We start from the raw sequence: 144,179 nt of genomic DNA on the forward strand, positions 1-144,179 counted from the left end.
AAATAACATTGAGTGATCTTTACCATTCACTCAAATGGACCTTGGTATTCCTCTAGCTTATTTTAACATAATTTGATCATTCTATTTTTATCTGTTATTAGTGTGTACAAAATTATAACACTTATGATGAACGAATCTTTTATTGTTATTCAATCGTGCAATGATGATCATGTAAAGATCTAATTAACAATGTTCAATTCATAATAAATTTTATATGTCATCCTAATATTTAAGTCTATTTAAAAAAATCATATCATCGCTTTAATGGTAGCACTTCATATTGTTATTGATTTGTTCGTATTAATAATATAATAAAATTGAGGGATTAAATCATGCAAAATTCAAGAGAGAGATGTTCCACAATTTATCAATGGTTACTTTTTGAAATTTTGAAATGTTCTTTTATTTTCGATAATTCAAGTCCAATTGTTTTTTTTATTTGTTAGTATGATATTCTGAAATAAATGAAAAACTCACTTGATAGCCATGTAATTAAAAAACGAAGTTATAATTAACCTAAATTTAACTAAAAAATACAATGTTAACAATTTAACTTGAATTTTAAAATCTAAAAAGTAAAGAGACTAAATTCTAAAATTCTTAAAAGCTGAGTGACTTACCGTCAATTATCAAATGGATTAGCATGGAATTCAAGTATCTAAGACGGTGAAAAAGATGTTTTAAAGACAAATTAATCATCAATGTTTGAATTCAACGTCAAATTAATTTTGATTAATTACCAATAATTTAATTAAAACATCTATGTTTTAATCACAAAAAATTAAAATATTTTTTAAAAGGAAATAAAAAGGTGAAATTGACAAATTTAGGTGACTAAACTAAAGAAAAAAAATCTGCAAATGGTGAGAATAGTTGGTCCCTAAGTATAGCATTCCATGTGAATCCTCGTAAATATATAATTATTTTAATATTTTAATTTTAAAATTTTAATCAAAGTTTTCGGCTGTTAATGGGGAGCACTGTTAAGCTAATTAACATGACAACATGAGCTTTAAAAAAAACATTAAAAAATGGAAAGTTTTTAAGGAACCATTAAAACCATGTCCAAATGTTCCAATAATTTATAAGACATGTTCAAGTTGCCTATACCGTCCAAATTTATAATGGTGGCTAGTGAAATAATTTAAGGCATAATTAGGGAAATTTTAATGATGAATTACTGCTTAATTCATGCACTAATTTTTTGGGTTTGTTTTTTCAAGGTTGATTGATTTGATAGTAAAATGTTAAAAATATTTTAGTGAAGATGAAAACAACTTTTGAAAACAATACAATGCATGTAGTAGTTTAGGGTTTAGGGTTTAGACCCTAAAACAAAATCATTGGAAATAATTTGGTTAAATCTACAAATTGATGGGTTTAAGATTTGCATATTAGTTCAACGAGAAAATACCTAACCTAACACTTGCAACAAAAACAATCATTGAAACTACATTATTGGAGAGGCAACTCAAGTGTATATATGAAAGGGTTAAATTATTATTTAGGGTTTGAATTTGATAATTATTTTATTGGGGCTTGAATTGTTTTTTGGTTCAAATTAGATCCTAAATCTTGGGTGAAGCTAGAAAACTTATATTGGGAGGGGTTAAAATTAAATTGTAAATTTTATATAGTAAAAATACAATTTCATAATTTTAATAGTCTATATCTTTATAATTTTAAAAGTTTAAATCAAAATTATTATTTTGGGGTCAAAGTGTAATTTTATCATTATCAAGTTAAAATTTTATAAATTATAAAATGACCTAAATAGAAAATTTTCCATTTTAGGAGTAAGGGCCCCTACCAGCCCCTCTAGCTTCACCATTGTCTTTAACTTAACAATTGTTCCCACGTTGAGAGCATAAACTAAAGAATTGTTTCCGTTATTGGTACTTGACTTTTTTTCAAGTTAATCCCCGGATTAACTTATTTTACATTTCAAACTTATTGTCCATTATTTTTATTTAATTTTATCTTTCTGTTTCTATTTCACTTTAGTGCTAATGCTATGCACGTTAAGAGAACCGTGGCCTCAAAAGCTTCAACTCTAGGGTTTCAACTTTTTATACATTTTATAAAATTTTAAAAATAGTTCTGATTTATCCAATTTTTAAGCTAAATTATAAGAAGATGATAAAACCCTAACAATAACTATATTTAAAAAATTACTTATGTAGAATTATGGAAGGTGTGAGTACTCGAAATATGGACAACTATGCTTAAAACATGATAACCAATATATGAAGATGCCACTTGGCTGAATTTGAACACGACTTCATTTTTCATTAACGAAATTGAAAAATATCTTTCCACTTTGGTTCGTCCCCAAAATAGGAACTCTCCAGTACTTCATCACTCTCCTTTAGATTGCGTTTACAACACGATAAAAATTAACTCCAAGAGTGAAACCCACGCGCACTTACTACAGATCAGAACAAAGAAAGGCACTGTGGTTCGGAAAAACTAGAGAGCAGATTAAGATTTGACAAAACTCACAAAAGCAGTTGCCTTACGCGCGCAGTGATTCACTTTCGGTTTTTTATTAGGTTTAACTTCGTTCTCAGTCCCTGTACTCTTTAAACCTTTTTAATTTAATCCTTGTGCTTTTTTAATAAAAGTAATCCTTCTCTTAATTCCAATAAATTTAAAAATAAATTTTATCCATTGAACATAAAAATTTAAATGTTTACAATCGAATCCCCAGGCATTTATACATCTTCCCAAAAATGGAAAAAAAATTACAATTGAATCCATTCTCTTTCTCTCACTTTTTCCCCTCTTCAAGAGAAAAAGAAAAAATACATTAAAAAGCCCTCTGATTCTTCTTCTTCTTATTTTGCTGGTGTAAGTTGTTTCAATGGAATTTCGTCATGAAACAGACACGTCCTTGTAAATTATTGTTCTGCCATGGATGGCTTTTCGAAAAAGCTGTATTTACAATTTTGGCTGTTGGGAAATACAAACTTTTTGTTGTTGTGAAGCCAATTTTACCCTGAAAAACAATTTTTTTTGCAGATGTAAGTTTATTGACAAAAATATACAACCTTGTACCTAAATGAAATTTTGGAAGAACCAACCTTGTTTTTCTTCGAACAATGATCGATAAGACAGTATATGTCTTTATCGCCACCATTGTCTGGTTTTCATGCACCACTGCCCCACTTGTAAAAAAATGGGGGACCAATCTGTAAAAATTAAGAATAAGAACAATAAAGAGATTTTTCTCAATTTGAAAGAAAACAGATTCTAACAGGGGAAAAAAACAGCAACAGTTACCGAAATGATTTGAATTTTACCTGATAGATCGAGAGAAATCAGGGTTCGATTTCGAAATGAATTACAGGTCCTTGATGAGAGCTTTAGTGTGCTATAAACCGATTTAATGTGGTAACAGCTCTTCAACCTCGATCCTGGTTCCGGAACAACTCATACTTTTCCGAATTCGACTACGATTAATCGATTCAACCTTGGCGGAAAATACACTGTAAACAGGCCTATGATCGGAGAATTTGGACTCCCCTCGAACATAGGATAACTGATACAGACCTGTTCCGTACCATAGTATCCGATCACACCTTCACGAATATTGGTTAATTAGCTTTTTGTATGAAAGCAAAATCATTCGACAATGTATCGGAAACTCGATTATTACGAAGTACTAGGTAACCACAGAGATTTACCATGCCGGGGTTCTTCGTTTCTCCTTTGGGTGTCTAACTTCCACGGCGTATCTGTCGGAATTGTATGAATACTTGTATGTGGGAGGGAAATATATTTTTCCTTCACTCCATCCCTCGAAAACTCGGCCTTGCCTCTGCTCAATCCGAAGCTGAAAAACGACCAACGCATTTCAGATTCTCATGTAGGCACTTTAAGAACAAAAGATATATCTATGTATGTATATACGGAATCAATCAAGAAAGGGTATGAACATGCCTGATCATTCTCTAACAGTGCTTTCCAATCGCGCATCTCGACTAGAGCCTTTGCATATCCGTATGAAAGAGCAATCCGATAATTCAAATCCCCAAGCCATATAATACGACTGTGCCAAGACATCGAAAAGTTAGAGTTTTATGGTTATCTTAATCCAACAAGAATGAACAAGAGTCGAAATTAAACATATATACGAAGGCTTACTCATGGTCTAGAATCGTTTGCGGAGATTTCTCATCTTTCACGCCATGAACCCTGGGAAACCTCGTTTTTTTAAGGATCTCCATAACATCGGAGTTTCTTCGAAGCTCGTCACCGTCCTTTTGTCCCGAGGTTAAGTGACTACACACGAAGCAAAAGCTGGTTTGATGCAAAGACATGCTAATTGAAATGGAGCCCTGAAAAACCACAAGAAATATGAGTATATGGCTCCTTATTTTGGAACCTAATGTTTCATAGGCAAAATTATACCTTGTTTCCGAGATAACCCATCAATCCTCGCCCGACACATGACACTTTCATGTCCCGAACATTGTCTCGAAGATCATTCTTCACCCATACGGTAAGAAATATGCCTACCATTTGCTTGCTCGCAGCCAAACAATACCTCGAATGCCCATTCTGGTTATTGGTTTCCTGCATGGCAAAAGATTCACCGAAAGACTGCATGTTCACTGGTGAATCTGTCTCGTCATCGGATTCAGAGGAACCCCATCTGGAATTAGTGTCACAATCACTAGGCCTCATGGATTGAAACGAAGTTTTCCGCCTCATTGATCCATCAAAGTCCGCATCAAGTTCCATGAGCGGGTCAGTGACCGGTCTGGTACCCGGATTACTATTCAAAGTCTTCCTAATGAGAGCTAACCATTTCCTAGCTGGACCGTTGTCTTCGGTCCCCAAAACATTACCAGCATTCAAAGGAACAATCTCTTGAAACCTTTAAAAACATATAAACCAAATAGATCAAACAACAATCAATCAACATCGTCGTCATCATCATTCGAAGTTTTCTCGAAAAATTCAAGTAATATCGAACAAAATCCAGGTTAATTTCAGACATACCCGAGTACATAAATATCAGCTGGTGGAGATGTATGAAGCCAATCTTCAAGATCCAAACAACTTGGAGGAGATTTACCAGCTACATTCCATGTTGCAACAAATACCCTACACACCACACATATACAAATAAATAAAAAAAGCACAGAAAAATAAAATCAAAATCAACAAAAATTCAAACACATATACATACCTATAATCATGTATGTCTTTAAACTGAGAATCTGAATATTTCTTGTTCAATTTCTCTACCATGATCCAAATAAACAAATTTAGAGTTATATATATGAAAATATGGTAAAAAATGAAGCAAATTAATAAAATGGAATCTCTAAATCCTAACCTGTTTTGCTTTTCTTTATATTAAAAGTCTCCCTCTTTGAGAATTTGTGTTTATGCTTCCAATCTTCATCAACACCTAAAAGAAAAAGAAAATTTATAAAGTTGTTAAATAGAACAATGCAATCTAAAATCTGGGTTTTTCTTGTTATAATAAAAAAACTCAAGAAAATAACAGAAAAAATGGTTTTTTTTTTTACCTCTATAAAGAACATCATCAGCATGAAAGTCCTGAGCTTTAGTCTTGGTATTGAACCATTTCTTGACCAATGTTTTGGGCCATGGAAGCTTTTCATTCAAAAGGAAAATAAAACACGTTTAATTAAATAAAAAATCCTTAAAAAAATCTAATAATTTACATAAAATGAGTGGCTTGTTTTAGATTAAAAAAAAAAAGAAACCTTGTTCTTCTTGGAGTTTTCAAGTCTCATTGTTTCAGAGCTTTCATATAAAAGCTTACACCCAGATTTGGAAGCAATTTTTTTTGAAGGGAAAAAACAGAGGGAGAATTGGAAAAGGAAGCAGAGAAAAAGAGAAGAAGAAGAAGTGAAGCGTGGCAGTAATGGTAGGAAATACAGAGGTTTGTAGGACATATAAAAGAGAGACAGTGACAGAGACATAGAGAGAGAGAGAGAGAGAGAGAGAAGGATTTATTTTTTATTTTTTAAAATCTTTGAGTTGGGTCTCTATTGAAACAAAAACCTCGTTCAGGGTACAGGAGAAAAAGTATCGAATCTGAAGAGAATAAAAGTATGGGTTAAATTATTATTTGGGGTCTGGATTTAGTAATTAATTCTATATTGGGGCCTGAACTCTTTTTAGATTCAAATTAGTACTTGTACTTGGTTGTTGTTTCCACGATGGAGCTTAAACTAGAAATTATTCTTACATTAGGGTTTGAACATTTTTTTATTCAAGTTAACAATTATTTTTACATTAGAGTTTGAACTCTAAGGTTTTAAAGGAAATATCAAAGTCTAACTTTGATAGAAAAAGTTGTAAGTTTTAATATGAGAACAATTGTTAAGTTCATGGACTAATTTGAACAAAAATAGTTCAAGCCTCAAAGTGAGAACAATTGTAAAATTTAGAAACAAGCTTGAAAAAATAAATTTAGATCTCAATGTAAAAATAATTACCAAGTTCAAGTTTGCACCTCAAAACGTTATTTAACCCTAAAAGCATTGTACTTACCCTCCAAAAACCCAAGACCTATGCGAAAACTAAACGGAGCAAAAGCTTTAATGTAAATATCTGCAGGTCACTCGTATAACCCAAGCTTTAATCGAGTTGAGTCAGTTTGGATCAAATTAAATCCAGAGTTTTAAAATATTTAAACAATTTTGGATTGAATAAGTTTCAAGAATTATTTTGAATTCTATTCATATTGAATTCAAGTTTATTTAAATTTAATTTGTTGACTTCTTATAATCAAACCATATTAGGTTAAGTTTTGATTCGAATAAGAATTAATGTCTAATACCCAAAACTGTACTCATTCCCCTCTTTGGTCTCTCCCAAAGGGCAAAAACAAAGGTTAAACAAACAATGAAAAATATAAATGACACACCGCGAGTGTAGTAAAAATATCATAAAGATGTGATTGATGGAAATTTCAAAGAGCAAATCGATTTTGTTTTTTTGAAAATTTTATTCATTTCTATTATTTAAAATAGGTGTGAGTAATGGAATGACTAGATAGTTATACTTGGCAAGCCACGTGTACCTCATGTTGACGTATAAGGATCAATTTTGAACGGTATAAATGGATGGAATTTTTAACAAGAGAACCAATTTACTCTTTGATCTAACATATGGGTTCTAATTTGACGATTTTTTGAGTAGATGGGACAGAATACAATCTGACTCATAATATAAGGGTCTCCATGATATTTTTACCCACCAAATGTTAGGAACCAAATTCAAACTTTAGAAACAACACTGTAAAACAGGAAATCACAACTTTTTAAAAGAATTAGTCCTTATGGACAGTAAAAAAAATTAACCAGAATCACAAATTTAGTCATTTAAAATGGGATTTTCTTAGCTTTCCTAGTATTTAAAGGGAATTTTGTTGGCAATGAAAGCTGCCATCTCCAAGATGTCCAAAAATGTTGGGTGTCTATAACTTTAGGACCATTGAAACTCCCTCAAAACCTTCATCTTTGTTGCATTATTGTAGTCAACATGTTAAATTGTAAATGCATGTTAACCAATTTGGAAGCTCTTTTTGACTCAATCTAGACTTATGTCCATTACAAAACAAAGCAATATTGTGCTTGTTTTTATTAGCTACTTGGTGCCATAAAAGCATGTTTCAAGCATAGATTAATGTGAATTCTTTTTGGTGCTTGGAGAGAGCTCCCAAAACTTAACTTTTTTTACTTGTAAATAGGATCTTGTTAGGCCATTAAGGGTCCCTAAAAAAAAATCCTAATCTAACATGCTTTCGGATAACCCATGCGACATCTTCTAGGGTTTTGTGCAACTTAAAATGAATATTCTAGTTTTTTTTTAATTTAGTACCTAAATTTAAATTATGTTAAATTTCAAGATTGAATCTTATGAAGAAAATATGTAAATTTAGATATGTTTTGTTTAATTGAATAATCATAAAACCCACATGCTACATGTGGGAGACCGTGTCTTATTTCCCTAATCAAAGCCCCTTCATTTCCCATTTCTCTAGGCTCTTACAATCTCTTTAGGTGTGTGTTTTATTTATTTGGTTAATTGAGTAGGTTAGGAAAGTATTACTAAACTAATTAAGTTGAGGGTAAAACATTGTTCCTCCAAAATAGGGACCATACAAAAGGTCTAATTCAGGTTTTAGCCCCCCTATTATGACGAAATATGCGATTTTTAATATTAGACTTTAGTTTAGCATAATTTGGTCCTCCTTCAAAATGATAAGACCTACATAGAACTTTTTTTAAGACAATCTTAATTAGTATTCATATGACATGTAAATTTATTATCGGTTGAATGTGATTAATTAGATTTAAAAGTGCGCTGATTGTGTGACTGAATAATAAAAAGAATATATACGTTACCATTTTAACGACAACAACAATGTTTATCAACTTGAATCTATTAGACATTATATAAAAATTAAAGGACTAAATCTTAAATTTGACTATAGTGGAAGGACTAAAACTATAGCGAAGGGCTTGGTCCACCATCAAACATTTAAAGGTGTCGAAGATCTGGCCGTCAAGTCATAGTTGTCGAGCCCTACGACGTGGCAACCATTAAGTATTCATGTTTCCCATCTAATCACCCATTTGTGGAAATCTCTTTTTTCCATCGTTTATCCTCTTTTATTTTTATCATCTTACCAAACTATAAATTATTTTTGCTATAGAAATATAAAAGATGTCGAATTTTATAAGTGTGGATTTGGATGGGTGGTGTGTTTACTTGCAGTTAGTATAAAAATAGTAGTGGCAGTGAGATTAAATACTGTAATAATACTGTAACGTGAGACAAAAAACAAGCTAAATGTATTACACCACACCCTATTGCTCATCCAAACCTACCTTAAATTTATATTGTGAGGGGTGCGGAGTGCCATTGCAATTAGAGTAGCTCATTAATAAAGAGGGGATAGATTTGGAGTAGTGATGGCAACCAAGGGAAGTGGGGGTACTACGTGTACCATTGCAATTAGGGTAGCTCACGAATAAATTTTAATTTGCTTACTTCGTATCTATTTTTGGGAAAAGATTCATTTACATTGGTATAAAATTAAAGTGATTTTATATGTATTCATAATTTTTTATACTATTATTATTTTAACAATCTAACTGTTAAATTTATCAAGATATTTATACTTGTCATGCACATAATTTTTAATCAATCCAATATCTCTATCTTATCCATTTAAAATATTGTTTATATATATATATATATATATATATATATATATATATATATATATATATATATACAAGGTCTAAGATCTCGGCTGGTGTGGACATTTGTTTTCTTTTTCGACATGTGGCATTTTCATTTTGTTGACATATGGTAATTCTTTATACAACCAATTTTAATCTTACATTAACTAAATAACACTCTCATAACTTACACGTATCCTATAAATAAGTGTAAATTTAATCACTCTTTTCTTAAACTTTCTCTCATAGCTCACTTCTTCACTATTTTTATTAAAAGTTAATTTTAATCCCACATTTTACATAGAATATAACAATTGGATTGTTAAAATATTAAAACTTTTAGTTGAGCAAGTAATAGTTATATAATTTTGGAGAGTTCTAGAATTAAAATAACTTAGGGTTAAGTTTAAATAATAAATATAAAGAGGAGTAATTTCATAAATATATTTAAGATAATGTGGATAAACATAACTTCCACTATTTTTCAAATTTAATTCGATCCGATCCGATCCGATTCATTTTATTTTGAATTTTAAAATGATATTAATTGTATCAAATCGAAATTTATTAGTTGTTAAAATTTTAAGGTTAATTTCTATCATAATACCTTATCCACAACCAGGTTGCCAGGTGGAATTTTTTGGGTTAAATGCCAGGTGGAAATTTAGGTGCTGTTTCAGTGTCAGAGTTATTCATTTTATTTTTAAATTTTTGAATATTAGGACAACCATTTGTTATCTACTTGTAACTGTGCTTTACTGTCACACTTAATGTACTTAATTGTGACAATTAATCAACAATGTCACCAATTTTTGAAACAAAGCCAAAGTATTTCTTTTATTTATTCATAAACCTGCAAAAAGCCCAGTAATTTAAATTAGTGCAGGCAATTTATTTAAATATTCAGACCGACCAGTCACATGAAGCTTGCAATCACCATTCTTTAATTAAATAAATAAATATATAAAACAATTTGTTTAAAAGAAATTATTTCAATCATTGTCGATAAGATGTTTTAAACTTTTTAATAAAATAATATAACACGTATTTCTTAAAATATAGTTAAAAATAAAAATTAATTTAAAAAATTACTATATGATAATTTTTTAATAGATATTTGTTATACACTAATGATCACCAACCCAAAACCCGGATAAGATGTGGGTCGCCTACCCGCGATCCGACCAAGCCCCACCAGATGGATATGTGCGAGGCATACAGTGAGAGGACATCCAGGGGAGCTCGTGATATTAACTCGCACGAGCCAATGGGAGTTCGCAATCCCAGGTCGCATATGCCCGAGGAGTTCACATGTAGGGGATCATGAGGTCTAGCAGGCGACCCAGAATAGTACACGTGTTCAATATGCTCGAGGCCTACTCAGAATGTCAGTCCTATAAATAGTGGGGTCAAATCTATGAACAGTGATAATACGTATAAATACTCGAATATTCCCTTTAATAGTACACACAAAAAATTACTCAACAATATTAAATTATATTGATGTATGTAAAACCAAACTCTTTATTTAATCACTTAATTAGACCACTATAAAATGGAAACCCTCTTTAAGTCTTCACAACTATTATTATTACAAAAGATGTCTTAACCATTATATTAATTAATTAAACTAAATTCTGATTTTTAAACATGTTTATCATTGAAATTATATTTCAACACATAAAAGATGGGAAATAAGCAATTTTATTACTAGTTAAATGAGACATATAATATTAGTGAATGATTATGCACTTAAACTCATTCGAGCTCAGTTGATGTGTGTTTATTTTATCCTTTAATTATAAATAAAATTACTTATATATTTCTTTTAATTGGAAAAGAATTTCAACTTTTGGGTATCATTTGGGAGGTAACATCCTTGCCTAAGAAAAATGTAGTGATAATCTATGTTTATTGGTTGAGCAGTAAAAATTTTAAAAAATTTTAATTAAGGAATCGAATTTGTTATTTGTGAATGAAAAGTAGAATATGTTTTCTATGTAGGGGTTTGATTCAGTTTGACTTCAAATGTTATCGGACTTAATAGATAAAAGTATCATGGAGACCCTTCTACTCTAGAAATAATAAAATTTTTATTTAATTCTTTAAAAATGATAAAGATTTAAGCTATTAAAAATTACAATGTAATTTTGGCCCCCTAAAAAATTATCTGGCCTTGCCCCTATATATGGATTAAATTTTAATAGTAAAAATAGATGAAATTTTTTATTTAACGTACAATCATTAATTAATTTATCGATAATAATTTTAACAACTGAATATCAAATACTAAAACTCAACACCACTTCATATGCATCCACATGGAGAACACAAGGTTTGGAATTGATGTCTTTAGTGGCAAAACGAATACAGGCAACAAACGAAGATGTTTTTCAATAGGAAGTTACCAAAAATAATACAACCTTTTTTCTTTTCTCGTACACCTTAATACCATGCAAGAGAAAAGAACATAAAAAGAAAGTGACATCATTTTCTTTTTCACATTGATGTGAACCCTTGAAGGTTAAATTTTAAAAATCTAAAATTTAATCTCCCTGCTTGTATTTTCATAAATTTGATTTTTTATTTTAAAATTAGGTTAATTATTAACATTGTTAAGGGTTTTTTGATTAATTTGTCGGTGTGATATTTTGAAATACAAAAAAAGTCATTTGATAGTCGTGTGACTAAAAAATAACATTATAATGAACCTAAATTTAATAAAATGATTTTAACAATGTTAAAAAATACCAATTTATTAAAATAAACATATAAAACTAAATTATAAAATGTTGCTCCACTTGTAACATATTTTAACCTATGAAGAACATATGTTTCATGTTTGTCATTGTCATTGATCCCATTATATTTTACCCCATTTCTATAGGTTTTCCCTAACCCTGGATTTGATGTATGTGCCTCCACATCAAATCATGAGTGCCACCTCATTTGTAATTTGTGAACTAAAACACCTCCATCTGGCATTCTTCTAGAGTTTACATTCAAGTTTCTAAATCATGTATTGTTGGTTCTTGTTGTTGTTTCAAGTCAATGATGTATAATTTAATTTTAAATTTCAAGGAAGAATGAAAAGAGATTTTAATTTTAAGATTGACAATCTTGTCTTCACCAAACTCATCATTAAAGATGAAGGGTAGGTTTAGATAGGGTGGATTTATTTGTAATAATTAGTGTAAAAATAGTGATGACGAAGATATAAATCATCAAAAGGAATTTTTAGTAATTTTTAAGTTTGAGTCTCAATATTCAAGTGTAATATATGGATAGCTAACCGTATGCTATGCATGATTTTTTTTATCCGTTCATTATACTTTATATTGGTTTTAATTCTACTATGTAACTAGACCTGATCATAGGTCGGGCACTCGGCTTGATGGCCCACCTGAAAAGCGGGAGAGTTTGGACAAAAATATAGGCTCAAAAAATGAGTTTAGACAAAAAATAAGACTCGTTTCTTAAACTGGCCGAGCCTCGAGTAAGTTTTTTACTCGGGCTATGTCTAGCCCGAATTTGCAAAAAGAAATTATTGTTGTTTGCTACTATTTTGCCACTGTTTTGCTGTCATTTCACTATTATATTATTACTATTTTGTTGTTATTGTTTGGATATTATATAACTATTGTTTTATTGTTAATTTTGTTGTTATTTTAGAGACATTTGCTTGTTAAGTTGGTATTATTTAAGTATAAAGATTTTTTAAAATTTATTTTCAATTTGTTGAAAAACATTTATTTTAATATTTGTAGTATATTTTTATATTAAAAAATAAAATAAAAAAATTTAATACAAGCAAGTTGGGCTGGGCTCGAGTTCTAGTATTTTTTATCTGAGTTGAACTTTGACAAAATTTTATACCCATTTTTTGGACCGGACCGAATTCACGCCTAGAAAATGAACTTAAAATTTTATTTTGATCCAACCTGAACTCGACTCAACTCAACTCATGATCAAGTCTAGATGTAATTGATTTGACACATATTTATAATAATGAATTTACTATTTGTAACAATAAAACACTAAAATCTACAAGGTGGCAAGAGATGGATGGTTGAAGGAGAAATTTACCGCTTTAACTTTTTTTCTGCAATGAAAGTTTAACACTTACCCTCATTTCAGAGATTCCATTTTAGTCTCATATGATTGTTGCTATCTTTGATTACACTTACAAAAACTTGCCCTATTTTAAAACAAAAGTTTTATCATTTTATTTCTATAACCTAAACTTCTGTTTATTTTTTTAATTATTATAAAGTAAAGGGAAGTAGATGGTTTTTTTTTTTTTTTGAGATGAAATTAGATTTTAAAATTTAGGTTTAATTATTAATATTATTAAATTTTTGTTAAATTTGTTGGTGTGATATCAGTGCTGGAGTTAGGGGGTTGGCAGGGGCTCCGACCCCCTAAAATGGAAATTTTTTCATTTCTGTCCTTTATAGTTTATAAAATTTTAAATTAGTAATGATAAAATTACACTTTGCCCCTCAAATAATAAATTTTGATTTAATCCCTTAAAATTAGAAAAATATAGACTATTAAAATTAGAGGTGATCATGGGTTGGGCTACCTGGTCCGGCCCGATGGCTCGCCTGAAAAATGGGAGAGTTCGGGTAAAAATATAGGCTCGAAATATGGGTTTGGGCAAAAAGAGAGGCCTGTTTTGAAAAAGGGCTGGGCCTTGGGTAAAACTTTTTTGGCTCGGGCCCGGCCCAAATTATATATTAAATATATATTTTTTATTTTCAATCAAATTTATATATATTTTATTTTTAATCAAATATATATTATATATTAAATATATATATTTAATATGGACCTGGCCGGGCCGGGCTCGAGCTTAGCAATTTTCTTTCGGGCCGGGCTTGGGCAAATTTTTAGGCCCATATTTCGGGTCGGGTCGGGCCTGGGCCTAGAAAATGGGCCTAAAATTTTGTCTGGGTCTGGCCCGGCTCGACCGATAATCACCTCTAATTAAAATTGTGAAATTACATTTTTACTGCCGTAAAAATATACAATTTAATTCCGGTCCTCCCAAAAAAGATTTCTGCCTCCGCCAATGTGACATTTTGAAATTTAAAAAAAACTCATTTGGTAGTAATACAGCTAAAAACAATGACGTAATAATGAACTTGAATTTAACAAAATAAATTTATTAGTGTTAACAATTGGACTTGAATTTTGAAATCTGAAAAGTAAGGAAACCAAATTCTTAAAAATAAAAGTGCATAGACTAAATTCTTAATTTATAAATAATGCAATGACTTATGACATATTTTAACCTAAAATAAAACTAAAAATATTTAATTTTTTCTAATTTTAAAATTAACTAGTCAATAAAAATAGCTCACATTACTACTTTTTTTTAAGCAATTAATCACTTGTTTTATTTTTCAATATACGATATTTTTTTGAATTTTTTTTAAAGTTCTTATCCTAAATTAATTGAAATTGAGGTGTATAATTTTATAAATTAAAGATTTTGGGTTCCTTTTAAGGATTGAAGTGGGCTGAAATGAACTTTATAAGCTTCTGGAAATGGCTAAGGAATGGGTCATCTTTGGGCTTTACTAAAACCCATGAAATTATTTTTTTTATTGGTGTTAATTTTAATTAAAGATTTTTAAAAAAAAAAGGCAAGTTTTAAGGAAAAAGTAAAGAAAATTAAATAATAAAAATTAACGAAACACGTCACAAATTTTTAATGCAGCTTGCCAATGTATTAAAAACCAACTTTTTTAAAGGATATATATATATATATATATATCAACAAACTGTTAGAAAATATTCTGAACTGAGTTATTTTTATACAATATATAATTTTATCCATAGTTTTGTCTTTAATATTTTAATCGGAAGAAAATTATTTTTAAATTCATTCAATTCACATTCTTATTAAGGTTCAAATTGCTCTTCGAACTGAATTTTCAAATGAAAATATTAAAGGCGTGATAATTAATTTACACCTTAATGTTTATATCTTTTGTTAATTTAGTCATTTTATTTTTTAGCTAAATTTGACCTTTAATTTAAAAAATTGATCATTAACCTTTGCAAAATGGGACGAATTGATTCTTTTTATAGAAATATTGATTAAAACGTTAAATTTTTAAATATGATAATCCACATGTGTTTCATTCTACTTTTTTGAATTTTTATGAACTTTTTTTATAATTTTTACAAAATTTAACATTTTTATTTTTTAATTTTAAAATTATTCATTGACGTTACATACGAGACAAATAGTATCATGTCAATATGAAGTACATGTGGATTGTCACATGAATAGTCACGTCAACATTGTTAAAAAATTATTTTAATTAGTATTTCATTGAAAAACAATTTCAACTCTTTTAAAAAGTTAATAGTCAAATTTAACTCAAAAATATAAAAACAAAATTAAAATTGCTATTTTATATAGCTTATATAACAAATAAATTGTCTACAAATGATATGAAATAATAAATATAATAAATAATAATTTTAAGAAAAACAAAAAAGCTTTGTAAACTCTAAGACTCCTTTTGGTTTTAAGAAATAAATGTAGTAAACATTGAAAACACGTGTTTGGCTTAAAATTTTAAAAATGAAGACATATGAAAAATAAGAAAAAATTATATAAATGCAAAATTTTTAATTTTATTTCAAACATTTTGTTACATAAAATAGTTACCAAACATGTTTTTAGGTACTAAAATTTTAAATTATGATTTTATTTTTATTTATTAAACGCATTTTAATTTTTAAAAGTAAAAAATAAAACTATTTTAAAATGAAAATAAAATTATTTTCATAAACAAACCAACCTAAATTCATACTAAATATTCAAAAAAGAAAGAAAAAAAAAACAAGTTCATTGCTCTCAACAACCATTAACATGCAAGTGTCACACACTTGCTTATTCTTCATCTAACATTAGCATCATAGTAATCATATCATATATATTAGGCTTAATATAATATTTGGTATCTAAACTTGACATCTTTTTCTTAATTTAGTACCTAAACTTTTTTAGATTCAAATTGGTACCTAAAAATATTAAATATTATAAAAGTTACATAAAATAATAGCGGTGTTGAAATTTTTTTATTATGCTACAAAAACGTGGTCAGTTTTAGAGAAAATTCATTTTAAAAATAGGCATTAAGCTATGCTTAACGAATTAATATTAAAAAAAAAAGATTGGTACCAAAATAGGAAAAAGAGTCAAGTTCAGGTACCAAATTGGACTCCAAAAAGTTTAAATACCAACTTAAAAAAAATGTCAAGTTTAGGTACTAAATTAGAAAAAACTGTCAAGTTTGAGTACCAAATTGGGCCAGGAAAAATTTAGGTACCAAATTAAGGAAAAAAATTAATTTCAAGTACCAAATGTTATATTAAGTCTATATAATACAACCCAAGTTCATTGGGTGGGATTGAGTGAGTGAGTGCATGCATTATGAATTATATAATATTTAGAGATTTGGAATTAATATTTAATTTATAATATTATATATTATTGAAAAATTAGATTAAGTCGCATTATCTGAAATAAAATTTAAGTATTAAATTGAAATTAAATTCAAAATATAAAGTGTCATTCATGCGATATTGTACCCATTTCTATGGGGTGTCCTCAACCGTGAATTTGATGTACATCAAATCATGAGGGCCACCACCATTTTTCATCATTTTGTAATTTGTGAACCAAAACCCCTCCATTTGGCATTCTTAGAAAAGTGTACTTTCAAGTTTGTAATCATATGATCTTGTTGTTAGTTGAATTAAAAAAAAAAAGTATGAGAATTATTTTAATTTTGACAATATTCTCTTCACCAAAAATAAAAAAATTAACCGAAATTTAAGAAATAAAAATTGAATGATAAGTTTGAAGGGTAACGTAGAAATTATGTTACAAAATTTTAAGAGACTATTTTCAAGAGGTAAGTCAAAATTTAAAAAGGGTTTCTAAAATCTTAATTGTTAAGCCACCAATTTAAAATTTTTAAAAATATGGGGAGGGCCTCATTTTCTTAAATTTGAAATCAACAAGGACATAGGAGGTATTTAAACAAAAAAAGGGGAGGCAGGGTTCAATTTGTATAATTCAAAATTAGCAGAACCTAATAGGCATTTCAACTAAAAAGGTTTGAGGGATGGGGGAACAACGCTCGATTTGTTTAATTCTAAATTAGCAGGGACCTAAGAAACAATTGAACCCAAGAATGGGGGTGAGGGGGAGGAGACCCCTCTCCCCCTTCATGTAGTTTGAAATGGTTTAAATCGATTTATTATTTTTTAAGGAGCCAAAGATGTATTTTCTTTTTCCTTTATATTTAAAGAAATAAATGCATCGATTTATTTTTATATTGAATAAATATAATTATTTGTATATGCGATATATAAACTTAAAATGACGCTAAATCGATGATTATATTAATAATTTGTGAAAATTGAATCAAATAAAAAATTTATATATAAAATTACACAAAATCAATATATATATATATGGCATAACTTACATTAGGATGATTCTAAAAACATGAAATTATTATTACACACTCATCCATAGAGAAATTATTTTATGGACCCTTCCCACCACATTATTTATGGTCTCTTTCCGATTATTTAATAGCGTTTCAACAAATTTTTCCACGCCATTGACACATAATTTTAGTAATTTTCTCATCTTGAACCTTTGAATCTTGAACCCCGAACTTATAACTTGTAACCTCGAACACTTGAATCCCAAACTCAAAACCTAAACCTTGAACCCCGAACCTCGTGGCTCAATGTTTAAGATTTGGGGTTCAAATTCAAGGTTCGGTGTTCTAGGTAAAAAAATTGCCAAATTTTTGTGTTAATGACATGGAAAAAATTGCACAAAAAAGTTTTTTTTTTAAATTAGTTTCACAAAAATAAAAAGATATTAACTTATGAAGAAAAAAACAAAATAATTAAAATCTGTAAAAGAAGAAAATATGTATATTTATAATTTTAAAAATACTTATTTTAAGCAATTTAATTAAAGATAATTAAAATGGAGAAAATATTAGATATAAATGAGTATATAATAATAATTTGTTATCTTTAAAATTTAATGACGTGTCATTATTTTATTAATATCTAAAAACTATACTTTTTTAAGATAATTTTAATATAACTTATTTCATATATATATATATATATAAACATTTCACATTAAAATAAAACTTCTATAAAATTTAAAATTTTAACCTTTCTTTTACGATTCTTTTAACTCTATCAACTAAAATCTACCTATGATAAGAAATGGGCGGTTAAAGGAGAAATTAATTACTTTATCTTTTTTATCTGCACTGAAAGTTTATACTTATCAGTTTGGCTTTTATAGGGTTTTTTTCTATTCTTCACAAATTTTAAAGTTAATCTATATAGTTATTCTACTTTTTGAATTTTAAGACTCAAGTTCAATTGTTAAAACTGTTAATTTTTTGTTATATTTGTCGATGTGACATTTTGAAATAAAAAATAATATAGTTAAAAATGATGTTGTAATGAACTTGAATTTAACTAAATAATTTTAATAGGATTAACAGTTGGACCAAAATTTTGAAATCTAAAAAGTAAAGAGACTAAATTCTAAATTTACGAATAGTACATCCCAAATAAAAACCTACGAAGTGCTCCACTGAAGACTTGAACCTAAATAGATTTCATAAGTAAATAACATTTAACCACCGATCAAACATGATAATTCATATTATTAATGTCTTGATAAACCTTCCAAAAACTTGCACTATCTTGAAAATTTAATTAATTTTGAACTCGAACTTTAAATCTTATCATTTTGTTTTTTAATCTAAATTTAATACTTTTTATTAATCTCTTTTAGATTTTTATTATATATATATTTTCTTTTTATACCATGTTTAGAACTATTCATAGTCCCTCCCCAACCCTTAATAAGAGAATAATGCGTTTCAACACTCTCAAATCCACATTTTCCTACATTAACCAATTAGTAAATTTAATATAATTTTAAGCATTACCAAATTGAGGAAAGAAATTGGGTTATATAATTCGAGAACTTTGATTTATGATGATAATTAAACATTTTATGATTTTATTGGCACCTAAATTTAAATTAATAATAAAATAAAACTAAAAATATTTAAATCTTTTAATTTTAAAATTAAATAGTCAGTAAAAATTACTCACATTACTAATTTTATTTTTTAAAATATATATTTAAGTTCTTATCCTAAATTAATTGAAATTGAGGTATATAATTTTATAAATTAAAGAATTTGGGTTCCTTTTTTAAGTATTGAAATGGGCTTAAATGATTTTATAAGGTTCTAGAAATGGTTAATGGATGTACCATGTTTGGGCTTTTCTAAAACCCATGAAATTATTAGTTCGTACAACCTTCGGTGGATGGACCAAGTGGGAGTGCAATGTGTTTGGTATCATCTTCGATGATAATTTTGTTTTCTGACTCAGTCGTTACTCGTATGTAGATTTATTCATGGGTTGAATTATTTGTTCAAGCTTGAAGGTTCGTTGAAATTTAAGAGGGTTTAGATAAAAATATTATACTCGAAAAATGAACCTGTATAAAAAAATTAGACCCATTTAAAATATGAGTTGGGATCGGGCATTGAATGTGTCTAGTCTGTTTTTTAAAAGTTTGTAATATTTTATATTATGCTATTTTTATATATTATGTAATTTATAAACAAAAATATTAAGATGATTATAAATTTTTTTATATATTATGTAATTTATAACACATAAACATTAAAAAAATGTTATGATTATATATAAAATTTTAATAAATAAAAAATAATATAAATATATTTTTAAATTTTTAAATATGAGAGGGCCTAAAATGGGTTTGGGCTAGCCATTTACAAATATGGATGGGCTTAGACAAAATTTTAGGCTCATATTTTGGGTTGGACTGGCTTAGACAAACATAATATGTGTTAATATCATACCTAAGTCTGACCCGAACCCAACTCGACCCCTAAACACCTCTAGCCGTGTGTGGTCCATGAAGTGGGAGCGCCTAGTTGGGTGATTGCTAAGGTGTAAGTAAGTTACCACTCGTTCCTGAATATGGCATTGTTGGGCAAGTATGCTACCACCTATGCCTACATGTTCGGTTCATCTTATCAGGCACTCTATTTTGTGAATTACGTGCAACTCTCGATGGAGTTTGGAGGCAAAACCCCATTGAAGACAATACCTAATATTTTGAGGGGTTCGTCAGCTTTGGGTCAATATTTGATGCACTAACAATGCATAATTTTATGCACCATTAGTGAACAAGATGATATCACATCATGGAAAATAAAATAAAACAAATTTAACTTATATATTTTTAATGATATGTCGTCATCGAATCCATTAATAATGCATAGATTTTTACTACTAGTGTATCAAATATAAATCCTTTAAAGAAATGGTTACATTTTTCTATACTATTATTTATACTCCTGACTGAGTTAGTGTAACGAGTTAATCGGACACCAATTCAGTTGAAAATTACTAATTTAGTTTTAGATATACTTGAAACAAGTTATATTCCTACTAGGGCACTTTTGCCTTTTTACATTTTAATAAAACCAATATAAAATTTACATATGTGGATATTTGAACTCACGCCACCAACATTTATAAGAACTTTTTCTATCACTTTAACCAAAGCTCTATTTTAATGTTTTGATAATTTCAATGTTATTACACAAATTGTTTGTATATATTGATAATGTTGTTAATTGAATTGATGTGTATTTACCTATTTAAATTTCTCTTTACTCACAATTTAAACTATTTTTTATTATAATTTCGTACATATTGCATATGCACTATTATTAATTTTAAACATTACATTTCGTTATTTATTATATGTTATTTTTAAATGCACACTTATATTTTAAGTACATAATTTTCACAAATATCGCATGTAATAAATTTATATGTATAATGAGTGTATTTATCATCTAATTTCGATTATGATTAAGATCCCATTTTATCATTCCAATCAAAACTTTATTTATTTTTACATAATACTTTTATAAATATATTTTACATAAATTTTTATAAATATAAAATATATGTGCAAAAATTAAAAAAAGGTTTGGTGACAATGTGGGACTATGTATTCAGCCTATTTTCAGTATCATTGATGTCAATTAACTTAACTTGACAGGAAGATACACAACATTGAAGCAAAGTTGAAGTATTTTACCAAAAATGCCTTTGAGAACCTTAGAAGTCACATTATCTTTTATGTCCATATTTGTCCATTGTTGAAAAAACCCTTTTCATAAATTTTGTTACCTAACGACCAAAGCCATCTTTAAAAGAACCTACTAATTGACCTTATTTCAATGCCATTTTATATACGTATATTGTTGCATATTTGACCACGTGGTCCAACCAAATTTTTTTAAATAATTAGGTATTGATTTTGAATTTCAATTATTGGGTTATTAGATCATTGGATTACCATTTTTAATCGGTAAGTGTGGGGTAAAGTGGCAATGTATATTTTAAGAAACTCGGTTTCAAACCTTAAAAAATGATATTGTTGGTTGTGACAACCACAAACTCTAAACAGATTAGTCTGCATGAATTGTAAAATGGACATAGAGGATATATATGTTTATAATTATTTTTATGGCATAATATCAAATTACCCTCTCAACGTTTACATTTTTTGTCAATTTGGCTTTTATTTTTTTTAGCTAAATTTGGTCATTAATCATTAAAAAAAGGGTAAACTATAAAAGTAGTCACTTTTGTTTGCCTCATATTATATTTTAGTCACTTATGTTTGAAATGTTACGTTTTAGTCACTTACGTTATCATTTTGTTACGAAGTGGTCACTCTACTGTTAAACTCTGTTACCTCCCTAAAGGCAGTCCTACGTGGTAGTCCAAATGGGTTTTAAATGCCAACTCGGATGTCAAGTTGCTAGGATGAAAATAGATTTTTAATTAAATAAATTTAATTTAGAGTGCCACGTAAGACATCCAAGTTGGCATTTAAGACCCATTTGGACTGCGTTGTTAGGGAGGTAACGGAGCTTAACGGTAGAATGACCACTTCGTAATTAAACAGCAACGTAAGTAACTAAAACGTAACCTTCCAAACATAAGTGACTAAAATATAATCTGAGGTAAACAAAAATGACTATTTTTGTAGTTTACCCTTTAAAAAAGTAAATCGCCTTCTTTGTTACATAAATACTGACTAAAATATTAAAATTTTAACAATGTTGGCATGATAACCCACGTGGTAGTTCATGTATACTTCATCTTGACATAACACTATTTTTTATATACTATGTTAATAATTTTTTAAAAAATTATAAAAAAGTTCAGAAAAATTAGCATGGAGTAAATGTGGATTGCCATGCTAATTGAAATGTTTAAAATTTAACGTGTTAGTTTATATCTCCGTTAAAAACAACGATTCTATTTTTAAAAATGATGGTCAAATTTAAATTTTTAAAAATTAAGGGTCAAATTTAACTAAAAATAATAAAAGATAACATTATCAAGTAAATGTATTAGTAAATTTATGCATAATATCCATATTAGTATAACTAGTCCAATAATACACCCAATTTGTGGGTGAAATAAATAATATAAAAATATTTTAGTAATTATGAATAAGAAAATAAAAAATAAAAAAATATTGCTAATAAAATTTTAATTGTATTAATAAAGTCGAGATTTTAAATGATTAGTTCTTAAATTATTTATTTATTTTTTGTATTGTATTTTAAAATTAAAGTACGTAACCTTACTAGTATATTACTTTAATTGTATCTTTTGTGTTTGCGTCCGATTAACTTGTAATGCCAATTTAACTAGACATATTTTATTTATAGTACATATATTTCAAATTAAGTTAGTCTCAGTAAATTAACCAGATACTAATTTAATTAGAAAAATATATATTAAGAATAATAAATATTAATATAATTACGTTTCTACCTTTTCATATTATTAAATAAAATAGCTAAAAAACAGTGCTTAAAATATCTGGAGTTGAACATAAACCTTATCCCTTCACAAAAAAAGAGAGATGAAGGATTCAATGATTCCATCAACACAAATTATAAATTCAAAGTGTCGGTTGAAGAGTCCATATAATTATGCTCTCTCCCTCATAATTATTGTGTGAGACTTTTGGATATTGCAAAAATGCTAATTTTTCTCCCCACTTCCATTTAAAAAATGTGCGTTTTTCTTTTAAAAAAAACTTGTACTCCTCGCCATTCACTCAAATTTTCAAATCTAATCGAATAGTTTAGAAATTGTAAAAGACTTTTAAGGAAGTTCTTGCTATTCTTTCAAATTTTGCTCCGATAAAAAGGATACAACACATTTTATCTCAAGAAGGTCAATGGATTCTACGTTATATTCCCAGAGAGCAAATTCCTTAGTAAAGTTGGCTTTAGTCAATAAAGAGGAGTTGCAAAATTTTCACTCTCCTCCAAATGAGAGTTTAGACTTTTTTGATTCGAACAGGTTAAGGGGATTGATCCCTTTTCAGAATACTCTCGTGTAATTTAAGCTAGTCATTATTTTGTTTTACTTTGTTTTTTTCACAAAAAAAAAAAAGAAAATTGTAAGAAAGATGTTTTAAGGATTTTGAGGTTTTTACATCAGTTTTATCGTCAACTTTTTTTTTTTAGTTTTTAATAATGGAAGAACTTAATTAATATACGTTAGAGATGTAATTAAGAAATTTTGAAGTTTAAATTTATATTTTCTTCTTATTCTTATTATTAAAGAGTCTTAATATGCAAAGGATAAGTTAACACGCAGTAGTAACAATAATTAATGATAAAAATAATAATAAATTGTAGTTAAGGCATATGAAGCAATGATATCACATAATAATTATTTAATCAAAAGAAGAAGCTGGTTGTTATAATTGAGCCATCCATCCTTGCCGCCCAACAATTCCTTTTTCTCTTTCTAATTCCCTTCACCAATATCAAACCGCGTATAGCAGCCGCCGTCACGCCACAATGGTCTCAACCCATCGCCCATATCACATCAAAATTTAATAATCTATGTATTCACTTTATCATTCTTATTTTAATAATTGTATTTAAATAAAATTTATTTGTTTCGAACTATATGTGTCAGCTAAACCGATTGAATCAGGAATCGACCAAAGTATTGATCTAGAGAGAGGTGTTAAATTGGATAGTTAAACTAAATTTTTAATATTTTTTTGTTATAAATATTTTATTAATTTATTTAATTGAATCGGACGAATTAGTTGAACCAATTAACTGATTTGACCATATTTGAAAATTTTGATTTTTATACTAAATTTACTCAAATTATTGGTAGAATTAAAACACAAAGCCTAAAATTTAAACAAATATAAAGTATGATTGAAATATAAATTGAATTCTTCATGAAACAATTTAAAGAAAAATAGTAAAAAATTAAATCCCTTTTTAAAGAAAAGAAAACCAACTCTATTAAAAATTAAAATAATGGTCTTTAGTACACCAAAAATTAGTCTAGAGCTCATCATTTTACATGAAATTATTATTATCTTTTAAACAATTTCATTGTAATCTTTAATTGTCGAAACCATTTTTTGAAAACAAAAATTAGTTGTTGACTTTAAAATAAAATAAAATAAAACAAAAATTGGAGTCACCACCGATCCTTGATTGAGGTGTGATCGGCTCACCTTAAAAACTATTTTGGTCTACGAAATTCGAGAAAATAGGTTCGGGAGTCACTTATGCACGAGGAAGGGTTAGCACCCTCGCAACGCCCAAAAATCGGTACCGAATTGATCGTTTAATGTTTGGTGTCGAAAATTTGAAAACATTTTAAAAGAAAACTTTTTATCTTGAATAAATTAAAAATAAGACGTTTTTATTTCAAAGAATTTAAACGTCACACCCAGTAAGTTAGGGCGCAACATTTTTTAATCTTCAAAATTAAGTTTGTCTTTTGATTTTTAAAACTCGTGCATTTAAACCTAAGAAGAATATTCGGTTATTTAGGTAAAATGAAGAAAATCGAAACCCAGTAAGTTAGGGCACAATTTCTCAAAATTCCAAATACCGAACATTGCCTTTATTTATTTGCTTTTTTAAAAATTCTTATTTCGAGATGACAAAATGTCATGTCCAGTGAATTAGAACCCAACATTTTTGAATTCTCGAGAATAAGCTTTTATTTGAATCACTGTTATTTTATTACAAAATAAATACTCGGCTTTCTAAATTCATCGAAAGAATCGAAGCCCAGTAAGTTAGGACACGATCCTTCTCGAAAAACGTGAATGCCAAATATTTAAAAATTTAAGAAATAAAATGATTTTCATGCTTCAATAAAAAAACGAAACATTTTTTAAAAAACAAATACAAACATATTTTAAAATGCTAAAGAGAATAGCACGAGCACAATCCAATGGAAGATAAAATAAAATAAAATAAAGCAACATAAAATAAAAACAAGTCAACTAATGTAAAAAACAGTAAAAAAACGAGTTAAATTAAAACTTTTGTAATTAAATGGGTATAAGAAAATAGACATTTTATGAAACCAAAAACCATGAAATATATGAAAATTTTAATATACATATGTATGTGTATGTACATAAAATAAGAGGAATATATGTAGGTATATATATTTTAAAATTATGAAACAAAAATATATGTAAGTACGTATATTTATAAATACGATTACAAAAATTATGATATTTAGAAGTATATAAAAGTATGTGTATTTTAAGACAGCATATATATATTTACAAAATATATAAAATGTATAAGTATAATTTATAAATAAACTACGAAAACATGTATATATATATGTGTAAAATACATATGTATATATATAATATATAGAAAATGAATACGTATTATAAAATATATATGCATTTATATGGTATAGTGTATATGCGTATAAATATATGGCTATAATAATAATAATAATAATAATAATAATAATAATAATAATAATAATAATAATAATAATAGTGTAAAAAAACAGAAGGACTAATTTGTAATCCAAATAGAAATTTAAAGGCAAATTTAAAATAAACATAAATGCGCGAGCCCCATTGAACACACACACAACAGATGGGGACCAAAAGGGAAATTAATCCATTCTCCCTAAACGCTGCGTTTCAATAAGGACCAAAGTAAAACAAACATAAAACAGATGGTTAAAATTGTAAATATAAAAAATAAACTGCAATGAAAGCAACCCATAAGCAGAGGGACCAATTGCGCAAATGACCCATTTTAAAGAAACGTGCGAACCCCCAGGTCGGATAGGGTCGCGGGCACACCGAACCTTCAAACTTTTGTTTTTTTTTTATTCTCTCTTCCTTATTTTCTTTAACTTTCTGTAATACAATATTTTGCTAACCCCTATTACAGATGCCTTAATCGACTTTTATAGCTGAATCTTTACACACAAAAAACCTTTTTTTTCTCCCTCTTTCTGTTCTCTGATGCTGTTCGTGGTTTAACTTGTCGCAGGTACATGGAAAACGGGCGTTGTCCGAGGCTGTTGAACGTGGGTGAGGCAATGTGGGGCGACGTGGATGAGGTTGCTGTTGCGGCGCTGGGCAAAAGGGCTAGGGTTTCTGGAAACAATTTTGGGCTGTAATATTTGGGCTCAGTGGGTTAGGGTTTGTAATGTGCCCCGAGTGCAATTTGGGTTTTGGGGTCATTAATTGGGTCTGATTTGAGTGGGCCGGGCAAAATGGGCTATTACATTAATTATATCTGTTTTTTATGACATAATGTCTAGAACTAATTATAGTCTCTCTCCAGTCCATAAATAGAAGGATAATGCATTTCAACGCACTTGAACCCACATCCTCCTGTATTGACAACAATACATATACTAATCGAGTTAAGACTCAATTGACAAATTTATATGAAAACTGCCATCTCATTTTTTGATTTTTTTTTTAAGATTTACTCCTTATATTTGAAAAGTTAAAATTTAAGTTTTCCTACATTTTTTAATTTAAATTTTTCAGTTCGGTCATTACAATCTTAAGTATTTTCTGTTAAGATTTGTCAAATTAAAATTTAGATTAGATTGTTCTCATATAATGATAGCAAGATAAATTCTTATTTTTGATATATTTGTTTTTGGCTAATTATCAAATAAAATGCTATTTAATTTGAGTTTTTCTTATCAGGAATGAAGTTGGTGTGTTGAATTCAAACTCTTACAAAGATGGGCTAAATTGGAACAAAAAGTAAAGAGGAGGGCTTGATTGAAAGATTGAAGATTTAAAGATGGCTAGATAAAGATTGAAGGGTTGAAGATTTGAAAAAAAGTGGCTGAATAAAAACTGGATGATTTTTTATATTGTTAAAACTCTGTAATTAGTTTGAATTTAATCTATAGTTTAAATTTGATTTTAAATTTTGATTTATTTAGTGATAATATTTAGGAAAAATCTAACTAAATTTTAGCAGTGTAAACATATATAAATATCTAGTGACTACAAGTAATTAAACACACGCTTTGACCTTTGGCATTTAATAAATTTTTTCTTTCAGCGTCATATACTATGACATTTAATTGTTAAAAAATAAACACGATAAATTTCAAATTAAAAAAATCTAAGGACTGAATTCCAAATATTGTATAAATACATATACTAACAATATATATATATATATATATATTTAATATATCAGAAATGGGAAACGATGAAATCAAAGAATTTGACTGCTACGGGAACACAGTCTATGAATCAAAATAAAATTTCTTTATAAAAAAATAAATTTAATTAAAAATTATTATAAAGTCAAACAAAGAGAAACACGAGGAACAAGAAAACATTTTTGAAACCTTAACCTAACAGTACAAAATCCACGTTGTCGTTAATTTAAAAGGAATAATATAATATTTAGCCCTGAACTTTATAATTAAATTTATTTTGGTTCTTATATTTTTCACTTTTGGCACTTGAACTTGACAAGTAGACTTATTTTAGTCCCTAAACTTGAAATATAAAAAAGTTTGATGATGTCGCACGTTAAGATTATTCCACATCATAACTTGAAAAATAATATATATATGTATAATTTTTCAGGTGATGGTGTGGTATAATTTCAAAATGTCACATTTAATGTTTTAATAACTGGACTAGTGGTTGAGCAGGATATATCATAAGTTCCTGATTTAACTAGTTTGACTACTGGAACAATAATAATTAATTAAATAATTAAAATTTCATAAATTTTTAAAAAAATTATTAAACCGATTCAACCAGTTCAATTGTCAATTTTTGTCCCAATTTTTTTTTACCAATTTCAAGCAGTTTTCAAGTTAACCGGTTCAACCTTTTTATTTGGACCGCTATATCAATATATAGTTTTCAAGTTAACCGGTTCCAATAACATTGATAACATTATCAAATCTTGACAGAATCTAAATTTGGGACCAAAATGGATCTAGTTGCCAAATTTAAAGATAAAGATATAAAATGGACCTAAATGCAAAGTTGAAGAGCCGAAAATTATATTATCCCATTAAAAAATATGAAATTTACGTTAGGAGCTTAAGCGTATGATTTAAGATTTAAGTAAAAACTCTTTAAAAAGAAAAAATTTTAATTGCTCAAAATGAAAAATATAGGGACTAACTGAATAATTTAACCTAAAATTTTTGTTTGAAATGATAATTTAATGTGTCACGTAAGTTTACCATTATACCGTTAACGGAAATTAAGCGCTCAATAACTAAAATGTTACAATACGTTAACGTAAGTGACTAAACGTAACATTTCAAACATAAATTATTAAAATGTAAGATGAAAAAATAAAATAACTATTTTAATAGTTTATCCGAATGTATCTAATCCATCAATTCTAGTAAATTTGAAAACTATATATTAATATTAATTACGTTATATCTATATGTCATTAATATATTTCCTTCTTTCTATTCAAAGTGAATATTAATTACGAATAAATACCCAAAAGGTAGAATTTTGAATTTCATCTTTTAATTTGAAAAGTGAATTTTCTATTTTAATTTATCAAAATTTGATCTCTTGTATTTTATAAAATAAAAAATCAGTTAAATTTTTGTTAAACGCATCAATTTAAACAACTATTTTTATAAAATACGAGAATTAAATTCTGATTAAAATTTTAATTTTATAAACTGCAAGAAATAAAATTCTATTTTCCATTTTTATTTCTATAGTTAATATTATAAAGGTTAAAATATTGAAATTTAGTCCTCCTATTTTTAAATTCAATTGCTAACATGATTAATTTTTTTATTAAATTCAAATACATTATAACGGTTTCTCTTTACTACATGGATATCAAATAGGTATTTTTAATATTTCAAAAGGTTTAAGGACTAAATTCCTAAAAATAAAAGTAGGACTAATTTTAAATATATGAAAAGTATAAGGACTTGGAACACATTTTAACCTATTGAAATATACACACATATACAGTTTCCTGTTTTCTTGGTATTTGTCCTTTGCCCGTCATTTTTTGTTTTCATTTCTTCTTTGATAGCCTTTCTAAAGTAGCACTGAAAATCCAGCATGCTTAAAGCAACCAAAAACATCTGAGAGAGAAAAAATAAATAAATAAAGGAGAGTTCTAGCATAGAAAGATTATTCAGAAATGGGTTGACACAAGAAAAAAGAAGCAGCAAAACCCTTTTTTTTCCTCAATAAAAGCTGCTTGCTTATTATCAAAAACCAGAACCATACTTCGGTTTTTTTTTATTTTAATTTTATGGTAAGCCTTTTTTGCTTATAATTATTATTATTCATGATCGAATTATCATGTCTGTTGAAGTAAATGGTTTTTTTCATATCATTTTCTTTAGTTCTATTCTTTTTTCTATTAATTTGGTGTGCTTTTTTCAGGTAATTTTAGTTGTTGAATTATGTTTTCTTTGAATAAAAATTTGACTAATTTTGTGCTGATATGGTTCTTGTTGATGATTTTTGTGCTATGCTGTTGACTGTGAATCTGCAATTTCCTTTTTGTTTTGTTTTGATTGATCAGATTCCTACCTTTCCTTTTTCAATCACCTGTTCTAAATTCTAATCATGTGTTGTATTGATTTTATTTTTTTTGTATACATATTTAGGACCTTTGGATTATCTTGATCAGGTTATTTTGTGATCTTTTTTTTCATGTTCTTCATCATATGATCGAAGGTGTATTTTTTCCCTTCATGTTAAAACTGAATTCAATTCTTTGGATTTTTTTGTTTGTTGATATCAGGGATTAAGGCACAAGCAGTGAGAAATTTTTTGAAGATTTTCATATTATTTCTCAACATCAAAAGTTAGTTTGTTGTAGTCAATAAAAAAGCCGGTTCCGTGTTGATCGGTGGCGACTTGTTTTCATAATTAAGATTTTGTTATCTGCGGTCAGAATCGGGAAGCTGTGGTGTCGAGGACTGAAGCCATGGCGACTGTTAAGCGTTCGAATTCGAAAGGCATGTACTCGTGGTGGTGGAACAGTCACATAAGCCCTAAAAACTCTAGATGGCTCCAAGAGAATCTAACAGGTATTTGATCATTGCTATGCAATTCGAAATGGATCCATATTATTGCCATTGTTACAACTATTTGATTTTTGCAAGAATCAATTATGTGATGAACTGTAAGAAGTTAACATCACTGAAAATGAGCATATAACCATGGTTTAGAAGCTTGATAAGTTATGTGATACCATGTTATACCACCATGTAAAGTGTATATTCATCTTTTTTTGGTGATAATGACTGTATTTTCCTCGGGTTTTTATAATATGCCTGATTGCGGTATTGAAAATTTCAATCTTTTGCGCCTGTATTTTGACTACTGATGTCTTCTGCTTGAACAGATATGGATACTAGAGTCAAGCAAATGATCAAGCTCATTGAAGAAGATGCTGATTCCTTTGCTAGGCGAGCAGAGATGTATTACAAGAAGCGGCCGGAGTTGATGAAGTTGGTAGAAGAGTTTTATCGAGCATACCGTGCCTTGGCTGAAAGATATGATCATGCAACTGGGGTGCTTCGTCAGGCGCATCAAACCATGGCAGAAGCATTTCCGAACCAATTTGTAGATGACACACCAGGAGGTTCCGCTGCTGAAGTTGATCCCTCTACTCCTGAGATGCAACCATCCGTACGTGCATTTTTGGAGCCTGATGAGCTGCAGAAGGACACTGTGGGACTCTCTTCACATGCTATCAAGAGAAATGGAGCGTTCACTGAAGAATCTGATTCAGCAAATTTCAGAAAGGGTCTTAAACAGTTCAGTGATTTGTTTGGTTCTGAAGAAGCTATAAACCACGTCAAATTTGCAGAAGGAAGGGCAAGAGAAGACCTCAGCTTTAATGATATAGAGAAGAAAGAGAAAAGTCCAGGATACAATGGGGGCTCCAATCTCCGAGAACGAGCGAGTAAAGCTGAGATGGAAATTGCAACCTTGAAGAAGACTCTTGCTAGGTTAGAAGCTGAAAAAGAAGCTGGCTTACTTGAGTACCAGCAGAGTTTGGATAGATTGTCTGCTCTTGAGAGCGAGGTCTCTCGTGCACAAGAAGATTCCCGGGGCCATAGTGAACAAGCAAGTAAAGCTGAAGCTGAAGTTCAGACTTTGAAGGATGCACTCACCAAACTTGGGGCTGAAAGGGATGCTAATCTTGTTCAATACCAGCAGTGCTTGGAGAAAATAAATGATCTTGAGAACAGTATTTCTCATGCTCAAAAGGAAGCAGCAGAACTGAATGAACGAGTTAGTAAAGCTGAAATCGAAGCTCAAGCCTTAAAGCAGGACCTTGCTCGTGTAGAAGCTGAAAAGGAGGATGCTCTAGCTCAATATAAGCAGTGTTCGGAGATGATAAGCAATCTGGAAGAAAAATTATTGAATGCTGAAGAAAGTGCCACAAGGATGACTGAACGAGCTGAGAAAGCTGAAAGCGAACTAGAAACTTTGAAGCAAGTAGTTATTGAGCTGACAAAAGATAAGGAAGCAGCTGCTCTTCGATACCAGCAGTGGTTAGAGACGATTTCCAGCCTGGAAAAGAAACTTGCTTGTGCCCAGGAGGAGACTCAAAGGCTCAACAATGAGATAGATGATGGGGCTGCGAAGTTAAAAGGTGCTGAAGAAAGGTGTGATCTGTTGGACAGAACGAATCAGAGTCTGCATGCTGAATTGGAGTCTATGGCACAAACGATTGGGGATCAAAATAGAGAACTAACAGAGAAGCAGGAGGAGTTGGGGAGACTTTGGACCTCCGTACAAGAGGAACACTTGAGATTTATGGAGGCCGAAACAGCATTTCAAACTCTCCAGCATCTGCACTCTCAATCTCAGGAAGAACTAAGAGCTATGGCCGCAGAGATTCAGAATAGGGCTCAAGTTTTACAGGACATTGAAACTCGTAATCATGGTTTGGAGGATGAACTACAGAGAGTCAAGGAAGAGAATAAAGGCTTGAATGAAATCAATTTAAGTTCCGCAATGTCCATCAAGAATTTGCAAGATGAAATCTTAAGCTTAAGGGAGACTATATCAAAACTTGATGCTGAGGTTGAACTTAGAGTGGATCAGAGGAATGCTCTTCAACAAGAAATTTACTGTTTGAAAGAGGAACTCAATGACTTTAACAAGAGACACAAGGATATGACAGGGCAGTTGGAATCAGTTTGCTTAAGTCCGGAAAACTTTGCATCATCCGTGAAGGACTTGCAGGAAGAGAACACAAAGCTAAAAGATATCAGCAAAAAGGACGGTGATGAAAAGATGGAGCTCCTAGAGAAGTTGAAAATCATGGAGGAACTTAATGAGAAAAATGCCCTTTTGGAGAATTCCCTCTCGGATTTGAATATTGAGCTAGAAGGTGTTCGGGGGAAACTAAAGACATTGGAAGAATCTTATCAATCTCTTTCGGAAGAGAAATCCATCCTTGTTGTAGAGAAGGACACACTCATTTCTGAGCTACAGATTGCTACTGAGAATCTGGATAAGCTTACAGAGAAGAATAACTTTATGGAGAATTCCCTTTTTGATTCTAATGCCGAACTTGAAGAATTGAGGATAAAATTAACAGGCTTAGAAAATTCATGCTTGTTGCTTGGCAACGACAAGTCTGGCCTGATAACGGAGAGAGAAGGTTTGATCTCTCAGTTGGATGTAAGCCAGAAAAGGCTGGAAGATTTAGAAAAAAGATACCAGGGATTGGAAGAAAAATATGGAGGTCTGGAGAAAGAGAGAGAATCAACAGTTCGTGAAGTAGAAGAGCTACAAAAGTCTCTTGAGGCAGAGAAGCAAGAACATGCTAGTGTTGTGTGTCTTAATGAAACCCAAGTAACTGCTTTGGAATCTCAGATCCATTTTCTACAACAGGAAATTCAGCGCTGGAAGAAAGAATATGAAGAGGAACTGCACAAGGCCATGAATTCTCAGGTAGAAATTTTCGTCTTGCAGAAATGCGCACAAGACCTGGAAGAGAAAAATTTATCCCTTTTGCTCGAGTGTAGGAAACTCTTGGAAGCTTCCAAAGTATCAGAAAAACTTATCTCAGAATTGGAGCTTGGAAATTCCGAAAAGCAAATAGTGATACAATCTGTATGTGACCAAATTAGCTTACTCAGGATGGGGCTTTATCAGATGTTGAGAGTTCTTGAGATTGATGCTATTTATGGCTATGATGATAAGACCAAACTAGACCAAACAGTTATTGACTGTGTATTTGGCCGACTCCACGAGATGCTAAATTCACTTATGAAGTCCCTAGATGAAAATCAACAATTTGTAATTGAGAATTCGGTTCTTATTGCACTGCTCAGGCAACTGAAACTAGATGCAGAAAATCTTGTTACTGAGAAGAAAAAAGAGGTTGAACTTTGGGAAACTCAGGCCATTGCATTGTTTGGTGAGCTACAGATTTCGGCTGTCCGTGAAGTATTTTTCGAACAGAAGGTTCACGAGGTCATTAAGAAATGTGAAATCCTTGAAAGTAGAAGTATTTCCAAAGCTGCGGAGTTAGAAGCGCTGGAAAGAAGTGTTCGAACCATGGAACATGAGAACGGAGGGATTGAAGCGCAGTTGTCAGCATATAAATCCACTATTGTTTCTCTTTTGGACAGCGTTACATCTTTGGAGACTCGAACTCTCTTGCATCCTAAACTTCCCACAGATTGTGATGAACAAGTAAAGGTAATGACTACAGACTGTTTGCATATGACTTCATAATCTACTTTATAACTTTTAATAAACGAAAGCAAGATTGCCTTCTTCGTGCTATTTGATTGAATAGCCTCAGTTTTAATCCAACTACATATTCTTGTGACCTGTATGAGCATCCGATGGTTTATTTAAACTAGCAATTGATCTTGCTGCTTTCCATGGTTTTATATTCAACTTTCGACTGCAAATATACGTCTCTAGTTCTCCAAGTTCGCATCAGTATGCATTCTTAGTATGATTTTATAAAACTTCTTGTTTCCAATGAGAAAGCTATTTAGTATTTATGTTGAATTAATGTTGGATACCACTTTTGCTGTTACATTTTTGGGGCCCTGTTAGTCACTACCGTGCAGTGAATTTCATGTGCTTTTTAAGTACTTGTTTTCTTGATCTGTGTTAATGGAATATGCTGTTTCGGGTTTTGTTTTTTGCTTCTGCAAGGCCTAGATATTGCGTATAGTATTACCAAGATGTTTTGCAATATAAATGAAACCTCCGTGTCTGTAAATTATTCATTTGTGTTAATAGTGCCATGGATCTTGGATGGTATCAGCTGTGATGCTCGTACTTATAATTGTCTTGTTTTCCAGGATTTGAATCTGAGGACCGACTTGCATGCTGAAAACTGTCAACAAGCAAGTGAAGATCAAATTGCCTTGGTTCCGGATGGCTTTTCGGACTTGCAGGGTATCCCTACGAGAATTAGAGCTATTGAAAAAGCGGTGGTGGAAATGGAAAAGGTTGCAATGCTGGAAAACTCGAATCTCAATTCCAAACTAGAGGCTGCAATGAAACAGATTGAAGAACTAAGCTCATGTCAAGAAAGCGTCGGAACAAAGAAGCACATGGATGCTAGGCGAGGAGGGAGGGAACTTAGCCATGGTCTCGGTAACAATGTCAGAATGCCGAGACCAAAAAGTGAAATATCTGAAGAGGACAATGATATGATGACAAAAGACATAATGCTTGATCAGATATCCGAGTCCACATCCTATGGGTTAAGCAGGAGAGAAACAGAAGAGACATTCGAGTCATCGGAAACCAACAAACATGATGTTAGAGCTGACTCGAAAGTTGGCAAGGCTCGGAAGGGACACAAGGGCAAAAGTCCTACTGAATCACTTGTGAAGGAGTTAATTGTAGATAAAGTGGGTTCTAAGAGCTTTAAAGAACTGAACCGACAAGGAAGCAAGAGGAATATTTTACAAAGACTCGATTCCGATGCACAAAAGTTGGCTAACCTTCAAATAACCGTACAGGATCTAAAGAAGAAGGTCGAGATAACCGAGAAAGGCAAAAAGGGGAAAGGAATTGATTATGGTACAGTCAAAGAGCAGCTAGAAGAAGCTGAGGAAGCCATCACGAAGCTTGTTGATGCCAATCGCAAATTAGTGACGCAAGTTGAAGATGGTTCTCGATACCCTGATGGGAAATCAGCATCAGAATCTGATGAGAGTGGTAGTGTTAGGAAACAAAGAGTGTCAGAACAAGCTCAAGGAGGGTCTGAGAAGATCGGGCGGTTGCAGTTAGAGGTACAGAAACTACAGTTTCTCTTACTGCAGCTCGATGATGAAAAAGGAAACAGAGGACAAGCCCGAGTCACTGATCAGAAAAGACGAGTTATATTGCGGGACTATCTTTACAGTGGGGTAAGAAACATGCAGAAGAAGAAGAAAGCACCCTTTTGTGCATGTGTTAAACCCGCAACTAAAGGAGATTGAGCAATGGTTCATATCAGTAGAGAGAATTTAATTGCATTGTCCATAAATATATACCTTTCTAGTTTTGTTGTTTCACATATTTCTTTTGTTACAGAGGCTTCGTTCTATACTTCATAGATTCTACTGTATATTTCAGGCACCATCTAATAGAAACAAATTGCACTTTTATAGTCTACAATTTCTGTTAAAGTTTACTACAAGTCCCTATACTATAACAAGAAGTTCATTTCAGTCCCTGTATGTTTGAAAAGCAAATATTTTAGTTACACGTTAGCCTTGTCATTAACGGAATGTCATGACTTAACTGTGGTTGACATGACATTAAGTCAAATTAAAAATGCAAAATCAGTTTCTTATCTCTAGTCACTTTTCAAAACTGTTTGTTTAGTTTTTTAATTTAGTTTAATTTAATATTTGTGTTTAAACCAAGTCATTACATTAACATCAAAGTTACTGTACAATGACTAGAATATCAAAATTTCAAACGTACATAGACTAAAAAGTTTATTTTAATAGTACAGGAACTAAAATAAACTTCATGATATGGTACAAGGACTTCTAATAAACTTTTAACCCTAAAATTGCTTAACCTCTTATACCTGGATTTTTGTTTGATATCAATTTGCCATTGTGGTAAACGATACAAATTCATCTTTGCGGCTAAGCTATTACAACGGAAAATAACATTAAATCATGAAATACGAGTCATAGAACAACCATTAGCATGACCAAAATCTGCTCTAATGTCTGCAAAAAACAATGGCAATTTGTATGTGAAGGATACTTCATATTGTGAATGAAAAAAAAAATCATAAATTCTTCTTTTTACTTTTGCAACAAGTATTTGGCTAGAGTTTCCCGCACAGTTTCACCCATTGGATCAATCTGCTTACAGCATTGCTCGCCGTAACCGGAATCGTGGTGTCCAGATAAAGCAACATCGGGATGTAACTGATCTCCATTATCAATGATGATATTATGAAGCAAACAACATACCAAAATGATACTTGGCAATTTCCGTTTATCCGGTCTCCACATGACTTTGTTAAGAATTCTCCAGCTACCCTTCAACTGCGAAAACGCCCTCACCCCGAGTGACCTCGCATCTTCATGCTTGGCATTAAAATTAGTACACATTGAAGAAGAGAGGTTGTTGTTTTCGTATGGGGTTATAAGCCAGGGAAGAAGAGGATACGCACCACCACCGATTATGAATTCTCTCGTTTCTAGTCCTTCTGATAATGTCCTTATACTTCCATTCAAACGATCCCCGGCTTCACAGAGCCTGAAAAATCCTGAACATTTGAGTAATCTAGACACACTCATACCACCAGGCCAACCAGTTACGATATCGAGAAACCGCATCTCGTGGTCAACGATTCCCTGCAAGAACATACTGTAATTGCTCTCTTGGTCACACCAATCATCTGAAGTTTCAACTGCCGGTAGAGTCATGATAATATGTGTTGAATCTATAGCTCCACAACAATTAGGCAACCCGAATAAAGCTTCGAATTTCAATTTAATTTGCTCCATTCTATCGGAATTAGGCCATTTAAGATGGTGCTTAGCACGTTCTTCTAACGCTTCGATGAATCTCCAAGTCACTTGAGAAACTGTAGATTGACCAACACCGAACGAAGCTCCAACCGATACCTGTGACTCGCCGGATGCTAACCTTCGAAGGGCAATTGCAACTTGTTTTTCAACACTTAAAAGTCTTCCTTCAATGTTAATAAGCCCTGATGGTGGCCTTGACACAAGGTCTTCTCTCACAAGGGAACAAATGTAATCAAATGTCTTCTTTGCAACCCTAAAGAAATACTTGAACCCTTCTTCCTCATTTGATGGAATCAAAAGACCTGCCATAAAAAAAATGAACATTTCATTTCTGATTGAAAATCAGGAAAATATCAAATACTAAAAAAATATTTTGAGTAAATTACATCCAAAGTAACTAAACTATTAGGAAATTTAGATTTTGATCATTCTAACTTCAAAAAATTACAAAATAATCGCTGAACTACTCTTCTTCCTCCTTCTTTACGGTTCAAGTTTTTCCTATAAATCGTAAGAAATCTGTGAGCCAAAATTCAAACAACTTTCTTCTCTAATCTCCAACACAGACCATCATATCAACTTGAACTTAAGATATGTTATTTTACTCGTTAATAGCATCCCATTTACTTAAATAAAAATTTTCAAATAGTTCAACTACCATCTTATACCGTTTGAAAGTTGGGTAAGAAAATATAACCCAAAAAATTTTCACTATTGCTCAAATATTATCCCTAAATTTCATATCTTAGAACCCATTTTTCAGCTTCAAATAAATGGGAAAAGTAATGCAAGCTGAAAATATGATACGCAATTCAGCTTCAATCTCACAATTAACCATGTTAAAGATGATCTAGCTCTAGGTTTGAACACCCATTACATCATAATGACATAAAACAAAAGCTATCTGCAAAATTAAATGAAATTGGAAAAACATAGAGCTTGTTTTTGGGGGTGTTAGGTTGAAAATTTTTTGAACCTGTAGTAGAGTTCTTGTGCCAAAAACTATCCCACCAATCGGGCTCGTTAACTCTGCGTTCCACTGGAACCACGGAAACGCTTTTGTTTTTCTTCAATTTCTTGGACGATTTCTTCGTTTTCTTGGATTTTTTGAGCGGAGCCATCGGTTTTTCTTTGGCTAAATTGTGTACTGAAGTTAACAATGACTGGGTTTCACTGTTTCAACTGACGTTTGGTGCACGAGAAAGTAACGGGAAAATATGTCGACCTCAAGCAAATTACATTAAATATTTAGATTTTTAATAATTTTATAATTATTTCTAGATTAAAATCTGCCATATGTACCGTTTATAAAATCGAAATTTAATTTCTGTAGTTTTACACTTAAAAAATTTAGTTCTTAATATTTTTTCAATTTTAAATTTTACATAATTACTAAGTAATTAAATTTTAAAAATACACTAATAAATTTAATCAAAAATATATATTATATTATTAATAATTGAGCTTAAATTTTAACATCTAAAAATTCTTAAAATAAAAGTAAAAATTTTTCATGTTTTTAATCAATCGAAAACTATTTTTACAACATTACAAAGAAAATTTCTCAAAAAGTAGTTCACGAATTACATCAGTCCATTGTATCAATTTAATTGGTTTCTACAACATTGTAAAATAAATAAATTAAATTCGCAAATTTAAAGTTTTCTTAGCGTAAGTTGGATTTGAGAGGATAAAATTGAGTTTTGTTTACATTATTTTTCCTTCATCACGTACAAGTATCACATAACTTTTTTATTATTATTTGGATAAATAATCAAATTAATAGTTTAAGTTGCTTCAAGATGATCACTAATGTTATATTTATTATATTTTCTTATCATTTTACTTTTACTATTAACTGATATGTTACGTTATATCATCATTTTATACTAAAATTTTAAATGTAATAGTACAAACTAATCCTTATACTTTTCTTTTTGTATAATTTATTTCTTTTCTTTTTAACTTTCTAATTTTTTCCTTTTGCTCTTTTCCATTTTTTTTCCGTTCTCCCTTCCATAACCCTAACCAAACTCGAAATAAGACCAATCAAAACAGACATAAATTTCCGAAAATTTTAAAATTTGAAGAACAAGCATGTTGCTGGGACTTTCACCAAAATGAAAGTGAGTTCATTTTTGTTAATTTTGTACCCCAAGACAATGTTGCAAAGAAACTTTGGATTGTACAGGAAATGGTAAATAACTTTTTTTGGGGGAGTTTCAGATGTGGTTTTGGAAGTGTGCACGGACATGCCAGCTTATCCAGGAAGAATAAAAATACCATGAAAGCCCCTATACAGGGGTCAACTTACATTTTGCCCCCTTTACTCAAAAGATGAGTAAACTAGTGATTTTTGCTAAAAATATCATCTATTTCTATGATTAAAAACTGGCTTGACGTGTACCTCATTTTGACATAAGGACTAGCTTTTAACAGTAAAAATGAATAGAATTTTTAACAAAAGAACTAATTTACTCTTTATCTAGAGTACAAAGACTAATTTGCCCATTTTTTTAATAGAGAGGGCAAAATGCAATTTGACTCCTAATACAAGGTCCTCCACGGCACTTTTACCAACCAGGAAGACATTTACTCGATAACAAAGAGCAGTGACTCTACTTTGGATTGAAGACTGAAACAAGAGGGCTCGTAGAGTTCGAGTGTAGGATTCAAAGAGAATACAATCTATGGACACAAGGAGTCTCAAGGCTACTGTAAATTGTTGCTGAAAGAAGAGACCAGCTGATAAAAGGAATTTGGAGTAATGAATCCCACTTTTGTTCAATATTTTGGATATATAATTCCAAGTGAACTCTCAACTCTTCAATCATATAAGAAAACGAAAAGGAAAGCAAGGAATGGCATATTCTAAACTAAGGAACACACTGCACAACTATTGTTCTAATATAACTACATAGTATATGGTGCTATGGCATTTTCAAATTCTTGCCAGGTTGCCTGTCTGTACCGTTATGTGAACATACAAATGCACATGCATGCATATAAACCAGTCAACCTACGTTTATACAAGCAAGGAAAATAAAGTACCTTCCACACTTTCCTCTCCATCGCCACCCTGAATGTGAAAGATATTCAAATGAAAACAACAGTAACTCCCGTTCTTCTGTAGTCAAAACAGCCAAATTAGAACACATGAGCATTGATTTTGATGTCCCATACTAGTTAACAAATAGAAGGAAAGAGTTTTGAGGCAGTGAGACAATGCACAATGAAACGTGCAAGAGAAATAAAATGTTCCATTTCAGTCAACTGTGATATGGTTTCAGCTTTACAACATAGATTATGGCTGTTTTTACATCATAGACATTTACCACCTAAAGGAAAAGAAAAAAGATAACAGCAAGCTTTTCAATGATGAATAGGAATTGCTTATAGGCACCATGGTTTTCTTCAACTATCTGCTGCTCTTAATATAGTAAGCAGTGAAAGGAAGAGATTAATTATGTCCAAATAAAGAGCTACAGCAGCCCAAATATATTCGTCATAAGAGTAACGCTTGATTAAGTTGTCGGTGTCATATACGATATAACCGCAGAATATGATCGAGGCTAAGCCCCCATAGATCATCACCGATAATTTGCCGAGTGGGAAGAAAATCTGCACCCATGAAGACAAAGACATTCCAGTAATTAGAATTCATTAACTTGTATAAAATGGAGATATATGAGAAAACAATAGCTAAATAAAAATGGCAAGATCAGAATACCTGGATCAGAGAAAAAACCATGAGAACAATGACAGCACCAAACAAGAAAGGACCAAGGAAGTGGAAATCATGGCCTCTCCTTGCAGCCCAGAAAGTGTAGAGAGTGAGAGCCACAACCACTACAGCCGTAAGAACCACAGATTCCAAAATAACTTTCCCTGGTCACAAACAAAATGCACATTAAGTCAATTAATGCAATGCTACAATCAGTAACATCTAGATAAAAAATTAACTGCACTCGCGAAATATACATTGACTTTAAGCTCCTCCTAATATATATACTTCATTCTTATTGAGATGCAACATATAAATGGCCTTAGATTAGTCACAGATGCTAAGGTAATCCACTGCACTATCCAAATCCATAGAAATAGCAATAACAGCAATTTATTTTCACAAATTGGAAAGAGAAAAATAAAAAAAAAATGGCACAGAGGAAACCCATTGCTTAATCTGTCAATGGCTATTGATGTAAGAAGTTATATATAAATAATCAAATAACCTATCTAACATGAATTCAACATGCTAGGGAATTACCATTGTGGAAAATGAGAAAAAGACCATAAAAGGAAAGAAGTAGTAAAAATGCATACAACTAGATGGAACAAAATCCCCAAGAAATACCACTGGATCACAGTGGAAGCCTTGATTATCAAAAACACCATTCTCAAAATCCACTAAGCATTTAACTTACCATTGACTATAATCTGTTTAAGTTCATTGATCTGATTCTTAAAAGAGGCAAATTAACAATCTTCTTATGTGAATATACTAGGTCAAAGATGGAGCAATTGCTATATAAATGAAATAGATGATAATAGTAGCTAGCTCGAATTATAAATGAAAAAAAATAAAAAAAATCCAAATCTAACCACTGGTAAAAGCGCACGTCAATCCAACAGCAAACGCCAAAGAAACCGTAAAAACCCCAAGAAGAAGATAATTAACAGGATGCCTCTGGTGATAGTAATACAAAGGACAAAGAGCTGCAAAAAGCAGATCGAAAATTGTTCTTAGTCAACCAAAAGTCAGAAATTAATATAAAGGGGGAAAACAAAAAAAGTACAAGCAGAAACGCACTGATGAAAGGCGTGATGATTAGGACTATGTAAAGTGCAAATCCAGTTCCAGTGCTGACGAAGAAAAGAGCAATCGGATGGACAGTAACCACAGTGGCGGCCACCGCGATTGTGGCTAACAATTGAATGGCGACGATTGAGTAAATTTTCCGGATAAAAGCCCATCTCATCTCCGGCGGCTCTAACATCATGGGGTACAGGGGCCTTGCTCCTGCCTCCGCATCGTCGATTTTCCGGTACGCCTGATTCCACATCGTCCTAAAAGGCTCTACAAAATCAAAATTCAAAGGGAAATTTGTGAACTGGGATTGAAAAAGGAATGAAAGGGGATGGATTTAGGGTTCTGAAATTTTCGAATTTTGGGTTCGTTTTTTCGGTTGGTTGTAAACCCGGCGGTTTTTATGGGGGCGGAAGTCACAGTGATAGGTCTTTGTAACTGCTGTAAAAACGGTGGAACTGAACCTGATGTTGACACGTGGAAATTAGAAAAAAAAAAGATAAAACGTGGACGGTCCGAAATAATTTATCCCAATCACGGTTTGATTCTAAAATGCATTTTAGACCCGAGCTTGGGCTCAGTTCCAGTATATTCGTTTCAATAATTCGTTTTACTATTTTAAAATATAGTATAATATAATTTTTGGCTGACAATTAGATTTATTTTGGGATTTAATTTCTTTATTTTGATTCTTAAATTTGATAATAAATTTATTTTAGTTTTGAATTTGGATTCTGCTAAAATTTGATGACATGACTAGTGTTATTGAAATATGGTTAGTGTTACTTTTATATTTTTAAATTTAGGGACTAAAATAGAATTTAGTTATCAAGATCAAGTACTAAAAAGAAAAAAATATCAAAGTGAATCTAATTACTAAGTTTAGGGATCATAAATTATATTATCCTAATAATAATAAAGCGTAGACATTTCAAAAAAAATTATTTGTGGTTTGATTCTAAAATACCTTTATCCAAACTTAAGCTTAGCTCGAGTATATTCACTTTAATGATTCATTTTACTATTTTAAAATAATAAAATAATAAAAATACATTTTATATTAATGCTAATATTTTTCAATTAAATCTAATAAATATTTTAAATTATTTAATTGAAATTTGACGTCAAAGTTGAGATAAACATATTGGATTAAAGAAACCATTCAACCAATTAACAAGTTTACTAATAAATTATTCTTTTGATGGTTTCTAATAATGACGTATGCATGCAGATAGAGAATTCAACTCTTAAATTTAGTGATACGAAGTTATCTTTCAATTATTTTAAATATTTTTTAAAAAGTGAAATTTATTCGATTTGAACGGGATAATATAATTTTTGGCCTCTAAATTTGGCAATTAGGTCTACTTTGGTACTTGTATTTTTTATTCACTTTGATGCCTGAACTTGATAACTGGATTCATTTTGGTCCCTAAACTTGTATTCCGTCAAGAATTGATGATGTGACTAGTGTTCTTGGAACATGATTAAATTGACTAGTCGGACAGATTGGACCAAGAATTGACTAGTATACTGGTCCAAGCAAAAGAGTTGAAAACTGATTAATTCGAGAACAGCTCAAAACCGATAAAAATAAAAAATTGAGACAAAAATCAATAGTAGAATAGGTTGAACTAATTTAATTTTTTTATAATTTTTAATTATTTATTTAATTATTATTGGTCTAGCAATTGAACTGATCAAACCGATTGAATCATGAACCGGTTGTCTGACTAGTTCAACCACTGGCCAGGTCTTTAGAACATTGTATACGGCACTCTAAAATGGTACCACATCATCACCTGAAGATTTATCTAAATTTTTTAATTTTCAAGTGGTGATATTACACAATCTCAAAGTGTCACATCATTAATTTTTTATATTATCAAATTCAGATACCAAAATGAATCTTATTATCAAGTTTAAGTACCAAAGTGGATAAAAAAACTATAAATACTAAAATAGACTTAATTACTAAATTTAGGACCAAAAATTATATAATTTGTTTTTTTACAATAAAAATTATATAATCCCTATTTGAAAATAAAAGGGTGGCATTTCATCAGCGGGTGTTATGGATTAACAAGGCCCTTTGAAAGTGATATCAGCAGGTGAGCCCAAAAATAGTAAGATCACCTCTCAACCATGGGCCATTTGGTAGAAACCATGCTGCACGGTTGGAGTTTTTTAAGCTATATTGGAAATAAATAAAAAAGAAAGTGAATTTGATTTAATTATTTTCAAGCTGATTTTTTTTTTGGTAACAAGAAATAAAAGCTTCAATTACAAGCTAACAATAGTATCTATGTTGGATATTGTAACTTGTCTGTCTGTTCGCAATTGATCATCAACTGGAGGAGCATCATGGAATATTCTCGAGCTTATAGGAGAACCTTTCATCAACCTAGTTAAAATATCAACAATCAAGTTCACCTCTTTTGGTACTTGTTTAAAGAGCACTCTCCATTCGCGATTGTAAAGTTTCTGAATGTGCACAATCAAATATCTATTAGAATGTCCTCTATGTTTTTCATGAACACCTATAATAGCTTGCGCCCTATCAGTTTCAATAATAACATTAGCTCATTTAGCTTTCCAGGCCAGTTGGAGGCTACCATAGATGGCTCAAAGCTTAGCTTGTAGTACTGCATCTCCTAATACTTCTTCCTATCCCCACATCCAATTACCATGCTCACCTTCTGCTACCGCTGCAGACCAAGCAGACCCCAACTTCAGGTTGCGAGCACTATCAGTATTTAATTTAAAGAAACTGATGGATTGAGGGGCTCATCTTTGGTTTCTTATTTGATTCCTATTACTCCCTCTCGAATTTATCCGTCGTTGCTTAATGGACCTTGCCCATAACCATGGAGAATGAATCACATTGGTTATGTTGTAATGGCCACCTTGAAACACGCACACATTCCTCTATTTTCAATTTTTCCAGCAAACATCCCAAACAAAGATGACCAATATGCATCCTGAAGAGTGACCTCAAGTTTATTTACCAAGTTAGTAGACTACTAATCCTCCAAAGAGTAACTGAAAAACCGATCTGAAATTTTCAATAGGATTAATTGATTCCACACTTCTTTTGCCTTAGGACAATCACGTAATACATGGAGGCTAGATTCTTGTAATAATATATCAATTATTGAGCTATCTGAATTCAATTGCTGTAATAATAGATCAATTATTGAGGAGCGTTGGGACGACACGATGGAACCCTAATATGAACGTGGCATTGATGTCAACAATGAGAGCATGGGTGTCATGAGGTCATGACATTTTCCCAACTTATGCAACCGCGTTTTGACAGCTCAGCAGGACTCCTTCTCCCAGTCGAACTCTGGTTACTCCAGGGATATTATAGTATGATTAGAACTCTAATCTTAGTCTATTTAAAAGGGTCATTGTATCCTTGCTTTGAGAGGCCAATCAAAAGGCAACTAAAGATGAAGTATTACAGGGCTTTTCTTTTGGGGGTAACAAGATGTAGTCATAGATGAGTTTTGGTGAGAGTTTTCGTGGTAATTATGGAGAGAATTTTGTACCCCCTTTGAAAGAACTTTATGAGAATTAGAGTTTTATTTTCAGGTTTGCTCTATGAGAGTTAGGGCTTTATTTTCGGGGTTTGAGTTTGTACGTTTAGGTTTATTTTCTCCATATTGTACTTTCGTTTGTTTACTCATTTAGTGAAAAGTCGAAATCTCCTTTGCCTGTAGTTTTTATCCACTTCGAATAAGTTTTCCATGTAAAATTTGTGTTCAATTTCTCTACCTTTTCAATTTCATTGTTTATACAAGTCGATCGCCAACATTTTAAATATTTTACCCAAAAAATTTGTATAGGAGATGAGTTTGAATATATAAATCATATTAGTGACCTTGATTAAATTCAAATAGTTTGATTTTTATTTTAGTTGAACAATAATATTTTATTTTGTATGATGTAATATGTTATAGTTAAAATAGGGAAACAAATTAAGAATACCATATAAAATTATTTTTCAAAAGAAATATATGTGTGTATAAATAAGAATTATTGATTATTTTTATTTACTTGGAAAAGTATTGTTTTACAAATATTTATGAAAATTATTTTAAAATTTTACTGAATAATATGCAAAATTAAGTAAAATAAAAACTCCACAAGTTGAGTTAAAATGTGATATGTATCTTTATATATATTTATAATTTTTAATTTATTTTACTATATTATATAGGACACATGTTAAGGACTATTAGGGTATGCTTTAGTTTCTTAAAAATGATAAATTGATAAGTTAATACATAGTAAACTTATGTTTTGACCTCTAAAAATTTACAATTCAATTCCTCTTCCCTAAAAAAAATTTGGATTTGCTCCTGCACTTGTCGAATCTAAAGCTCCATAACTTATGTAATGATGTGGAAGTTTGAGATTAAAGTTTAAGTAGCTTCTTGTAAGAGTAGCTTTTAGGCGAAAGTTATTGGATTTAAATTTGAAAGTTTCCAAAAATGATTAGAGGACAAATCAATGGAAAAAACAAAATATGATAAAAGGTGAATAGTGTTGATGACAAATAATTGAATAGATAGCCTAGCCTCTTTCGGTAAATTTGTACAAACAAAAAACTATATTGACTTTTAGTCAACCCTCTCAATTGACTTTAATTAAGCAAGATGGAGTAACGATGAGCCTTCTCTACAAAAGTTTTATCAAAAAAGAAATTAATCTTGTAAGAAAAGTTTTCACGAAACAATTTTATTATTAAAAATAATCAATATACAATATGTAATGTGATATATATATAGAGAGAGAGAGGCCAAAGATAAAGTAGTAGGAAAGCAATGAAACAACTCTTCTTTTGTCTCCATACAATTAACTTAGTCATAATCTTATTATTTAAGCTAGATTAAAATAACAATTCCTAATAAATAATTCCTTAAAACAAAAGACTAAATAAATATATGATTGGGATTATATATAATCAAATTTAAGCATTTGAATTGAATTTAATATGATTAAGAAGCTAAACAAAATTCAAAACTCGTAATTCACGTTTTAATCACATCTAGAAAATGTTGTTCACACAATCTTCACTGAAACGACCATATCTCGAGCTCTCAAAGTTGAAATGAGGTGATTAAAAGTGTGTTTTGAAGATGAAAGACAATACTTTCATTAGTCAAAAACATCTCAATCCAAAAATAATTGGATCTCATTTAAAAATACATTTTGGCCCTTTAAAATTTTTAATATTTTAATCTAGTAAGGGTAAAATTACACTTTAACCTCCCTAAAAATAATAAAATTTTAATTTATACTATTATAAAAATTACAATTAAATTTCGACCCTAAAATTTTTTTTTTTAACTTCGCGTCGTTTGTTTTGCAAATTTTTCAATAGAAAATGTGGAGCAACATGAAGGTGAACACAAATATCTTATCATCATGGAACCAATAAGAAAAATGTGGAACCAAGAAGTAATTTCCACGACGGAGAAATGTCGAAATATTTCACGAGAATATCGTTCTTTTCTAATATATTAAAAAATACTTTAAACTACTATATTTTATTTAAATAAGTCCTTGTATCATCTTTTAGTTAAATAAGTTTTAAATCTAAGATTTTTATCAAGGAAATTAGAATTGCATCGGTGAATATAAATCATTTCATATCTTGATACAGGTATTATTTCGATTTTATCGATTTTTAATATATTTTTCACATGTATATTTATCGATTTTTTCACAAATATATTTCAATTACATCCATATAAATGTAAGTTTTAAAATTATTAATTAATTTAATTTAATAACTATTAATTTTAAATGTAATTGTAAAAAAAATAGTTAAGATAAAAAAAAAATCTAAAAGTTGATTTAAAATATCAAAATTTTGTAGCAATTGGTACGGGCTGTTAAGCACTGATACAAATCGATATTGACCAAAACTGGCTGAAATACACCGAAATAGTCGAAGCACACCAAAATTTTGACTCAAATGGAACATAAACTACTTGATGTTGGTTTGGATCAGGACGATACGTACCGGCCTATATAATTGGTATCATCAACTACCATAATTTTTACCCATGAAAACTTTTGATTTTAATATTAAAGTAAAAAATATTTTAAATTTCTAATTAATTTACATTTAATGTTGATGTAAATTTAAATAGTTTAAGAGCTTATATACATAATTTAAATAGTTTAAGAGCTTCTTTAAAAAAGTTGTAGTACTTTAAGGATTTTATATCTCTAGGTAAGATGATTTCACCTATATCCGGTAATTTAATTATTTAATTATGTTTAATTTTTTTATATTTTATAAGTTTTTTATACAATATTAAAGATAGAAAATGAGATAATATGGTTTGAATCTGTGCTAAACAGATGTCTGACAATAATTTTAACTATCGCTCTATTCAAGTCATACTACGATTTTATTTTCACGAAACATTAACCATGTAAATTTTTTAACATTAACAATGTAGATTTTTTGAGTTGAAATCAGGTATTCACTACACCAAAATAGGCTTTTAGCGGCATTTTTAGCGGCGTTTGGATAAAAAGCGCCACTAAAAATCAAGCATTAGCGGCGCTCTTCTAAAAACGCCGCTAAAGATGGAGCATTAGTGACGCTTTTTGAAAAACGTCGCTAAAAATAAGCATTAGTGGCGTTTTTTGAAAAGCGCTGCAAAAAACCTAAGACTGACGACGCCGTTTTCTGAGTTTTGGGGCTTTTAGCGGCGTTTTTGAAATAGCACCGCTAATGCTCGGGCCTTTAGCGGCGTTTTTGAGAAAGCGCCGCTAATAATAAAAAAATCTACTAACCATTTCAATTATCTCATTCTTTGATATATTCTCAAGTAATATTTCAATTATATTTTTTTATTATACGTTGAAAAAATTAATATTTCGTTGTATTTATTATATAGTGGTCAAACTTACATTTAAATGATAACAAATAATATTGTTAATACAAAATGTTTTTATTAAAGAGAAGTCCTAACTCCTAACTATTTTTTATTATTTTCAATCACAGTTTATTTAAGCTACTTTACTAGAAAAATATATTAAATTATGAGTAAAATAAAATATCATAAAACTTAAATTGTATTTGTGTTGTAAAGAATAAAAATAGAATAAATTTTATAAGAATATAAAACACCAATTTATACAAAATTTTTAACTATTAATTATTGTTTAATCGATTTTAACTAAATTTTATGATTATTAAAGATTTAGGGATTTTTTTGGATGGTATTTTAGGGATCGAGTAGGCCGGGTATGGATTTAGGGTTTGAGATTTAAGGTTTAAGGGTTAGGGGTTATGATTTAAGGGTTAGAGGGGATTTAAGAGTTAGGGGCTATGCTTTAGGGGTTAGGGGAATTTAGGGGTTAGGGGGATTTAGGGGTTAGGGGTTTAGGGTTTCAACGGTCAGGTTAGAGTTTAAGTTTAGATTAATTAGTTTTATTAATTTTTATATTAAATATGTTCTTATATATTTCTAAAATAGATAATAATAAATTTAATATATTGAAATTATGAGTATAGTTTATATTATTTAAGAGATATATAATAGATAGATGATCACTTTATGCATGTAGATTGATTGGTTAATTTAGGGTTTAAGGTTCATAATTTGAGACTTGTTAAATGATACAATTAATTAATACTTGTATATTTAAAACATTTAACCCTAACCATTTCATATTTTTGATATGGATAATATATATATACAAGTAATTAATTATTTAAATTGGATTGGACCAAAATATAAGAAAAAATAAAATAAAAAATATAAATCAAATAAAAAAAACTAAAATTTATATTTTAATAAAATGGCGCTGTTTCTTTCTGTACTTGAAATTTTAGTGGCGTTTTTTATTAAAACGCCGCAAATTTAAAATTACCTTAAACGACGCCGTTTTAACTATATTGATAATATTGATTATTGCTACTTTATACAAAATTTTTAACTATTAAATATTGTTTAATAGATTGTAACTATATTTTATGATTATTAAAGATTTAGGGATTTTTTTGGATGGTATTTTAAGGAGTAGGGGTGTGGATTTAGGGTTTGGGATTTAAGGTTTAGGGGTTAGGGGTTATGCTTTAGGGGTTAGGGGGATTTAGGAGTTAGGGGTTATGCTTTAAGGGTTAGGTGGATTTAAGGGTTAGGGGTTAGGGATTTGGGGTTTAGGGTTTTAACGGTGAGGTTAGGGTTTAAGTTTAGATTAATTAGTTTTATTAATTTTTATATTAAATATGTTCTTATATATTTCTAAAATAGATAATAATAAATTTGATATATTGAAATTACAGTATAGTTTATATTATTTAAGAGATATATAATAGATAGATGATCACTTTATGCATATAGATTGATTGGTTAATTTAGGTTTAAGGTTTATAATTTGAGACTTGTTAAATGATACAATTAATTAATACTTGTATATTTAAAATATTTAACCCTAACCATTTCATATTTTGATATGGATATATATATATAGGTAATTAATTATTTAATTTGTATAGGACCAAAATATAAGAAAAAATAAAATAAAAAATTAAATGAAATAAAAACTAAAATTTATACATGTGTCAAATACTTTTAAATATTACTTAAAATTTTAATAATTATTTATGTAAAATTTAAATGAAAGATACAATAAATAAATAAATAAATAAAATTTATTCAAATTTTAGCAAAAAACGGCACCGTTTAGATAGGAGAATTTAAATTTATTACTGGCGTTTTTAGCAAAAACGCCACAAATATTTATTGCATTTTTCGATACAGCGTCGTTTCAGTTTAGGGATTAAATTTTAGTTGTGACGTTTTTCTAAAAAATGCCGTAAATTATATTTAAACTTTGGCAAAACGGCACCGTTTCAAATGAAGAATGAAATATTTTAGTGGCGTTTTATTATAAACGCCGCAAGGATGTTTTAATATTTTGTGGCGTTTTTTGGAAAAACGCCAGAAAATTGCCTTATATTTTAATAAAACGGCGCCGTTTCTTTCTGTACTTGAAATTTAGTGGCGTTTTTTTATTAAAATGCCGCAAATGTTAATGCAATAGCGGCGTTTGTTCTCAAAACGCCGCAAATGTGAATTAAAATTACCTTAAACGGCACCGTTTCTTAAGAGGACATTTAACTTAAATCTTTTAGTGTCGTCCTTTACCAAATTGAGAAAGAGGGAAACTGAAGAGAGGTTAGTAGAGAAATAGCGAATCAAAAGGGAAGAAAATTTCAAAGAAAAATAGGAAGAAAAAAAAAGCAGAGGTTATCTCAACAATCAACAGAAACGAAGCAAGGTTGGAATCGATCTTTGCACGATTGTTGGGCAAAGCTGCGAGATTTGTGTCCCAGGTAATCCGTTTCTATCAATGGTCGATTAAATTTTTAGGGTTTTGTTTCAGTCCTAGCTATTTGGGATTTAGGGTTCCGATTAAACTAATTCAACAATGTATTGAAGCTAATTACACTGGGATTTAGGGTTCCGATATGTTGGATTTGTGGTATCCATGATTTCTCAAAAGTTTCATTACACTGGCATATTTCTTGAGCACCATCTTTAATTGCTATAAAGCATGACTTTATGAGATAAATCCTTCATATTGCATGTCTGCAAATGCATTGTCTTCCAATTTGTCATTCTGCTATAATTCATGCCTTGTCTTTTAATCGCTATAATTCATGCCATGTCTGCAAATGCCTTGTCATTCTGCAAATGCATGAATATCTAGCCACATCTTATTTGACATTGCTATCCTATGCTGTGGGGGAACTCATTATTCTGCTACTATTTGATTTAACTCTTGTAAAGCAGTATCAAACTTCACGGACTGCAATTCAGCTTAAAGACAAAAGCAACTGGGGTTATCTTCACCTTAATATTATACTTAGACGACTGCAATTAAATGTGGTTCTTTGCTTTTCTATGGCTAAGAATTCTTATAAAAAAGCTTGATTAGGTATTTCTTTAGTTAGCTAGAGGTCTTCTATCTTGAATGGAAAAAAGGTAGCAGTAGTGTTACTTGTAAAACCGGCCTTGCCCCCTTAAGGGAGCTCTTCTAGTTTGAATATGGTTCTTTGAGCATATATGTTATAATAACTAATAAAATTATGGTTTAAAGATATTTTTAAGTTAAAATTTTGAGAAATCATTATTAAAATTATGGTTTTGGTTTAAAGATATTTTCAAGTTAAAATCTCACTATTTATAAATTTTTATTTAAAAAATAAAAGAATTCCTTATTTACTTGTTCCTAAATTTTGCATTTAGGTTGTAGTTTCTATGTTGCCTTGTTGCTTTGAGATCCTTAGCTGAAACAGTGGCACCCTCATGAAGGCCTTGTTGCCTTGTTGCCTTGTTGCATTGTAGGCCCGAATGGCTATAGCTCTAATATTTGTTCATGTGAACTTGTTTGCGCATGCTGCTTTCGCATTTAGTCTGTAGTTGTTGTTCACTTTTGTCTTCTGTTTATTAGCGAAATTTACTTCTGTTGCCATCTGTTTTGTTTTTCTTACTTCTGTTTTTTCGGTAGTAATGTACTTCTGTCTTTTTTTTTTCCAAGATTTGCTTCGAAATTGAGGAAATATAAGGTATTTATTCCTATGTTTCCCTAATTAGTTTTCTTAAAAAAATGTCCAATTGTTTAATTTTTTGTATGGTTATATCTTAGCTTTATAGTTTAATTATTAATTTTGATTTTGATTTTTAGAAGGGAGTTTTAATTAAAGCAGAGGCGGCAGCGAGGGAAGCAGAGGCGGCAGCGAGGGAAGCAGAGCAGAGCAGAATGTACGACGAGCTCCAATAGCAGCTTCAGAAAATGATGAAGATGTTTCAGCAGTCGCAACATCCGCCGTCATAGTATATTGTATAAATATTTTTATCATTTTAACTTTTAACATTTTTGTAAAAATAATATGATTTATATTTGATTTATTGATATTAATATTATTTTTTTCGTTTAATTTGAAATAATTATATAGATTTATTGCTTTTGGCTGGTTTAGATTGGGTTGCTTTTGATTTGTTGCTACATGAGGGCTGAAAATATGAAAAATTTTATTTTACAAAAATCCCAAAATTAGTGGCGTTTTTAGAAAAAGCGCCGCTAAAGGTCACCAAACAATAGCGGCGTTTGTTGGAAAAGCACCGCTAAAGGTCACCAAACAATAGCGGCGTTTGTGGGAAAAACGCCGCGAAAGAACATGACATTTATCGGCGTTTGTGGGAATAGCGCCGCTAAAGAACATGACCTTTAGCGGCGTTTGTAGGAAAAGCGCCGCTAAAGAACATGACCTTTAGCGGCGTGTATTTCTATAAACGCCGCAAATGTTAGCGACGTTGTCAATAGCGGCATTTTTTGCGGCGCTTGTGGAAGCGCCGCAAATACTTTTAGTGGCGCTAAAGGCCTAAAAAAAGGCCGCTAAAAGTCTATTTTGGTGTAGTGATTCACCGTCAATAACAGTGATCAATCCCCCAGTAAAAGGCAAAGTCGGAAAAATATTTCATAAATTGTAAAAACATTTCTCTCGCTCTTGCTCTTGTCATGAGTAGTCTCCAAATAGATAAGTAATTGGTCATAAAATGTATTCTATAAACGGAAATGAAATACTATCACCTTGTAGAACGTTATTTTTTTTTTCATGGGACCATTTGGCAGAAACCATGTGATCGACTTGGTTTTTTCCCCTTATAGTTAATGCTACAAATTGATGGTTGTTGTTTTTTTCGGTACAAAAAGACAAATTGATGTAGGGGTGAGCATTCGATCGAATCGAATCGAATCGAATCGAAAATTTTCGAGTTAATCGAGTTTTCGAATCTCATTTTATCATCCTAACTTTATTTGAAGTTTTCTCGAATCGAGTCGAGTGAGATGGAATTCGAATCGAATCGAATCGAATATATTTGTTCGAGTTAAATTTTAAAAATAATTTTAGGTCCTTGTAACCATTGTCACCCATCATAATAAAATTTGTCCACCTTAATCAAATTTTTATTAACTTTCATCACCTCATAATTTATTTATTAATTTTTATATCTTGGTTAGCTTATTTGTTTGCTTAGTTGTTTCAATTATCTTGGATTCTTGTCACTATGTATTTTGGAATTAAAAATATATTAAATATAAAAATATGATTTTTAATAAAATTTATTTTAAAAATAAAATTTGAAATTGATACCAATATAAAATTTTAACACGAATATTTTATGGCATAATTAAGAATTCAATTTTAATATAAATATTCAATATGACTAAACAATTCAATAATATAAATAATATAAAATGTAAAATTTAATTTAATAATATAAATAGTATATATAAATAAAATTATTACTATTTATGTTTAGTGATTTTTTGGATAATTTTGATTTTTATTTGAGAGTAAAGGGTGAGAAGTAAAAGTTTAGGGGAAAATAAAAGTTTTGGGGAATAAAAGTTTGAGGAAAGTAAATAGGGGAGTAAAATTTTGGAGGAAAATATTAAAAAAATTGGAGGGGGGAGGGTTTGGGGTAGATGGGAGGTGGGATGGGAAGAGAATAAAAATTTTAGGGGAAAAGTGGGAGGGAGTAAAAATTTTGGGGGAAAATAAAAAGTTTTGAGGGTTTTTGAGAGTAAAATTTTGAAAAAAAATGAATGGAAGAGTAAAATTTTGGTAGGAAATGTATTTTGAGTAGATTGGGGGTTGGGAGGGGAGGGGAGTAAAAGTTTTGGGGGAAAAGTGGGAAGGAGTAAAAGTTTTGAGGGAAAAGTAAAAAAGTTTGAGAGTTTAGGGTAAAACTGTAAAATATTATAGTTTGATATTCGAATTATTCGAATTATTCGAGTTATTCGAATTCGAAAACTCAACTCGATTCGAACTCGAAATTCGAAAAAAAAATTCGAGTTGATTCGAATAACTCGATTAACTCGAATAACTCGATTCGTTTAACTCGAAATTCGAATTTTTTTTGATTTTTTCGAGTCGAATCGAATTTTGCTCACCCTAAATTGATGGTTGTTGAATATTTAGTGCTGAGCTTATTTTTCTCGTGGATTTGTTTTTTAGCCATGGCCGCCACTTAGGTTTATTTTGCATGCGATTTAATTGAATTAGACGGCTCCGCCAGCTCGCATTTTATGAAGGAAATGGAATGATTGGTGAACATTAATTTCTTATCATCTTGGAGAAGGTGAATTCTACTATCGTGTTATTTATATATTTTATATTATAAAATTATAAAAATAATTTATTGAATTATTAATATATTAATAAAAAATTGTATCTAAAATTTCAGTTGACACCCTCAATGGATTATTGGGCAAAGAAATCATGAATGATAAAAGACAAACAAATCATATGTATTTATTTGTACTAATATATATTTATATTATTTATGTTGGTTTTAAGATATATTTTAAATTTAGAATTTTATTTAATAATATTATTTTTAAAATTCGAAATTATACTCTCTTCTAAACTAACCATAACTATTGAAAATAAAATTTTAATTCCATTGTAGCAAATCTGAGTTTCTTTTAATGATAACATTTGAGATAAACATTTATGAAAAAAAGAATATAACATTAAATTATTTTTATTGATTCAGTCTTAATTCGATTGGTATGGACATCATTGTTAATGTAAGAGGATATGAGTTCGAGTGCGTTGAAACGCATTATCATTCTGTTTATGGGTTGAGGATGAACAATGGGTAATTTTAAATATTGTGTCAAAAAAATAGATATGATAAAAATTATAATAAGATTATTAAAAAAATTAGGGCAGTTTTACTTTAATAGTGATATTACTAACTCAAATGACATATTTACTATCTAAGTGGCACATGTCACTTATTTAAAAATAACAAGGATAAAATACATTTAAGATCATTAAATTATTAATAAGTTTACGTTTTGATCATTTAATTTCAAGAAGTTAAATGATTATTGAATTATTCGAAAGTTTTTCATTTAAAATATGATATTATCTATTTGCATCGTTTGCACCAATCAAAATATTCCATTTATCTTATTTGTACAGTTCAAGCTTTTTTCATGAACCAATTTTGAATGCCATGAATCTGTGAATCAAAATCCAAACAACTTTCTTTTTCAATCTCTGGCATTGGTTGTCAAATTGATTTGGATCTAATGTATGTTCTCCTACTTGTTGACAGGTACTGTTCCATCATATCGATCGTCGAATTGTCGCTTGGAACTTACAAGTCAGGCTTTAAAAAAAAACTTAATAGCTCAATAATTTAAATGAAAACTTTCAAATAGCTCAGTGACTTAAATGAAAACCTTCGACTAATTTAATGACTATTTTATAATTTTTTAAAATTAAATGACTAAAATATACTTTTTTCTAATAATTTAATGATTTTTAATCTACAAAGCCACATCAAGGAATCACCGTTAAAATAAGTGTTCTAATTTTTCTTAAAATAAGAAATTAAAAGAATATCGTATCATCTTGAAGTGACAATATCACTTCCCCAAAAAAAATACTCAATTGTCTCTTATTTTTTAAAATATGGGTAAACTATAAAAATAGTCACTTTTATTTGTCTCAAATTACATTCTAGTCATTATGTTTGAAATGTTAGGTTTTAGTTACTTAAGTTACCGTTTTATTACGAAGTGGTCACTCTACTGCTAAGCTCTGTTTCCTCCCTAACGGCGGTCCTACGTGATAATTCAAATGAGTTTTAAATGCTAACTTGGATGTCCTACATCACAGTCCAAATTAAATTTATTTAATTAATAATCTATTTTCATCCCAACAACTGGACGTCCAAGTTGGCATTTAAAACTCATTTGGACTGCCATATAGAACTGAATTAGGGAGGTAATGAATTTTAACGATAGAGTGATCACTTCGTAACAAAATGATAACGTAAGTGATTAAAACGTAATATTTCAAATATAAATAACTAAAATATAAAATGAGTCCGACAAAAATAAATAACTAATTTTTAGTTTTCCTATATCCTTATAAAAAAGATTACAGATCCGGACACGAAAATCAGAGTATAAATACGGAACCTATTACTTAATTTTCGTATCCCAAGTTGTGATAAAATAAGTACCACCATGGCACAGATATTGGAAACGAAGCCTGTTTCATCAACAGTGTTGCCGGTTTTCCTCGCCGGAAAATACCAGACACAAACCATATCCGTGGATTCATCATCAAGTTCAACAACCCAATCTCCACCTCCAAAGCCATTGTTGATCGTCACACCTTCCGATGAAGGCACCTACCCTGTCATCTTGTTCTTCCCTGGCTTCATGCTTCGCAACATCTACTACACTGACCTCCTCAACCACATATCTTCCCATGGTTTCATTCTTGTCGCTCCTCAGGTACTCCCTTCTCTCTCTATAAATTTTGAATTTGTATTGATTCAGGTTTAAGTAAGTTTTAGTTTAGACTGTTTTTTTTTTCCGGGTCATCTAGGATTCGATGATTTTCGAGTTTAGGGCTTGGATAATTTTAAGTTATTTTTATTCAAATCATTTTGGGTTGATCGTGTTTGGGTTGCTAATGACTATGGTATTGCGAAACCAAAAAATTTTGGTTGAGGTATAAATATAAATTGTTGTGGTAAACATACAAATTTTGTGCTAAAAGGATTAAATTTAATTAAAAACTTTAAGAGGGTCTAAAGTAAAAATAACCATTTTGTTCAATCGGTTGAATTTTTGAATTTGGGTTAGAATTTTGCATATACTTAAATATAATATAAGTCAAAATATACTTTAAACTTTTGTACTCTTTCTAAACTTGGACCAAAAAAGAAAAACGAGATAATGAACCTCAGTTTAATGAAAAAAATTAATTATATTAACCATTGAACTTTCCATTTTGAAATTTAAAAAATAAAGGGATTAAATTTTAAATATAAAGGAGTACAGTGACTTGGAACGTATTTACCCTATAATATATATATTTCTTTTAACAGTGTTGTTGATTTGGTTTTTCAGCTGTATATATTGCCTCCTAAGGGAATTAGAGAGGTTGAAAGTGCAGCACAAGTGGCAAATTGGTTACAATTAGGCCTTCAGTCTGTACTCCCTGAAAATATTGAACCAAACCTAAAAACTGTTGTTCTTTCAGGCCACAGTAGGGGTGGGAAAACAGCATTTGCGCTTGCACTCGGATACGGTGACCCGATCCAAAAATTTTCCGCACTAATTGGCATTGACCCTGTTGCTGGCAACAATTTCGGCACTACTACCCCCCACATCTTAACCTACGAACCCAATCTTTCGACATCCCATTTCCGATTACCGTCATCGGTACTGGCTTAGGTTCCGAGTCCAAGGGCTTGATATCATGCCCTTGCGCTCCTAAGAAGTATAACCACGAGGAGTTTTTCAACGAGTCCAAGCCCCCACGAGCTCATTTTACTGCCAAAAATTATGGTCACATGGATATGTTAAATGACGATCTGTCAGGAGTTATCGGGAAATTGGCGGATTCTATGTGCGTAAACGGGAAAGGTCCTCGAGATCCCTTGAGGCGATGCATCGGTGGTATCGTCATTGCGTTTCTGAATTACTATTTTCAAGATAATGAAGTGGATTTTAATACTATAGTGAACGAACCTGACGTTGCTCCCGTGGTACTTGATCAAGTTCAGTTCGATGCTTCTTAAGGCGGAACTTGGATTTGGGCATGTGTAAGATTTTATGTATGATAGAATAAATATTGGTCAAAATATGATTTTGGTCCCTCTATCGTACTCGAATTAGTGATTTAATCTCTTTAAACCACAACGCTATACTTTAATTTGGTGTAATTTATTTTATCTACTTTTACAATGCTACAAATGGTATTCCTTTCAATTAAAATGTTTATGTGAATTTTAAAAAAATATTCCTTCAAACATTAAAAAAATAGCATATAAGCATGATGAGTTGAAATTAACGATTTTAAGATAAACTTATGTTAGCATTACTTTACTACTTGCACATTTTTTTGTTCATTTTGATACTTGAATTTAACAATTAGATCTATTTTGGTACGTGAATTTGAATTTCGTCAATATTTGATGATATGATCAGTATTTTTAGAACATGATTGAATTGGTTGGTCAGACCGATTGGACTAAGAATCGATTGGTATACTAGTCCAAACAAAAGAGTTGAATCGATTGAATTGATCAAACCAATTGAATCCGAAACTAGTGGTCTAACTGGTTCAAGCATTGATTTGATTATTAGAACATTATATGTGAAACTCTAAAATTTACCATGCTATCAGCTAAAATTTTATATATATATTTTTTAATTTTCAAGTGCTAATGTGACATAATCTCTGAGTATTACATTGTTAAAATTTTATATTTTTAAATTTAGGAATCAAAATGAACGTAATTGTTAAGTTAAAATGCCAAAATATAAATGTCAAAGTGAATCCAGTTGTCCAAGAGCCAAAAATTATATTATTCGTTTATTTTCATATATTCTTCTCATGCAAAAACTATGCTTGAAATTATTACATATTCATATTTAGTGTTAACATTTGATGCCCTCATGGGCGAAGACAATTAGCTTTCAAAAAAATGATAAATTTGTCGATTAGACCCTTTAAGTTTTAGAAAATTTTAAGTTAATATAATAGTAAAATTGTACTTTATTTCTTAATAATTTTATAATTCATCTTTCATCTCTTTAAAATAATTTTCTAACTTTGCTGTTGTAGTAAAAAAAACTAATTCCATAAACAAGGTGTCTTATTTAGAAAAAAAAACTTAAATTTTATTATTTTATTACATTTTAAACTAGTATGTGTTACCACTATACCTTGCTTATGGTATTTTCAAACTTTACTAAAAATTATAAAATATATATTTTTAATTTTAAAATATTAACAATGCAAATAAATATAAACATTACAATTTACATGCTCTATCCATTTTTACATGTCCTATTAAAATTATCATTTATAACCACTATATAAAATTTAAAAATTTGAATCAAGTATCGATTAGGGTATCAATCGGAGAATGGTATTGAATTGATTGGATAAGAAATTAATTTTTAAAATTTTTAATCTAACCGATCAAACTAGGAACCAATGGTATGACCGACCACTCTAGTTCTTAAAATATTAATTTCTTAAAAACAACATAACTCTACTTGTGGAGTTAAAAGGTTCCACCGTGTACAAAAACACTTAATATTTTTCATGAGGGTTAATATTTATTACACTAGTAATATATTTGTTTATTCAAAAATCATCTTAAAAAAATTGCCACATGTATTTTTTAATTGTTTTTAATATTATACTTTTTAATATTTTACTATATTTTAGAATACTTGTCAATGCCTAACCCTGTTTGCAGCGATGTAACTAGGGGCCTTTATCTATTAAATTGGAATTTTTTTATTTAAGCTCTTTAAAATTTTAAAATTTTAAATTAATAAAGATAAAATTATATTTTGATCCCTTAAAATGATAAAAATTAATTTAGTCTTTTAAAAATTATAAAGATATAAGCTATTAAAATGATAAAATTATAATTTTATTATGGTAAAATTACAATTTAATTTTATTGTTTAAAAGAATTTTCGACTTCACCCTATTTACTTGGCTCGTGATTCGTGAAGCTTAAAAATTCTAGTAGCAAATATTTTCTTTTTATAAATATATTTTATTTTATTTTTGATTTCTGAGTAATTTACGCATATTATTATAGATATTAAAAATAAATAAATGAATAAGCCTTAATTAATTAATTAATTGGGGAAATTAAAAAAAGAAAGGCTGCAGAGAAGAAAGATATATATGGCGAGAAAAAAGGCGCGAAGTGGCCGTCCAAAAAAACACCAGAGAAAAAGAGAGAGGGAGAGAAAAGAAAAAGAGAGTCGTTTTTGAGAGATGATGATGATCATCATTTTCTTTTTCCTAACCGAAATCTCCTCTGTTTTAGGGTTAAAAAATACCAAGTTCACATTTCCTTCGAAAAAACAAACGACTGCAAATTTGAAAATTAAGACGACCAAAGGAAAACATAAGAAAAGAGAAAAGTATAGATTAATCGCGAATTTCGTTATGCTATTTGAATCGATGCGTTAATTGAAATTCATTTTATTTTTTTTTTGTAATTATTTCATTCTCCAAATTTTGATTTGATTTGCTTTGGATTTGATTTTTTTTAAATCTTTTTAAAACTTTTTTGGTGTGGAGTTGGATTGGGGGGAATAATCGGAGGTGGAATGATTGTAGACGCGATTTCTGGAACGTAATGATCTGGTGTTTACGGCGGCGTAGGATGAGAGGAGGGAGGCGCGATCGTAAATGATTCAAGGATCGGAAAGGAAAACGATGAAATGGGCATCATTGCTTAAGGACATCAAGGAAAAGGTCGGTTTACCTCCTCAATCTTCTACTGCTGCTTCCATTGCTACCACAGTTGCTGCTTCTTCTTCTTCGTCTTCTTCTCCTCCTCCTTCCAATCGTGATGCCAATGCTTTCTCAACTCATTACGACTTCGCTTACTCCTCTTCTTCCAGGTTTGATTTATTATTTTCATCTTTTTGAATAATTTATATTGTTTTTTTTTATCTGTTTTCATTTTCATCAGCTAATGATGATTAACTTATGAGGCGAACTGGTAGAATCATAGTGGTTTGCTTTACTTATTTTCATTTTAAAAAAGAAATTCTGTTTGCTTTACTTGCCGTTGACTGCCTTTAACGTTTATCTCCAATTTATTTCGGGCAATTAGAAGTATGATTTCAGTTATGGCGGCTGCTTTATTAATTTATTTAGTTTTTGATAAAGTTAGCCTAGGCTCCGATGAGATTTTCTAGTATTTTGTTGCTTGTTCTACAAGGAAGAAGATTTAAAGATATAAATTTTGTTGGAAGAGTTTTTTTGGTACTGTTAGATGTATTGTTATGCATGGAGGAACCTAATTTTAAGGTGCTAATGTGTAGTCTTGTGGTATCTAAGTATTGCTGATTGTAGGCTAGTACTGTATCTGCTAGGGCAACTATTACTCCATTAATAAAGTTGGTGATCGGGCTAACTCATGCAAGTTCTGGTAGCTCTGATTAGCTGCTTCTCCTAAAAGATCAAAAGAGACCAAAAACATATGATGAAGCAGAAAGGAAAAATAGGAAAAAGATGAGCTAGAAATGATCTTATTGAAGTCTTGGAGCTACATACGATGTGTTCTATTAGAAAAATGAATAGCTAGGTGTATTTTAACTGAGGATTGGACCAAGCTTGTGGCGAAGTTCTTATTAATGTAATGGGAGGAGCTATAGGAATTTAGTTGGCAATTATAGAATATAGGATGAGTGCCTGAATAGGATAAATGCCACCTCTCTATTTACTAGTTGGGGGATTTTCTTTCTCGTCTTTTTTTCCATTCTCGGGAATCTGAAGTTTTGTTGTGTCTTTGCTAAAGGTTCACTTACTCCTGAAGTCCATTCGTAAACTCCATTCCCTGGCATTTTGAGAATAGTTGACACTTCTGGTGTGGGATTTAAATGATAGGTGATTTTGAAATTAGTCTTAGGTGTGAGCTTGCATTTACATTTTGGAGTAGTGTGGATGTTTGGTTTGTCAATGCATGAATGTTTTATTTACTGAAAATTTAAGTTTAAGCAGTAATAAAACAGAATGTTAATATCATCTATCACAGGGATCAAAGATGTTGGGATGCTCTTTAGTCACAAAAAAGGTCCTGCAATTTGTCCTTTCTCTCTCTCTAAAAAAATTGTTTTGCTTTAGAATCTATTTATAACGGAGCAAGATCCTTTTTTGTGCTACTGCATCCTGTTCTCTTTAAAATTGGGAGTTTAATAGTTTACTGGTAATATGCCTTTTTGTTAGTCCATTATACCAATTTGTAGTGTACGAGATTATGTAAAATATTTGGTGTTCAAGATTTGGTTTAACTTTCAATTGTTGGGCTACTTTTTCTTTTGTTTTTCTAGTTGTGCAACATCTAATCATATAATTATACTTGTAAATTCCCCTCTATCTGATTGTGATTCAAGTGGATACATTTGTTTCTTATGTTTTCTCGTGTCTATTTATTTAATTACATTTTTAAATTAAAAAACTGTGATAATGTGTCTTCTTTTTCGGATTCCACTTCTTTTGCTCTATGGATGCAACATTCCTTCCAAATTGACATTACCTTTTTTCCCCCTTGTTACAGCAGAGACAAACATGAATTGGAATTGGACTTTAATAGATTTTGGGAAGAGTTCTGCTCATCCAATTCTGAAAAGGTTCATTCTCCTTGATATTCTAATTCCTAGCAGTCTTTTATGTACCATTACAAATTCCCTTATGTTTGTATTGTCTTTGCAGGAGAAAGAAATGGCCTTGAGTTTGACTGTAGATGCCTTTTGTAGATTAGTCAAGCTGCACGCTAACGTAGCTCAATTAGTCACCCAGTATGAATGCTCATTGTCCCGTCTATTCTCTTATATCACATGGTTTTTTTTGTATAAAGTAGTTGTCAACAATTTTTGCTGTTTTCTGATCATCAAGCAAAACTTTCCCTTTCACATTCACGTTGTTAAGCACTGTTGCCACGGTTGCTTTGTTCTCTCCAGTGTTCATCAACTTGTTTGAGTTGTTAAGAAACTCTACTTCAGTACCATTATAACCTTACTTGTTCCATCATAAACTATTTTGATGTGGAGACAGCCGAACTTGACAAAGTTTGGGCATCTAAATTCATGCTCCTGTTATTTATGTTGCACCGCATCTTCTGATATTTGGTCATACTTTTTTATTCGTTCTTGTTGTGACTTGATCTCGTTGCAGTTAGATTAGTTTTGTTTTTCTATTATCTTACTTGATTTATGCTGGCTTTTATTATTAGCTAAGATCCATTCTAGGAAATATAGTAGAACATTTGATTATCCAAACTATATAGACGGTGGCCTTTTAGTTGATACAGTTTTCTCCTTCCAAAAACTTACTTCTCATCAAGATTTTTGTAATTAAAGTTAGTTCTTTGTAAGTGAAGTTTTCATTTTCTTCAGCTTCAGATCCCATAGAGAAATCATCAATTAATGATTTTCTTTGTATCATTTGAATAATATTAATCAATTTTGCATTTCTACTTAGTGAATAGTTTGATTATTTCTGTAGTACTGCACATCTCTAGTAGTATGAATTGATTGTCTGTATCTTAATTCAAATGGTATTGCAGTTTTCTGACTTTCTCCAACTGTGAGCATGTTGACCGACATTTAGAGGTTTAATTCATTACAGGTTAGTAGAAACACATATCTTCTCCTTCGTTGTGGGAAGAGCGTTTGTAACGAATGTTGAAAAGTTAAAACTTAGCAGCAAAATAAGATCTTTGGATGTATCAAAAGTAATACAGTTTTTCTCTGAAGTCACCAAGGTTTGGCTCTGGGATCTAAGTGCTTTATATCTCAATGTATATTATCCATATTGTTTTCCGGGTTTCTCTTTTGGAATTAGCTCTTGTACGCTGATCTGCAGGATGGCATCAGTACCGGATCAAATTTGTTGACCGCCGTTGAAGTCCTTGTGTCTGGGGTATATTTCATTCATCTTTAATAACATAATATGATACTGTAGTTGGAACCTTGTCATTAAATTTATTGCTTGTGAGAAGCTCATGTCATTTCCACCTGAAGATAGATAGTCCAACCTCTAATGATTATTGAATTATGTTGTAAAATAACTAACCTATACGCTTTGATCTTTTGAAGTAATGTGATTGATTTGGATGAGTGTTTGTTATAATTTTGCACCACAATTGATATCCCAAATTCTGTTCTTTTTTATATTTAAACTGTTAATTGTTGTTATCATTTCTGTTGTTTGCAGCCTTTTGATAAACAAGCTCTCCTTGATTCTGGGATATTTTGCTGTCTCGTTCAAATTCTGAATGCACTTTTGAGTCTTGATGAGGCTAATCAGAAGCCAAAAATTACTGATTCTGAGGAATCATTGCCAGCTGAAAAGGATTCAGTTGCTGATGGACAAGCCTGCCGACTTGAGGTGGTTATTTTATGAATATCTACAGCACTATCTGTTCACAAGTTGAATATTTTGAACAGAGGTGACTTGGATAATGTCTTTTGGGTTGACTGTAAACTTATTGCTATTCATTCAGGTAGAAGGAAGCATTGTGCATATTATGAAAGCATTAGCTGGTCATCCTTCAGCAGCACAGAGTTTAATTGAGGACGATTCTCTGATGTTGCTGTTTCAGACTGTTGCCAATGGATCTTTAACTGCTTTCTCAAGGTATAAGGAAGGTTTTGTTTCAGTGCACGTCATACAACTTCATAGACATGCTATGCAGGTAAGCTGTTGTGTTTTAATATAAATGTTCATAACCATAAAGAGGTCCGTACGAGCTTCATTTGCCAAATTTTAACTGTTATAATTTGCTTGTCCCATCAGATCCTTGGACTGCTTTTGGTCAATGATAATGGAGGCACGGCCCAATACATACACAAACATCAACTGGTATGCCTTTGTGGAAAATTTTAAAAGCATATCTGAAGAACATAGGTTTCTTGCTGCATGCTGTGTCTTTTCTTTCTTCTTCTTTAACTGTAGTCTCCTCTGCTTTAGAGAATCTTTAGTCATTGGATCACGTTCTTGTCTGTACATTTAAGGCTTGTTTACAGTTGATTATGGGTGAAACAGTGAAGAATTATACAGGCAGCAAGATATGAACTATTCACCAACTTGGATATTTACCAGAGCAATTTAGGCAAAAAATTGGAAAGCAGTGAATTCCATAATTTAAGTGAGGGTAGAATCTCTGTATTGACTAAGAGTGGAATCGTTGAGGCGACTTTTTTTGGGAGTTACTGCAGGATGCTTCCTTAAGTCTCTTTGTCTGGGCATCAACTAAAGTGCAGTGGCAATGGTCAACTCATTTAACAGGCTTCTTCACTGTTTTAGAGTTTTAAGTTCTTTTGTTAGTTGGAATAACTGTTTCTAAGACATTGATTTATCAGACAGAAAGATCTTGGTAAGCAAAGAACAATGTTGATTTGTGTCTAGTCACATTATCTTTGATGTTAGTCCATCTAAAGACAAAAACTTAAGGAAGCCAGAAGGATTTAAACCTTCAATACCTGTTTGAATTTATCTTTTTTCATGAGATCATACAGTTAGAGTGCTATTTCTTCCTCTTATTCTACTTACTTTCTGAATCTTCAGTACATAATTCCAATATATTGTTGATTGTTTACATTACATGTCATTCTCTTATTGGCTACTTTTTGTTTAATTGCTGCATCTTGTTGTGTAACTTCTATTAAATATTATTATGAAGGATTTTTTTATTGTAATGTCTTATATGATGGTTTTGAGAATAGTTCATCCTGTACCTGTGCTCTGCATTTTAACTAAGCGGAATAGTAAAGCTTTTGCTAAGATGCAGTGGGTGACTTGTGAGAGTTTGAGATATTTGTTTTTGACAAGCCTTAATGCAGTCTGTTATGTGTCTTCTCTCTCTCTCTCTTTCGCTTTCTGCATTATGTGGATTCCTTTTTTATGACTATAGACAGAAACAGTTCACATTCATCTCACCAGGGTTAGGGCCACCTTAATAACGTAGTCTTAGGATTTTAGACACTAGTGAAGGCATGTCTTTGGAAGCCTTATTTTTACCTTTGATTTGTGATGACATCTCTTATTCTCACAATGCAACCAAGTTTAACTGTTAACTTTGTTTTGTCTTGTTCTGTTTCTTTCAGCAATCTTCATATTTATATTTTTCTCAGCTATGTATTTGTTCTAATTACTTGTTTCCTTGTCATTATTAAATATGTCCTATATACACTACACATCCTTTTGTGCAGATAAGGGTTCTTCTAATTGCTGTCAAAGATTTTAATCCAGATTGTGGGGACCCTGCCTACACTGTTGGCATTGTGGACTTGTTACTTGAATGTGTGGAGTTGTCATATAGACCAGGTAATTGGTTCGTGATGTTCCCTAGTTGAATTCTTTAAGAAGAGTATGATTACAGATTTTGTTTATGTATCATAAAGTTCTTTGGTCTTGGCTCCTCTGTTTAATGATTCTTATTTGAGATTTTACTTTGTCATGAGTTATTGTTGATATCATGCAACTTTGATTTGTAGAGGCTGGTGATCTCAGTCTTAGGGAAGATATACATAATGCCCATGGTTATCACTTCCTTGTTCAGTTTGCTCTAGTTCTTTCCTCCATCCCACAGAATCAAGGCATTGAATCTATTTATTTGAAGCACCAGGCTGACAAAGATAGTGGTTCAAATAGTGCTCAAGTTTTTGAGGACACAGCAGAAAAGGATTCCGTAGGAAAGGAGGACTCTTCTTCTGAAAATGTCTCACCCACTTTGAGTAGGCTACTTGATATTCTTGTTAACCTAGCTCAAACAGGTCCTCCTGATGAAAAAAAATCCAAATACTCTCACACCAAGGCCGGTGGCCATGGCAGAACCCAAACTTTATCTACAGACAGTCTTGGTGATGAAATTTGGGAACAGGGAAATACTAAAGTTAAAGACCTTGAAGCTGTCCAGATGTTGCAAGATATTTTTCTCAAGGCAGAGAGCAGGGATCTGCAGGCAGAAGTATTAAACAGAATGTTTAAAATATTTTCAAGTCATCTTGAAAACTATAAGTTGTGTCAGCAAGTGAGGACTGTTCCTCTCTTGATCTTAAACATGGCTGGATTTCCTTCATCATTGCAAGAGAGAATCTTGAAAATTCTTGAATATGCTGTGACTGTAGTGAATTGTGTTCCTGAACAGGAACTGCTGTCTCTATGTTGCTTATTACAGCAACCAATTACATCAGAGTTAAAGCTCACCATCCTTTCTTTTTTTGTAAAGCTCCTCTCCTTTGACCAACTATACAAGAAAGTCCTTAGAGAAGTAGGTGTGCTGGAAGTCTTGTTGGATGGTTTGAAGCAACATAAGTTTCTTTTAGGACAAAACCAACATGATGGTAATGCCTATCAGTTGGAGGAAAAATCCAGCTCTAGCAGCTTGAAGAAGCACTTCGACAGTGAGGTTCTTATTGTTACTTCACCCAAGTTTGTGGAATCTGGTTCAGGGAAGTTTCCTATTTTTGAAGCTGAGGATACAATCGCAATTGCATGGGACTGTATGGTTTCCTTAGTGAAGGATGCTGAAGCTAGCCAAGCTTCATTCCGATCTGCCAATGGTCTGACCACTGTTCTCCCCTTCCTGGTGTCCAATGTTCATCGTGCTGGGGTCCTCCGGACATTGTCATGTTTGATCACTGAAGATAATGTGCAGGTTTGTTAAGATGCATGTTTTTCTGTTTGATAAATCTAAATTTTGATAGATTTTACATGCAAGAATGTTGTTTCTCCCCTGTTTGCCTTTTTCTCCCCTACCATTATGAGAATTCGCGATCTTCACTTCCAATGGTGTAATGCTAAATGTCCTTGTTCCCTTGCATGCTTTTGTGCATGAGTGAACTGCCTGTACAGCTGTTAACACCAATTGGATACTCTTTCCTTTCCAGGGTCATCCTGAAGAATTAGGAGCCATTATTGAAGTTCTAAAGAGTGGAATGGTTACAAGTTTTTCAGGACATCAATACAAGCTTCAAAGTGATGCGAAATGTGATACAATGGGAGCGTTGTGGCGCATTCTAGGAGTAAATAGTAAAGCTCAGAGAGTCTTTGGTGAAGCCAGTGGGTTTTCTCTTCTGCTGACCACCCTCCACAGTTTTCAGGGTCATGAAGGACGCTCAGAAGAATCTTCTTTGTTAGATCACATCAAAGTGTTCAAATATTTATTGCGCCTTATGACAGCTGCAGTGTGTGGTAATGCCATTAATAGAACAAAGTTGCATGCTATCATATCATCACAAACCTTTAATGATCTTCTCTCTGAGTCTCAGTTGCTGTGTGTGGATTATGAGAAGCAAGTGATTCAGCTTTTGTTGGAACTTGCTCTTGAAATTCTCCTTCCACCTTTTGTAACACCGGAGAGTGCCACATCAGCAGATATGGCTGAAAATAAGTTCACTAGTTTTTTGGTTAATCCTGATAAGGAACGAGTACACAATGCTGGTGCCATTAGAGCTCTGATCCGTTCATTGTTGCTTTTTACTCCTAAGGTGCAGTTAGAAGTGCTGAATCTTATTGAGAAGCTTGCTCGTTCTGGCCCCTTCAATCTGGAAAATCTCACCTCTGTAGGTGAGATGGAATCTTCTATTGCCTTTATAGTCTTGATTACTAGACATTAGCTTCTTACTATTTGCTTTTCCAATGTATTTAGGTTCTGTGGAACTTTTACTGGAGACAATTCACCCCTTCCTTTCAGGCTCCTCACTCTTACTTTCTTGTGCTTTGAAGATAGTTGAGGTTCTAGGGGCATATAGGTAGGCTTTGTGTTCATGTCTAGGAATCATTATATTTACTCAAATTATTTGATTTTTCTGTCTTCTGTTTTTTCTCAAATGAGGCTTGAATTTCTGGTAATAGATTGTCTGCATCAGAACTCCGAACACTTTTAAGATATATTCTACAAACGAGGCTGATGAAATCCGGTCATACAGTTGTTGATACGATGGATAGGTTAATTCTCATGGAAGATATGGTTTTGGAAAATGTTTCTTTGGCTCCATTTGTTGAAATGGAGATGAGCAAGGTTGGGCATGGTTCTTTTCAGGTGTCTCTGGGAGAAAGATCTTGGCCGCCTGCTGCTGGTTATTCGTTTGTCTGTTGGTTTCAGTTTAAAAACTTCTTTAAAACACAAGTAAAAGAAACTGAGCCTGCCAAATCAGGTCTTCCCAAGAAGAAAACTGGCTTAAATGGGCAGCATCATGATCAGCATGTTCTCTGGATATTTTCTGTTGATGCAGTTGATGATGACAGCACTTTCTATGCTGAACTTTATCTTCAAGAGGATGGTGTTCTTACCCTTGCGACTAGCAACTCTTGCTCCTTATCATTTTCCGGATTAGAACTGGAGGAAGGCCAGTGGCATCATCTTGCTATTGTTCATAGCAAACCAAATGCTCTTGCTGGATTATTCCAAGCTAGTGTTGCTTATGTTTATCTTGATGGGAAGCTAATGCAAACGGGAAAATTGGGATATTCACCCTCTCCCATGGGAAAACCTTTGCAGGTAAATATTGGGACTCCAGTTACGTCTGCAAGGGTTAGAGACTTGACATGGAGACTCCGCTCTTGCTATCTTTTTGAGGAAGTGCTCACGCCAGGTTGTATATGTTTCATGTACATCCTTGGTAGGGGGTATAGAGGGCTTTTCCAAGATGCAGATCTTCTTCGTTTTGTCCCCTACCAGGCTTGTGGGGGTGGTAGCATGGCTATCTTAGACTCCTTAGACGCTGACTTGTCTGTACCTCCTGGAACACAGAAGCTTGACAGTGCAAGTAAGCAGGGAGACCCTAAGGCAGATGGAAGTGGAATTGTTTGGGATTTGGATAGATTAGGAAACCTTTCATTCCAGATCTCAGGTAAAAAGCTCATATTTGCATTTGATGGAACTTGTACGGAGGCTGTTCGAGCATCTGGGTCATCTTACATGCTCAATCTGGTTGATCCCCTGTCAGCTGCTGCTTCTCCCATTGGAGGTGAGTGCCAATTTCTCACTTTACATGTAATCGTAGTGAAAATTAGTTATCTTAATTACTCTTTTTTGCTGTCTATGCAGGTATACCACGGTTTGGACGACTTCATGGGGATATCTATATCTGTAGGCAAATTGTTATCGGTGATACTATCCGCTCTGTTGGTGGGATGTCTGTCATTTTGGCCCTTGTTGAGGCAGCTGAGACTAGGGATATGCTCCATATGGCCTTGTCCCTTCTTTCTTGTGCACTTCATCACAACCCTCAAAACATAAAAGACATGCAAACATACAAAGGATACCATTTGCTAGCTCTATTTCTGCGTCAAAGGATGTCATTATTTGATATGCAGTGTCTTGATATATTTTTACAGATAGCTGCATGTGAAGCTTCATTTTCCGAACCAAGTAAATTGGAATGTATTCAAACTTTTGCATTACCTACTGACACAATTCATGAAACTAGCTTTGAGGATCTTAATCTCTCAAAGTTCCGTGATAAAACATCTTCAGGTGGAAATCAATTTGACATGGATGATTTTTCTTCCCTGAAGGATTCGTTCAGTCATACTTCAGAGCTAGAAAATGCTGATCTGCCAGCTGAAACTTCAAATTGCATTGTCTTGTCAAATGCAAATATGGTAGAACATGTTTTGCTGGACTGGACACTGTGGGTAACTTCCCCAGTTCCCATTCAAATTGCACTGTTAAATTTTCTAGAGCAACTTGTGTCTGTTCATTGGTATAGGAATCACAACCTTACAGTTCTTCGTCAAATCAACCTTGTTCAACACTTATTGGTGACTTTGCAGCGCGGTGATGTTGAAGTTCCTGTTTTGGAAAAATTAGTTGCAGTCCTTGGGGTTATATTGGAAGATGGGTTCCTGGCGTCTGAACTTGAAAACGTGATTAGGTTTGTTATTATGTCATTTGATCCACCTGAGATGAAACCACATCATCAAATAATGCGTGAGCCCATGGGGAAGCATGTTATAGTTAGGAATTTGCTTCTGGAGATGCTTGTGGATCTTCAAATTACCATCAAATCAGAAGAAATGCTTGAACAGTGGCATAGAATTGTTTCTTCTAAATTATTGACTTATCTTCTTGATGATGCTGTTCATCCTACTAGTATGAGATGGATCATGACTCTCCTCGGTGTACGTCTGGCTTCTTCTCCCACTTTTGCTCTTAAATTCCGCACTAGTGGAGGTTATCAAGGCCTTATGCGTGTGCTTCCTAGTTTTTATGATTCTCCTGATATATATTATATCTTATTCTGCCTCATATTTGGGAAGCCAGTTTATCCAAGATTGCCAGAAGTTCGTATGCTGGACTTCCATGCACTCATGCCAAGTGATGGGGGTCATGTGGAGTTGAAATTTATAGAACTATTGGAATCTATAATTGCTATGGCAAAATCCACCTTTGATAGGCTGAGCATGCAGTCAATAATTGCTTGCCAAACAGGAATTTTTTTCCAACTTGCGGCAGAACTGGAGGAAAATGCAGACATGACTGCGGAGCTTCAGGGTGAAGCTCTCATGCACAAGACATATGCTGCACGCCTAATGGGTGGGGATGCATCTGCTCCTGCTGCTACAACTGCAGTTCTGAGATTCATGGTTGATTTGGCAAAGATGTGTCCTGCCTTTTCAGCTGTTTGCAGACGGACAGAATTTCTAGAATGTTGTGTTGACCTCTATTTTTCTTGTGTTAGGTTTGTCTTGAGATACATTCTCACTATATGCTTCTAATTTTCTACAATTTTATTCGCATTAATTGTATATCTCATTATAATGCTATATGTTCTCTAATATGACTTATAAGTAATATTGTTCTGTTTGTATTTTGGCTTGCAGGTCTGGTCACACAGTGAAGATGGCAAGAGAGCGTTCAAAAGAGACAGAAGAGAAGAATTTGAAAGATTGTGATGATGCTAGTTCACAAAATGCGCCCTCTAGATTCCCTGTGGAGCAGGAACAGTCTGACAAAACTTCTATTAGTGCTGGAAGCTTCCCTCAAGCTTCAACTTCTAAAGATATGCTTGTCTCTTCAAATTTCAGTGCTGAAGATAAAGAAGAGATGAAACCTAATACATCCCAAGAGGAATCGAAGAAATCATTGCAGGAAGATGTCCAAGTTACTCAGAGCAAAGATGGTGATAGTGTCAATCAGGTTACTGCCTCAAGCACAAATGAGTTCACCTGCCATAATACCGACAATCTGGCTATTCAACCACCAGATTCACAGAGTTCTGTAGCTCTTGCTAGTCCAGATTCTTGTATTTGCTCTGAGAAATTAAATCCCAAAAGCCCCCTCTCTCCTTCTCCTTCTCCATCTCCCATTATTGCTCTGACTTCGTGGTTAAGTTCAACTTCAAACCATAATGAATCCAAAAATCCCATGGAGCCTTCTACGTCTACAAGTGTTGATCAATCCTCTGACTTGAAGTCTGGTTCTCCAGGATCAACAAGTACAAATACTGCCTTTCCAGTTATTCCAAAGCTTCTTCTGGAAATGGATGATTCTGGCTATGGTGGTGGCCCTTGTTCAGCTGGGGCAGCTGCTATGTTGGATTTTATAGCTGAAGTACTGGCTAACCTTTTAACAGAGCAAATAAAAGCAGCACAATTTGTGGAGAGCATCTTGGAAATGGTTCCACTATATGTTGAAGCTGAATCTATGATGGTTTTTCAAGGTTTATTTCTAAGCAGACTAATGAACTTCATTGAAAGGCGTCTCTTGCATGACGATGAAGAAGAAGAGAAAAAGTTAGATAAGACCAAATGGTCCTCAAACTTAGATGCATTATGCTGGATGATTGTTGATCGTGTTTACATGGGCGCTTTCCCTCAACCTGCTGGTGTACTGAAAACTCTAGAATTCTTGTTATCAATGTTGCAATTAGCAAACAAAGATGGTCGAATTGAAGATGCAGCTCCTACTGGAAAGGGTCTTTTGTCTATTACAAGAGGTAGCAGACAACTTGAGGCTTACGTACATTCAGTTCTTAAGAATACAAATAGGATGATACTGTACTGCTTCCTACCATCATTCCTGATTAGCATAGGGGAAGAAGATCTCGTTTCCTCCTTCGGTCTACTAACAGAACCTACGCAAAGATCACTCACAAACTCTTCACAAGATGATCCAGGAATTGATATCAGCAAGGTTTTGCAGTTATTAGTTGCTCACCGACAAATAATATTCTGTCCAACCAATCTTGATATTGATCTAAATTGCTGTCTTTGTGTAAATTTAATTTATCTTATTCGTGACCAAAGGCGAAATGTACAGAACCTGGCAATTGATGTTGTCAAGTATTTACTGGTTCATCGAAAATCTTCTCTGGAAGACCTGCTTGTCTCCAAACCTAACAAAGGACAGCGCCTAGATGTACTGCATGGTGGTTTTGACAAATTGTTGACTGGAAACTTATCTTCTTTCTTTGACTGGCTTCGGACATCTGAAGAGATGATAAATAAAGTACTGGAGCAATGTGCAGCCATAATGTGGGAGCAGTATGTTTCTGGCTCAGCAAAATTTCCTGGAGTAAGAATCAAAGGCATGGAGGGCCGTCGTAAGAGGGAAATGGGAAGAAGATCACGAGATACTTCAAAGTTTGAACAAAAACACTGGGAGCAAGCAACTGAAAGGAGATATGCAGTGGAGAGGCTTCGTGATACAATGTCTACCGAGTTGAGAGTTGTCCGTCAGGATAAGTATGGGTGGGTTCTCCATGCTGAAAGCGAATGGCAAACCCATCTCCAACAACTTCTACATGAACGAGGAATATTCCCAATCCGTAAACCCTCTGCTTCTAAAGATCCTGAATGGCAACTTTGCCCCATTGAGGGTCCATACAGGATGCGCAAAAAGCTTGAGTGCTGTAAATTAAGAATTAACAGTATCCAAAATGTTCTTGATGGGCATTTGGAATTAAGTGAGATGGAGCTTTCCAAGATAAAAAATGAGGATGGTCCAGATGTTTCTGATTCTGGTTCCAAAGCTATTTTCAATCTTTTGAATGAAATTGAACTATATGATGAATCATTGTATAAAGGATCAGATGACGCGAAGGATGTAACTTCTGTTAAAAATGGCTGGAATGATGACAAAGCTAGCAGTGTAACTGAAGCTAGTCTTCACTCAGCTCTTGAGTATGGTGCAAAATCTAGTGCAGTTTCTGTTCCTATGTCGGAAAGCATACCAGGAAGATCTGAAGCTGAATTTCCTGGGCTGTCACCTTCTGTTAGGATTGATGAAATCAAAGTTACTGAGGATAAATTAGATAAGGCGCTGCAAAATGATAGTGAATATTTAATCAGACCTTATTTAGAACAACAGGAAAAGATTCGATTCAGATATAACTGTGAGCGAGTAGTTGGTCTGGACAAACATGATGGTATATTTCTGATAGGGGAACTTTGTTTATATGTAATAGAGAACTTTTACATTGATGATACTGGCTGCATATGTGAGAAGGAATGTGAAGATGAGCTCTCTGTTATTGATCAGGCATTGGGTGTTAAGAAGGATGTTACTGGCAGTATGGATTGCCTATCAAAAGCAACTTTATCCTGGGGCACAACACCAAAGGCATTGATAGGGGGAAGAGCCTGGGCCTACAATGGTGGTGCATGGGGAAAGGAGAAAGTGGTTGCCAGTGGTAATTTACCTCACCCTTGGCGTATGTGGAAGCTTGATAGCATTCATGAGATTTTAAAGCGTGATTACCAGCTACGTCCTGTTGCTGTTGAGTTGTTTAGCATGGACGGATATAATGATCTCCTGGTGTTTCACAAAAGAGAAAGAGATGAAGTATACAAAAATCTGGTTGCCGTGAATCTGCCAAGGAACAGCATGTATGTAATCTAGCACTCATCTACTTTTAGTTCTGTTTCTAAGGTAGCTTTATGGTGTGGTATTAGCTACTTCTTGAAAATGAAGGGCGATGTAAAGGTACAGAAAAGGCTGTATCCACTAGCCTTTCTGTTTATCCCAAGCATCTATCTTTGCCAATGACAACTGTGCCTTGCTGTGCTTATGCTTCATTACTTTAAGTGCTTGTCTTTCTTCCTTTATCTTCTGAATCTTGAAAAAGATTGTTTACTTTGTAGTTCTTTTCCTTGCATCAGGTTGGACACAACAATTTCAGGATCAACAAAACAGGAAATCAATGAGGGTGGTCGTCTCTTTAAAATAACAGCTAAATCTTTCTCAAAGAGATGGCAAAGTGGAGAAATCAGCAATTTCCAGTACCTCATGCATCTCAATACCTTGGCAGGACGTGGATATAGCGATCTTACTCAATACCCAGTCTTCCCATGGGTTCTTGCTAATTATGAGAGTGAAAATCTGGACTTGTCAGATCCCAAAACCTTCCGCAAACTTGAAAAACCAATGGGCTGTCAGACACCAGAAGGGGAAGAGGAATTTAAGACCAGGTCAATCCCAATATTTATTCAAGATCATACTATTATATGAAAGATCATATTGATGCATTTGTGCTACTTTCTTTAAAATGGTCTTTAAAATGCATGTATTAGGTTGTGTATCTATGCTATGCTTTACCATTGCCATTCTCTTTTATTTTTCAGATATGAGAGCTGGGATGACCCAGAGGTCCCAAAATTTCATTATGGTTCTCACTATTCTAGTGCTGGCATTGTTCTCTTTTATCTCCTTCGCTTGCCACCATTCAGTGCGGAAAACCAGAAGCTACAGGGTGGCCAGTTCGATCATGCTGATCGTCTTTTCAGTAGCATAAGAGACACTTGGTTGAGTGCTGCTGGGAAGGGTAACACATCAGATGTGAAAGAACTGATCCCAGAATTCTTCTACATGCCTGAGTTTTTGGAAAATCGCTTCAGTCTTGACTTGGGTGAGAAACAGTCAGGGGAAAAGGTCTGTCTTGGTTAATTTTTTTTTAAGTTGTATAGCATGATCTATAAATTCTTCTTTGTAATTTGCCAAATTTTGTGGTTCGTTAAGACTTACAAACTTCTCATTTTCTCTTGTTTCATATTTCCCTAGGTTGATGACGTTCACCTTCCTCCTTGGGCTAAAGGAAGTGCTAGAGAGTTCATTCGGATGCATAGAGAGGCCTTAGAATCCGATTTTGTTTCGGAAAATCTTCACCATTGGATAGACCTCATTTTTGGATATAAACAAAGGGGGAAGGTAGGTACTGGCATTCTCTTGAAGCACATTTTCAACACTCAAACACATTACTTGAGAAAGATGTTGAAAATTCTTAAGTTTTCCGTATATTGTTGTTACAATTGACAGGCTGCTGAAAAAGCTGCTAATGTTTTCTACCACTACACATATGAAGGGAGCGTGGACATAGATGCAGTTACAGATCCTTCAATGAAAGCTTCCATTCTAGCTCAGATCAATCATTTTGGACAGACACCTAAGCAACTATTCCTGAAACCACACGTGAAAAGGCGGTCTGATAGAAAGCTTCCTCCTCATCCACTGAAGAATTCAACTCTTCTTGTTCCACACGAAATACGGAAAAGCTCTTATTCCATTACTCAGATTGTCACTTTCCAAGAGAAAGTTCTTATTGGGAAGGCAAACACTAAGCTTAAACCTCGAATGTATGCCAAATATGTCGCATGGGATTTCCCTGATCTCAGCTTGAGATTTTTGAGTTTTGACCAAGACCGACTCCTTTCAACACATGAGAATCTTCATTTAGGAAACCAAACTCAGTGTGCTGGTTTTAGCCATGATGGTCACATTTTGGTTACTGGCGCTGAAGATGGTCTAGTTTATGTTTGGAAAATCAGCGAGGAGCATCCGCGTGCCTCCAGTCGTTTGATGTTAGAGAAAGTGCTTTGTGCTCACAGATCCAAAATCACATGTCTTCATGTCAATCAGCCTTATATGTTGATCGTGAGCGGATCAGAAGACTGCACTGTTATCATATGGGACCTCAGCTCCTTACGATTCGTTAGGCAACTTCCCGAATTCCCAACATCAGTTTCTGCAGTCTATGTGAATGATTTAACTGGTGAAATTATGACTGCTGCTGGAACTCTATTTGCTGTTTGGAGCATCAATGGATGCTGTCTAGCAGTAATTAGCACATCCCAGGTGCCATCTGATTATATAATCTCTGTGACAAGTTCAACCTTCTCTGATTGGCTGGACACAAACTGGTATGTAACAGGTCACCACGATGGGGCTGTTAAGGTCTGGCATATGGTTCACTGTACTGACATAGAGACGATAAGTAATTCGACTAGCGTTGGAACCACAGGAGGGTTGCCTTTGGACAAGTCACCAGAATACAGATTGCTCCTCCACAAGGTATTGACGTTTCATAAGCACCCTGTTACTTCCCTTTTCTTAACTACTGATTTGAAGCAGTTGCTGAGTGGTGATTCTGGTGGCCATTTGCTGTCGTGGTCGTTACCGCCCTGAAAGATCTGGCAAATCAGGTGTGCTAATTTTAAAAAACAAAGAACAAACAAACTATTGAATGATTTTGGTAAAGTACTAAGGAGGCTTCAGATTACATTTTGCCCCCTCTACTAAGGGGCAAATTAGTCTTTGTACATTAAATTAAAGAGCAAATTGATCATTTCTATTAAAAACTCTAGCCATTTATAAAAACTGGCATGGCTAACAAATTAACTCGACAACCACGTGTACCTCATATTGACGTATATGGACTAGTTTTTAATAATAGAAATAGATGAAAATTTTAATAAAAGGTACAATTTGCTTTTCTATCTAATGTATAGGGACTAATTTGTCCACTTATTGAGTAGAAGGAACAAAATGTAATTCAACTCTTAGTATAAAGACCTCCATGATACTTTTACAGATGATTTTCATCTATATCAGTTCCTGATTTTATGTTTGTGTTAAAAACACCTTATTCCGATTTCTTGTAACAGAAATACAGATTCTCTCTTCATGATAGCATGAAAAGCCAAAAAGCAAAGACAACAAAAGCAGCTTGGATAGACTTTATAGAGATTATAAAGGTAAAATCTCTTGAAACCTTCCCATATTTACAAGCATTGAGGCTTTTTTTATTACAATGCATTTGCATGGTGGCTTCAACTCTCTCCATTTTGAACGTGGGAGTGACAGGCTATACGCTTTTCTCGTATGTTTTTTTTAAAAGTGGAGGATATATGGCTTTTGAAAAACATAGCCACTACTGGGTTTGGCATGTACATAGAGATGGATTTTGCTAACTGTTTGTAATCAAGTTGTATAGCTGAAAAAGAAAAAGTGCATCGCACCCAAAATCAATTTTGCTAATGAGTGTTCTATTAGCTTTTTTTTTGAAGTTAACTAATTAGGTTTATAATAATACCACTAAATTATATGAAAATTTTTTATAACTATTCAACATGTATAACATTTCAGTGAAAGTTTAACTGCCTAACTATTTGATTGGTTTCTCAATTATGGAAACTAGATTAAATTAATCTCTACTATTAAATGAATCGGCTTAGTTTTTGTAAAAAATTCATTTATTTCCCAAAATTATTATTTTGAAAAATTTTATGCTTTTGTAAATGAGATATTTTATTGAATTTTGAACTACAAATTAAAAACATCATATCATTTTTAATAACTCTATTATAATTTGGCTTTATTTGTTTAATGATTCATAGATTATATTGATCCATTTAATAGTAGAGGGTCTAATTTGATCCAATCTGCATGTTCTTCACTAAAATTTAACAGTATTAAAACCTAAATTTCTAGAGCTAATTTCTCATGGCATATGCTATTGCAAAATACAGTATAATTATTTCTAGCCCAAAATGTTCTAAATTTTTACAAAATTCATGAGACTTTAGTTTTATAAAATAAAAATTCATGTTAAATGCAGTATAATTTTTTCGACGTACGGAGCATTTTGTAAGAAAATAAAAACTAGAGCGCAAAAGACATCCATAACAATGGTCACTAATATGCCTGCAAAGCTCAAGTGCTTAGAAAAGTATTATGTATTTGTGAAAAGCATGCAGTTAGAACCTACTGCCGAATTGTGCACTACTCGGGTCATAATATGGAAGAAAATGAGAAAGTTTAGATGCTATATGCCTATATGGGCACAGTCAAAGATTGGCCATTGCTTATATTCTACTGAAAGAGCCCATCTTTCGAGTACATTTCACCTTTTTGAAAACTGGGATTTTATTCCTATGCTATTTCTTATTTCTGTTGAATGTTGTATCCAAAATTCTTTAAAGGGTCTCTTTTATTGTATGACAAAAAAGTTAACACATTGTGTATGCATTTCTAAAATAAGATGTTTCTAAATTCTACCCAGAAATTCAAAGCCAATGTTCAAGTTAAAAAACCTCTACAAATTGTCAACAAACAAAATTTAACATACCTTAGCCTGGTGTTTTGCTTATTACAACACCCAATTGTCCACTTTAGAATTGCCACTGCTTAAAAAAAAAACCCGACTGAAACTCCGGACCCATGTGACGGTTCACATTTGAAGTTGAGAACCGGGGACCAAATACTGACTAGCTCTGGAATTAGTCACCCTTGGTTTGGACCCTCCCAAATTATCCGACCCGATAAAATAGGCCCATTTGCTTTCCTCCTGCAACGATGCTGCGTGTACCATCCTCTCAACCCGTTTATTCATTATCTCCTTCTCCCCCACTGCGATTCTCGCATCCAAAAACGGCGTCGTACACTTTACCTTGGCGAAGCCGACGCATTTTTCCTTAGCGGCAACCAAACAAGCTTCCATTTCGATATCTTCGCACCGCTCTCTTTCCGTCAAGTCCATTGATTTCCAACCAATCAGGGACTGCCACCAAGCGGGTTTGCACTTGTTGGAAGCAGTGATGGCGCACCCAATTCGTGCGCCTTCCTCGCATTGAAATATGATTTTTGATTCGCAGGATTTGTAAGCGGCGGCCCAAGAAGGAAGGTCTTTGAAGGCAAGGATGTATGGACCGGACGATGGGTCGTCCGAAGTTCCGGCCGGGATTGGACCACGGAGTAATGGGAGGGGGCGCCCGAATTTTACGGTCGTCGAAGAAGCGGAATATTCCTCCAGGTTTTGGGGTAATGAAGGGTCCATGCCTTTAAAAGACCGACTGAGAAAAAATATAATCCAGCTACTTGAGTTACACCACAATGTTAGTTCATAAAATAGTCTAATAGATTAATACATAACAAAAAAAAAAGTTCACTTTTTGATGCATGTGGAACATAAAATTCTACTTCATTCTCACATATCAGACATACAAGCTTCTTCAAGAACAATTCTTTCAACAAATTTTGTGAATAAAATTCCGTTTAGAAGAGCCCTAAAATTTAAAGATGTGTAAACTCCAGATTCACTCACATACACCCTTTCAAGCTACAAGCGATGCATATCCTCTAAAACAGACCAATGCTACGAATATGATATGCATTCGCCACTGTGTTTATTACTAAAAAACAGTCTAAATTACAACTAAATAATGTAGCGTTTAACAATGTAGTTAACGCATCGCGACAAACCTACTGTAACCGCAAAAACCCTAAACCCTAATTTTCACACTTAAAAACTCTTGTTATTCTTCTTTAAGGAGAAAAGAAGCTTGAAATTTAACTGAAATGCTTAAACTTGGAAGGTTTAAGATAGCTATTTACTGCTCACAAAATCAGAACGGATCAACCTGATACAGAAGAAAAAGCCGAAAAAAACAAAAAGATACAGAGTATTGAAGGAAGGCAACAGTTGGGAGGGCCGCGAGTCGAGCTGAGTGAACTCGAGCTAGAGTTCGAAAATGGCGGCGATAATTACCGATTCACCAAAGAAAGTGTTGGCGCGTGCTGCACTGCTAGCTGCTTGCTTATGCTTATCTTCTTTGTTGAGAAATTTGCCTAGTGCTAGTAGTTTCGCAAATATCTCTTCTTCTTTTTTTAATAAAATAGAGCTGAATTACAAAGATAAAGCAGTTGCTATATAAATTGAATTTTCATCTATACGAACTTGCTCAATGATTTCTGTTGGGATTTCCTTGATCCTGATAGAATCATATGGAATCTTTTGCTTTACACCAGTCAAGATGTTCTTCTGGAAAATCGCTTGTCACTTCTTTTTACAAAGTTCCTTATTCTTATCGCGGAATCCCTGTTTGATTTATCACGACACTACATCTTCTGATATTTCTACCCACACCTCCAAGCCATCTAGCCTTAACATCTCTCACCACTACTGCAGTTGATGCAAATCCCAAACTCGGGGATCTCACTCCATCCGTGTTTAATTTAATGAACCCCGACGGTGGAGGTTTCCATTAACTGCAACGGCTAAGACTCCTAGAAGACCCAACAGATGAAATAAGACTATGCTTGATAGAGCGAACCCAACTCCACGAAGAAATAAGAATATACTTTAAATCAACATCCACCCTTTGGAAGATCCACAGATTCTTTTGTTTCCACATATTCCAATAAATTATATCAAACAAAGACTGCCACTCTACCTCTATATAACCTAGATCAAGCTCATTCCTTAAATTTAAAATGATCCAGTCTAATAGCGGGATGGAAAAAAACTGCATAGAACACCTTTCAGGGATAAATTGTTTCCACATAACACAAGCCTTGCTACAGTCTCGCAAAACATGGATGAAGTATCTCCTTTTCCAGCTTAACAACTATTGATGATTTTTTTTCTAGAAAAAAAAAATGTCATAAATCCCTATACTCTTAGTAAATTTAGAAGTCCTTGTACATTCTTTTCTAGAAATTTAGTTCCTTCATTTTTCAGATTTCAAAATTCAAGTCTAACTACTAACACTATTAAGATTATTTTTGTAACAGCCCGATTTTGGGCCTAGTCGGAATAGTGATTTTGGGACCACAAATCTGACGAGGAAAAAAATTATTTTTATTATATTTTTATGGTCTACGATTTCATGGAATGATTTTGTGAAAATTTCGTTCAAAAATTTCAACGTTTGGGCACTCAATTTAGTAAAAAGGATTAAATTGTAAAAAGTGCAAAAGTTGAGTTCTACATGTTAAAAGTGTCCAATTGTTATGAAATTTTAAATTAGAGGTCCTTAAATGGAAATTAGACCATTGGTTAACTTATTGGACAAAAATGGACATGAGATAAGTGAAATAGGATATTTTTAAGTTGGGGGTATTTTGGTCATTTAGTAATTAAAAGAATTAAAAAGGTCAAAATAGCCAAAAATTTGTCCATCTTCAAGCCTTGGCCGAATTTGAAAAAGATTAAGAAGAAATGGTTCAATCCTCTTATTTTGATTTCTCGGACCGAGAGATCCATGAATCGGGATCCTAATGCATATAGATACAAATGGTCCAATGGGAGCAAGAATTTCCAGGAGCATTTGGAACATTTCGTTTCTGAGCAGAAGAGTCATTTTCAAGTAGTGTTCGATCGATTACGTATTAATCAATATTCGATTGATTGGTCTGAGGTTATCGACAAAAAAAATTTGTCTAAGTCACTTCGTTTCTTTTTGTCCAAGTTACTTCTCTTTTTGTCCAAGTTGCTTCTCTTTTTGTCTAACTCACTTCCTTAGGGGGGAGATCCATAGTTAGGGTTTTCAAGCTTCCAAGCTCCATAGTAAGTGATTCCAAGCCCCGTTTTTAACGTTCTTTAAGTTTTTGGAGTCCTAATAACTTGATTTAGCTTATTCTAGCAATAATTTAACTTAGGGTTTATATTTGGAAAAATACCCATAGGTGAAATGTGTTTATTTTGATGTCATATGGTAGAATATAAAGCTTGAAATTATGTTAAACAACTTTTGCTAAGCGATTTTAAGTGAAAACGAGTAAAATGACCTAATCAATAAAAATACCTAATGCTCATAAGTAAGTGTTAGAGTGAGAATTCGATGTTGCCGTAGAAGGGAAAACTGTTTAGCATGTTATAATAAATAAGAATAAGGGATGAAGTTTAATTTACGAGCTTTGGGGAAATAGTGTAAATATGCAAAAGTTTAAGGGCAAAAGTGTAAATATGCAAAAGTTTAGGGGCAAAATAGTAATTTTTCAAAAGTTTGAGTCAAGGACTGTTTTGATAAATGTGAGTATTAAATAAGTCAAATGTGTTATTATAGATCAAGAAAGAAGCGGAATCAACCTTGATCGGAGAAAAGAAAAGATTAAAGACTAAATTGCTAAATTTTTATATTGTTGCACCAAAGTAAGTTATGTGTAAATAATAGCAATATATTTTTATAAATTGTGAATTATATTTGATATGTGAATTAATATTGAATGTGGAAGGAAAATTTTTCATGAATTATTCAAGTGATAAAGTGTTTAAAATAAAGTGTTAAGTGTAAATTCCCGGTTGAACTTAGGAATAGAAGTGGATACAAGTGACATGTCACTAGAGACAAGTGTTACAGTGAATCCCGGGTGCCGGGTGATCTAGCATGTGTTGCAGACACCTGGTAGCTTGTGTGAGCAGGCCCGTGGACATTTCCAGTGTTATTGATCAGTGGTAGCTTCGGCTACATTTCAGTGGTAGCTACGGCTACATATCAGTGGTAGCTTCAGCTACATTTCAGTGGTAGCTACGGCTACGTATCAGTGGTAGCTTCGGCTACATATCAGTGTGGCACTTATGTGCTAATTCTCTACGTATCCGTGTATGTTCCGAGTGTTCAACGGGAAATTGACTAAGTGAAAATACATGAGATCATGTAACAATTAAGTGTAATTGAATGATGAATATATGTATGGAATTGAATTGAATAGTGATCGAAAGTGAAAAGGTGAAATTATGAAATAGTAGAATTAACAACAAAATAGTTTTGGACAGAAACAGTTGTGTGACTTTGAAAAATCACTAAAAATGGTGGAAATTGAACTAGAGAGTGAATAAGATATGAAATGAAATCTTAATGAGTCTATTTTTACATAAAAGAAATAGAGAAAGCAAAAGACTTATATATTTTGAGATATTTTAAGTTTAGTGAGATAGGGTCAGAATGAGTTTGGAATCCCCTGTTCTGACTTTGGAAAATTGTTAAAAATTGTACAAAAATAATTATGGGCTAAACATTATATGTTTAGAACCCTGAATAAGTTTATTTTCAAGTGGAATAAACGTAAGTACCATCCAAATTCTTTACAGTGGGATAATTAATTTTTAGTGAAGAGAGGTCAGAACTGTCGAGCAGTGAAACATGGGAAACTTTAAAGAATAAACTGTACTTATTGGCTAAGCCAAAAATTATTAAAATTTTATGGTAAGAATATATGTGAATCTAGTTTCAGGAAAAAGTAACGGATCTTAATTTGGAGCTTTTTAGCTCTGGATAAAAATAATTTAGTGACTTTGACTCGGATAGACAACTTTGAATATACATGTGAGTGAATAGTAAAATTATAAAAAATGTTATTTATAAGAGTGTTATGTACATTAAAGATGTGGAATGAAGAGGAGGAGGAGGAAAAATAAAATATATGAATGATTTGTATATAAATTGGTCATATGCCGATTATATTGATAAACGTTGAATTAGAAATGACATAATGTTTCATTTCAATTAGTTATTATGAATTGAATTGTAAATTCATATGGATGAAACCAAACAATAATTTGTTAGTATTATGCATGACATAATGTATTATTCTATATATATATATTCATGGTTGAATTATGATTGTTGAGAAAGATAGATAAATTGGAAAGAAAGTTCAAATTGAGTAGAACGCAGGGTTGAGTACTTTCGTTCAGTGATAAAGACGAATTGACGAAAAATACCATGGATGGACCATGGCAATAAGTGATATGTAATTCCGTGTAAGACCATAGCTGGGCTATGGCATCAAATATTATGTGATTACGTGTAACACCCCTTACCCGAGACCGTTTCCGGAGTCGAGTACGAGGCATTACTTAGCTTATCTTACTAATTCGAAGCATAAAAACTTGTTTTGAAAATTAATTTTACTATTTACAGCAATCTGTCTAATCGCGCAGCAGTTACTAAATTAATTATAAATCGAGTTACGGGACTCGAAATTTAATTCTGAAAATTTTCCCTGAAACTAGACTCATATATCTTCCTACTATAAAATTTTCAGAATTTTTGGTTCAGCCAATTAGTACAGTTTATTAGTTAAAGTCTCCCCTATTTTACCACTTGACTGTCCTGACCTCTTGCCACTAAAAATAAATTTTCTCACTATAGGATTTTCATATGAAGTTATTACTCGTTTCTACAGAAAATATACTCAATAAGGAATCTATAGATATAAACTACAACTCATAACCATTTTTGTGCAATTTATAATGATTTTCTAAACTTAGAACAGAGGACTCCAAAAACAGTTCTGACCCTGTCTCACTAAAGTTCTCATATCTCAAAATATAAAATTTCTTTTGTTAAACCGTTATTTTCCGTGAAAATAGACTCAACAAGCTTTAATTCCATATATCATTCACCCTCTAATTAATTTTATACTATCCTAGGTGATTTTCAAAGTCACATCACTGTAGCTGCTTGAAATCTGTTTCTTTACAAATTTTACTCTTTCATGATTTCCATGCATGATTTATCATCTAAACATACATATTACCAAACATATCCATACTTAACCATTTTAAAAGCCAAACATTATCACATACTCACACATCTTCCTTTAGCAATATCATAGATACAAACATTCAAATTGACTAATCCCTATACATCACTTAGGTATAAACATTACTTAGGTACATGCCACGTTATCAAAAGAAAAATACATCGCTAAATCTACATGTAACACCCTTTAACCCTAAACCATCGCTGGAACAGGATTACGGAGCATTACCGGATATATCAGATAACTTATAACTAGTTCACAATTAAATAACAGATATAGCATACTTGTATCAAATATGTCATATTGGTTCCATTTCATACTTATAACCAATATAAACATCATTCTACAACCGTAATAACAAAACTTTTATACTTAACCTATACATCACCTAGGTACATGCCACATTATCAAACAAAGGTACATCACTAAAATTTCTCTGAGGTCGGGACTACTTTGGATGCTGGACCGAACACTGGATTTCTACTAACCTGCGCACGGAAACAACCGTACGCTGAGCATGGGAATACTCAGTGGTATTACTATAATTCAAATTAATAACATTAATCGATAAATTATATACATTTAATTTATGTCTATAATTATTCATTAATTATCTCGTACATAAAACCAACTTGATAATTAATAACAATAAGCAATATTTCAATTCTTGTATTTAATTGTATTCATACCTTATTTCACTATCTCAATTCTATTGGATTTTCAACATCTCATTCTAGTAACTCATTCCAATTTATACAAATTCAATCACTTTATCAACTCATTCATTATCATTTCTATTTATATTCATTTTATACTTTTAATCTTTTAATAATCAAATTAAACGTTTAAACCAACATGTTTCAATAATAATAATAATAACTAATTTTATAAAATTTTATTCAAATTAACTCATACACTATTTTTATTATTATTTCAATTTATACCATTAATCTTTCAATAAACATTTCATATATTAAATCAACTTGTTTCAACAACAACAATAATAATAATAACTATCTTTCAATTCGATTCGTTCATTTTAAATCAATTTACACATATAATCTTTTAACACTCAATTTATACATTAAATCCATAAATAAATTTCAATAACTTGTATTCAATTAAATTCACATATAATTTCTCTATTCAAATCATTTAATTTTCACTTCTCATTTTTCAACAAAAGCTATTTCAAATTGCTTTTCTTCATTTAGATTTTACATCATCTCTTACTACCAAAACCATTTCATGAATTATATCATTATCTATTTCTTGAACCCATGGTTCATACATTTCATTTTCTATATCTCAATTTAATCTTTCTTTTCGATTCATATTCAAGATCATTCAATAAAATTTATATTATCAAAATTATTCATTCACCCCTATTAACTTGACTCGGACTCTGACAGATACGCGGATTCCACCCAAACACACCAAAATATCCAACCAAAACACACTTGAAATAAATATAAATCCTCCATAACACACCCAATATATCATATCCTCCCAAACACACCAATAAGGCATTAAATGCCTCTTCGGATAAACCGAAGCATATAATAACATAATCATCTTCTCGGCCGAGCTACAAATCTCCTCATCACATCACAAATCCTATGGCATGCCATTTGTATCCAATCTAGTCCGATAAGTTAATAGGGTATTCGAATCACATTTCAATTCAATCACTTTCTCATACTTTCAATTCCAATTTAATCACAATTTAATCACAATTTAATTCAATACATTTTTCATCTTCCAATCAGTATACCATCAAATGCTCATACATATTCATACTTCATTTAATTTCATTCAATTCACATACGATTCAATATCATTTAATTCAATATCAATATTCACCTTAATTTTATTTACTAAACATATTATTCAAATTCAAAAATAATTACTATTAATAAATTCAATACCAATACGTATTTTTCATTTAATTCAATCATGATACTTATCTTAAATTGCTTATCATGTAAATTAATTTAAATTTTAACAATTAATAATTAAATTCGAATTATGGTAATACTAACCGTAAATTTTCTCGAGTCACTCCTTGATCACCTTCCCCTTTCCTTTCTCGGCAATGACTCTTGCACGATATTAGCTACGTAATTAAACAATTAAAAATTATTAATACACAATTTCATTAAAATATTTCCATTTATACCTAAACTTTACCTAAATTCTAATTTAATCCCTTATCAATACTAATTTTATTTTCCCAATCTAACTCCATATGCTCTCTTAATTCTTACTATAAATTCACTTTAACTCTTCATTTTCACCATAAATCCTTAATTTCAAAATTCTCTCAATTTAGTCCCTATTAATTCAAAGCCTATAATTTATTTTACAAATCAACCTTTTACTAACTTTTAACTTGAAATTTAATCAATTTAACCCTAATTCTTTCATTTATTCAACATAATCAATGTCTAGAAATATAATAATTTCTCAAATTTCAACATAAATCCAATAATACTTTGTTCTAGAATACTAAAACTAAAAATTATAAGAAAAGGACTTAATTTGACTTACCAATTAAGCTTGAAAGCTTGAAATCCCAAATTTTCTTCCTTTCCTTCCCTTTTTTTTTCTTTTTCTTTCCTTTCCTTCTTTCCTTCTCTGTTTCGTTTGCCTATTCTGTTTCTATTCCTCTTTTTCCATCTTTTATTTCTTTTATTTAATTAGTTTAATATAATAACAATAAAATAATAATATAAAATTACTTACTTAAATAATAAGTAAATATGTAATCATTACTAAAATGTATGTATTTCATTCTTCCACATGTCATCATATACACCATGCATTTGTCAACAATTTTATTTATTTGAAATATAATAATATAATATAATTAATATAATTTACAATATAATAAATAATAATATACTTCAAAAAAATCTCAGATTTTATAATGCATATGCCGCCTCATTTATGGGACTTGGCATATTTACTTATTTAGTCCTTTTAACTTTTTTAATCTATAATTAAACTTTTACCCTTGTTGCAATTTAGTCCTTTTAATCAATTAACCATCGAACATTAAAATACTTAACTAAACTTTAATACTACCTAATGACACTCCGTAAATATTTATAAAAATATTTACAACTCAGTTTATAGTATCGAGGTCTCGATACCTCGTTTTTCACCCAATTTGCCTAATAATTTCTTTTAAATCACAAAATTCACTAATTTAAAAATATTTCTAAAATCACACTGAACTTATAATTATTAATTAATAAATTTTTCTAACGTTTTCATCAGATTTAGTGATCTCAAATCACTATTCTGACACTACTGAAAATTGGGCTGTTACATTACGTGTAAGACCATAGTTGGACTATGGCATCGAGAAAATAAAGTACTCAATTCCATAAGACGTTCACTAATTTGATAAAGTTGGTAAGTGTTACATGGACTCACACTCAAGTGATAGATTTATTGTGATTGTTGAAGTTGAATTCAATTAAATGATTTCACCAATTGGATATTGTATATGGCAAGATGTGTTAGTGAATTACATATTTATGAAATGATATTTGAAGTTCAAGAAGTGATGTATGAAATTAATATGAAAAAGATTTATGATTGTTGTTAGTATTGTTTCGACATAATGGGGATTCTTCGATGTTGAAATGATTTAACGGATTTATTGAGCATATGAATGAGTATGAGACTCATACAAGTTAGTATAGATATGTACATGTGTCTTATAAGCTTTGAAATGATAAGACTTGTGAATTGTGAATTAATTTGTGTGAAAGTATATGGGATAGATTAACGAATCTTTACAATATATTGAATATTTAATATATTACAATGGTTTAATAGGAAAAATATGATGATACGAGAATATGAAATGATACAGATCAATTCAGGTACTTTCTAGAAGCAAGTAATAATTGATAAATTCATATGACGAGAAAGTGAAGGATTATAAGTTCATATATGGCTATGAAATGAACAAATGGTGATAGCTATAAGGCTTGGATCGAATGAGTATATATATATTGGGCCTTGTAAGCCCTAATTAGCGATTCGAAGATAATAATTTGAAATTTTATAACTTAGTTTAATATGTTTATAAATGTATGTGTTTTGGTGATGCCTCGTACCCTATTCCGGCGTCGAATACGGGTAAGGGGTGTTACAATGTGATATCGTCAGATTCGGTCATAACGTTTAGGCCGGGTTTGGGATGTTACAGTTTTATTAAATTCAGGTTCATTATAATGTTGTTTTTTTAGTTACATTGCTACTAAGTGAGTATTTTTTTTAAAATTTCAAAATATCATACCAACAAATTTAACAAAGAAAATAATTGTGTCAGCAATTGTAACTGAATTTTAAAATTTAGAAAGAAGAGGAACTAAATTCTTAAAAATAAAAATATAGAAACTAAATTTCAAATTTTAAAAAATGCAGAAACCTATGATATAATTTAACCTTAAATTAATAGAATAAATAAAACTATACAACCATTCAATTCAAATATTTTTTTTATATAAAATTTTAATTTATAAAATAATAGTTCAGATTTATTGAGAATTATCCTTACTAAAATCCTTAATGTTCTTTCCAAAAAAATAATAAATCATGTTTAGTACCTTGCAATTTTTAATTCTCAAGGTTTTATCATGTTTCCGGACAAAAGCACGAAACAACAATACTGGTTAATGCCAAAGAAATATTAGAACCGCTTGCTGATGGTTGTAGTGCCGCTCTCTGTATGTGAAAATCCATTGGCTGGTAGCCTGTTCGCACCTGTAGTTGGATATGCATTAAGACAGTGCAAATGTCTTCCCATAACGACTTTATCTTCCAGTGCAAGATGGCCTGCCTAGAGATAACTGAAGCCCATTTTTTGTCAGTTCTTCTCCATGGGTTATTCGGATCGATTCTCTAGTTTTACCTGGAGGTGGCGTAAAAAGAGCAGTCTGTCGTGGAACTTGGAATCCGTACGTAGACACATACCCATGATGAGAGGGGTTGAATTATGTGGCCCTTTTATTCCAATGCCTCCGCCAAGCATTCTCGTAGTGCGATTGACTTAATATTGCATCTACTCTAAGATTCAACGACGAGTTTATCTCGAAAGTTTGAATAGCATTTATTGCCAATTTACTATCGGACGAGGTGCTGGTGTTTGCTTATTTTTGAGAGTCAACTTGTTGAAAAGTCGATGCCCTCGACAATTAGATTTGTTTATGGGCTAAGTCGGGTGATCCAGTCCGAAGGCCTGACTAAAAAATGAGAGAATTTAAGTAAAAATATAGACTTGAAAAATAAGTTTGGATAAAAAATAATAATGCATGTTTTCTAAACAGGTTGGGTCTCGGGTAAACTTTTTCGGCCTATGCCTAGCTCGACCCGAATTTACAAAAAAAAAATACTGTTATTTTGTTACTGTTTTGCCACTATTTTTTTTTTATTTTGCTATCATTTCGCTCTCGTATTGCTACTATTTTGTTGTTATTGTTTGGATACTGTTTAACTCTTGTTCTATTATTAATTTTACTACTATTTTAGAGGTATTTACTTGCTAAGCTGCGCTTATCTTAGTGTTATTTAATGATATTATTTTATTTTTATTTTTTCATTTGGTGGGAAACATTTATTTTAATGTTTTTAGTGTATTTGAAGTATTATATTTTTAAATTTATTTTATATAAAATAATAATATAAAATGTTTTAATACAACGGATTAGACTTTGATTTTAGCATTTTTATTCTGACCGGGTCTGAGCAAAATTTTAGACTTGTTTTTTAGGCTGAATCTAGAAAACAGACCTATATTTTTTACTTGACCTGATCCAACCAATGAATAACTCTACTAATACTTTCATGGGATCCGATTATTGACCGGAGAAACATGCCTTATAATCTTATTTTATACATAAAAAATATTTGAATTGAATGGTTGTATAGTTTTATTTATTAATTCATTTAAGGTTAAAATATGTTTTTTTCTAAATTTGAAATTTAGTATCTATATTTTTATTTTTAAGAATTTAGTTTTTTACTTTTCAAATTTAAAAATCAGTTCAATTGCTTACACAGTTATTTTCTTTGTTAAATTTGTTGGTATGACAATTTGAAATTTTAAAAAATACTCATTTAGCAAAGAATGTAACTAAAAGAACAACATCATAATGAACATGAATTTAACAAAATAATCATAATAGTGTTAGTAATTGGACTTGAATTTTGAAATTTGAAAAGTAGGGGAGCTAAACTCCTTGAAATAAATATACAAGGACTAAATTCCAAAATTACTAAGAGTATAGGGATTTATGACGCATTTTAACCTCCATTGTTTAACGTTTCTTATTTTATTATTTTAAAAATATTAATTCCTTGCTTTACAAAATCCGTTGTAGTCTAGGTGGTTAGGATACTCGGCTCTCACCCGAGAGACCCGGGTTCAAGTCCCGGCAACGGAAATTGTTTTTCGTCATTTTTACTTTTCTTTTTGGTTAAATTTGTTGTTAATCTGTATACTTTGAAAACAATTGAAATTTAGTCCTGCTACTTTCTTCGCTTAAAAATTATTTTCTCACTTGGTTTATAATCATTAAGATTATAAAATATCTCTCATCAACATTTATCAATTTCACACTTGGCTTAAAACTAATTGATGTTTAAATATTTTCAAGTAGTTATTTTAATTAATGTGCATGGGAAATTGATATATATATATATATATATATAAATTTATTATAATCCTACAAAATAGTGAGAAGATTAACATTTGGGCATTTGGGCACTTTAGGCACATGATTTAAAAATAGGAAGCTAAGTGTCAATTAAATAAATAATTCGTAACCTTGTAATATTTTATATATATATTTGTAATTTGTTATTATTAAAATGAATCGTATATAAATTTAACAAAAATCTTTATTAATTAAATCTTAATTTTTAAATCAAAATAGCAAAGGATTAAATTATTCCAATCAAACGTAAAAGAACTAAATTTCAATGGTATAAAAGGCAGAATAAGACCTTAAAAACCATGGTTTTATTCATAAAATTAATCCTTGAACTATACCGTAGTTTTCAAATGAATCCTTAAAAGTTTTTAATAAAAATGGTACATAAACTATCAATTTTGTGTCATTTTACCCAAGAAAAGTGTACAAATGTTTTGGGGTAAACTGAGACAAAATTGATAATTTAGGTATCATTTTGGCAAAAAAAATTAAGGTCTAATTTGAGGATTGAATATAGTTCAGGTATTAGTTTACTAATAAAACAAAACAAAATCATCAATAGTTGTTAAGCTCGAAAAGGAGATATTTGCGAAACTACTAGCACTAGGGCAAATTTCTCAACAAATAAGCTAAGCATAAGCAAGCAGCTAGAAGTGCAGCACGCGCCAACACTTTCTTCGGTGAATCGGTAATTATCGCCGCCATTTTCGAACTCTAGCTCGAGTTTACTCAGCTCGACTCGCTGCTCCTCCCAATTGTTGCCTTCTCTCAATTGTTTTTTTAGGCTTTTTCTTCTGTATCAGTTTGATCCGTTCTGATTTTCTGAGCAGTAGATAGCTATCTTTAACCTTCCAAGTTTAAGCATTTCAGTTACATTTTAAGCTTATTTTCTTCTCAAAGAAGAAGATCAAGAGTTTTCGAGTGTGAAAATTAGGATTTAGGGTTTTTGCGGTTACAGTAGGTTTGTCGCGATGCGTTAACTAAATTGTTAAACGCTACATTATTTAGTTGTAATTTAGACTTTTTTTAGTAATAAATACAGTGGCGAATGCATATCATATTCGTAGCATTGGTTTGTTTTAGAGGATATGCATCGCTTGTAGCTTGAAAGGGTGTATGTAAGTGAATCTGGAGTTTAGACTTCTTTAAATTTTAGGGCTCTTCTATAGGGAATTTTATTCACAAAATTTGCTGAAAGAATTGTTCTTGAAGAAGCTTGTATGTTTGATATGTGAGAATGAAGTAGAATTTTATGTGCCACATGCATCGAAAAGGGAACTTTTTTTTTTGTTTGTTATGTATTAATCTATTAGACTACTTTATGAACTAACATTGTGGTGTAACTTGACTATTTTGTAGTTTGAGGAGCGATGAGTAAAAAAAAGAACCCTATGGTATTCTTCGATGTTTCAATTGGTGGAGATCTGGTGGAAAGAATTATTATCGAGGTAAGCCAAAAACCAGCTGCTGGCTTTTTTTACTCCGTTTTTGTTCCCTGTTTTTTGTGGGAACATATTTGGAAATGAGTCCAACTTCATTTTAAGGATAAAGATAAAGTTCTTTTTTTTCCAAATTTACAGCTTTTTGCAGATGTTGTTCCTAAGACAGCTGAGAATTTCCGGGCACTCTGTACAGGTATCCCTGAAAATGTTCCATATTTTTGTTAGTGGCAGGTGACTTAATTTTGGTGCTTGCACTGATTGTCATCTTTTTGTTACTGTGTATCATTATTGATGGACCTATTATTAATTATTAGTTTCTGGTCTTTCTAGATTCTTTAAATGTCTCCTGTGTCATAGTCTACGAATGCAAGATTTAATTATGTCATGAATATTTTTTCTTTGACTAGGATAAATCACACAAAGCCTTGCTTCAAATTTTATCGTCTTATAAACTAATTGTCTGCATTTGCAAACAAGTTTGTCAGGCTTTTTGATTATATTGAACTGTGTTAAACTATAGGTGAAAAGGGCATTGGCAAATGTACCGGGAAACCCTTGCACTATAAAGGAACTTTTTTTCATCGAATAATCAAAGGATTCATGGCCCAAGTATGTTACTCATTCTTTCTACAAATCATTTTAATTAATCAGAGGAATATTTGCTATGATGATTCTTGTTTCATTTTTTTTCTCCTATGTCCTACCTTTTGCAGTGATCCAAAGTTTTTATTTCTAAGCTGTAATTTTAGTTTGATTAGCATCTTACTTTTCTATCATAATATCTTATTCGGTCGATAGGATTCAGATTTCTTGTATCTGCAGTCAATTAAACATGTATCTCTTTGGTCTAATTGTATATAATCATTCTAAATGACCTTTATCTGAAACAGTAAGCTCAGTACTTAAACTTTGGTGCCAATTAATCACTAGGAAAATATTTCAGTTATCTTTAAATGAGTAAGTTCTCTGCTGAGTATTAATTGATAGATCTTAGTGCTGTAACCTGAACTTTTTGAGCCTTGTTTTCACCTCCTTGGTGCTACTGCTTGTTGTTGCTGGTGATTAAACTGGTTAGTCATCATGGGTGTCCGCAGAGTGACTAAAATTAGAGAAAAGCTCAGTACTTTTATTTTTTTGCTTTGTAGGGAAGGTGAGGGGAGCTAGTATCTTTAATTTTACATGTAAAAGCATGTACTCAACGGCACTAAAATTTTCCATTTTTTATGTTTTACTTTTTTCTACAGGGTGGTGACTTTTCAAAGGGAAATGGTATGCTTGCTCATTCCAATGCATGGAAATTTTGTTCTGTTATTTTTGAGAGATTGCAGACTCTCTGCTTGACATCTAAATGTATGCCCAGACTTGTAAGGAAAGAGCTTTAATTGATTTGCAGGCACTGGTGGAGAAAGTATTTATGGAGGGAAGTTTGCAGGTAGGCCTTTGCATGTCAGCACTTAAGTATCTTACGATGAATCAAGTCAAAACTTAATCATTAAAGTTTATGTTTCCTTGCAGATGAGAATTTTAAACTGACTCATGACGGACCTGGTGTTCTCTCTATGGCAAACAGTGGTCCAAACACAAATGGATCTCAATTTTTTATAACTTTCAAGCGCCAACCTCATCTTGATGGGTATTTAATGTTTGCTTATTACTTATTTACCTGTTATGACTGTAAAGATGGAGCTTTTCTATGTTGCTTAGCAATGGATTTGTCATTTCTTGAATGCTTGGCAGCAAACATGTTGTTTTCGGAAAGGTAATTAAGGGAATAGAAGTTTTGAAGAAAATTGAGCTTCTCGGAACAGGTGATGGAAAGCCTGCGCAACCTATAAAAATATCTGACTGTGGTGAAACCTCCGAAAGTAAAATTCAGGATGCTCTTGGAAAAGCAAAAGGTACTGTTGCTGCAGTCTTAAGCACTACTATAGTGATTTCTGGATTTGTTGCCAACTTTTCATTATACTTTTTTCACTACGGTTTTAGTTTCAGGGAAAGGGAAGAAATCGGGAAAAATTCCTTCATCGGACAGTTCAGATGATGAACATGCTAGAGGAAGTAAAAAGTCTTTGAAGGATAAAAGGAAAAAAAGAAAGAGGAGATATTCTTCATCTGATTCATACAGCTCTGATTCCGGTTCCGATTCCTATTCTTCTGATTCAGATTCTGATGTCTCTTCATCTGAGTCAAGTTCCTCAAGTGATGGAAGAAGACATAGGAGAAAGAAGTCAGCCAAAAGAGGCAAGCATCAACGTGGGAAAAAGAGGAAGGATGGGCGAAGGGAGAGGAAAAAAAGTCGGCAAGGAAAAAGATCAAAGCGGAAATCCAAATGGTCTGGTTAAAACCTGGTTTCAAGGACAATCCTCCAAATATTTTCCCTTCTTTTTTTTTTTTTTTTGGTTATGTTTGTTGATAATGGCTTTATTGCAGGAGTTCAGATAGTTCAACTGACAGTGAAAGTGAGGGTACAAGCACTAGCAGTGGCAGTGATGATGGAAAGGCCAGTTTACGTCGTAAAAAACCCATCTCCAGATCCCAACCTGCTGAAGATGAATCTCCACAGAATATTGGTAATTCCATCCTTTATTGTTTTAGCCTCTCTCTAGTTGTCTTCACATGCATATATATATTCCAATTCTTGATTCTAGCTTTCTTCACACTATCATACTGGAATCTAGTGGCACTTGAATTTGGGCATTATTAGCACAGGCGACTTGCAGCAATATATATAATATAGGGAACAACTAATGGCTGATTCTGATGTAGGACTACAAAGGAATAAGTTGAAGGTAACCGAGGACAACTCACATGAAGAAGGTGAATTGTCACCTAAAAGTGATGAGCTTGCCAACAATGGTCATGGCAACAAGGCTGCTGCTACTAACCTACACACCAATGCAGATGGCTCGGATAGATTGAGGTTTTTATGTTATCATTTTGTCTTCACTTAGCTGAAATCTACACTATAACTTCATTGACAATGTTTCCTTTCCCATATGCTTCACAGAAGTGTGAGCCCAACCCCTAAACGGGGGCCAAACAACAGCCGCAGAAGCAGTCGAAGCATGAGTCCTCCAAAAGATGATGTTAGAAGCTCTCCCAGGAAATCTGGTGCAAGGACTTCACGTAGCCCATTGAATAGTCCTTCAAGGAAAGCCCCTGCATCCAACCAAGGGCGTATTGCCTCAAGAAGTCCATCTCCGGGTGGCACATCAAAGCGCATAAGAAAAGGCCGTGGCTTCACTAACCGTTATTCCTTTGCACGTCGGTACCGTACACCTTCTCCTGAACGTTCCCCGCCTAGATCCTATGCTTATGGTGGAAGAAATGTTCCAGAAAGAAACCATGATAGGTAAATCCATTCTACTCAAAAAATGAGAAAAATAGTCATTGCACGTTAGATCAAGAGCAAACTGGTCCTTTTGTTAAAATTTTCATCCTTTTGTACTATTAAAAACTGGTCTTGTACGTCAGCATGAGGTACGCATGGCGTGCAACGTGTAACTGTCTAGTTATTTTGTTAGCCATGTCAGTTTTTAACAGTAAAAATGGATGAAATTTTTAATAGAAAGGATGGGTTTGCTTTTTATCTAACATACAAGGACTAATTTATCTGTTTTTTGAGTAAATGTCTAGTTATTTTGTTAACCATGCCAGTTTTGATCTAACCTATGGTACTTTTCCAATGTTTCCCCCTTGAATCTTAATATCATATTATTCTTTTGGTGAAGATATTCTAGCTACAGAAATCATTCTGATCGATCAACACGAAGACGTTATAGAAGCCCGCCAAGAGGCCGTAGTCCCCCCAGGTTCATTTTCAGATACAAATGCAGATTTTATTGAATTAGACTGGAAAATAGTTTATATATACTTTTATTTTCATTTGCAGATATGAAGGCAGAAAAAGTAGGAGTCCTTCTCGCAGCCCAGTTCATTACCGGAGAAGATACAGAGATCATAGTGAGAGCCAGAGTCCTATTCAAAGTCCTAGTCCTAGAGACAAACGACCTGCCATAAGTGAGGGGTTAAAATCTCGTCTTGGTCCTCGAATCGATGATCAACAACGCTCCCCACGAGAACAAATCAGGGTCCAGACCTCTAGGTCGAAGAGTAATGCGTCCTCGCATTCCAGATCTCCCGATATCTCGCCATCAAGAAAACGCAACAGAAAATCGCAGTCTCCAAACACGTCAAAATCAAGCTCACCCTCTGGACAAAGAGGATTGGTGTCTTATGCAGATTGAATCCATGCCTTCCATGACATCATTTACATTTAATCAAAGCGTAGCTAGTTGTCTTCGTTGTGTTTCAGAGGGCATGCCTTTTTTATACACGCAGTTATTGATCATCATATGCTATTTAGATTGTCGATTTAGAGTTGGCAAATAGTTCTAGTTTTTTGTTTGCATAGTGACTTAATACTTCTAGAGCTTATTTGAAATAGCAAGAGGCATGCTCGGTGTTACCTAAATTAAGTAAACTCTGTTTCTTTCTTATGGAATGTTCTATGTGCTTTGTTTCAAATTTGACTCAACATTTGTTATATGCTTAATCGGATGAATCTCTCTTTTTGTGATAGTTTTCTTAGAAGTTTCTATCTATTACGTATGTCATAGTAATGGTTTGCTTGAACCATTTGGTTTTGAATGGTAAAAAACTGGTTTGCCTGGCTAAAAAGTTGTAGGAACTGGGGTGAAACTATTTTAAATGTTTACTTTTATTATAATTTATAAAATATATATGTTATTATTTATTTGTTTATTATTTTTAAAGATATTTTTTGAATTTGTAATTTTTTTCAAAAAAAATTGTCATGCTTGAACAACAAATTGATAGACAAGTAAATTGAGGATATGACAAGTGTCGAATTTATTCTACACCTATAAGGCACTTAATCACACCTTAAATCTTAAATACGTCTGATGGACGTCAAAATCATTAAAAATAATTACTACAAAAATAACTCTAAATAGTAGTAAAGAGTGGTAGTAGGGTCGAGTCCACAGGGATTAGATGCTATAATTAACTTCCGTGTTTAGCTTATGATTAGGATTTTTATCGTGTCGAAAGTCATGGCAAAAGTCGTGCCTACGACTCGAAACGGACCTGTAAAGAAAATAAACAAATAAATCAGGAGAGTTTTGGAATGTTTAGAAATTAAATAATTGAAACAACATAAATAATTAATTAAATAAATTAGAAATTAATTTGGAAATTAAATTCGGATTTTGTAATCAAAGATAATAAGCCTTAGCCCTAGACTCGGTGGATTTCAGATTTTTAAATCGATTCTTGAAAATTAATTTTCAATTCCAAACAATAAGCTGGTTATAGCAGTTAAGAACGTCTTAACCGCCAATTCTTCCTCTCGTAGCTGGTCCCGGTACGACCTGCAAACCAACCATTACCAATTATCTAACTGAGATACATGTGTTCCCGATTCAAGATTCCGACAGCCTTGCGCTATGAAGAACCCAACTCGAAGTAACGGCCTCAACCATATGGGTCGTTTAAACTCGATCACTTCTTCCTTAATTTGTTCTCGGAGATCTGAATACAACACGGCCGACTCGTTGCTCCAACTGTTAGCAAACACGACTCCAACCCAACGTGCACTTTTGACTTGAAATCGAGTTAAATTTAAGGGATGAGTTGTCAATCCCGATACTTAGGAAAAATATGAATACCAATTGGGAGAATTTTTATTATGGATATGTATCTCACGATTCCTGACCGAAAAGAACACCGGCCTAAAGCTAAGATGGAATTTAGTGAAGCATGGATTTAATCATGCTTTGTAGGTTATGAAAGGTGATTTGATGATAATGGAGGAAATTGGGGAAGGAAAGGACTTGAAAGACAATTAGACGAATTTTGAAACAACAAAGAAATGGAAATGGAAGTAACAGAATGCTCACGGCCAAATTGGAAGAAAAAGTATAATTCCTCTTTAATTCCAAATGAAAATCAAAATGTAAAATTAAATGTGTCTTTCCTAAGTACATTAAAGCCCTATTTATATACATGGTATTTTCTAATTTTGGCTTTAACCACTTCAACATAAAAATAAAAATAAAAAATAAGATTTTTTTTTTAATTTTGGCTTTTACAAAGTCAAAAGAATCTGATGAGTCCTTGGCTTTTTTCACATTTTTTATCCTGCCTCACTTTATTGACTGTGTTTCAATTTGGTCCTTTTTCTGCTTGTTTTTGACTCATAGCATCCCAATTGCATCATTGACAAGATTAAAACATAAAAGCACTAATTCAGCGGGGATCAATTCAAAAGTTAACTGAATTAAACACAAAAAGTCATGCAAATTAACATGTTATCAAATCTCCCCTACTTCGCTCATGCTTGCCCTCAAGCATATTGTACTTTCAAACATTAGAAATTATTCAATAATTTATTAAAAATCGAGCCTCTTTTTCTCATCCATAATCAATGTAAACAATATAGGCAAAAATAAATAAATGCTCAAAATACCTAGTTTGATCAACAAGTGTCATAAAACTGAAATATGTGAACTAAATTATTTCACTAAATTGAATTTGAATCCAAAATTTGCAAGGTATTATTAATTAATCACGCAGTAATAAAAATTTTAGACATGGTCAAACTTTTTTACGCGAACTAGGATGACAACCCAAGCACCCTATCCCGGTTACTCAGTTCAAACAATTTTTTTTAGGCTCGGTTAGCGGAATATTGTAAGTTTTCAATTTGTCACTCGAACCTTATACGCGAGATGAAATGACAGCCCAAGCACCTCACCCCGATTACTAAATTCGGTCACATTTTCGAAACTTTCACTCATAACTTGAGTCTTTATTTATTTATTTGTTTTTCATTTTATTTATTTATTTATGTACAAGCAAATAATTTTTTCCAAACAATCAATTTATAAGAAAAATCTAGTTACATATATCCACCGTAAAACACAAAATGTCGACTAATCTAGATGCTTGAGCACTTTAATTCAAAAATTACCCAATTGTCCAAATTGACTAAGTAATGAGATTAGAGGCTCAATGTCAAATAAACTATCGAATAAATCTAGCATAAGATTGAACTTATGCAAAAGAGAGACATGCAGCAAAAATTATGCATATTTACCATTTTTTTCATGCTTATTTACCACTTTACTTACCATTTCAACCCCCCACTTAATCTATGTTTGTCCATAAGCATGTTTTATATGAAATAAAAGACAGTAACCCAAATAACAAGCAAAAACAAGGTTAAGAATACTCCCCATGTGTCTTTTAACGATGTTGTCGGTGTTGGGGGTAACGACTTTGCAGGATGTCGAGGATTTTGGAGACTTGGGTTTCCATTGTTCCAAGCCGAGCTTCGATCCGGCTTAAACGTGCCTCCACAGTTAGAGGTTTCTCCTCTTGCTCCCTAGTATTGAACTGTGGACGTTGGCGAAAGACCATATTTCGCGAGTAGTTCGTGTACCTAGAGGAACAAAATAACACGCAGTAGGGGTGCCAGCAAGCAAACCCATAGAATCCAAGCAATATTTATCTAGGCTATCCATATTATATGCACATGTTAAGGATGATAAATCGACTTCAGAGGGAAAAAGTCGAGAGGTTAAATTCGTAATATATGATCTAAGTATTAGTGGACGATTACATCGCAAAATAGCATGAAAGTTTTGTGCAAACCAATATTCTAAATTAACTTTAAATCCAGAATGCATACACCACAAAAAAATAATTCAGTTTTAGTTAAAACAGATGACGAATCATTTCGACCTGAAAAACTAAAGGCTAAAAATCGACGAACATATCTTAAAGCGGGTTCACGCACCAATAAGTCCTTTGTGGTCTTTGGATTATAAAGTTGATTTCTAGAATGAGTCAAAACACAATAAACATCTTGAGCATCAAAGTTACTTGGAATATCTAACAGAGCAATATGATAGGAATCAGATTGAATACTGTTAGGATCGACGAAACCCATGGCAATGTTAAATTCAGAAATCGACGTCCAAAAATCCTTACCAAGTAATCGAAAATAGATAATGCTTTGTGTTTCAACAGTTCATAATGCATTAATATTGAAGCTAAATGTGGTGTAAAATTGTAATGCCCCCAACCCGTATTCGTCGCTGGAATAGGGTACGAGGCATTACCAGATTTTACCAAATTAATTTTCCATTATTACGAGTTAAATACTATTCATTTATCGAAACATGTCATGACGTCCCTTGGATAGGCCTCCGAAGCCCAAAACATACATCAGGACTAAACCGAGATTAAATCGAAACCATAAGAATTTTTTTTATGAACTCAATATAACCCCTTTATAAATTTCTAACCTTCCCTGCAATTTAAAACCGAGACTAATCTAAACCAACCAATCCATTTCAACATATTTTCAAGATTCAAACATATCCATAAGATAACCTCATCACATACCAAAACCAAGATTTGTTAGCCATACCAATGGCTAACCTTACATTCATTTCACATTAACATTTACTTTATTAGCTTATACATGCCATTGATTTCCAAAATAAAGTTTCTTTATATACCGAAATCTTGAGGTTGATAGTGTGATACATCTCCGACCAAATCTGACCTCCGAGCTCTTAACACTACAACACAGGGGAAAAGGAAACAGGGTAAGCACTTTGTGCTTAGTAAGCTCATATAACAAGAATTATACGTACTTACCTAATATTTTCATTACAATGCAATAAACATTCATACACCCATTCAATGCATTATTCCCTTAACATGCACAAACTCAACATTCAAGTTAGTTCAGTATTTCCATGTATCAATAATATATATACCATGATTGATGAGCTCATCAATTCCATGATTTTCATTCCCTTGTTATTTTTCCATATTTATCCCATTGAACTACTTGGAATTTTGATGAACTTTTAGGGGTACACCTAAGTGTACAAATCCGGGTCATTCAATTCATATTCATATGCGCACATTTTCATTTCAGAGAGCACACTCTTGCGAACCTCATCCTTACAGCGGGATTACCAATCTAGGCTAAATCCCTTGTAATATAAACTCATAGAGTATTGTCGAGATTACCAGTCCAAGCTAAATTCAGACCCTAATTCGGATTACCCGTCCGGGCCAAATCCATTTTCCACATATTCTTCGGGAGGGCTATATCAGGATAGGATCACCCGTCTGGGCTAGATCGTTTTTACCGTCAATTCCTTTTCAAAGATCAACCGAATTTTCCTTCCATTCAACCGGATTTCTTCCCCTTTTTATCAAATATATCAATGTTTCATCAATTTTCATACAATGAACATTCAAATCATATTCACATCAATAACAAACATTTCAAGCATTTAAGAATATAATTCAAGTTACACGAACTTACCTCGATACTTGTTCGTATGCAAAAATCTACTAATCCCGAACTTTTTCTTTTCCTCGATCTAGCTTCTTATTTGAATTTTCTAGATTTAAATAAATAAATTTAATCATTAATTTAATACAGTTCATGTTCATATGTAACATTCTCTATAATCTCATTATTATTTATAGTTCATTCAGAGCTGTCTCCTTGAGTCATAGTCATTAAATTATTTATATCTTGAGTTGCGAAACTTCAAATTAAGATCTGCTAATTTTCCCTGAAACTAGACTCACATATATTATTACCATAAAATTTTCAAAATTTTTTGTTTAACCAATAAGTACAATTTATTCTTTAAAGTTGTCCCTATTTTGCTATCTGACAGTTTTGACCATTCTTCACTAAAAATTAATTATCTCCTAGTACAGAATTCGGATAATGTTCTCGCTTGTTTTTTTTTGAAAATAGACTAATTAAGGATTTTAAACATATAAATTTAAGCCCCTAATTATTTTCCTCCAATTTTTGATGATTTTCCAAAGTCAGAACAAAGAAACCCGAAATCATTCTGACCTTGTCTCACAAAACCTATTATATCTCATGATTTACATTTTTATTGCTTACACCATTTCTTCTATGAGAAACTAGACTCAATAAGATTTAATTTCATATTTTATTAATCCTCTAATTCAATTTCCACAATTTATGATGATTTTTCAAAGTTAACCTACTGCTGCTGTCCAAAACTGTTTTAGTGCATTATGTTAATTACCATTTTTCCTCTAAGGTTTCAATAAATGATAATTTAGTCCTGCTCAATTAACCTCTCAATTGAGATGATTTTTCTCAATTAACACTTTATTATATCACTTTAAACTACTTTATAACCTTTGGAAATAAAAATTTTAACATTAGACTTTGATTCCAAACTTTTTCACAATTAGGTCCTACAAATCAATTTCTATTGAAATTACCTAATAAAATCATCTCATAAACAATTTAAAGCTTTAATTTCATGCTATTTCATCTTAAACTTACAGCACTCAACCATGGTGACTTTCAATTTCATCCATGAAATCAAAAACTAATGAATTTAGTAATAGGACCTAGTTGTAAAAGTATTAGAAACAAAAAAAAATACGAGAAAAAGGCAAGGATTAACTCACTTGGAGCAAAAATTATGAAATACCAGCTTTAATAAACCCTTAGGACATTTTTGGCTGATGATAATGAAGAAAATATGAAGAGAATTCTAGGTATTACAAGTTGGTCGCATTTTTATTTTAGTAAATTTTGTTATTTTCCCATTTTGCCCTTATTTCACCAATTCTCCTGATTTTTCTCAGCTTATGCCGCCCAAAATATCTTCGTTTGGGCTTATTTGCAATTTATGTCCCTCCTCATTTAACAATTGAGCTATTTAATCCTTCTAGTAACTTTTACACCCTTTTCAATTTAGTCTTTTTTACTTAATTAGCTACCCAAACGTAGAAATTTTCTAACGACATTTTAATACCATATTACTAACACTTTATAAATATTTATAAAAATATTTTCGACTTGGTTTTACGATATCGAGGTCTCGATACCTTGTTTTTACCCAATTTCTTCAATAATTTCTTTTTCTAACTAACCACTAAATCGGTAAAATTTTTCTATTGATATTTTCATACGATTTTCCTATCATATCAATATTCATGCAAAAATGTTAAAATAAATTTCTCTTTAAATCGGATTTGTGGTTACGAAACTACTGTTCCGATAACCTTGAATTTAGGCCATTACAAAAATTCATAAATCAATTCATAATATGCACTATAGAAAATATTTGCAAATGAACTCCAACCAATAGCATCAAAATAGCCAATCACAACGTCACGAATATTTAACATATCACAGCGTCAGTACTGCTATGTGGGGGTGTTGCTGACTCATGTGTTGGTCATTGACGGGATCGAGTGGTGGACGATCATGTTCGACGTTGAGAGACACACTCATTTGTAGTTAAGGGACCTTCGACATGGTCGTTAGAAGTCCTGACCTCCTCCGAGTATCCTGCATAATATGTTAGTAAAGGTAAAATGTTAGTAAAGGTAAAACAGGTTGAGGATTAGGAATCGACCTGTCGAGAGTAGCGAGGCTACTGTTCGAATGTTCTATTTCGACCGGAGTTGTACTTCGTCAGTGACAAGTTCTCATTGGTGCGGTCGTTCTTCTTGTAGGAGGTGGAGAAGGTTCTGAGTTGTCATCGGCTAAATCGACGATTGGAGGTGCTAAAAATCGATGTCGACTTCGATTGAGTGAAGCTGGAATATTGTCGGTCATTTGGATCTGAGTTCGAACCATGGTTTTTGTATAAGATTCACGAATAAATAGTTTTGCTTGCTACGGCGGCAGCGACAAATGGTGACAACTGCGACGAACGGTGGACGATGTGGTTTTGGTTAATTTTTTGAAAGGTGACGGTGGGGGTTTCAGGTATGGCGTCGGTTAAGGTGGTAGGATATGTGGTTTGGGTGTTTGGTGATTATGGAGAAAAAGAAGAAATAGATGAGATGGTGTTTGGGGAAGGACTGAGCGACGACGTGTGGGTGATGGTGTAAAACGGTGATGCCGCTTCAACGTGGTGGTGTCTAAGTTCGACGATGATCAAATAGGGCAATGGGGTGAGCAACGATACTCTGAAAAATGACGTTCGACAATGGTGGCTCGCGAGACCCCGGTGACTCGTGAGCGCTCGACGACAAATGTGGACGATGATGGTGGCGACAACACTCGACGACGACTCAAACGATGGTTGAGGCGGCAGCGATGTAGTGTGGGGTTAGGGTTTTGTTTTGAAAAAGATGGAGAAGAAAAATAGGGTTTGGGGTTTTAAGGATTTTGGGTGTTTTATTTTTTCGTTTTCTTTTTTTTCTCTTTTCTCTTTTTTTTCCTTGTGGTCGGTTTGGGCCTCTTGTCCATTTCTTGTTTTTCTTTTTTTTCTTTGGGCCAGCTAGGCCGTTCGGCCCAATTTCTTTCCTTTTCATTTTTTGGGGCCATATTGGGCTAGTTGGTGTTTTGGGTATTAGGGTTTTTTTTGTATGGGTCATTTGATGTTTGGATAAATGGATTTGGGGTAGGTATTAGGTTGGTGGGTGGGTATTGGATTTGGGTTTTGGGGTTTTAAGGTTAGGGATGTTGGTTTTTTTTTATTTGTAGGTAAATAATTGTCACCATTTAGCATGTCGTACACATGCCACCATCATTATCTGACTTTTGGAAAAATCACAACCTCCATTACGTTCCTAAAAACATCAAATTAATTGGATTAAATAAAAATTTATTTATTTACAACCTAAATCTTATTTAAACTCAAAATTAAATAAATGAAAATAAATTTGGGTTGTCTCTCAAATAGCGCTTTTATTTAACGTCATTAGCTCGACGACCTGGAAATTTATTTAACCTGCTCTTCGAGGACTAATTCCTCGACCATGTGGACTTGAAATTTTTCGTAGAAAGACTTTAATCGTTGTCCATTGACCTTGAAAATTTTTTCAGATTTTTCGCTTTTAACCTTGACTGTACCATGTGGAAATACGTGAGTAATAACAAAATGCCTTAACCATTTAGTTTGAAGCTTACCTGCAAAAATTCTTAATGTAGGGTCATAGAATAATACTTTATGTCCTACCGAAAATTGTTTACAGGATATCTTCTGATCATGGTATGCCTTGATCTTATCCTTATAAATTTGGGCACTTTCATACGCTTCTCGTTGAATTTCTTCAAGTTCCTGAATATATAACTGACGATACTTACCTGCAACTTCCAACTCCAGTTGCATTGCTTGACCTCCCGAAACGCTTTATGTTCTAGTTCAACAGGAAGATGACACGGTTTACCAAAAATTAGTCGATAAGGAGACATACCTATGGGTCCTTTATAAGCTGTACGGTACGCCCACAGTGCATCATTTAGTCGCAAACTCTAATCTTTCCTATCTGGCTTAACGGTCTTCTCCAAAATCAACTTGATTTCTCGATTCTACACTTCCGCTTAACCATTTGATTGAGGGTGATAAGCCGTAGCGACTCGTTGTACTACCCCGTATTTTTTCAAAAGTGTGTCAATTACCTTATTACAAAAATGCATTACCCGATTGCTGATCAATGCTCGCGGTGCGCCAAATCTGAAAAAGATATAACTCTTTAGAAAATCGATTACCGTTTTGGCGTCAACATGACAAGTGGCTTATGCTTCCACCCACTTTGACACATAGTCAACAAGTAAAATAAAAATGTTACCGTATGATGAGACAAAAGGTCCCATAAAATCAATGCCCCATATATCAAATATTTCACAGACATGTACAGGGGTTAGAGGCATTTCATTTTTTTGGCTTAAGTTTCCTACCCTTTGACACTTTTCGCATGTTTTACAGAACAAATATGCATCTCTAAAAATATGTGGCCAATATAGTCCACATTCAAGTACTTTATGCGTAATTCGTTTAGGGCCAAAATGTCTACCACATTAGGGGTGAGCAAAATTTGATTCGACTCGAAAAAATCGAAAAAAAAATTTAAATTTCGAGTTAAACGAATCGAGTTATTCGAATCAACTCGAATTTTGTTTTCAAATTTCGAGTTCGAATCGAGTTGAGTTTTCGGATTTGAATAACTCGAATAATTCGAATAATTCGAATATCAAACTATAATATTTTACATTTTTACCCCAAACTCCCAAACCTTTTTACTTTTCCCTCAAAACTTTTACTCCTTCCCACTTTCCCCCCAAAACTTTTACTCCTCTCCCCTCCCAACCCCCCAATCTACCCAAAATTCATTTCCCACCAAAATTTTACTCTCTCATTTACTTTTTCTCAAAATTTTACTCCCCAAAACCCTCAAAACCTTTTATTTTCCCCCAAAACTTTTACTTCCTCCCACTTTTTCCCTAAAACTTTTATTCTCTTCCCATCCCACCTCTCATCTACCCCAAACCCTCCCCCCTCTAATATTTTTTAATATTTTCCCTCCAAAATTTTACTCCCCCTATTTACTTTCCCTTAAACTTTTATTCCCCAAAACTTTTTATTTCCCCCCTAAACTTTTACTTCTCACCCTTTACTCTCAAATAAAAAATCAAAATTATCCAAAAAAAATCACTAAACATAAATAGTAATAATTTTATTTATATCTACTATTTATATTATTAAATTAAATTTCACATTTTATATTATTTATATTATTGAATTGTTAGTCATATTGAATATTTATATTAAAATTGAATTATTAATTATGCCATAAAATATTCGTGTTAAATTTTTATATTGGTATCAATTTCACATTTTATTTTTAAAATAGCTTTTATTAAAAATCATATTTTTACATTTAATATATTTTTAATTCCAAAATACATAGTGACAAGAATCAAGATAATTGAAACAACTAAGCAAGCAAAGAAACTAACCAAGATATAAAAATTAATAAATAAATTATGAGGTGATGAAAGTTAATAAAAATTTGATTAAGGTGGACAAATTTTATTACGATGGGTGACAATGATTACAAGGACCCAAAATTATTTTTTAAAATTTAACTCGAACAAATATATTCGATTCGATTCGAATTCCATCTCACTCGACTCGATTCGAGAAAACTTCAAATAAAGTTAGGATGATAAAATGAGATTCAAAAACTCGATTAACTCGAAAATTTTTAATTCGATTCGTTCGAATGCTCACCCCTACACCACATGCGTAAGAATGACAAAAGGATAGAATCAATTTTAACTTAGTTTCTACAACGCATCGTCGAATTACCTTATCGGAACAATATTTCCAAAGGTAGGGATCGTCTCAAACATAATATCGCGATTCACGTTTGATCTTATCTTGTTCAGATCGCAATAAATTAGAAGAGACTATACCTATAGCAATGTAATTCACCATGTCTGTGTACCAAAGGAAAACTATCTGAGTAGCAAGCAGACTTTCATCCGGAAAATCATCTTTAAGTGGTGTGACATCCTTCGATGGATGTATTCGGCTCAGATGGTTAGCTACCAAATTTTCACGTCCTTCCTTATCCTTTATTTCGAGATCAAACTCTTGCAAAAGTAATATCCACCAAATAAGCCTCGGTTTTGCTTCCTTTTTCTCGATCAAATATTTAAGAGTTGCATGATCAGAAAAAACAACAATCGTAATCCTTAATAAATATGAATGAATTTTTTCCACAGCAAAGACTATAGCTAGAAACTCTTTTTTAGTAGTCGAGTAATTGCTTTGGGGAGCATCCAAAGCCTTAGACGCATAGGAGATAACGTGTGGTTCTTTCTCGATTCTTTGCCCAAGGACTGCTCTTACGCTATGGTCACTTGTATCACACATTATTTCAAAATGATAATTCTAATTTGGTGGTTGAACGATGGGTACCGAAATGAGCTTAAGTTTAAGCGTGTCAAACACATCCCTGCATGATTGGTCAAACTCGAACTCCTTGTCCTTCTGTAAGAGATTACAAAGCGGTGGCGCAATTTTTGAAAAGTCTTTAATGAACCGCCTGTAGAAACTTGCATGACCAAGGAAGAACGAATCTCCCTCACAGTTGTGGGGTATGGTAGTGAGTTAATGATGTCAATTTTTGCTTTATCGACAGAAATTCCCTCAGCAGAAATGATATGACCTAGAACTAATCCTTTGTCCACCATAAAATGACATTTCTCATAATTTAGGACAAGATTAAATTCTAAAAATCTTTCCAAAATTTTTGTAAGATTTAGCAAACACACCTCAAAGGACTCATCATACATAGTAAAGTCGTCCATGAACACCTCAATTATTTTCTCGACGTAGTCGAAAAATATACTTACCATACACCTTTGAAACATTGCTGGTGCGTTACAAAGTCCGAACGACATCCGTTTATAAGAGAACGTGCCAAATGGACACGTCAACGTTGTTTTCTCTTGATCCTCTAGTGCCACTAGAATCTGGAAAAACCCTGAGTAACCATCAAGACAACAATAATGAGATTTCTCAGCTAAACGTTCTAACATCTTGTCAATAAAAGGAAGTGGAAAATGATCTTTCTGAGTCAAGAAGTTCAACTTCCTGCAATCGATGCAGACTTTCCACCCGTTTTGGACCCGAGTGGGAACCATCTCACTTGTCGAATTCTCAATTACGGTCATGCCAATTTTTTGGGTACTACATGGACTAGACTGACCCAATTACTTTCAGAAATAAGATAGATCATCCCAGCATCAAGTAACTTTTGAACTTCTTTTCTTACCACTTCTATCATGGGCAGATTGAGACGCCTTTGAGTCTCTCTTTTGGGATTAGCATTATCTACTACTTGAATTTTGTGCATGCAAGTCGAGGGACTCAAACCTTTAATGTCGGCTATCGTCCATCCAATTACCTCTTCATAATCTCTAAAAACTTGTACCAAGTTTTCCTCTTCTACCTTCGAGAGTTTACTCGAGATTATTACCGGTAAGGTATTTCTTTTGTCAAAAAAGACATACTTCAAATAGTCCGACAATGGTTTGAGTTCCAACTCTGGAGCCTACAAAACAGATGGTAAAAGCTTAGTTTGTGAAGGAAATAATTCAAAAAATTTACCTAAATTTTTTCGTAATTGCGGTGCCTCCATATTAGCCACTGTTTCGCGAACAGACTCTTCAAAGGTTATCCACTCCTCTAGTTCCTCCATGGCATCAAAGTCTAGACTTCTACAAAGAACAATTCATAATTCATCCACATTATGATATACTAAATGTAATTCAGTTAAAGGATCGATTATATCAATATTAGAAACATTAGAAATCATGCTAGAGCGGTTCATGGCCTCATAGACATTGAATTTCACAACTTTCCCATCGAACTTCATAGTGAGTATCCCACTTCATACGTCAATATTTATTTGTGTAGTACTCAAGAATGGCCTCCCAATGAGTATGTCAGACGAATTAGCCAAATTGTCATCCTCCATGTCGATAATGTAGAATTCTGCAGGAAATATTAGCTCGTTTACCTTAACAAGAACATCCTCCAGCACTCCCTCCGAATGCACTGCAGATTTATCTGCAAGCTGAATAATTACACATGTTTCCTTCAAAGGACCCACGTTAAGTAGTTTATAAATTGACCAAGGCATAATATTAATTGATGTGCCTAAGTTACACATTGTTTTTTTAATACTGACACTACCTATTTTACAAGATATGAAAAACATACCTTGGTCCTTACATTTGGGTGGTATTTTCCTTTGCAGAACGACGGAAACATTTTCTCTGACACTTACCTTTTCATTACCCAGGAGCTTCCTCTTACTCATGCATAATTCTTTTAAGAATTTTACGTATCGTGGAATCTGTTTAATCGCATCGAGAAAAGGTATGTTGATTTCTATCTTTCGAAAGGTGTCGAGGATCTCCTTCTCTTATCGCTCCTTTTTACATTGGACAAATCTTCCAGGAAATGGAGGTGGAACTGCAAATGATTTTTGTGGTGCTGACTCTACTGGAGCCTTTGTGTCAAGTTTCTCCTTATCTTGACTAGAGTCGTGGGCGCGGCTCGTACCAGGTACGGGCTCCAAAATCTTTCCACTCCTGAATGTCATATCACTTGCATTGTGTCGAGGGTTTGGCTCAGTTTGGGATGACAACTTACCTTGGGACTCCAAACAGCTAACCGTGAGTGCGAGCTTGCTCACTTGCTTGTCCAACTCTTGCAAATGCATGTTAGTTTTTTGTTGAAATTTCTTAGCACTATTGGCTAGCCTTTCCACTATGGCTTCCAAAGATGTCATTGGGGGCGGTAACTATTGATTCAGAGGCGGCCTTTGTTGGTACGGTTGATTGAACTGAGTATTTGACTCATAACTTAGATTCGGGTGATCTTTTCACCCTACATTATACAAGTTCGAGTAGGGGTCATATCACCTTTGAGACAGTCCTGGAAAGTTCCCGACAACATTTGCTTGTTCTGTCGAATCCTCGTGTAAAATCGAACATAAGTCAGTCGGATAATCTGCCTTAGCGTAAATTTCGCACAACCGTATTAGACCCATTTTATCTGTAAACAAAGTTTGAACAACATTAGTTAGCTTATTAATTTTATCTTCTAAAGATAGAGAACTTAACCCATGAACCCGTCTTGTGGGTTTTGTAACCGATCAGAATTGTTGAGAGTCAGCAGCCATTGTCGATATCAACTCTTGTGCTCTCTGAGAAACCTCTCATAGAAATATTGCAATAGTGATTGTTCAATCAGTCCATGTTGTGGGCAACTTGCACACAACTTTTTGTACCACTCCCAGTAATCGTAGAGCGATTCAGTCTTTTTCTTACGGATTCCTATGATGTCCCTCCTTAGTTCGACTGCTCGAGCTGCAGGGAAGAATATGTAAAGAAATAAATGTGACATGTCAGACCATGTGTTGACAGATCCCAGAGGTAAATAAAATAGCCACTCTCTAATAGAGTCGGCTAATGATAAAGGAAAAGCATGAAGTTTGATTTGGTCTTCGGTTACTCCATCAAGCTTCATGCTTGTGCACACCATATGGAATTCTTTGAGATGAGTGTGCGGATTTTCGTTCTGTAGTCCACGGAAGGTGGGTAGTAAATGAATCAAACCCGACTTCAACTCGAACGGCGTACCTCTCGCTGGATAGCCTATACATAAGAGTTATTGTTCATCCGGTGCCATTGCAAGTTGGCATATAGTTTGTTCGACCATCTCATCTGGTTTGTCAAACGAAAAAATTTCCTCGGTGTAAAATATGGTTTCGAATTCAGAATTTGGTCATTTACCCGTTGAATGGCTTTTTTTCGTAGTTGTCGGGCCAATTTCTCAATTTCTGTTTCAAAATCTAAAGTTCTCGGTTCTGATCTAGTCATAAGGTAAACAAACAAAAATTAGGAAAATATCTCCAATCCCTGGTAACAGCGCCAAAATTTGATGGGCGTCGAAACTACCAAAAATAATTCCTACAAAAATAACTATAAATAGTAGTAAAGAGTGGTAGTAGGGTCGAGTCCATAGGGATTGGATGTTATAATCAACTTCCGCGTTTAACTTGTGATCAAAATTTTTGTTGTGGCAAAAGTCATGCGCATAACTCCAAACGGGCCTGTAAAGAAAATAAATAAACAAATCAGGGGAGTTTTGAAATGTTTAGAAATTAAATAATTGAAACAATATAAATAATTAATTAAATAAATTAGAAATTAATTTGGAAATTAAATTCGAATTTTGTAATCAAAGATAATAAGCCTTAGCCCTAGACTCGGTGGATTTCAGATTTTTGAATCGATCCTTGAAAATTAATTTTCTCCTCCAAACAATAAGCTGGTTATAGCAATTAACAACGTCCTAACCACCAATTCTTCCTCTCGTAGTTGGTCCCAATACGACCTGCAAACCAACCCTTACTGATTATCTAACCGAGATACATGTGTTCCCAATTTAAGATTCTGGCAGCCTTGTTCTATGAAGAATCCAACTCAAATTAACGGCCTCAACCACGTAGGTTGTTTAAACTCGATCACTTCTTCCTTAATTTGTTCTCGGAGATCTGAATACAGCACAGCCGACTCGTTCCTCCAACTGTCAGCAAACACGACTCCAACCCAACGTGCACTTTTGACTTGAAATCGAGTTAACTTTAAGGGATGAGTTGTCAACCCCGATACTTAGGAAAAATATGAATACCGATTGGGAGAATTTTTATTATGGATATGTATCTCACGATTCCCGACCGAAAAGAACACCAGCCTAAAGCTAAGATGGAATTTAGTGAAGCATGGATTTAATCATGCTTTGTAGGTTATGAAAGGTGATTTGATGATAATGGAGGAAATTGGGGAAGGAAAGGACTTGAAAGACAATTAAACGAATTTTGAAACAACAAAGAAATGGAAATGGAAGTAACAGAATGCTCACGGCCAAATTGGAAGAAAAAGTATAATTCCTCTTTAATTCCAAATGAAAATCAAAATGTAAAATTAAATGTGTCTTTCCTAAGTACATTAAAGCCCTATTTATATACATGGTATTTTCTAATTTTGGCTTTAACCACTTCAACATAAAAATAAAAAAAATAAGATTTTTTTTTCTAATTTTGGCTTTTACAAAGTCAAAAGAATTTGATGAGTCCTTGGCTTTTTTCACATTTTTTATTCTGCCTCACTTTATTGACTGTGTTTCAATTTGGTCTTTTTTCTGATTGTTTTTGACTCATAACATCCCAATTGCATCCTTGACAAGATTAAAATATAAAAACACTAATTCAGCGGGAATTAATTCAAAAATTAACCGAATTAAACACAAAAAGTCATGCAAATTAAAATGTTATCAATGTCAGGTTATACTCTTCTAAAATATAAAATTTACTTCCTATACTTTATGTTTGAATCATTGAAACCTTGTACTATTTTTTATTTAAAATCATGATCTCCCCGTTAATTTTGCCATTATGATGATTGATTTGGTTGATATAAAACAAGTAAAATAACTCTTTTAGCCTTATTTTTACTAAATAGTACACGGAATTTAAAAAAAAAAAAAAAAAAAAAAACTCTTTCTGTTAAATTACGTATCGAGATAGCCGTGTTACCTGGGGTTTTCTCGTTCTAATTTATTAGCTCATTCATCTGTTAGTTTGATCGAGATTAGTATCTGCCTTTCTTTTTGTTTCCCTCAGGTTGCTGCTTACCATGGACACTAGACCTAATCCACTACGTCCATTGTAATTACGATATTCTCTATCCAAAGTTGTTTGAATTAGATCAAATGGTTAGTCGAATTAATTAGACAAAATTAATTCAAGTTTCAATCCAATTAAAAAAGTAAAATCAATTGACATTGAATCAATTTCTTCTATTTGTTAAATATTTTTATTTTTACAATTTTTATGATTTATTTAATTAAACAAGATATATCAATCAAACCAAAAATAGATGGTGTAATCAGTTTAACTCTTGCTTCTATCGGTATCGTATGTTCTGGTTTCAAACAAGTTGCTTTTTTACCTCTAATGTTGGATCGATTCTGATTGAACAAATGAGTCGTATAAAAAACATCATGGGATTAGAAAGGCCGCCCGACTCACCAGGTTGCCTATGCCTGATTCTCTACCTTTTAATGCCAAGATATGTCCAACTCAGGGATAATAAAGGGAATGGGTTGCGGGAATTTATAGACACATCCCTACTGCTATGGGCACTCAAGGATGGCCTTCATTTAGCTAGAGAGCTTAATATAGATAAAATCTTTATGGAGCTTGATGCTACTTTTGTTGTTCATCAAGAATACTGTCATCACTAATCCATTGCTGCAAATGTTAATTCTAGAATGCAAGACCCTCATTTCCTAATTTGAGAAACACAGAATTCAAAACACGTTTAGGGATGGTAATCGTTGTGCGAATGCACTTGCAAAAATGGGAAGTAATGTCTCAATCCACTCGGAATTTGTCAACCGCCACTGGACTGTTTAACCCTATTATTTCACAATGATGCTGAAGGGTGTTGCGAAGAAATGTTACATGATTGTGTTACATAACATGATTGTTATCTTAAATACGATAGACTAAAACATAAAATATCACCCACTCTGATGCATGTTCTGCAGATACGAGCTTCTAAACAACATGATTGTGTTTTCTTCCCCCTCTATTTCCTTTTCAATGTAAGTATACAGATAATTATTTAATACATTATCAGTAAAACATTTAAATTCCATAAGCAAAGTTTAAAGTGTACAGTAATTTTTTAAAATGATAATATTTAAACTTTGCTTGTGGAATTAAACTGACAATATATCAAATACTAAACCTTTTGAAATAACTAATTCTTTCGAAAGCTTCTTACACCTAGGAAACCTTAAACTAACTACATTCATGTTACTATATTCATATATGATCATATGAATCTTAAGAAATGTTTGCATGGTTAAACATTCCAAAGAAGTACATACAAAACATTAAGAGAAACAACTGTTAAATCTATCCAACAAACATCATTCCTACAATAAACAAAGATCCCAAAGTCCAAAACAAAAATCCTACAGACTAACACCACATAGATATAAAAGACAAGGAACAGATAAAAATACCTCAAATAGTTAAGAATCAGACAAAAGCAGTCAATCCTTGGTGGTTTTGTTGATTAGGGACTTGTGAATGTGGGGTATGACACCACCTCCAGCAATGGTACCTTTGATAAGGGTGTCAAGTTCTTCATCCCCTCTAATAGCCAATTGCAGGTGCCTTGGAGTGATCCTCTTCACTTTCAGATCCTTGCTTGCATTTCCAGCCAACTCAAGAACTTCGGCAGTCAAGTACTCGAGGATAGAGGCCAAGTAAACAGCAGCTGTTGCCCCAACTCTCCCATGTGCTGAAGCCCTAGACTTGAGCTGACGGTGGATACGACCCACCGGGAACTAATAATATATATATCAAGGAGAAAAAAAAAAGAAGAAGTTTAAGGGTCTTTTAAAGTGATAAATATATGATCAAATTATGATTTTGGTCCTTACTATGCTCAAATTTAGGATTTAATGCTTCTACTTCCTAGAATGCTATTAATTGGTAAACAACTAGTACTATTAACTATTTCTGTTAACATACTGATACATTTTTTCTTAAGATATCTCTTCTAACTCATCATATTGACATGGATCTTTTATATTAGACCCAAATAATTAACAAATTAACTAATGACATTATAAAAGTACTAGATCAAATTAAGTTAAATTAAAGACAAAGATAGATTCCAAATTTGAGTATAATAGAGATCCTAAAACCATAATTTGACAGTAAGTATATATAGCTAACTCAAGACCTGGGAAACAACAATGCCTAGGGATAATGTTGTAGATTTAACAGAAAAAAAAGATTAAATCCCAGCATTTTCTAAAAACTGATTCACTGCTATATTTCGATCTTTTAACGATAGTTCTAAAGAAACAGTCTTTCGACGTGGAAAAAAAATTGACGAACAATTTGTAAGTACCTCGATCATAAACCTTAAGTACTTAAAATTTTCAGTATCATTTCTTTAGCATATGCTTACTAACAAAGGGAACAGAAAAACTATTTCTATTATTATCAGGAAATTTTCCAAAGATCTATCATTTTCATGTATGGAAAAACTTGAGCCTAAACATCTCGATCCTTAACCGTAAGCACTTTAAACTTTGAATATCATTTCTTTAGCATGTACTTTACTAACAAAGGGAACGGAAAAAGAATTTTATATTATTATCAGAAAATTCTCCAAAGATCTATCATATTCATGTATGGAAGAAACTTGAGCCTAACAAATCGACAAAAGATTGATAAAATTAATGACGAACACCTCTTGAAAACCAAGAAAATAATATTGATTTGAGAAATACCTGAATACCGGCACGAGATGAACGAGAAACCGGGCGCTTCTTGTCCTTATCCTTGTCCTTGTTAGCTGCGGTTGTTTTCGTCGCCAAAAGCCCCTTTCCGCCTTTTCCTGCCATCTTCGTTCACCTTAGCAGTAAAAAATAACTCTGAATCAGTACTAAAATAATACGACCTGTAATTAGTAAAATCACGAACCTGCTAAACGCTAATCAGAGCTATGTTCAATATTTAAAAAAAAAATCGGAATATTTAAATTACAAAAGAAGAAAAAAAAATGTTGTTACGAGAGACCTGAGAGAAATAGGAAGCTCGAAAGCGAAGATTTCTGAGTTTATTTGGGAAGTGATAGGGTTTTCTATTTCATTCTGATCTGTTTGGATATTAAATTCGAGATGGCGGTTATGTTGGGCGGGAAAATTCTTTAATTCCGCTATTCAAAATTTTTGCATTATTACGTAAATACCCTTTCTTTTACTTGAATTCCATGCCATAAGTGTGACCCCATAAATTCCGCGGTTATGACTCAATAGCCATGCTCCCCTGTATCAAGAAATGGCTATCAATGAAGATTACATGTCCCATCTGCAAAGCTTCAGCCGTGGCCGATGATATGGTGGAGAAATAATGGCTTTTTCCATTAGTAACAAACAATATTTATGTATTCACCTTTTTTTCAATAGAAACAACAACAAAGGATTAAGAAGAAATTCACCAAGATCAACTCCCAAAACACACTACATTGTAGACATCTCTCCTTCCACGGTAATGGCATTGGATGGATGTTGAGATAGCATGAGCACGAGGAACAGAGAATACCAATATCACTTGGACGTTAATCCACCTCCATTTCCCTTTTATTTTTATGGTTTAAAATATTAATTTATTAGGAGGAGCTATAAATAATTTTATCATAAATTTAATTACATTATAATATAATAAAAAATTTAAACCGTCTTAAAAGTAACCGTATCCTAATCCAAATGGTAAGAAACTCTAACACTAAGGGTGAGTTTAGATGGGTGATGGGGTGCGGTGCGGTGTATTTAGCTTATTTTTTTGTCTCACGCTATAGTATCTAATTCCATCGTCACCGCTATTTTTACACTAATCGCAGGTAAATGTACTGTCCGTCCAAACTCACCCTAACTCTAATCCTTACTAATCAATTATTTTAGTTTAAGAAAATTACAAAAAAAAAAAAATTATCTACACTAAACAAATAATATCTCATTTATGTTAACTGTTATACACAAATGATGTTGGAAGGGCTTTTAGGCGTTCATGAGAAAGGATTTATTCACTCTGATCTACAACCAGGTAATATTCTAAATCTCCCTCCTCAACATTGTGCCAGGTTACCTACTCTAAATTCAGGTTAGCTAAACAACAAGGGGTAAAAGATACAAGGTTTGGGTTTCAATGTACAAGGTAATACATGTCTCCTGAATCGATTGTCGAGAAAGTTAATGGTGCATTGAATAAATGGTCGTTAGGTTGCATCGTGGTTGAAATGATTACGGGAATATTGCCATGGGACACTCACGATCGAGATGATTTAACAGACAAGCTATTGAGGGGAGAATCACCCAACATCCCGAAAGACATGTCGAAGCTAGAAAAGAGTTTCTTGAGGTAATGTTTTACTATTTATCCAAACAAAAGGTGGAGTGCTAGCAAGCTACTATGTCATCCGTATCTTTTTCTACCAGAGCACATGCTTCCCAAAGACCACCAACAATCTTTACCATGCTTTCAATAGCAAAAAGTATTAGAGTCTCGAAATATTCCACCACCACTAGATTTTAACATTCCTAACAAAACCTAATTGGAAAGGAGAAAATTTTGGAGGAACAAAGATTAAAAAAGATGATTAGTTCCTATGAGCAAGAATAGCAAAGAAAAACTAATGGATACTTGAGTGTTTACTTCTATTTAAAATTCAATATGGAAATCTCTTTGAATTATCGTATGATATAATCAACTGTCCATCAATTCTAAACTATATACTGTCGACATGAATTATAATTTTATATATAATTGCAGTATAGTATTGTATATTTATTTACAATGGCTTGACTTATAGAAAACATCTTTCCCTATATAATTGTTGTCCTTTATAATGATTAGATTTGTATACTTATTTTGTCTATTTATAATCTGAGCTTTGGTTCTTAATCTTTTTAAAAAATAATAATACAAAAAAAAATAATGGTGCATGGTTTTTGGGGTTTTATTTTATACAAGAAAATGGGCAAAACACCATTAAAAGTCTTTTTTTTTTAAATTTATCGAAATGGGCCCGGTATTTTATTATTTACCGGAATGACCCTTTTCCCCGAAAGCGCGTCCACGTCAGCGCGATGTCAAGGGACGTGGCAGAAAATCGCGTCCCTGAGGGCGCGCTTTGCTTACGTGGACGGAAATCACTCCCTCAAGAGCACGTTTTGTTGCCACGTAAGCGCTCCCTTGGGGACACGTTTTGCCCGTTTCTCCCATGTTAGGTTTTGGGTTTCTAGGGTTAGGGTTAGGGTTTTTAGGATTTTTAGGGTTTTGGAGAAAAAATTAAACAAATAAGGGATTAGGGTTTAGGGTTTTTTAATTAAATTAATTATAATTTTTTCAAAATTGGATTAGGTTTCATGTTTATGGGTTTTTAAGAAAAAAATCAATTAAATTAGGATTTAAGTTTACGTGAATAATTAAATTAAAAATTTATTAAGGAAATCGCTACCACGTGGACGCGCTTTTACTACAGTAGGTCCTGAAAAAATAATTTTGAGTTGACGTTTCTGAGCAAATAGTATAAAAAATGCTTCAAGCAAGATGCTTTATCAGAAGAATTTTTAAAATCGCTCCCACGTGGACGCGCTTTTACTACAGTAGGTCCTAAAAAAATAATTTCGAGTTGACGCTTCTGAGCAAATAGTATAAAAAACGCTTGAAGCAGGATGCTTTATCAGAAGAATTTCTGAAATCGCTCCTACGTGGACGCGCTTTTGCTACAGTAGGTCCTGAAAAAATAATTTCGAGTTGACGCTTCTGAGCAAATAGTATAAAAACGCTTCAAACAAGATGCTTTATCAGAAAAATTTCTGAAATCTCTCCCACGTGGACGCGTTTTTTGCTACAGTAGCATATTTGGGCTGAGGTTATAAATGAGGCAAAAAATGTTCTCAGATTGCATAAGTTACAACAAAAACAATTTAGAGAGGCTAAGAAGGTTATAAATTAAAGATGAGTGAACGTATTAGTGCTGCTATTTACTATGATGGTGAGTAAGGGTGAGCAGAACTCGATTCGACTCGAAAAAATCGAAAAAAAAATTGAATTTCGAGTTAAACGAATCGAGTTATTCGAGTTATTCGAGTTATTCGAATCAACTCAAATTTTTTTTTTCGATTTTCGAGTTCGAATCGAGTTGAGTTTTCGAATTCGAATAACTCGAATAATTCGAATATCAAACTATAATATTTTACATTTTTACCCCGAACTCCCAAACCTTTTTACTTTTCCCTCAAAACTTTTATTCCTTCCCACTTTCCTCCCAAAACTTTTACTCCCCTCCCCTCCCAACCCCCCAATCTACCCAAAATCCATTTCCCACCAAAATTTTACTCTCCCATTTATTTTTTCTCAAAATTTTACTCCCCAAAACACTCAAAACCTTTTATTTTCCCCCAAAATTTTTACTCCCTCCCACTTTTCTCCTAAAACTTTTATTCCCTTCCCATCCCACCTCCCATCTATCCCAAACCCTCCCCCCTCCAAATTTTTTTTAATGTTTTCCCTCCAAAATTTTACTCCCCCTATTTACTTTCCCTCAAACTTTTATTCCCCAAAACTTTTTATTTTTCCCCTAAACTTTTACTTCTCACCCTTTACTCCCAAATAAAAAATCAAAATATCCAAAAAAAAAATCACTAAATATAAATAGTAATAATTTTATTTATATCTACTATTTATATTATTAAATTAAATTTCACATTTTATATTATTTATATTATTGAATTGTTTAGTCATATTGAATATTTATATTAAAATTGAATTATTAATTATGCCATAAAATATTCGTGTTAAAATTTTATAATTGTATCAATTTCACATTTTATTTTAAAATAACTTTTATTAAAAATCATATTTTTACATTTAATATATTTTTAATTCTAAAATACATAGTGACAAGAATCAAGATAATTGAAACAACTAAGCAAGCAAAGAAGCTAATCAAGATATAAAAATTAATAAATAAATTATGAAGTGATGAAAGTTAATAAAAATTTTGATTAAGGTGGACAAATTTTATTACGATGGGTGATAATGGTTACAAGGACCCAAAATTATTTTTTAAAATTTAACTCGAACAAATATATTCGATTCGATTCGATTCGAATTCCATCTCACTCGACTCGATTCGAGAAAACTTCAAATAAAGTTAGGATGATAAAATGAGATTCGAAAACTCGATTAACTCGAAAATTTTCGATTCGATTCGATTCGATCGAATGCTCACCCCTAATGGTGAGGTTTGCCACACTGAGAACGGTGTTATTTTTTTATCGGAGAATACAGTGCTACTGGTTTTTAACCAGAACATAGATTTGACAGAACTTCGTAAAAGAATTAGGCGTAAAATTTTCAGAACGACGCCAATGAAAGTTTTGTATATTACGTATCGATTTTGTTCTTCTGTTGATCTGGTGACATATGACTCGTTCAACATAAAAGGTGCTCGTAGCTTTGAGGCAATGGTGCAGACTCATCTTGCTAGTGGAGCACTTTATATTGAGTTATATGTACAATTTACATCGCCAAATGATGTACTTGCGGCTGGTGTTCGAGAGGTATATAGGACCCATGGTCGACACTCAGTTAGCGGGTTACAAAACACGGAATAGCCCATATTTGGTAGCAGTGTGGAATGCGCATCCCCTGTAAGACACTCTGTCGGTGGATGGGAAATGTACGTCGGTAGCTCAATGTTTGATGATGGAAATACGTACTAGGGAACGGCATCAAGTTCTAGTGGTTGGCAATCTACATCCAATTGAGGACGTTATGAAATACCCAGAAGAAGGGATGATGTACTCCCTACGACGTCCACCGGTGAGGGGACCTCGTACGTTACAGATGATTGTGGGTTAGAAGATGACTCCGATGTGGATCCACCTCGAGAGCCCGGGCCGATGGTGCAGAAGTTGGCTTAGTTTTTTAACCGGAGCCTATTCTAACAGAACCTGAAGATGCTGAAAGGAGTTTAGATAATGAAGAAAATCCACGATTCAGAGCAACTCACCTCCAGCCCACATGCATAATATTGATCTGTCTGCAGATGATGCATTGGAGTTTCCAGATTTACCACACCGGTTGCATGATCGTACAAGTTCGGGGCTGGATTCGGGTGAATTTGAAATTGGTAATCAGTTTTCCAACAATGATAGTTTTATTGGTGCTTTGAAACAACATAGCATCAATAACGGTACCTTTATGTTTGGTAGGTATACTTATCGGCTATTACTTACTGTGGCACAGGATGACGATGGGAGAATTCTTCCAATTGCGTTTGCAATAACACCGGGAGAGTCATCTGATGACCGGGATTTTTTTAATCTAGGTTAAGAAGGCATGTGTGCCCCCAACCTGATATCTGTATTATTTCAGATCGAGGCACCGGTATACTAGCTGCATTTGATCAACAGGGAAGCTTATGATAGCGCACACACTATCGATATTGCCTAAGGCACGTTGCTTCCAACTATTACAGGCAGTATCCATCTAATAGCAAATGATGACTAGTGACCAACATGGGTATTTAGTCTCTATCTGTGTTATTTCGTTTGTCATTTTGAATTTATTGTAAATGAAAAAGTGGTATGTAATATTCGCTATGAACTTATATTGGTAGGGTATGAAATAAATAAAGACCGTTTTCACGAGATGTTGGCAGTTTTGCGTTCAATTAATGGCGAAGGCACGGACTACCTTTGTAACATACGTTTCGAACTGTGGGCACAAGCATACGACGGCGGCCTACGATATGGTCATATGACCTCAAACCTGGCTGAATGCATAAATTCTGTTCTAAAAGGAACGCGCCATCTACCGATAACATCGGTTGTGCGAGAGACATATTTTCATTTGGCGGTGCTATTTCCAAAGCGAGCAGCGAGTTATGCAGGCCAGATGCAATGAGGCCATGTATGGTGCAGTAAGGTAGTGTAAGAAATTAATAGGCCAAGGCGCGGGCGAACACCATGCACACAGTGTGTCACGATCGAGACAACTTAAAGTTTCACGTGACAGAGTTTAACAGACCACACCAAGGTGTTATTGGCGGGCAATATTGTGTACACTTGCGAAATAGGACTTGCGATTGTGGGATGTTTGATGCACTTCGTTATCCATGCGCTCATGTAATTGCAGCTTGTCAGAATCTCTGTCTAGATCCGATGAGCTATGTCGACGAAGTGTACAAATTAGAAAACATGTACAACGTCTGGAGACACGTTTTCCCACCGGTCCCAGATGAACGTAAGTGGCCGCCCGTATCGCTTACTCATTTTAAGTTGTTACCGGATAGAGAATTGCGTCGCAAACCAAAGGGTCGACCTTTCTCGACTAGAATACGTAACAATATAGATATCCGAGAAACAGCCAGTCAACAGAAATTGTGCGGATGGTGTAGGAATCCAGGCCATACAAGCCGATCATGCCCAAATCGCAATAGTTGAACGTCATTGTAAACAACTTTGTATTATTTATATTTTTTTGAAATAAAAAATTGGTACAAATATTCAAAATATTTACTTATTTTATTTTAAATCTATTTCATTAAAAATATTAAAGTAAATTAGAATCACTTTATTCAAAACTATTTTGTATTTTATTAAATGAAATAATATGCCAAGTGTTCAACATATTGCCTTATTTAAAAGAATTTCTATTATTAAGAATATTAACTATTTTGTATTTTATTAAATGAAATAATATCAAAATATTCAAAATAAACTATTTTGTATTTTATTACATCAAATAATATCAAAATATTCAAAATAAACTATTTTGTATTTTATTACATTAATATAAACTATTTTGTACAAATATATTAAAATAAAAATCAATCTCCGTGCCTGCCAGATTCAGTGCCACATGGCAGTCGTAGACGATTACGCGCTGGATTCCTTCTTTATCCAGCTTTCGGCGGGGGTTGTGGTAGCTCCGGCGGGGATTATGGTTCATCCAGTAGGAGATCTGGTTGTCGGTGTTGGGACGATGAGCCACATTGATAGAATAGTGAATATGGAGGTGTTTGTATCACCAACGGCGAAGGTGTTTGAAACTTATACGGTGATAGGGTTTGGTAAAAAGAAGAGCTCCTCGACGGCCCCTCTTGCGATCCCTCCTGCGACGATAGCCTATACATCGGCGGTCCACTCGGCGTAATAAAAAATGGAGATGAACCGGGCCATTGACTCCAACCTGCCATGGGACTAAAAAAAAGAAATATATAAGGGTTAGGATACATAAAAGGGCTAGGATACACACCTAGCATCATCTGAAAAGGTTGTACCGTGGGTATCGTCAGTTGAACTACTGGGTCGGGTGACTATGTCGGTGCTGTTGCTAGGCCTGATGAAGTTATGGGCGCTGATGATGGGCCGAGTGAATTTCTGGGCCTCGTTGGTGGGCCTGCGTCGTCGTCCCTTCTTCTTAGATTTAAAGGTCATGTCATTCCCTCTGGACACGCAATTATCGCTGCCTCTCCTCTGGCGAGAGTAAATACGGCTTCCCATGGATCCTAAATCATGGCATGTATTCTGGCACGGACACTAACTCTGGAACGATGATCGGCTCCCAAGTAGGTATATAGTCATACCGATCTTCTCACATTTGGATGTAGTGTGACCAGAATCTCGGCCAATCCGTATGCAATTGCCATAGGTCGATTTTGTGATGATCATCCAACACCTCAAGTGCCACGGGAATCGGTTGTCGGAATCCAAATTCCCGTAATACTCTGTCCGACTGGTGCATCGCCACAATCGCAAAGTTGACCAATGGGACTTTCACATGCCAACTGTTTCGATTTTGGAAGTACTCATCCGGAATTACTGCCCGAATTGCCGGATCCTCGTATGGTGTCCATTCAAACTATATGATCATGATGGAAATATTAGTTATGTACTAAATACTAAATACCAATCGACTATCTCATTATGAAAATATCTATTTTATTTAATATTTACTTGTGCTTCTGACCGTTGGTAATCAAGCATAACTTGCCGGATGGTTCCACCTAATTAAATAATTTATTATCATTCGATTATATTTTAAATCTACGTAATAATTGTAAAATCAAACATAAAATTTACCTCGTTATAAGTGGAATGTATATGGTTGGTCCACTTGAGGACGTAAAAATGGAAAGCGAAACTGTGCCTATGACTGCAGTAGTGACAAGCAACCTCTGATTTTCACTTTATTCTATTGCGTCGCCCCGCACATCTCCCGGTACAATGTTGCCAACACGGCAGACCCCAGCTAAATTCACCAGTTGCTCAAAATTAACGAGTTTCAGCAGCCATCTTAGATGCACGAGGTTCCGTGACAAGTCCGGCATCAGATAACCTCCAATTATCTGAAGAATGTATGCCCGAGCATATCAGATTCTTTCTATTTCGGTTGAATCATCATCCAGATCTGGGAATGTGTCTCGTAACCAGCCCATCTCGATTCGACCTCCGTTAATATTCTCCGGAATAGCGCCCAACAGCTCGTAGCATATCGCTCCCCAATCACCAGATTGAATAGACCCGGTGATTGCGTACCCGTCCACTGGCAACACTAATTGCAAATTGACATCTTCCAAAGTGAAAGTGCACTCTCCACATGGAAGATGGAATGTGTGCATCTCAGGTCTCCACCTGTCAATCAACGCACTGATGAGTTTCGAGCCCAACTTGCATCCCCGGCCTACCGTCGCCACGTGCCAAAAACCCGCCTCCCGCAGGTAATTCTTTACCAACGGTGATGGAGGACCATGCATATTGCGGATATAACATTACAATATCCGATCTACAGACTTTTATAACAAATAATAAAATAATAATTATTTAAAATTGCATAAATAAAAAAATCTTAAATAATATTTAAAAATTAAATTTAACACTTACCATTTTCATTTGTTCCACGGATATATGCTTGTCATCAAGACGAATCAATTCCCCGGCCATTGCTAAATTGGTACAAATTTTTACGAATTAAAAATATTCAAAAAAATAAAACTATTTTAAAAATAATTAAAAATTTGAAGCTCTTTTAAATAGAAATTTGAGAGGAATTTGAGAAAATATTAGAGAGAAATTGAGAGAAAGGATTTTGTTGTGAAAAAAAATGAAGGTGGGGGGTTTTATAGTTGTTTTTTTTACCGTTGGGGGGGTCACTAACGGTCAAAAAAGTAGTCATTGTTACTGTTCACATGCGAGCAAAACGTGTCCCCAAGGGAGCGCTTACGTGGCAACAAAACGCGCCCTTGAGGGAGCGATTTCCCTCCACGTAAGCAAAGCGCGCCCTCAGGGACGCGATTTTCTGCCACGTCCCCTGACATCGCGCTGACGTGGACGTGCTTTCGGGGAAAAAGAGTCATTCCGGTAAATAATAAAATATCGTGCCCATTTCAGTAAATTTAAAAAAAGGGTTTTTTATGGTATTTTGCCCCAAGAAAATTGTTCTTTTTTGGGTATTTCTCTTGGCCTTTTTTATTTTTATCGTTTTTTTCATTGTATTAATTAAATAAAGTTATAAATTACAAATTTAAAATATATTAAATCACCTACAAGGCATTAATAAAAGAATGAAAGGAATAAAGAGAGATACATCTACCTTCCAACTTTTTTTCCATTTCTTTTTTATCCATGGAACTAAAATTGGTCTTAAAGTGGGTTTAGATGAATGATGCGTTTAACTACAGTTAGTATAAAAACAGCGATAATGTTAAGATTAGATATTATAATGATAATGTAACATGAGATAAAAAGTAAATTAAACGTATCCTACCGCCCATTCAAACCCACCATTATTCTTTTTATCTATGACGTTGAAAGTGGAATACAAATATATGCCTTAAAAAAAAGCCACCTTTGTTTTAAAAAAAAAAGCCAGCAAGATAGTGGTGAATTTATTATTTTGGTCCCTATATTCTGCTTAAATTTAGTATTTAATTCATTTAATTTAATTTAATTTAAACTCAATTTGAATTAATTAAGAGACTATAATTAAGAAAATCCACACATTTACATAAAGTGGGGCTTAAAATTTCAAGGCCTCAACTTGCCATTAAGCCAAATAAGTAATATTATTAATTATTTTGATTAAAATATTAATATAGATTAAAAAATCCTTTCTAACCAATGTTTCCTACTAACATCGATTTGTTTTAATATACTTGTTTTGAGTTTTACAATGTTTTTAAATTATTTTTCTATAACTTTATATGCAAATATATAAATTTTTAATGATTATAAAAAATAAAAACTAACAAAATAAAAATTTAAAATATTAAAATCTTAAACCAGCCATATGAGTCAATATACATATAAGATTAATTTTGTATTAGTTTAATACTAGAACAGTATAAACCCTAGAAACCAATAGTGCTATCCTTGGTATCTTAGCGAAAACAGTGGCTGCTGCGGCTTGGGATAATGGAGAGCGGTGGTAACGATAGGTTTGGGGGAGATGAGATCGCCTTATTAACAGAAGAGCTTATTCAACTTTCGGTTAAAAGTTTGATGGTGGAACCAAGTGGCAATTTCTCTTTGATATGTTCTGTATGGACAAAGAAACCTTACAATCAAGATAGTTTCAAAGCACAGATGAGGAGTATTTGGAAGACAAGGAAGAAATTTGTGATTCAAGTTGCTGGACAAAATCTCTTTTTGATTGTGTTTGAATTGGAAGAGGATTTAGAGACTGTTTTGGAAGGCCAACCATGGTTGTTTAGGAAGCAATTAATCCTGTTCGATCAGTTGAATAAATCAATGTTAAGAGATCAAATTCGGCTTGTCTCATCACCGTTTTGGATTAAAATTGGGCCGTGTCTACTAGAGTTTGATAAAAAAGATCTTTTGCATGCTATAGGAGTCACTTTTGGAGGGGTAATCAGATCTAAAATTCTTGGTGAATTTTGTTGGCTTAGAGTGCTGTTAAATGTTCAGAAACCTCTTCGAAGGGGTATTTTTGTCACAATAGGGAATGGGAATAAATCTTGGATCCCATTTAAGTATGAAAAGTTGCCGACTTACTGTTTTGGATGTGGCAAGCTAGGGCATGGCATCCACGATTGCTCGAAATTTACTCCTGTAGAGAAAAACAGAATTAAAGTGGATCCTCCTTTTTCTTTAGCATTAAAAGCAGAATCAACGTTAGTGGGAAGGGAGAGTTTAAAGTTTAATGCTTTATTGAAAAAATCACAATCACAATGCTCTTATGTTGGAGGCATTACAAAGAACCAGGAAGAATATCAGTACATGGAGCAAAGTAGTGGTTTAGTGAGAAGGATCTAGGATAGTTCTTGTTTGGCATCAGCTGCTGCAGATCTTGAATTACACAAGGAAGCAGGTATCAATGAAGGAGGTAATGTAGATGGTACTGTCAATAATCCAGTTTTAGCCAGGAAATAGTGGGAGGGAAGGAGAACCATGAGGATGATTGTAAATTGCAAAAAAGGAAATTGGCAGAATTAGTGCAAGATGAAGATGGGGTAAAGGAGATTCGGGAAGAGAATCTAAAAATGACAAAACGTGCTGAACAGGATCTAACTTCGAAGGATGAAATCAATTTACAAATGGAATTTTCCAACCAGACAGGATCGGCGGCTGCCAATGGGCAAGCCGACCGGGCACAATGAAAATCATATGTTGGAATGTCCGTGGATTGGGGAGTCCACGGGCAGTAAGGAAGCTTCGGTTTTTACTGAAGTAAAATAATCCTCAATTTGTCTTCTTAATGGAGACTAAAGTAAGTGGAAAACGTATGGAAGCAATTAGAAGAAGGTGTGGTTTCATGAATGGACTTGAAGTAGGAGCTGCTGGTACGCGGGGTGGTATTTGTTTAGCATGGCGAGAGGAGGTTCAGATTCATCTTAGATCTTTGTCAATAAGTCATATTGATGTGCTGGTTAAAGGAGAAGGTGCTCATGGCGATTGGAGATTCACAGGGTTCTATGGCTCTCCCTACTCACAAGATAAAAATGCTTCATGAGATTTATTAAAGATCTTGGGACAGGAGCAAGAGTATCATTGGTTAGTGAGTGGAAATTTCAATGAAATAGCTTATTCTTTTAAAAAAAAGGGAGGTCAATCGAGGGAGGAAAGAAAGATGGCAGCGTTTCGGGAAACTCTACAAGAATGTCACCTTTTAGACTTGGGATATTCAGGAGTATGGTATACATGGGAGAGAGAGAATTTACCAGAGACGAATATACGGGAAAGATTGGATAGAGGTGTTGCAAACAAAAAATGGATGGAGTTATTTCCAACGGGCAATATTAATCATCTGACGTCCACCCTTTCGGATCATTGTCCTTTGTTAATAAGCACAATTAATTTAAAAAGTTTCAAGACAGTTCCAAGTTTTAAAGTTGAAGCCTGGTGGACTATAGAGGAGTCAATAGAGAAAGAAATTCGGGAAGCCTGGAAGTCACAAAATGGATCGGTTTTGGAAAATCTTGAGAACTTGCAGATTAGCTTATCGAAATGGGCTAAATCTATTAGAAGGCAATGGAAGGGAATGACAGAAAGAACTACAAAAGAGCTTGAAGACTTAATGAAGAAGGAACCTGATGAAGATGTTATGAACCAGATAATTGATAAAAGAATTCATTTGAGCATGGAAATCGAGAAGGAGGAGATGTATTGGGAACAGAGAGCACGAGCTAATTGGCTAAAGTTGGGGGATAAAAATACAACATTTTTTCATCAATATGCATCAATGCGGAGAATAATTAATATAATTAGCAGGCTTGATAGTGATGATGGGAGAGGAATTACTGAGGAGTTTGAAATTAATGAGTTGGCGACGCAGTATTTTCAAAAGCTTTTCTCGACTACAAGTGTTGGAGATCCTTCTCATCTTCTAACAGGTATTCAGAATTGCATCTCTTCGGATATTAATGCAACCCTATTGAAAAAATTTATGTTAGAGGAGATTTATATTGCAGTGAAGGGAATGGGTTCAACAAAAGCTCCAGGTTATGATGGCTTCCCGGCTCTATTCTTTCAAAAATACTGGGATATAGTGGGCGAAGATATTGGGAATTTCTGTTTAGAAGTTTTAAATAATGGAAAAGACGTGGAAGAGTTAAATGTAACTAAGATTACCCTTATTCCGAAGAAGTCCAATCCTACAAACCTTGCAGATTTTAGACCAATTAGTTTATGCACAGTTCTTTATAAAATTATTGCTAAAGCCATTGCCAATCATTTTCAAGCCATTGCCAATCGTTTTCAAGAAGTCATCGGGAGATGCATTGATAGTGCTCAAAGTGCATTTGTCCCAGGTAGGCTAATTTCGGACAATATTTTGATAGCTTATGAAATTCTGCATACTCTTCGGAAAAAACGTAAGGGGAAGAAAGGTTTTATGGCAATTAAGCTTGACATGAGTAAAGCCTACGATAGGGTGGAATGGGCTTTCTTGAAGGAAGTTATGATACGGATGGGTTTTGCGAAGGAATGGGTGGTACTTATAATGAGATGTATTTCTACAGTCTCTTATGTTGTTACTACGAACGGGAGGAATGGTAGAGTCTTTGAACCAACCAGAGGACTTAGACAGGGTGACCCACTTAGCCCTTTTTCTATTTCTTATTTGCAGTGAAGGTTTATCGTCGTTAATCAGGAATGCTACAAAAGAGGGATTGATTAAATGGGTGAGAGCCAGCAGAAGAGGCCCGATAATATCGCACTTGTTATTCGCAGACGATTGTATTTTGTTTGGTGAAGCCACAGAAAGTAGTGCAAGGAACTTCAAAGCTATTTTGAAAGAATACGAGAGTTGCTTTGGTCAATGCGTTAACTTTAATAAATCAATGATCTTTTTTAGTTCGAATTTGAAGGAGGGGGATAAAGGCAGGTTATCAGCTGATATAGGAATAAGATTTTCGAACAATATGGAAAAATATCTTGGATTGCCAAATATTATAGGCCGGAAGAAAAAAGAATCGTTTCAGAATCTCAAAGACAGAATAAAGCAAAGAATTGATAATTGGAGTACTCGCTTCTTATCTCAAGGGGGTAGAGAGGTTTTTATTAAATCAGTTCTTCAGGCAATTCCTACTTATGCTATGACATGTTTTCTATTACCAAAATCGCTTTGTGATGAGTTTGACAATTTAGTTGCTAGATTTTGGTGGCAGAAAGGGAAAGGAAAGAAAGGAATTCATTGGTGTCAATGGGAATTTATGTGTAGGCCTAAAGAAGAGGGTGGTATGGGCTTCCGGAATATGGCACAGTTCAATGTAGCTCTATTGGCTAAGCAAGGGTGGAGGATTATGAATAATCAGAATGCGCTCGTAACGAAAGTGTTTAAAGCTAAGTATTTTTCGGATGATAATTTCTTAAATTCTAGGTTAGGAAATTCTAGTTCGTATGTATGGAAAAGTATTTGGGCAGCAAAGGACTTATTGAAAAAAGGGCATTGTTGGAGGGTGGGGACGGGTACTAATATTTGCATAAGCGATGCTTGGATTCCAGATTCATTAATTTTAGATTATCATCGATATTAATTTTTGCGTGATGTTAAAGTTGGCGAGTTGATTGATAATAATACCGAAGTTGGAAAAAGAGTTGATTACTAGTACCTTCACGGAAGACGACGCACTAGAATCCTCGTAATCCTCCGCACAAACACCGCATGATGATTTTCTTATCCGGGAGGCGAACGGTCGGGTGAGTTTACGGTCAAGTGCCTATCAACTATTACAAAAATTGATGACAATCCTAGAGCTTATGCTTTACGGACCATCTATGGAATTTTTATAAAAATTATGGTGCCCGAATCTACCAAATAAAATTAAGGTTACAATATGGAAGCTATCTTGGAATTATCGCCTACAAAGGTGAATCTTCAACATCGGAAGTTAGTAGTAAATCCGAGCTGTCCCGATGTAGAGAAGAAGTGAAACAATGAACCACTTATTTCATTCTTGTCATGTTACAAGGGAGGTATGGAGATCATTATCGTTTCAAAGGCATTTTAAGGAATCATTGTGAAGATTTTGTACAGTGGATTACCCGGGCAATAGAGCGACTCAACCTTGATCAAAGTCGCGTATTTTGTTGTGCACTGGGCAATATGGGGCGACGAAACAAAAGAATACATGAAGGTAAAATTAGAAAGGGACGGAAGTTGCAAATCTTATAATCGGTTACATCAAAGAAATTGATAGTCTTGAGAAGAGAGATCCGAATCGTGCCTTAGAGAAAAGAGATGGTCGCCACCACGGAAAGTTTCATGAAGATCAACTTTGATGGCGCATACGATAAAGGAAAGAATCGATCGGTGTGGGTATTGTGGCGGAGATTGAATGGTACTATTCTTTTTCATACTCGAGATTCATTTTGGTATTCCATCGCCTTTCTTCTTGAAGCAATTACTGCCGGAAAGGCGTTCAAATGGGAATCGGGAGGGTATGGCGACATTTGATCCTTGAAGGAGACTCCTCACAATAGTCAAAAATGTAAATTGAAGAGTCAAGATAGATCTATGGTGGGAGTATACATTTTGACATTCAACAGAAATCTATGGACTTGAAAACATCGATTTCAAGATATACCTAGATCCGCAAATGGTCTTGCTCATATCATAGCAATGAATCATTGAGAAGAGGAGAAGAGTTTTACCGGATAGGGAGTTCAGATTATGCCATGGATCAAGCTCTATTGGATGGGAGAAGTGAAGAAGAAGTCTCCAGAGAAGAAAAATGAAGAATGAAAGGCTTTGAACAAGAAAATGAAACGATGATTTCTTTTGGCTTACCTTGGAAATGAAATCGTCATTATGAAGGAGATGATGAAAAGATCAAGACGGTTTCCCATGCTTCTTCCGATTGGGCAATGGGTCGGTGCTTTAATGACCGATTCTAGAACATTCATTATAAATATCTAGATTTTATTTTGGTTAAGGCCATCTGATTTGGGCCGTGTTGGGTTTTAGGTTCTTTTATCTTATTTTTGTTTATTTGGTTTGATTTCAGTTTTGAACAATAACTTTTATTTTCATAATAAAGCCCAATCTGGAAATTTCAAAAAAAAAAATACTAGAACAGTATGTACTTATCAATATCGATACGGTACTCATAACCATGATTCTAACTTATCATGTTGGCATAATTATAATTGAAAAAATATTTTTTTAAGAAAAAATCACGTTTGAAATTTAACTATTGTGTTATTTATTTGAAATTAATGTTATAAAAATAGAAAAATCAAATTATGCTAAATTATAATATAAGAACTAAATACTAAATCTGGACATAATAAAAGGACCAAAACTGAATTTTGACAGATTTAGTCAACGAATAACCTCCGAATCTTTCTGCGAATCTACCGATACATATTTCCCGCGCCACAGTTCATGGACGGTCCAAAGACACTGTCGAAGAAATTTGGACATTTTCGTAGCTCATTTTACTTTCTCCTCTTTCCAAATACCCTTATTGAAACCACCCGACAACATCGGGGAAAAGAAATTCCGACCGGATCCGTTCCGTTGCCTTGTCGACGAACATGTCTGGTTCCTTCCGTTGTTCGATTTCTCTATCTCCATTGCATTCTAATGAGTTCCCAAGAATTCCAGTTACGATACCCCGCATTCATGTCTCTGTTCCAAAGCCAGTGACGGTCGCACTTTCTAAGGTTGTTTCACCACTGAGAGTGGCGGCGCCGGGAGTAATGATTGAGGCGGCGGGCTTGGAAGTGGACCGAGTAACGGAAGCGGAGCTGAAGGAGAATGGGTTTAGGAGCACCCGTAAGACCAAGATCGTCTGCACAATCGGGCCTCGCACGTGCGAGTTCGAAGAGATTGAGGCTTTGGCCGTCGGAGGAATGAACGTGGCGCGTGTGAATATGTGTCACGGAACCCGCGAGTGGCACCGGGATGTGATCCGGCGGGTGAGACAATTGAATGAAGAGAAAGGGTTTGCCGTTGCGGTTATGATGGATACCGAAGGTAGTGAGATCCATATGGATGATCTAAACGACGTCGAATCGACCAAAGCCGAGGTAAAATTAATTAAGCCGGTTTAATTATCTTTGGAATTTGTTTCTGTATTCAATTTGATCGTTTTTTCATAGGATGGCCAAATATGGACTTTTACTGTGCGAGCATTTGATCAACCATCACGCCCAGAACGTACCATTACTGTTAATTATGATGGCTTTGCTGAAGGTACATTTCTTCTAAGCTCTACAAATGAATTAACCAATATTTAGTATTAATCCCCATTAAGCAAAGTTTCGAATTTGACCTTTGTAGATGAACAAGCGGTTTTGTGAGAGCTTTAACTCTTGTTTAGGAATTTGATCTAGCACGAATGTAGGACTTGAAATGTATTAAAATTGTCCTTTAGTTTCACTACTGTCTGCTTAAATCCACCCCACAATTTTGTTTAATATGTGAAGAACTAAACTACAATGCTTTGGTTTTCTTTTATTAAACATAACAGATGTGAAAGTTGGTGATGAGCTGCTTGTTGATGGAGGAATGGTGACGTTCGTGGTGATCGAGAAGATCGGTCCGGACGTAATCTGTCGGTGTACTGATCCAGGGTTGTTATTGCCTCGTGCTAATCTTACTTTTTGGAGAAACGGGAGTCTAGTTCGAGAGCGCAATGCCATGCTTCCGACCATATCTTCCAAGGTTTGCTACTTTGGTCAAACTCATTCTGGGAGAAATTTTTGAAATGCCGTTGGGGGACCGACGGACCCTTCAATAGTAGAGGTATTACGCTCGAGGTGTCTATATTTGATTTTATCTCCGGATTTTGTCTCTTGATTCCATAAAGAACCCTTGACGAGTTTATGGAATTGGAACACCTTACACACCAAAAAAATGTGAGCATTTAGTCTTAATGAATTAGAATCCATGCCCTTATATAGTATTAGTGGGTAAAAGTGGTAGCACTTGAGCTAGGGTTCGAATTCCACCAAGACTAAATGCTCATGTTTCTTTGGTGAGTGAGACGCTCCATTTTGTGAACTCGTCGAGGGTTCTTCGCGGAGTCGAGAGATATAATCTGGGGATAAAATTGAGCATAAACGCACTGGGCACAATACCTCCACCATTGAGGGATCAATTGACTCCCCAAACTACATTTCAAATACTTCTCTTAGAGCATGTCTGGCCTCCCTCGACATACTTTAAGAACAAAGTGGTTTCATGCATATGTAGAGCTTTGAAAAAAAGTTCATATAAAATGTTCAAATGATTATGTTTGTTGCAGGATTGGCTGGATATTGATTTTGGTATTGAAGAAGGTGTTGATTTCATTGCAGTGTCATTTGTGAAGTCTGCTGAAGTTATTAAGACTTTAAAGAGTTATATAATCGACCGATCGCCCGGAAGGTAAATCGATTGCTTTCAATGTACCTTCATGTAGCTGTAATGTGTACTAATGATTTGGTTTTGCCAGCCAAATCGGTATCATTGCCAAGATAGAGAGTATCGATTCTCTGAAAAATTTGGAAGAGATAATTCAGGTATCGGACGGAACTATGGTAGCTAGGGGAGATCTAGGTGCACAAATACCATTGGAACAGGTCCCGTCGGTTCAACATGAGGTGATTCAGCTATGCAGGCAACTAAATAAGCCTGTCATCGTTGCTTCCCAGCTGCTTGAGTCGATGATCGAATATCCTATACCAACAAGAGCTGAAGTTGCCGACGTTTCCGAAGCAGTAGGACAACAAGCAGATGCTTTAATGCTTTCTAGTGAATCAGCTATGGGACAATACCCTGAGAAAGCATTAGCTGTACTAAGAAGTGTTAGTTTGAGAATCGAAAAGTGCAGAAGGGAGGAAAAACACTGGGATGTAACTGATCTTCGCATCGTTTCATCGTCCAAACTCGATGAGATTTCCGAGGAAATATGTAATACAACTTCAAGAATGGGTGAGTTGTCTTAACGTTACCAACTGAGCTAATACTCGATTAAATTTCTAACTTGTTTTCAACTTTCAGCCAACAAACTCAAAGCGGATGCCATATTTGTTTATACAAAAACTGGACAGACAGCATCACTTCTTTCCCGAAACCGACCCGACTGTCCAATCTTTGCGTTCGCACCCTCGACATCTATTCAAAGGTGTCTGAACCTGAAATGGGGATTGATACCTTTCCGTCTCGATTTCTCGGACGACGTGGAGAGTAATCTAAACCGAACATTCTCCTTGCTTAAAGCAAGAGCGATGATCAAGTCCGGTGACCTTATCATTGTTGTCTCCGATGTTATGCAATCCATTCAAGCAATCAAGGTTCCGTAGAGTGGAAATTATGCTTTTAGTTTTGATTGGTTTTATGCAATTTTCTTAAATTTATATTATATTGTAGACAATATATAGTATAAATTCATTATTGATTAGGAATTTATTGAGATGCCTTGGTTGCTTTGAACTGCCCTATTCAACATGGTGAAAAATCACTCTCACCCTGTAAGAAGGAAGTACCCCAAATGCTCGTTCTTTTTGTAGAACACAATTTTATTGGTGCTATTGAATTTGATTGATTTAGCTTTGTTATGGTTGTATGAGTTAAAAATAGCAAAGACGACATTTGTGTGTATTTTTATATCGACTATTCTGTTATTTGTTTTCCACAACTCTTAAGTGCAATGTTATGGGGAATTCAAGGGCAAGAAAATCTGTTCTAATCGATTAAATCAACAGAAAAGAAATAATTTAATCAATTTTAGTTTTTAGTAAATTTAGAAAATCAATTAAAACATTTCGGTTTTGAAATCTAAAATTGAATTATTCAACTTAATAGATTTTAAAATATCTATTAAATTTATATATTTTAAAAGCTAAATAATCTAATTAGCCATTAAAATTTTATTGTGTTTTTATTTTGATCATTCGACTATGAAAATTTTCAATTTAATCACTAAACTATTTGAATTGTTTTTTTAGTCCCTATGTTGTTAAGTTTGAAACGATTGAATGTCGTGGTCATTTATCTCTCAGATAAACTACATGAATAGAATAGTCACTCAATAATGAGACTATTTCTGTTTTGGTCACCCAACTATAAAATTTTTCAATTTAGTCAATAATGTTATCGAAATTAAATTTTTTAGTCACCATGTTGTTAAGTTGATATCTAAGGTTTGACACCTAATAACAAATTGTACCTTTCAATATTTATACATTCTATCAATTTAGTCTTAATTTTTAAAAAATCGCTAAATTTAATCTTACTATTTACACAAAACTAATTTAAATTCAAAACAATCCCGAATTTAAAACAACTTAAAATCCAACTCGAATAGAGAACTTTCAATTACCTAAACCTAAAGTAATTAGAAGTTGTAGTGTAGTAAATAGAACTTAAAAACAGCATTTAAAGACGCTATGTATGTGTATATACATCTTATTGCTAATGTCCAAAGTCGAAATCAAGCCACCGCCGGCCCCGCCACCCTTCGCCGCCCAATTGAAGCGTTGAACCCAAATTCGGAAACAAATATTGACATCGACCGACATTCTTTACAGTATTTCAGCTTAAAATATGGTCCCTAAAGAATTGAATATAGGTTAAAAGCCATGGGCGAAATTGCACTTGCTTCAGTCTCATTCAAACTGAAACATAACCCATTAGCAACGAATCGATCACCAAAGGGGAAAAAAGCCTAAAAGGGAACCAAAGAGAGCGATATCTTTCATTAGCTCTTTTTTTTTTCTTTTCCCTTTTGGCACTCATGAAATCAAAGGAATTAACTTCGATAATAAATAAACAAATAAAGGGATAAAAAGAAAAGTTAAAGACTTTAATTATAGTATCTGATTGTGATATAAAAATAATAAAAAAAGTAAATTACACCTAATGTCATTAAATTATTAGTAGATTTATGTTTTGGTCACTTAATTTTAAAAAGTTACAAAATGGTCAGTGAACTATTTGAAATATTTCATTTAAGTCACCGGGTTGTTAAAACTATTCCTATATGGCCTTCTCTATTTGCAGTGCCTACATCAATTAAAATCTCTCTTTCTCCTTTTCTACGGTTCAACTTTTTCTTCATGAAACAACTTTAAACGTTACGAATTTATGAACCAGAATCCAAATAACTTTCTTCTATGATCTTTAACACTGACCGTCAAATCAACTTGGATCTAAGTTATATTATTCTACTCATCGATGGGTACTAATCCGCTATATCGATTATTGAATTGTCACTTAGAGCTCATTAACAGATTTAAAAATAATAATAATAGTCTTTTGATTTAAATAAAAAACTTTTTAATAGTTTAATAACTTAAATGAAAACTTTCGAAATAGTTCAAGATCATTTTATAACTTATTGAAGTTAAATAACTAAACGTAAACTTACTAACAGTTTAGTGACTTTAGATATATATTACTAAAAAAGGGTGAGCAGATGTGGATCACTTGCATTTTAAAGAAGGAAAATAGAAATATGTGTGACATGAAAAAAAGTTTCATTCAACTTTCAATCCATATATATGTTGGCTCTGGTGCTTTAAGTATAATATTTTTGTTTATGTAAATTTGTAATTTTTTTGAATAATTTGGTTAATCAAATAATTCATAAGTTATAACGTCCTCATGTGGTTTTTACATGCAAAGCAAAATAGAAGTAAATATTGGCTCATTGGTTGGCTAATGTTTAAACTAATACTAAACAGTATTACGTGGCCGGATCGTAATACAAAAAAATAACTTATATCAGTAGACGAACCTAAACATGTCCTTAGTCTAATCGAAAATGAGTAAACCGATTGAATGACTAATATATCATTTATCAAGTGCAATTAGGGAGATGTCTTGACTTGGGCGTCGGAGCGAATGACTCCCAGAAGATAGTGACATAAATGTGACTGATAGTACATCGGATTGAACCCATAAAGAATAGATCTTGAATCCGTTTATGGATTTATTCACTTGTAATGTTTAAAGTGTGACACACATTAATCCTAAATGGATGATGAACTATGTATGCGTGACTCCTATACTTTGATGTAAGTAAAAGTCTGAGTTCAAATAGATAATGAACCGAAACCTAGTGCGTTAGGTATACAACTTCTGCAGTATGTAGCGTCATTCACAACAATGGAATTCATAGCCTGAGATATGGGTAAATGATATTCTCTCATTAACATTACATGGTAGATGAAAAGTAAGCATGGTCATGGATTGTTCGTCCTTATGATGAACAACTTGATTACTATTTGATAGTAACTGACTTTTCATGAAGGAAGATGTAAGGGTTATTATGAGATAAAATAGAATCATACTGAGAAAGCAGATTTATACCAAAGAGATTAAGAATATCCTATGAGGGTAACACACTTATGATAAGGTCATTGGACGAGCAATGATCGAGTTGTTTTTGTAATGGTATGTCATTAGAGAGAGCTCAGTCACAAAACTATAGTTGAATGACTTTGTGGTCAAATGAGTTTAAAATTAATAGGCGAAAAGGTGGAACTTAATTATAAATCATTTGAGCCCTAATTGCATATGTCCAACCAGTCTCTCTGCTAGCTCGTTGAAATGAGAAATGAATTATATTTTGAATCAAATGAATAGAAATGAATAAAAATGGTAAAATTAGTGAAATGAAAAATATTTGAAAATTAATGTGATTTTCTCTAAATGGAAATAACGTAGAAGTTAATTTATAGTTTTTGAATTATTATTTAATTGATTATTTAAATAATTGAAGTTCGAAAATGAAATTAAATTAATTAGTCATTGTGAATCATTGAATGTAAAAATATTAAATATATTTTCTCATAGATTCTTTTACGGTAAATTCGTCATTATTTTAACAAAATTAGAATCGAGTTGAGAAAATTATTTAATTGAGATATTTATTTATTTAAATTAATTTATTATGTTTATTTTAAGAAATAGAAAAACATGTATTGGGTTGGATTGAATTGTAAAGTACTGGGTAAGTTCAGAAAGTACTTATAATTAGACCCGATACGGAAGAGGCCCAAAAGCCCATCATGTTAATATTAGGGACAACAAATGTAACAGCCCGGTCTAAACCCTAGTCAGACAGTGGTTTCGGGACCACAAATCCAAATTAGAAAAATATTTTAATATTATTTTATGTGTCTATTATGTGTGAATTTGCTTGCGTGAAATTTTCGTGTTTTAATTTTATCGTTTAAGTGTCCGATTAAATGAAAGGATTTAATCGCGTAAAATGAAAATTTAAGGGTTAAATTCAATAGGGCCGAATAATAGTTGTTCTTTTAATGTGAAGACTTTATGTGGTAATTAGACCATTATTAAAGCTAGTGGGAGGCATTTGACAAGAATGACCTTAGCATATATGTTAAATATTATTATTAAAGGCTAATTGGTAAATGAATTATAATGTATATTATAATAAAACGAATGAAAAATGTTAGTGGATTGTTCATCCACCCATCACCGAATGTTGAAAGAAAAAGAAAGAGTTGAAGTTTTGTTATATTCGGCCTAGGTTGAGCTTGATTGAGGTAATTTTTTTAATCGGTTTTTGATAATTTTTACGTTTTTGAGATTGTTGCTTCGTGTTCTTTAAAACCCATGTTTTAATTTTTGGAAATTGTGATGATTTCGTGATGTGCCATTGATGATAGTTTGTGATTTTTGTTGGTTGATAGTAGAAAATAAAATATATGTGATAGATTATAATGTTTGTTTTTGAATTTTTGATGAATTTGATTATTTTGAGTTAAATTGTAAGAAATATTAAATTGAGACTAGGGAATACTCGGCCAAACTACATTGTGATTAATTTGGAATATTTTATGTTTTGTGCAATTTGGACTGAATTGTAAAAATGTTAAATATCAAGGGCAAAATGGTAAATTACCCATTTATGTGTTTTTGAATGAAGTTGAATGAAATTATGTTTGAATGAGTCAAATTTGAATGTGTTTAGATCAAGAATTAAAGAAATCGGACTTGGATCGGGAAAAAATAAAGTCGTCGATTAATCGTTCCGTTCCGGTTTATCGCTATCCGAGGTAAGTTTATAATCAAATAGATGTTATAATTTCTGAATAAATATTAGTTATATATGCCGAAATGAAAGTATGCAAAAATATATATACATAGCTGAATGTGTTTTAGTCGGAAAGTAGAAATAGATGTGAATGTGATTTATCAATATTTAGCACTAAGTGTGCGAGTATGGGATAGCTACAGCTATATGAATGGCACTAAGTGTGCAAAACTAAAATGACGATGTTGAATAATGGGCACTAAGTGTGAGAAATTAATATGATGATGTTGAATAACGGGCACTAAGTGTGTGACACCGAGAGCAATTTGGTTAGATGAGAAAAAGCACTAATTGTGCAACTTCATTATGGCCTCGACCAATTATTTAGTACATGACAGGTCAAGTATGAAATGGTTGAATAATACATGATATCAAGGTAAGTTGGTTACTTCAATTGTGATAAGAAAATTTATATGAGGTAAATGAAAGTATATGAGTATATGAAGGTCTATATTCGGTCAAATGGTAAGTATATGTGATATTGTAATTCTGAATTATATGCATCTATATATGAATGAGTACATTTGGTAAAGAGTGGGTATATTATTTGAAAGTGAAAAATAAGTACGTTTTTATTTACATGTATATTCGGCCAAGTTGAAATTGATTCATAGTTACATATTAGATAATTAAATTTTGCAAGCTCAAATGTATATATATGAATATGATGCATTATTCGGTTTTGTTATTGAATTGTTAACATTATTGAATTGTCTAATTGATTGTGACTTACTAAGCTGTGATAGCTTATGGTGTATGTGTGTTTCCTTCGGTTTTATAGATTTTGGAAGCTAGTTACGGGCTCGGGGATCGTCAACGAAGTCAATCACACTATCGTCCATCCATCGGTATTTATAAAAGTTAAATATAAAATCTATGGCATGTATAGTCTATACTACCCTTTTGAATATATATTTTGAATGAAGTGTGTATATATAATAAGCCATGCGAAAATGGCTCGTTTATTTTGTTTTGAATTGATTTCATGTTTTGATTAAACATTATGGTTGATGATTTGGCTATGTTTCGTAAGTAATATAAAATGCTTTGACTTGATTTATTATATATATGAGAATGAGATGCTAATTTAATATCTTTATATTCGGTAATTTGAGATTGAATTTGGATTATCATTTACTATGTGAAAGTTGTATATTGATTTACTGTGATTATAGGATAGTTGAAATTAGTTATTTGCATAATGAACCTT

General features: G+C 32.9%; 11 protein-coding genes and 1 non-coding gene across 18 annotated transcripts; 7 read left to right on the plus strand and 5 right to left on the minus strand.

Annotated features, from left to right (window-relative positions):
* Nucleotides 1-2,649: 2,649 nt before the first annotated feature.
* LOC105792266 (type I inositol polyphosphate 5-phosphatase 4) lies at nucleotides 2,650-5,953 on the minus strand. Its single transcript, XM_012620757.2, has 12 exons — nucleotides 5,745-5,953; nucleotides 5,544-5,631; nucleotides 5,348-5,422; nucleotides 5,198-5,252; nucleotides 5,008-5,112; nucleotides 4,414-4,882; nucleotides 4,147-4,340; nucleotides 3,943-4,051; nucleotides 3,687-3,835; nucleotides 3,303-3,581; nucleotides 3,084-3,191; nucleotides 2,650-2,998 (listed from the first exon to the last, which is right to left on the minus strand). The coding sequence occupies exons 1-10, from the start codon at nucleotides 5,934-5,936 to the stop codon at nucleotides 3,386-3,388; spliced, it is 1,632 nt and encodes a 543-aa protein (XP_012476211.2). The 5' UTR covers nucleotides 5,937-5,953; the 3' UTR covers nucleotides 2,650-2,998; nucleotides 3,084-3,191; nucleotides 3,303-3,385.
* Nucleotides 5,954-29,761: 23,808 nt separating this feature from the next.
* LOC105792270 (protein NETWORKED 1D) lies at nucleotides 29,762-36,372 on the plus strand. Its single transcript, XM_012620764.2, has 4 exons — nucleotides 29,762-30,019; nucleotides 30,515-30,803; nucleotides 31,121-34,443; nucleotides 35,064-36,372. Exons 2-4 carry the CDS (start codon nucleotides 30,701-30,703, stop codon nucleotides 36,192-36,194), a joined length of 4,557 nt encoding a protein of 1,518 aa, XP_012476218.1. The 5' UTR covers nucleotides 29,762-30,019; nucleotides 30,515-30,700; the 3' UTR covers nucleotides 36,195-36,372.
* Nucleotides 36,373-36,847: 475 nt separating this feature from the next.
* LOC105792271 (protein ANTAGONIST OF LIKE HETEROCHROMATIN PROTEIN 1) lies at nucleotides 36,848-38,964 on the minus strand. The gene is made up of 2 exons (XM_012620765.2): nucleotides 38,731-38,964; nucleotides 36,848-38,056 (listed from the first exon to the last, which is right to left on the minus strand). Exons 1-2 carry the CDS (start codon nucleotides 38,873-38,875, stop codon nucleotides 37,020-37,022), a joined length of 1,182 nt encoding a protein of 393 aa, XP_012476219.1. The 5' UTR covers nucleotides 38,876-38,964; the 3' UTR covers nucleotides 36,848-37,019.
* Nucleotides 38,965-40,994: 2,030 nt separating this feature from the next.
* On the minus strand, nucleotides 40,995-42,958 carry LOC105792272 (protein LIFEGUARD 2). Its single transcript, XM_012620766.2, has 4 exons — nucleotides 42,565-42,958; nucleotides 42,357-42,470; nucleotides 41,485-41,642; nucleotides 40,995-41,375 (listed from the first exon to the last, which is right to left on the minus strand). The coding sequence occupies exons 1-4, from the start codon at nucleotides 42,815-42,817 to the stop codon at nucleotides 41,169-41,171; spliced, it is 732 nt and encodes a 243-aa protein (XP_012476220.1). The 5' UTR covers nucleotides 42,818-42,958; the 3' UTR covers nucleotides 40,995-41,168.
* A 14,645-nt stretch (nucleotides 42,959-57,603) lies between these two features.
* LOC105792273 (chlorophyllase-1) lies at nucleotides 57,604-59,444 on the plus strand. The gene is given in 3 exon segments (XM_012620767.2): nucleotides 57,604-57,930; nucleotides 58,552-58,828; nucleotides 58,831-59,444. Coding segments are annotated over 3 exon segments (945 nt in total). The 5' UTR covers nucleotides 57,604-57,657; the 3' UTR covers nucleotides 59,226-59,444.
* A 2,323-nt stretch (nucleotides 59,445-61,767) lies between these two features.
* LOC105792274 (protein SPIRRIG) lies at nucleotides 61,768-78,602 on the plus strand. The gene is made up of 19 exons (XM_012620771.2): nucleotides 61,768-62,088; nucleotides 63,753-63,822; nucleotides 63,905-63,990; nucleotides 64,820-64,955; nucleotides 65,057-65,113; nucleotides 65,408-65,581; nucleotides 65,697-65,888; nucleotides 65,990-66,055; nucleotides 67,405-67,519; nucleotides 67,690-68,852; nucleotides 69,085-69,763; nucleotides 69,846-69,948; nucleotides 70,052-71,166; nucleotides 71,247-72,882; nucleotides 73,025-76,030; nucleotides 76,304-76,612; nucleotides 76,766-77,072; nucleotides 77,202-77,348; nucleotides 77,457-78,602. The coding sequence occupies exons 1-19, from the start codon at nucleotides 61,874-61,876 to the stop codon at nucleotides 78,600-78,602; spliced, it is 10,722 nt and encodes a 3,573-aa protein (XP_012476225.1). The 5' UTR covers nucleotides 61,768-61,873.
* LOC105793694 (uncharacterized) lies at nucleotides 77,410-89,437 on the minus strand. 4 transcript variants are annotated; one of them, XM_052635377.1, is made up of 4 exons: nucleotides 89,295-89,437; nucleotides 88,787-88,860; nucleotides 80,545-81,268; nucleotides 77,410-78,598 (listed from the first exon to the last, which is right to left on the minus strand). In XM_052635377.1, exon 3 carries the CDS (start codon nucleotides 81,250-81,252, stop codon nucleotides 80,647-80,649), a length of 606 nt encoding a protein of 201 aa, XP_052491337.1. In that variant the 5' UTR covers nucleotides 81,253-81,268; nucleotides 88,787-88,860; nucleotides 89,295-89,437; the 3' UTR covers nucleotides 77,410-78,598; nucleotides 80,545-80,646. The 4 variants fall into 4 exon arrangements, 3 of the variants coding, with proteins under 3 accessions (XP_052491337.1, XP_052491339.1, XP_012476227.1); XM_052635379.1 differs by having other exon boundaries at nucleotides 77,410-78,607; XM_012620773.2 differs by lacking the exons at nucleotides 88,787-88,860; nucleotides 89,295-89,437 and adding an exon at nucleotides 81,964-82,709.
* Nucleotides 89,438-93,132: 3,695 nt separating this feature from the next.
* Nucleotides 93,133-93,205, plus strand: TRNAE-CUC (transfer RNA glutamic acid (anticodon CUC)). The gene has a single exon. It is a non-coding gene; the product is annotated as a tRNA-Glu (tRNA).
* An 819-nt stretch (nucleotides 93,206-94,024) lies between these two features.
* LOC105792276 (uncharacterized) lies at nucleotides 94,025-99,498 on the plus strand. 3 transcript variants are annotated; one of them, XM_012620774.2, is made up of 14 exons: nucleotides 94,025-94,163; nucleotides 94,835-94,923; nucleotides 95,056-95,110; nucleotides 95,438-95,526; nucleotides 96,162-96,186; nucleotides 96,311-96,349; nucleotides 96,433-96,550; nucleotides 96,655-96,815; nucleotides 96,904-97,249; nucleotides 97,348-97,487; nucleotides 97,684-97,837; nucleotides 97,925-98,269; nucleotides 98,649-98,729; nucleotides 98,810-99,498. In XM_012620774.2, exons 2-14 carry the CDS (start codon nucleotides 94,846-94,848, stop codon nucleotides 99,162-99,164), a joined length of 1,986 nt encoding a protein of 661 aa, XP_012476228.1. In that variant the 5' UTR covers nucleotides 94,025-94,163; nucleotides 94,835-94,845; the 3' UTR covers nucleotides 99,165-99,498. The 3 variants fall into 3 exon arrangements, with proteins under 3 accessions (XP_012476228.1, XP_052490693.1, XP_052490694.1); XM_052634733.1 differs by having other exon boundaries at nucleotides 96,910-97,249; XM_052634734.1 differs by lacking the exons at nucleotides 97,684-97,837; nucleotides 97,925-98,269; nucleotides 98,649-98,729; nucleotides 98,810-99,498 and having other exon boundaries at nucleotides 97,356-97,487.
* Nucleotides 99,499-117,198: 17,700 nt separating this feature from the next.
* LOC105792277 (histone H2A variant 1) lies at nucleotides 117,199-119,092 on the minus strand. Of its 2 annotated transcripts, none has more exons than XM_012620779.2 (3): nucleotides 118,960-119,092; nucleotides 118,671-118,794; nucleotides 117,199-117,713 (listed from the first exon to the last, which is right to left on the minus strand). In XM_012620779.2, the coding sequence occupies exons 2-3, from the start codon at nucleotides 118,782-118,784 to the stop codon at nucleotides 117,417-117,419; spliced, it is 411 nt and encodes a 136-aa protein (XP_012476233.1). In that variant the 5' UTR covers nucleotides 118,785-118,794; nucleotides 118,960-119,092; the 3' UTR covers nucleotides 117,199-117,416. The 2 variants fall into 2 exon arrangements, with proteins under 2 accessions (XP_012476233.1, XP_012476234.1); XM_012620780.2 differs by having other exon boundaries at nucleotides 118,671-118,784; nucleotides 118,960-119,082.
* A 13,499-nt stretch (nucleotides 119,093-132,591) lies between these two features.
* Nucleotides 132,592-133,450, plus strand: LOC128043071 (uncharacterized mitochondrial protein AtMg00310-like). The gene is made up of 2 exons (XM_052634887.1): nucleotides 132,592-132,650; nucleotides 132,769-133,450. Exons 1-2 carry the CDS (start codon nucleotides 132,592-132,594, stop codon nucleotides 133,448-133,450), a joined length of 741 nt encoding a protein of 246 aa, XP_052490847.1.
* A 1,876-nt stretch (nucleotides 133,451-135,326) lies between these two features.
* LOC105792278 (pyruvate kinase isozyme A, chloroplastic) lies at nucleotides 135,327-138,541 on the plus strand. Its single transcript, XM_012620781.2, has 6 exons — nucleotides 135,327-135,947; nucleotides 136,020-136,113; nucleotides 136,391-136,584; nucleotides 137,168-137,289; nucleotides 137,357-137,835; nucleotides 137,905-138,541. The coding sequence occupies exons 1-6, from the start codon at nucleotides 135,453-135,455 to the stop codon at nucleotides 138,204-138,206; spliced, it is 1,686 nt and encodes a 561-aa protein (XP_012476235.1). The 5' UTR covers nucleotides 135,327-135,452; the 3' UTR covers nucleotides 138,207-138,541.
* Nucleotides 138,542-144,179: the final 5,638 nt, after the last annotated feature.

The sequence above is a fragment of the Gossypium raimondii genome, chromosome 8 (genome assembly GCF_025698545.1).
Source record: "Gossypium raimondii isolate GPD5lz chromosome 8, ASM2569854v1, whole genome shotgun sequence".
In the NCBI taxonomy this organism is placed as follows: Eukaryota; Viridiplantae; Streptophyta; class Magnoliopsida; order Malvales; family Malvaceae; genus Gossypium; species Gossypium raimondii.

What these genes read in the sequence shown, in the direction of transcription:
- LOC105792271 (XM_012620765.2), bottom strand. Translation starts at nt 38,875, where the DNA reads ATGGCTCCGCTCAAAAAATCCAAGAAAACGAAGAAATCGTCCAAGAAA. An exon ending in GCACAAGAACTCTACTACAG is followed by an intron (nt 38,057 to 38,730) that starts GTTCAAAAAATT and finishes TTTTTATGGCAG; the next exon opens with GTCTTTTGATTCCATCAAAT.
- LOC105792277 (XM_012620779.2), bottom strand. Translation starts at nt 118,784, where the DNA reads ATGGCAGGAAAAGGCGGAAAGGGGCTTTTGGCGACGAAAACAACCGCA. An exon ending in CATCTCGTGCCGGTATTCAG is followed by an intron (nt 117,714 to 118,670) that starts GTATTTCTCAAA and finishes ATATATTATTAG; the next exon opens with TTCCCGGTGGGTCGTATCCA.
- LOC128043071 (XM_052634887.1), top strand. Translation starts at nt 132,592, where the DNA reads ATGGGTGAGAGCCAGCAGAAGAGGCCCGATAATATCGCACTTGTTATT. An exon ending in CTTGTTATTCGCAGACGATT is followed by an intron (nt 132,651 to 132,768) that starts GTATTTTGTTTG and finishes GATCTTTTTTAG; the next exon opens with TTCGAATTTGAAGGAGGGGG.
- LOC105792270 (XM_012620764.2), top strand. Translation starts at nt 30,701, where the DNA reads ATGGCGACTGTTAAGCGTTCGAATTCGAAAGGCATGTACTCGTGGTGG. An exon ending in GCTCCAAGAGAATCTAACAG is followed by an intron (nt 30,804 to 31,120) that starts GTATTTGATCAT and finishes CTGCTTGAACAG; the next exon opens with ATATGGATACTAGAGTCAAG. An exon ending in ATTGTGATGAACAAGTAAAG is followed by an intron (nt 34,444 to 35,063) that starts GTAATGACTACA and finishes CTTGTTTTCCAG; the next exon opens with GATTTGAATCTGAGGACCGA.
- LOC105793694 (XM_052635377.1), bottom strand. Translation starts at nt 81,252, where the DNA reads ATGGACCCTTCATTACCCCAAAACCTGGAGGAATATTCCGCTTCTTCG.
- LOC105792276 (XM_012620774.2), top strand. Translation starts at nt 94,846, where the DNA reads ATGAGTAAAAAAAAGAACCCTATGGTATTCTTCGATGTTTCAATTGGT. An exon ending in TGGAAAGAATTATTATCGAG is followed by an intron (nt 94,924 to 95,055) that starts GTAAGCCAAAAA and finishes CCAAATTTACAG; the next exon opens with CTTTTTGCAGATGTTGTTCC. An exon ending in TGACTTTTCAAAGGGAAATG is followed by an intron (nt 96,187 to 96,310) that starts GTATGCTTGCTC and finishes ATTGATTTGCAG; the next exon opens with GCACTGGTGGAGAAAGTATT.
- LOC105792278 (XM_012620781.2), top strand. Translation starts at nt 135,453, where the DNA reads ATGTCTGGTTCCTTCCGTTGTTCGATTTCTCTATCTCCATTGCATTCT. An exon ending in TCGAATCGACCAAAGCCGAG is followed by an intron (nt 135,948 to 136,019) that starts GTAAAATTAATT and finishes GTTTTTTCATAG; the next exon opens with GATGGCCAAATATGGACTTT. An exon ending in TTCCGACCATATCTTCCAAG is followed by an intron (nt 136,585 to 137,167) that starts GTTTGCTACTTT and finishes TGTTTGTTGCAG; the next exon opens with GATTGGCTGGATATTGATTT.
- LOC105792272 (XM_012620766.2), bottom strand. Translation starts at nt 42,817, where the DNA reads ATGTGGAATCAGGCGTACCGGAAAATCGACGATGCGGAGGCAGGAGCA. An exon ending in AATCATCACGCCTTTCATCA is followed by an intron (nt 42,471 to 42,564) that starts GTGCGTTTCTGC and finishes TGCTTTTTGCAG; the next exon opens with CTCTTTGTCCTTTGTATTAC. An exon ending in GACGTGCGCTTTTACCAGTG is followed by an intron (nt 41,643 to 42,356) that starts GTTAGATTTGGA and finishes GTTTGTGACCAG; the next exon opens with GGAAAGTTATTTTGGAATCT.
- LOC105792274 (XM_012620771.2), top strand. Translation starts at nt 61,874, where the DNA reads ATGATTCAAGGATCGGAAAGGAAAACGATGAAATGGGCATCATTGCTT. An exon ending in TCACTGAAGATAATGTGCAG is followed by an intron (nt 68,853 to 69,084) that starts GTTTGTTAAGAT and finishes TTTCCTTTCCAG; the next exon opens with GGTCATCCTGAAGAATTAGG. An exon ending in GAGGTTCTAGGGGCATATAG is followed by an intron (nt 69,949 to 70,051) that starts GTAGGCTTTGTG and finishes TTCTGGTAATAG; the next exon opens with ATTGTCTGCATCAGAACTCC.
- LOC105792266 (XM_012620757.2), bottom strand. Translation starts at nt 5,936, where the DNA reads ATGTCCTACAAACCTCTGTATTTCCTACCATTACTGCCACGCTTCACT. An exon ending in TGATGATGTTCTTTATAGAG is followed by an intron (nt 5,423 to 5,543) that starts GTAAAAAAAAAA and finishes TTTTTCTTTTAG; the next exon opens with GTGTTGATGAAGATTGGAAG. An exon ending in GCTGATATTTATGTACTCGG is followed by an intron (nt 4,883 to 5,007) that starts GTATGTCTGAAA and finishes ATGTTTTTAAAG; the next exon opens with GTTTCAAGAGATTGTTCCTT.